Source organism: Pseudonaja textilis, chromosome 1, assembly GCF_049901715.1.
Source record: "Pseudonaja textilis isolate UNSWEBS1 chromosome 1, rPseTex1.2, whole genome shotgun sequence".
NCBI classification, from domain to species: domain Eukaryota; kingdom Metazoa; phylum Chordata; class Lepidosauria; order Squamata; family Elapidae; genus Pseudonaja; species Pseudonaja textilis.
The window spans coordinates 291,441,433-291,585,611 of record NC_141990.1 but is presented as its reverse complement, the minus strand read 5'-3'; the positions used below and the strand labels follow the sequence as shown (position 1 = coordinate 291,585,611).

The following is a 144,179-nucleotide window of genomic DNA, read 5'->3' as shown; positions in this document are numbered from 1 at the left end:
CTTCAACACGTCCATAATTCTATGTATCTTGGTAGCAACATAGTTGAGAATTCTGTGAATTAAAGCCCACACATTTGAACAGTGCCCAAGTAAAAGAAAAATGACACAAAGAACATGGTGTTTTCTTTTTATTCTGAAGAATTAACATTGTTTCTGCAAAAGTAAGCTCTGTTTTAAAGTAAAATTAATATATAAGGGTGAGTCTTAATATGCTGTATATCTTGGAATGGGAGAAAGGAATGGCTGCTTCTGCTGATATTTGACTTTAACACAGTATTTATCAATCTTCGCATGTTCGACTGTGGAATTCTGTGAGTTGAAGTCTACACATCTTAAGTTTGGCAAAATTGGGAAATACTGCACTAGCATATATCTATCGACGTAGCATTCCTATTGATTAGTCTTCCTAATAATTGTCTGCATTTTGCCTTCTGTGTACATGCTGCCAATTTTCCTAGCACCTCTGTCATCTTGAACTCAAATATGAAGAACGTAAAGAAGAATGTCTTTTATTTAGGAGAAGCAGCAACTACTTTTTTAGTCTGCTTTCTCAAATAGCTGGCACATTTGTAATTTCAGGGTGCTGTCTGGAAGAAAATTTTCTCTGTATGCCTGAAGTATATTAAATTAAGAATTTGTTTTAAATTTCCCAAATGCTCACAATAAAGCTTATCACCAGAGTTTCTTTGGTAAAAATAATTATAATGAGACAGAAAATGTACTTTATAGACATTTTCATAGACTGATAAGCAATCAATAATTGGGAAACAAAATAGAAATGAGTGTATTTTATGAGATCAAAGAAATGATGTACCCCAAGGATCTGTACAATATTTGGATTGATTTTTAATGTATTCATAAAAAAATCCTGCAATATCTAGTTAAAATACCTAATGATATTGTATGTGTTTTTGTGCTCTTGGAGGTAAAAACCAAGCTAGGCTGTGAGATAGACCTAAAGGGAAAATTCATAATGCTAAGATAACTCCAAATTGAAACCCATAGGTAAAATATGGATGACAGTAATAGCTCACATTCTCTGTATATGAAATGAGCATAAAAAACAAAGATGAATAACAGCTTTTTAGGAAAGGGGGGTGTTTGCACAAGATGCAGATGAAGCCTTCTAAGGTGTGTTTCTGCTTATGGTTTGCATGCTGATGAGAGGGAGGTAGCTCTTGGTTAAAAATATATATCCATTTGGATTAGTCTAATGTGTTCTATAAGGGGCTGCCTCTAAAGATCACCCCCAAATTGCAGTTACTTCAAAATGCAACAACCTATTTATTAATGAATTAGAGTTGTTATAGTCTCATCACACTTGTTTTGTGATCACTGTACTAGCTACCCCTATGTTTTTGAATGCAATTCAAAATGTTGGTTTAATCTAAGCGCTTCCTGACAGCAAAGAATTCCCAGGACCATCTTCTCCACATAGAGATGACTTGCCTAATGCAAATCTAATTTCCCACCAATAATGTATAATGCCCCAATTTTGGGAGTTGAAGGCAGTTAAAGCTTGCAGGCAATATTTTTAATTACCTCTGTACTGTGGAACAGCCTCCCTCTAAAGATTTGATTGGTGCCCCACAATTGGTTTTCTTGAAACTGTTAAAGACTGTGCTGCTCCAAAGGGAGTGAATGAGCATCATCTTGCCTTTGGTTTTGGGGTCATTCTGTATTTTTATTCTTTTTTCCTGTTTTTATCATGTTTTAATGCTTTGTGGTAAATAAAAGCTGACTTAAAATGGTTTACAGAAAATCCACACACCCAAATCAGTATTTTCATTTTTATTCTCACCATCCACTGGAACAGAAAAGAGTGTGTGTGAAGTTTGTTTATCAGAAAGAGGGAAAGGAAAACAAACTGAAACACCTCAAGGAAGCTCTCAGAACTTGTGGTTACCCCACCTGGACCTTTATCAAATCCAGAAAAAGATACAGAAGGAGCTCCTCCATAACCAACAAAGAAGAAAACAATAGACAAATAATGTTGTCATTCAATACATTGCAGGAATATCTGAAAAGCTCAGGAGGGTTTTCAACCAACACAACGTATGAGTACACTTTAAACTCAAGATACCCTAAGGCAGAAGCTTGTCCACCCCAAGGATAAACCACTGAACCTTCTGAACTGAAAGAATAGTGGTTGCTAGGAAGTCAAATCCTGTTTTTTTGAAGATTTGGCCCTTTGCTCTTTGGCAAGGATGAGTGAAGCTTCTTGCATTATTTGGGTTTGGCTTTTATTTTATTTATTATTTGCAGGGGTGGGATTCTACCAGTTCGCACCTATTCACTAGAACTGGTTGTTAACATTCTAAGCAGTTTGGAGAACTGGTTGTTAGAAGAAATTACTGGCCTAATCCTGTAAGGAAGGCAGGAAGGAAACATTCTGGTATTGCTTACAGAAACAGCCTCTCCGTTAACCCTTATTACATTCTTGACAGGACTAGACTTCCTGTCTCAGGAACGTCTCTGGAGTTTTTTCCCCTTCCTTTGCTGGTACTTTGCTTGTGTGGAGTGACCATTCAAAGTTACAATGACATTGAAAAAGTGACATGACCATTTTTCACACTTACGATTGTTGCAGCATCCCCACAGTCATGAGAGGCCAGGCGAGGAGATGTGTGCCTCAATGTGAGTGATATTGAGTTGGCCATGCCCAGCCAATAATATGACCACCAAGCCACGCCCACTAACTAAGCCATGCCCATAGAACCGGTTATTAAAAAATTTGAATCCCACCTCTGATTTTTTGGCTTTTTTTTTCTTCCATCTGTTTTATGGTAGTAGCTGTAAAATACTTTTCAAATATATCATCATTGTCATCATATAATAGCTAACTGAATAATAAAGATAAGCAAGTAAATAATAACAGCAGCAAATATTAATGAGTTGAGGACAACAATATTTTATACTGCAGGGTAAAGAGGTGCTAATGGAGATTGGACTAACTTGTAGATTTTTATTTTCTTATATGTATTTTGTGTTGACTGCACATTTATATCTTTTCATTTTCCTTCTTTCTGATACTATTTTAAAACACTTTAAGTCCTTTGAAATCTATATATATAAAAGCGAAATACCACTCACGCATCATCACAAAATCTCCAGAACCATAAAGCCTACAAACTTGAAATTTGGCACATATGTTCCTCTTGGCTTCTAGATGCTCACTAAGAAAGGATTTTTCAAAATGATCATCAGAGATTTAGTATTTCATATATTATTATTAACATGCTCTGATGCTAAGGAGTTCTACTCCCCCTCCCCACCTGAAAAGAAATCTGTTCCAAATGCAAACCACAAGCAGAGGAGAGGAGTTTCAGTTTCAGTTCAGTTTTAGTTTCACAGCAGTAACCAGCTTTAGTACAGTTGAGCTAAGCTATGCCCAGGCTCCTTGCTGTCTCCTTCTTGATCATACAGTAAATACTGTTTCAGTTTACAAGCAGCCCTCAACTTTCTCACACACTGACAGGATATATATATATATATATGTGTGTGTGTGTGTGTGTGTGTGTGTGTGTTTTCTGAGGTTCTCTGGTATTTGTATGTGGATCTTTGGTTGTTCGGGTTTCTCCGCGTAAGATTCGAGTATCTAGGCAACGTTTCGATGAAGTCTCATTCATCATCTTCAGGCTTCTGTCAGAGTGAGAAGTAAGAGCCAAGACAGAAGCCTGAAGATGATGAATGAGACTTCATTGAAACGTTGCCTAGATACTTCTCGAATCTTACGGAGAAAACCCGAACAACCAAACATATATATATGGTCATTGGTTGTGCTTTTAAAGTTGTAACAACGTTTCAGCAGAATCTCATCTGCCATCATCAGGCTTCTATATTGTGTTCATCGAACACAATACAGAAGCCTGATGATGGCAGATAAGATTCTGCCGAAATGTTGCTACAACTTTAAAAGCACAACTACAATGATGTGGGAAAATACCCGAACAAAGCTGAATACCATACATGTAAGTACCCGCAAAAACTTAATACACACACACACACACACACACACACACACACACATCTGGTTGATTGTATCACAAAATATTGGTGTTCTTTTGACTCAGCACAGATAGGATGGATGTTAGATTCTGGTTGGTTGCCTTTAGTTTGGATAGTTAAAAAGGAATGACAAGAAAAATGCTTGCAGGGAAAGAAAATAAACAATTCCTCAAGCAATTTTATTTAAAACGTAAGACGTAAATGGGATGGAGTATAAACAATTAAAAATCATTCAATCACTTAAAATTCATAAGCAACCTGTCGTTGTAACCCAATCTTATGTGCTATCACATAAGAAACAATGTTTTATTCCAGCTTTCAACAGCACCTGTTAAAAATCCTTTATGAATTATTTCATGAAGTCTTAAGTCAAAAAGCCTAGAAACCCGTATGTTCTTATACCTATTCTATAGAAAAAAGAAAATGAAGAGGCTATTTTAATTGTTTGGGATAATGGAAGTAATTGCTACATGGGCCCCTTAAACCTAGTTCCTTGCTAATAAACTGTTTTTTCTCTGGTCCATCCTGGAATTCCTGTAAATATTCAGCTAACATAGCCAATTAGTTCACTTCTGGATTTTCCAAGCTTGCATCCGCTGCCATACTTTATCTCCCTCGTTCCTCCTCATTGTCATTATTTCTTCTCATATCTATTTTTACATCCTCTTGTTTCTTCTGCTCTCATCTTTATCAGGAAAGCCCACTATCATCATATTCAAATTGTTAAAATACGTTTTTTAATGTTTAAGAATTTGGATATACTGCAGAAATTCCAATGATGTCCAGGTTCCTAATGTACTTGAAGAAATTTTAGTGAAAAGGACAAGTTAGCATGATAGAACCATTGCAAACTATTTATGAGAAAAACGAAATTGGGATGCATAGACAGGGATTTGCAGTCCTGATGACTTTTGCTTGATGATTCAATTTTGTGAGTACCTATCTCTGAATAGTGGTAATCCAAGTACTGTTGATCAGAAACCCCCAACCCCTAGTTCGCAGGTCGTACTGGTCCATGGCCTATTGGGAACTGGGCTGTGCATGTAGCAGGCAAGCACGAAGCTCCATTTGTGCAAGCAGCAGCCTTGTATGTGAAATCATCCCCTGCACCCGCCACTGTCAGTCTGCAGCGCCAGAAAGGTTGGGGTAAATACTTCCTGACACTGTACTTCCATCCTTAAACAAAGTATAAAATTATTAATAAGACTGAATCAGAGGAAGCTACTGCTACTTTTTTAGGCAGTGTATTATTTGGTGGCCATGATGCTTTGGCCTTAATTGTGGCCATGAAATAGAGATGGCATAGCAAGACAGCCCAAAGCAGTTGAAGCTTCACAACAAACCACAGCTTTTGCCTACGGACAACTACTTTTCCTTAGAATTTGACTTACATAATTTCTACAATTAATCTTCACTATCACTTTGTGAGATCATTCAACATAACTTCCATTTTATGCTTGTAAAACTGATACAGTGCAAGAGCATAAGTCCCAGAATGGCTTGGAATGAAGCCAATGAATCGTCACCTGTCTTGTAAATCCTTTATTATATACTTACACTTAAGCCAGAACGGATGTCATAATTTCTTGCAACATCAGGAAACAGGGAAAGGAAACACAAACTAGTGTTGTTAGTTCACATTTTCATTGTTAGCTTTTCCTAGCAGAGGAGGAGGTGCTCTATTCCTTAGACTTGTAAAGCTTATAGAGGAAAAGAACACACATTTCCCCATCAATATACTTACAGGGTACAAGAACATATGGGCAAGATGACTTCATTTGCTTCCCACCCCTTCTAAGCACACAGTCCTATTTTCTCACATAGTCTAGACATTGCTCAACATTACATATTAATAAAGAAAATTCCAACCCCACCCCAGAATACAATATGCATTTCAGTGAGCTACAGCAAAAAGGGTAAAGACTTCTAACATAAATTCCAGATTTACCTGGTGTTGTACATGCGCATGCTCAGTTGGCAGGTTTTACTTCGGTCCGTGCAATGTGGGGGAAAATACTTTGAATTCATTGGCCAACGGCTGACAGCCCTCTATAAAGAGTGCTGTCAGCCTGCAGTCAGTCAGTCATTACTATATAGCTGTTTACCACTTTAATAAAGAAACTGTTACAGCTGCTGGCTATTTCTTCCATTCATCACCCGCATCTAACCCTGGCAACAAAAGTGGAATCGGATGGAAACGGGAGCCAACTGAACTGATTGCGCAGCAGAGGCGCACACAGACAAACCGAACATTGGCAGCAACCTCGATCACACGGAGCTATTGGAGATGGCTGTGCCCCCGCAATTCACACCATTCAACCCTGCATCGGAAGGGTGGGATTCCTTTATAGTCCATTTGGAGTGCATCCTAGAAGCCAACGACTTCACAAATACCATGGATAACAGGAAATGGGCTCTGTTCCTGGGCTACTGCAGCATCGAGATATTTGAAATGCTAGAGCCCTCATCGCTCCCCGACCTTTGCAGATGGTATCATGGGACACTTTATAAGAGAAGCTGTGGGAGCATTATGCAGACTACAAGTGCACCCTCAATAAAGCCTTACAGCAAAATGCATATCTGGTACCAGTGGTGCAGCATTTACTGCATTCTCTGGGCGAGAGTAAGGTCTTCGCCAAACTAGACCTTGCCCAAGCCTACCAGCAACTGCCTGTGGATGATGCCACAGCTAAGGCCCAGACAATTGTGACCCATTGGAGGGCTTTCTGATGCCACTGGCTGCAGTTTGGGGTAAGCGTAGTGCCAGGACTGTTTCAAAGGCTAATGGAGTGCCTTCTACAAGGCATTCTGAAATGTCGTCCCATACTTTGATGACGTTTTGTGTCTGCCACAAATAAAACTGAGCTGCTAGACTGACTGCAAAGATTCCAAGAACTAGGGCTTAAATTAAGGAAGAAGTGTGAGATAGCAGTCACCCAGGTCGAATTCCTGGGATATGTCATAGATGCGTTGGGACTGCACCCCACAAAAGAAAAAAATCAAAGCAATCCAGGAAGCAGTGACCCCGATGAGCAAGACAGATCTCTAAGCTTTCTTGGGACTTCTTAAAAAATAGTGTTTTTTTCAAGGACCCTATCTTAGGCGGAGCAGAACTACAGCCAACTAGATAAGGAGGCATTGGCTGCAATTGCTGGGGTAAAAACGTTTCACGGATATGTATATGGGTGACCTTTTGAGCTAGTGATGGACCTCTGCCTCTTTATTTGCAGGTGGGATCACCTCCTCTGGCATCTCCTGAGAGGTTTTAGCCAGCTAAGAAGGCATGGATTTAAAATTCAGGCAGAAACACCCTAAGTTCAAGGATTGTGGCTATTTCCTCAGAGCCAACAGAATCACTCTTACCAAATATACATGTCAATTTGTGTTTCAACAAACTCCAGAGGACCTATGCATCCAGAGTGCAACTCCGAGTGGAGCTGAATGATTTTAGCTAACATACGCCATAAAATACCCTCTCAGGGCCCTGCAGTAATTTTCTAACTCAGTCCCCACCCCCAAAAGCAGGGACCAAGTCCCTTTAAATACAGCTCAGATGGCAATCTGAGGATATAGTAAAAGCAATAACAAGTTTTGCTATTCTTATCACTATGTTGTTATCTTTAATAAAGTCTCTTAATTATTTTGTTTAATTAACTCTTTGTGGTTCAAGTACACATATAGACTGGGTGAAAACAGGCTCAATAGCAGTAACTGTGAGAGGGATCTTGGAGTCTTAATGGACAACAGCTAAATATGAGCCAGCAGTGTGCAGCTGCCGCCAAAAAAGCTAATGCAATCCTAAGTTGCATTAACAGAGGGATACAATCGAGGTCAAGTGAGATATTAATACGACTCTGTAAAGCCTTAGTAAGACCACACCTAGAGTACTGCATTCAGTTTTGGTCACCACATTATAAAAAATATGTTGAAACTCTAGAAAAAGTACAGAGAAGAGCAACCAGGATGATTAGGGGACTGGACGCTAAAACATACAACGAACGGTTGCAGGAACTGGGCATGGCTAATCTAGAAAAGAGAAGGACCAGGGGAGACATGATAGCAGTCTTCCAATATTTGAGGAGCTTTCACAGAGAGGAAGGGGTCAAGCTATTTTCTAAAGCACTTGTAGGCCAAACAAGGAATAATGGATGGAAACTGAACAAGGAGAGATTTAACCTGGAAATATGGAGAAACTTTCTGAAAGTGAGAACAATCAACCAATAGAACACCTTGCCCTTGGAAGTTGTGGGAGCGCCATCACTTGAGACTTTCAAGAAGAGATTGGACTGCCATCTATCAGAAATGGTGTGGCGTCCCCTGCTTGGGTGGGGGGGGTTGGACTAGATGATCTATAAGGTCCTTCCAACTCTGATTATCTGTTATCTGGTCCTCCAGTGACACTGTAACCATCTCTTCAACCATTTCATCTCCCAGAATTTTTCTGAAAACAAAATAGTTTTGGGGAATTTGCATGCAGAGAGAAACTGTAAAGGTGAAATTATTCCTATTGCTATTTCTATCCTCTCATTCCAAGTAATAAGTAAGGTTTCAGCAAATTGTACACCAGATTCTTGGGAGTTCCACCAAGTGTTCTCTAGAATTCAATTGGGTCCATGAGGCACCTGAAACGACTAGATGGATTAGGTGCTACCGCTCTGGTATGAGGAGCAGATCAGAGTGATCTGACCATGACAAGGGACAAACATAAATACTTCCCAGGTCCAGATCATATTGCCACCGCCTAACACTGAAACACGTTATTCCCATTAATGTGCCTGGCCCCTAATGACTTGGGTTAGGTCCAGGGTTGCCATGGTGGCCTTGAACTGACTAGGAACTGTGCTTGTGAGTGTGAGATTTATTCCATTTATATACAGTAATTTGCTCTGCCAGTGTTGGTGGGGATATAGTTTCTTTTCCTTGATAGTTCCATCATTAGGATATTTTTTTCTACTTGATTGTTTCTCTGTTGGTTTGTCTCCTTGATCAAAATTCTGTTGAGATCCTAATGTTCTATGAACTTATCTCATTGCTAGCCTGCAAGTATAAATAAAAATGGTATCAGAAGAACACAACTAAATTAGTTGATTATTTTCAGAGAAGTCATAATAGTGGTTGCTCTCCTCACCAGGGCATGTCTAACAATTGAACATTTCAAGTAGCCTCAGTTACCTGAAATATTCTCAAGAGCTGCAAATTCAGTTAAGCTTCACATAATTTAAAATACATCTGCAAGTTTTTCACTTAGTAGAATTACACTCTCTTACTGACATGTAAATTACAACCTGAGTAACAGAAAGAACTATTGTGGTTACCATACCTCCACTAGCCTTTATTGGCATAATAGATTCAATATAGATATTCAGGAAGTCTTTTTTGCCAGTTTTTGGATTGGCTTTGGTTTACCAACATTGTCTGATCCCAACCATCCTAGTTTGCAGCCTAGCAAGTTATATATGTCTGGCCAACTGAAATTTATAAACTGTAGTTAAATAAACTATGTTTTGATTAATTTAATTTTTTAATTTTACATTTTAACTCTGCCTTTATTATTTTTATACATAACTGAAGGTGGCAAGCATACCTAATATTCCCTCTTCCTCCTATTTTACCCACAGCAACAACTCTGTTAAAGTGGGTTGGACTGAGAGAATGACTGTTCTAAAATCACCCAGCTGGCTTTCAGGCCTAAAGTGGAACTAGAACTCATAATCTCCTGGTTTCTAGCCTGATACTTTAATTAGTAGACTAAACTGGCTCTTAAACCATTTATGAACAAAACCCTAATGCTTTTATTTTTTTAATGTTAAGTGAAAGAAGAAGGATTTTTAAAAAGTCTGTTTTAATTTAAATATATTCTCAGGATTTAATTCTAGCATGTAATCAAGCAAATACCATAACCTACAATCATCTCAGTTCCAATTAGGTGAAGTACACTATGATATGAAAAGCTGCAAAATCCATTTTGCTGTTGTACATCAGATCATTAACTGGTTCTACCGACAATTGAATGGGGAGTTAAAAGGGTACCAAGTTATACAAAGGAAATCAAATAGCAAATTTTCAGGAGAGTCCATAAATATTCATCAGTTTTAAAGGCTCAAAATACATTTGACTGACTGGTGATTACATTGCAGAACTAAATGCTTTGAGATACAAAAGTCTTTTGCTATTATTCTTATCAGCGACAAGTAGGCTGAATGGTCAGTTCTTAATCAGGCCTATGATTAAAAACTGTAACTAAGGCTATAAACTATATAATAAATGGGAAAAGGACAAAGTATGGCAGATTAACAAAGAACAGAAATGGCTTGAATCTCACAGCAGCACAAACATCTGCCGATTTCCCCCCACACAGGGATCATGGTGTTAATAGTAGCTCTGATGTAGTGTGGGTCTACCTGTTTTATTGTGAGATCAACTGCTATCACTGTTTCTTTTTTAGCACCACTTTTTTTTTACTGTTATGGATTGTGATTATTTTTATTTGTTTGCCATCCCAAGTGCTTTAATGGATGAGTGACTTCATAAATATGCTAAACAAATAAACAAACAAACCTCAACAATTAACCACATGGGAGTCAAATATAGCTTTATAGGTGTGAACTAACACTATTTAGGCAGCTCTACTGTAAGAAGAAAAAACTCACAAATATCCTGTTTTACCTGCCTGGCTTTTGGAAAAAAACAAACAACAGCAAAAGATAATTGAAAAAACAAGTGGCTCTATAGGAGACCATGCTGCCAAGACCTGGCAATCTGACACCTTTCAAGCAGAATTGATTTCAGTGGCCAAACCATAGGCAATATTATTTGCCTGCCTCATGCAAAAAAAAAAAAAGGTTACTGATATAATGGAGCTTGTTCTCTTGACACAAGAACTATAGTAACACATACTTTCAGGGGAATGAGTTGAGGGACACTATCTTCTCAAAATGACAAGTTTGAACACAGGCGGATCACATACTTGTGGAACCAATACTAAGATGATTTGAGTAGACTGCTGATCAAAATGTTATGTGAAAAGGGCCACTATATTATGAAACCCCAGAAAATCATGTTAAACAAATCAAGTTTAAATTAACTATGGATAAGTGGTAATATGAATACAGTTCAGCTTCTTTAATCTTTTGTCAGAATATTTCATCTGAAACTAAAGTAGGCAAGAAAATATGGGAGAGGGGTGTTAGGTTAACGATCAGCATTGGTGAAACCTTTGCTTTTGATAATATAAATAATTTCTCCTTCAACCTGACATTAGGAAGTTTTCCCAGCAATACCAGAGGTGCGTTTTGACATTGTTCTTTTGCAGGATGTTTCTTAGTCTCCCATACACATGTTAAGCAAACATAGCCCTACTTAGCAAGTGTTGCTATTAGATCAGGCGTGGGATTCTAGCAGTTCTCACCTATTCTCTAGGACCGGTTGTTAACATTCTAAGCAGTTTGGAGAACCGGTTGTTAGAAGAAATTACTGGCCTAATCCTGTAAGGAAGGCAGGAAGGAACATTCTGGTGTTGCCTACAGAAACAGCCTCTCCGTTAACCCTTATTACATTCTTGGCAGGACTAGACTTTCTGTCTAGGAACTTCTCTGGAGTTGTTTTCCCCTCCTTTGCTGGTACTTTGCTCATGTGGAGTGACCATTCAAAGTTATAAGGCACTAAAAAAAGTGTCTTATGACCATTTTTCACACTTATGACTGTTGCAGCATCCCCAGAGTCATGAGAGGCCAGGCGAGGAGATGCATGCCTCGATGTGAGTGATATTGAGTTGGCCACGCCCAGCCAATAACATGACCACCAAGCCACACCCACCCAGTCACATGACCACCAAACCACGCCCACCAACTAAGCCACACCCACAGAAACGGTTGTTAAGAAATTTGAATTCCATTTGATGGCAAAGTTAATGTAACAGCTGGATAAAGACTGCAGTTTCAAGTCTCTTTTATTTTAAATCATTCAACTTTAGCACTACAAAATTGTTTTTGAGACATTTAGTTACTTCTCTGTGACTCAACTCTAGAACAGAGACCTATAAATAGGTTACAGCTGTAATGCAGTAGGCAGGTTTTCAGTGTTTATACTGCTTTATTACTTCATTTGTCTACAGGCCTGTACAACATGGCTTTTGGAATTTCTCTGAACCCTTTTTACTGGCAGGAGCAGAAACTCTGTGTTTTCTTCTATATAATAAGGAAAGACTGGTCACATAGCAAGAACTGCTGGCAGATGGGCCAAAATGGATCCCATTTAATAAAAAGCATCCACAAAAGAGTCCTAAAACAAGATGAATCAATGACATCAGCAAATATTACGGGCAAAAGAAAGTTTAGGACCATATTGATTGGAAACATGAGGAAGAGGCCTTCATCCTGCAGTAGACAATGGCTAAATTGATGGTGAATAAGTCAACTTGTTTGTGTGCGTGGTAGGATTTCTAATCTGAGTGCATGCTTGTTTTATTTTGGTGTATTTTGTGAATGTATGTAAGTCTAACCAGGATGGGTCCATGTGTTTCATCTGTTTATTCTTTCTTCATGCAGGTGTGTACTAGGAAGCACAGAGTGATCTGCATGTGCTCTCCCCTGCTGCTCTGAGGAGGGAAGGGCCCCTTAGTGTAGCAATAGTTGGGAAGTGATTGTGTCACTCCCCAACTATTGCTACACTATGACTTTATTTCTTAGAATATTATTTCTTAGAATATTTTTTTTCACAGTCCAAGCTGGATTTGGCCATTTTCAAATTCAGTATTTCTTTTGCCATCTTCTTATATCAAATTATTTTCTGTTTTCAAATAGTTGTCTTGCTCAGAGACAGAATCCTAAGGACTTTTTCATAATTTCTTTATAATATTCTATTAGGTTGGAAAAGTATGAAAATCCGATCCCTCACATATCCCAATTCTCAACAGCAAAATGCCAAAAAAAATAAAAAAATAAAAAAAAAATCAAGGTTTGCAGTTTATCTTATTCTGGGTTGTTTCATGAAGTGACAAGCCTCATTTATTCTAGAATTTGTTGCAGATAGACAAGCTGGACACTCAGCCAACCAACCAACACTCATCCTTGTTTAGTAGTTCATGTTCTATTAGATAATCACTTTTTTTGAAACATGCTAATATATTGAAGTTGTGAGTCATAACCCCTTTGGCAAAAGAGAACAAAAGTTCACCAATCTGTTATCCTAACTTCAAGGTAATTGAAAGTTAGGATAGAGGGGGAGGAACAAAATAATTTGTTTAAGCAAAAGCAGTTTCTTCAGCCCCACGCCTTCTCATTAAAAAGTCTTGTGTTTAGATGTGAGATTGATGAAATATGTAAGCTAAAATGGAGGCTGAAAAAAAGGCCCACGGCAAGCTTGTCTCTAGTGAAAATAGAGAAAATCAATGCTTGAAACAGGACTAAGAGGACTTCAGATTAATGGAGATGAAAACTGCCTAAATCTGTACTGAAGAATGAAGCTCATTTCTCTGGAATGAAAATGAGTGAGGGAATGCTGGAATTGGGATCCAACTCTCCAGAAAAAACAAAGGAGTAACATTAAGCTGTTCTTAAGCATATAATTAAAAGGTGAACGTCTGGAAGAAGCAAGTCTTATCTAATTAATATTCAATCACATGGTCCTGAACAGGATTTAGAAAGATAGAATGCTCCATCAGAATTGTATGCTATATTTCCTGGGGGCTTGATTGTTTCTAGCAATTATCTCTAATAGCTAATAATTATGTGTGTGAAGTTATATAGCAGTAAGCCTCAGGTCTTGTCCATTGTGGATCTGTTTGTTTCCACATAACGTTTTATGGAAGACTGATATTGAAGATCCTGTTTGCAATTTCTTGTGCTCATTGTGAATATTTGACTACCTAAAAAGTAGTCAATTTTTTAAAAGTTCCTTTTTAAAATTCTTAAACTATATTTCCTGTTTTGACTTGCAACTCATGAAAAAGGGAGTACTATTTTTTTCTGGGCATGTACCTTAAAGCTATAAAAATTAGGTGATACTATAGAATTTCATTTTGGTCATTATAACCCTCATTATTTTAGGCCTAAGTTAGTGTATACAATTAACATTAATAAGTGCTGGGGGTGGATCCCTATATGTCCCACATCCTAGGGTCATGAAGAAAGCTGTCACATAAAGCCACACCTAAGCAGGTGGGTGGTAGCAGCTGGAATTACTATAACGTCCCCTTACTATGGCAAAAAGGTGAAACAGGATCTATAAAACTTAGGGGACTGGCAGAAGAAAGGTTGGAGACTATTTGTTGCATCGTGGACCGGTGCTTTTGTTGCTTCATGAATAGAATGTTGTGAAATAATTTGATAGATGAAGTCTTCTTAACATCTCCATGCTTGAGTTAAGAGGGCTCATTATTCTCTCTTCTTTAAACTTTAACATCCATGTTAGAATAGCTGGCTATGATGGCACATCAGAAGTGTGGCGTTTTGGTCATTATGCTTCAATGTTAAAAAATAATGGGATTCATTTGCTTTTTCTACTAATTTTTTTTCTATAGAAATGCTGGTGCATTTTAAAGATAATTTCCCTCTCTTGATGAGCGTAGAAGCCACTGTTCAGTGCAAATGACAGCAAAGGATTTTATTAATTCTTTGTATATTAGATTCTAGCATATCTATCTTTGCCTAAGTTATGCTGTATAAACATTATCAATTTTAACAATTTTGAACAGGAATAAATGAAGCTAGAATGTGACTCTCTTTTTACTACCTTTTTCCCTTCTGTTTAATTTATTTCATTATTTAATGTAAAATGCTGTTCTCCAGTCATTATCTATCCATTTGATTTCTGGTTTCCTTGTTTAATTCATCATTACTTCTCATTTAGTTGTCCACATGTCACATTGAGCACTTGAGTGATTCTATTCAGCAGAATGAGGAATTTTCATCTTTCCTAATCAAAGTGCCGTTATTATCATCAAGAACTACTATACGAAAAAGGCTGGAGAATATACATACTAGTATGTTAAAATGCTCCTTGCCCAGCATTTCCTGTCCATGGATACTTACATGATAAGTTCTTGACATCTTGTTCCTTAAATTAATTCAGTGCTGAATTTACTTACCCTTTATAATTTACTTTTTAAATTCACTTAGGAATGCATAAAAAATATGGGACCTATGATTCCCATGAAATTGAAATTTAGCAGAGTTTATACAATTAAAATTATCATAGTTTATGAAATAATACAAAACGTCATAAAATATTTCCTTAAAACAAAACATCCATAAAACCAAGTGCCTAATCATAAGTGTCTAATTGCAGGCAGTTGCTGTTGGGTAGCAACATTTCCAAAGAGTTCAGCCCCTCAATAATAATTTAAAAAAATAGATCAGGCTTTGGAACCGGAGATTAGAAGATACATTTAGAAAGCTAAGATATTTTATGGTTCTAATGGGTTTAGCCTAATTTTATTTCACTATTTCTAGTGGAAGAACTTTGCCATTAGAAATATGCACTTGGTCCTGATAATATGGGCAAAACAATGCACTAACATGTAATTCCATATCAACCTAATTATTAACTCTTGCAAACACATTATACAGCGCAGAATTCTGATGTGTGCAGAAATGACAAATAATCTTGAAAGATGAAGATCTCCTGCAACAAATCTCTGAATAAGCAGTGAAGAATTTTTCACATAAAAATTCAAAAGCAAATGTTTGCTTCTGAGCATTCATCAGAACTCATTCTATGATTTGTTTGATTTTTGACTTTACCTCCTGCGACAAGTACTGTTGTGTCACAACTATTCTTTTGTAGTGTACTTTCTGATGCACGTTTTCCTGTGACATAAATTAAAAGAATAGCTTAGCCTTTAGAACGATTATTTTTTTGGCTGAAATTAATTTCACACTGTCAGTTGACCCGATGAGTAGTCTTTTGACTGATACAGAGAAAACTGTGGTTTGTACATGCCGTCTAATGTAAAAACACGTTTGACACAGGGATGTCTAGTCTGCTGTACAACCTTCTTGATTGCTATCCTAGGACATTGGCCTAGAGCAATGAGGATAGATTAGCAGTTAATCAAAAGCAGGATGACAAACGGGATAAGCAGTCAATGGCAGCAGCTGTTTCAGTGATATGGGATGGAGAAGGTTCCATATTGGTTCAAGGAGATGTCTTTTTCACACCAACACTTACACTCTGTGCTGAAGCTGATAAGCTACAATAACACAGCAGTTTTTAAGACTAAATTACTAATGAAGCAAATTTAGTCTGTTGGGCATTTTGTTCACTTTCTCATGCTTTTGTCATATATTGCTGAAGCTTTTAAGTGTGGCTACATGAAATGATACCATTGAATGTCTTCAGCAGGGGCTATTGAGCAAGAACAAACCGTTATGTGCAAAATGCAATGCATACTGCCAACAACAAAACTAGGGATTGCCTTTCTGAAAATCATCTTGTTCAGTTAGCTGTCTTTGTGATTTGATCTTTATCTTCCCATACTTACTGACATATTCCAGTGTTAATGTTTACCTATCAGTACTTGTCTCTGCCAACCTATTGTTCATAATTCCCAAAGCACCTACTCCACCTGCAAATCCATTTTGCGCAGATGAGACTAATGGTCTGTGAAAAGGAATTTCATCCAATTGTTTTTGCATGGCATCAAGTGATACATTGTTAGCAGCTAAGGGGTCTTTCATAGACATTTCACCAGATATTCTGGGTCCTTCTGTCTCACTGTCAAGGACACCATCTGACTCAATTGATACGTTGTGCTGTCTCCAAATAGTCCCTGGCATCACATTTGTCTGTGATCTCAAGAGTTTTCTTCGGCACTTATGGCATGTGATGCCCATTTTCTTTAATATCCAGTTTAAGAATTGTTTGATAACAATGGAGGTCACATTAAATAAGGAATATACAAAACATATCCCCGTAAATATAACAACACTGTTGCCAAATTGATAAAGGTGTTGATTTTTGTAGTATGGATTCCAACCACTCACCATGTCACCAAAACCAACAGTACTGAAGGACACAAAACAATAATAAAGGGAATCAGAGTAACTCCATCCTTCTGTTGCCGAGAACATAGCAGAGGCACTGCAGGAAACAATTACTGATACCAAACATAAGATAAGCATGACATAATAAACAGAGGGCTTCCATCCAGCTAAGTTGCCTATTTCATCAATCCCAGCCTGCTGGACATCTCTAGGAAGTTTTCGTTTTAGCTTCCTCTTATGGTAAGTTTTCATAACACATCCTATGACTGTGATCAGACGCTCCAGGAATAAGTTGAAGAACAAGATGGTTGCTGCACAGCCAATAAGGCCATAAAATATCAGAAAAAGTTTTCCTGTTCTGGTAGTGGGTGTAGTTCTGCCATATCCTGGAAGATAAAAATAGAAAAATGTTATGTAAACAAGATTTCTGAGCATTAAGATATTGCACATAAGAAGTCAGTGTATTATTAGAGTTGTCTATCAGTGGTAATATTAGAATAGTTATAATATGCATTTATGTAAAATTTCACAGTGCTTCTCAATATTATTCTTATTCCTTAATAAACTGCTGATCACTATTAATATACCAATGTATGCAAGCTTGAGAGAGTTTTCCATATTTTTGAACTATTTCCTTTTTGTCTTCAGTTCTATAATAAAGAGTTCCTTTGTCATCTCTTAGTTGGTTAATCAATTTCTTTTCTTTCCCTTTTTTCAGTCTGTATGCCAGCTCTCTTCCTGGTTTATTTACATTTTCAAAAAAGTTTTGTTTAGACCTTTTAACTTTTTGTGCTAGTTTTTCTTTGTCTATTAAGTACAGTTTATGTTAAAATCATCGGACTTTTTATATTTTTGTGGACTTTTGTATAATTCCATCTCTAATCTTTTATACTCCCCTTCTAATGTCTTTTGGGCTTGTCTTTTTATTTCTCTTTCCCACATATGTTATAGTTAACCCTATTATGTATGCCTTTACTGTGTCCCATACATTTTGTAATGAGGTTTCTTCTTTTCTGTTTTCTTTGGGGAAAAAAACCAGTTCTCTTTCCATAAATTGAGTGAATTCCTTTTCTTTCAATATTGATTCATTCATTGTCCACCTTGACCTGTGGCTGAGATATTGGCTGTGTGTCTATCATCCTCCTGTGTTGTAATGACCTGGGTAATGGGCTGTGTGATGACCTTCTGAGTTCTATTATTTTGACATCCTGGGTCTTGTGCTGTAATCTCCTGGGTGGTTGGCTGTGTTGCAACATCCTGAGGTTTTGTGATGTAACCTCCTGAGTTCTGTGATGTGATATCCTGAGCGGGTGGCTGTGATATGACATTCTGGGTTTTGGTTTGGCTCCGAGTTTGAGGCCTGGATATGTGTTAATGGCATGTGTCCATTTGCTTGGTTTGGGAGTCAGGGTGTGTGGCAGCTGGTGATGCAGCCGTGGTCTGGTTTCTGGATGGTGGTTGTCTTTCATCTATGGGATGGGTTTGGTTTTGAGCCTGGTGAGGGAGAATGGTGGTGGTGTCATGTGTTGTTTTGGGTCCGGTGTTGGTTTTCGTGGCTGGGACTTGTTTGTTGGTAAGGGCTAGTTTCCAGATGTGTGGTAGGCGGGAGGCATTGTCCCGTTTATTCATGTAATGGGAGTGGTTCTCTATTTCAATGGCTTCCCTGATTATTCTCTTGTTGAAGTGTTCAGTATTGGAGATTAATTTGGTTCTCATAGATGAAAGACAGCCACCATCCAGAAACCAGACCACCATAAAAATTTATATTAAATATATTATCTTTTTAAAAAAAATCATATTAGTGGTCCACAGGATTTAAAAGTATGAGTTTGGTGGTCCCTGAGGTCTAAAAGGTTGGCAACCCCTGATCTAGTCTATGCCTTTGTTCCTGCCAGGTCACTAATATTCCCTGTGGTATCAGCCATCTAAATTCCCTCTCCCTTTTTAATTAAACACTTTGTCAAAAACTGATATTCCTTCCTTAAATCTCTAACTGTTTGAGGACTGTTGTTTGAGGACTGTTTGAGGACTGTTGTTTGAGGATTTGTTTGAGGACTGTTATTCCTTTTCCTTTGTATTCCAAGGGATCATCTCTTGCTCTCTGTAGAGAGAGACCCACTGTTAGATCCCATGCAGTTTGCATACCGAGCAAGTAGATCAACAGATGATGATGTTAATATGACTCTGCACTACATCCTACAACATCTTGACTCTCCAAATACTTACACAAGGGTCCTCTTTGTAGACTTCAGTTCAGCATTCAATACCATCATTCCAGACATTCTTCTAAGTAAATTAAACCAGCTAGCAATACCTGAACACACTTGTAAGTGTATCATAAGCTTCCTAACAGACAGGAAGCAGCAGGTGAAGCTAGGCAGAATCACGTCTGATACTTGTACAAGTAGCATAGGGTCCCCTCAAAACTGTGTGCTTTCTCCACTTCTCCCTATATACTAATGACTGCATCTCAAATGATCCATCTGTTAAAATACTGAAGTTTGCAGATGACACAACAGTGATTGGTCTCATTCGAGACAATGAAAAATCCGCATACAGATACGAGGTTGTACAACTAGCCTAATGGTGTAACCGGAACAATCTGGAACTGAACACACTCAACTGTAGAAATGATGGTAGACTTTAAGAGGAACCCTCCTATACTACCACCTCTTACAATACTAGACAACACAGTATCAACAGTATAGATCTTCAAATTTCTAGGTTTTATCATATCGCATGACCTAAAATGTACACCTAACATCAAAAATGTCATCAAAAAAGCACAACAAAGAATGTTCTTTCTGCGCCAACTCAGAAAGCTCAAACTGCCCAAGGAGCTGCTGATACAGTTCTACAGAGGAATTATTGAGTCTGTCATCTGCAACTCTATAACCACCTGGTTTGGTTCTGCAACCCAACAGGATAGACACAGACTTCAGAGGATAATTAGGACTGCAGAAAAAACAATTACTAGCCACCTGCCTTCAGTCAAGGACCTGTATACTGCACAAGTCAAAAAGAGGGCTGCGAAAATATTTACAGACCTCTCACATCCCGGACATAAACTGTTTCAACTCCTTCCCTCAAAATGACACTATAGAGCACTGCACACCAGAACAACTAGACACAAGAACAGCTTTTTCCCGAAAGCCTTCACTCTGCTAATAATTTCCTCAACACTGTCCAACTATTTACAAAGTTTACACTAATATTACTATTAATTTTCTCATCACTCCTTAACCACCATCTCCTCCCACTTGTGACTGTGTGACTGTAACTTTGTCACTTGTATCCTTATGCTTTATATTGACTGTTTCCTAGTATGATTTGATTGCTTATTGTACCCTATAACTATTATTAAGTGTTGTACTTTATGATTCTTGATGAATGTATCTTTTCTTTTATGTACACTGAGAGCATTTGCACCAAGACAAATTCCTTATGTGTCCAATCACACTTGTCCAATAAAGAATTCTATTCTATTCTATTCTATTCTATTCTATTCTATTCTATTCTATTCTATTCTATTCTATTCTATTCCATTCCATTCCATTCTATTTGGGCTCCACATGGCCACTGGCAAAATTATCTTCAGGGACTTCTCAATTGAAGAGTATAAAGGTGGAGGCCAATCTTATTTCCATAGCAATGATGTCCCACAGAGAAGGAGCCACTATGGAAAAGAACCTTCTTTGTGGTCTCACTTGGAGGATCTCCTTAATGGAGGGGACTTGTAATATACCATGCCTTCCTGATCTGGTGGGTTGGATAGATATAACTGAGAAAAGACAGTCCTTCAATAATTTGACTGCAAGCTATGCAGTACTTGAAAGGTGATAACCAGCACCAGAAACAAATCAGCAACCAATGCACCTCCTGCATGATAGGTAACATATGTGCAATCAGGGCTGCTGCATTTTGAATCAACTGAAGTTTCTGAATACTTTTAAAGGGCAGCTTGCAAAACACATTGCAACAATAAGGGGAGAGGTAATTAGGTCATGAGCAGGGGTGGGATTCTACCAGTTCGCACCTATTCGCTAGAACTGGTTGTTAACATTCTAAGCAGTTCAGAGAACCAGTTGTTAGAAGAAATCACTGGCCTAATCCTGTAAGGAAGGCAGGAAGGAAACATTCTGGTGTTGCTTACAGAAACTGCCTCTCGTTAACCCTTATTACATTCTTGGCAGGACTAGACTTTCTGTCTAGGAACTTCTCTGGAGTTTTTTTCCCCTCCTTTGCTGGTACTTTGCTCATGTGGAGTGACCATTCAAAGTTACAAGGCACTGAAAAAAATGTCTTATGACCATTTTCACACTTACGACTGCTGCAGCATCCCCACAGTCATGAGGCCAGGCGAGGAGATGCATGCCTCGATGTGAGTGATATTGAGTTGGCCATACCCAGCCAATAACATGACCACCAAGCCACGTCCACCCAGTCACATGACCACAAAGCCACACCCACCAACTAAGCCACACCCACAGAACCGGTTGTTAAAAAAATTGAATCCCATCCCGGCCACGAGTGACTATGAGTAGGGCCTGTTGGTCCAAGAAAGGGTATAATAATTGATGCAGAACCCACAGTTATGCAAAGGCCTTCCTGGCCATGACTGCCACCTGCTCCTCAAGCAAGAGTCAAAGTTCAGGAGAACCTCCAGATTATGCATCGGCTCAGCTGGGACACTGCAACCCTATCCAAGATCAAAGACGGCAATTCTACATGAACCAAAGACCCCCAACTCCAGAGCCCTTGTGAATTGCCAGGGTTCAGTTTCAGATCATTGCTTCTCATCCAATCCTTAACAGCCTCTAGTCACCATGAGAGGAAGGTTGCAACATTCCAAAATTCACCCCATGAGCTGATAGATACAGCTGAGTATTATCAGCATACTGATGATATCCCACCATCCAATAGTTTCATGTATGCATATTATACAGAGATGGAAAAAAATACCAAACTCTGCAGAACCCTGCAAAAGCAGGGGCCATGGCCTGGACCTCTCATTCCTTTTTTTAAAAGTCTCTTTTTGTTTTATTCAAAAAAAGTTAAAATACAAAACTCCAAAGTTTTTTTAAAGAAAGAAAGAAAGAAAAGACACAAAGCAAACACAACATTAACAAGTGCATTAAGAAAACTATATACATATTATCTCCTCTAGCTGAATACTTATTAATATATTACAATGTTAGTTTCCCACTCCCTGCAAAACAGCTCCTCCCTCAAATTAAATTATTACTTCTGTTTGCAAGTTATTAATCTGTCATCTATCTAGTATATTAATAACAAAATAATTAACAGGAAGAACAATAATATTAAAAAGACAATATTAAATTTCAAACCTCCCAGTTAACAAACTGTTACTATTTCTGTAATCAACTCATAGAAAATTTACCACACTTTCTTATTTATCTTAAAACATCCAAGAGTGAACACTGATTTGTCCTTGATCAAATATCCATGTTTGTTTCTTAATATCATCTCTTATCAATTGTTCTCTGGTTAAATATAATAGGTCCAATGTCCAAAGTCAGTCCATGTTTCCCAAAAAAGTCCAAATGAAATTGTTTTCCAGTTAAGTGTGATAAACCCATTCCCCAGCTTTGGCAGCAAAATCAGCAGATCATTGGTAGGAGAAAAAAAAAGTTCCTATTATTCAGCAGCCATCTTGGTGGAGGATGCACCTCTTACTCCTATTCAACACCAACTGGGAATGGCTGCAGAAAAAGAAGTGAACAAGAAAACCGGTATCTCCCACTTCCAATCCCCAAAGCTGTTCCAGAAGGATATCATGGTTAATGATACTGAGGGCTTCTGAGAGATCAAGCAGAGTGAAAATGGATCATTATCCTCATTCCTTTCCTGCCAGAGATCATAAAAATGCTGCTTCCATCCTATAGTCAAATCTGAATCACAATTGAAAAGGATTAGATAATTTGTTTCACCCAGGAACCTCTAGAGGTGCAACATAATCACCTTCCCAACAACCTTTCCCAAAAAGGAAAAATTGGAGACAGGACAACGATTATTTAATCTGTGGAATCCAGCAGTGGCCTCTTCAGAAGAGGACAGCCCAGAGCCTCCTTGAAAGGTTTGGACACTAGCCCCTCCTGCAAAGAAGCATTAATCACAAGAACCTACCTACATATCACCTCCTGAGAGGCTTTCACAAGCCAGAAAGGACAGAGATCTAAAGCAGGGGTTGCCAACCTTTTGGACCTCAGGGACCACCAAACTCATAATTTTAGATCCCAGGGACCACTAACTGGTTCTGTGGGCATGGCCTAATTTGTGGGTGTAGCTTGGTGGTCATGTGACTGACTGGGCATGGCTTGTATGTAAATATTATAAATATTTATATAAATATTGATTTTTTTATAAAAAAGAGCAACTTTTACCCAAAATCAGGCACAGCAGGCAGGCAGATTGAGTTGCTCACAGAATAACAGATTCATTCAGAAATCTATCTATCTGCCTGCCATTGGCTAGCTCAGTCTGTCACATAAAATTTGCTTGCAAGCAAACTCATAAAATTAACTCACAACACACCATGTATGTAAATATTGATTTTTTTATAAAAAAGCAACTTTTATCCAAAATCAGGCAAAACAGGCAGATTGAGTTGCTCACAGAATCATTCAGTAATCTATCTATCTGTCATCGGCTAGCTCAGTCTCTCAAATTTGCTTGCCGTGAGTCTGCACTGAATTTGCTTGCAAGCAAACCTTCAGTGCTAAGGGAGATGAGTGCTTAGGTAGAAAGCAAGAAGTCCAACCATTTCCTGCTCCTTAGCTAATCTAAATCTCCTGGCACAGCAGAACAGATGATGGTCAGAAAAAGGAAAAATAGCAACTTAGCAGACAAGTTTGCCGCGTAAGGAGTGAGTGGGCAGGAAGGGTTCCCGCGGGCCATGTGGGCTGAGCAGCCTTGTGTTTCTGCACAGCCTGGATTAATTGCTTTGGGTGGGTGCTCTGGGGGTGAGATTTCTCTGCGGCCCACCAAAATTTTCTCACGCCCAACCAGTGGGCTGCGGTTGGCAACCACTGATCTAAAGCACCAGTGGTTGCATTCACACCCCCTAGGACTCTATTCACTTCCTCAAGAGCAACTGCATCACACTATTCCCAGATAACTGGGCAAGCACCTGCCCCAGACCTCTCCACTGGATCAGTAGCCACACTGACATCTGAGGATGAATTGAGTGATTTTGTTTTCCAGAAAATCAGCAAATGCTTCAGTGTGCTCCTGCAGGTAGATGTCTGTATCCTCCATCCCCCAAAGGAATCAGGTCACTTTATAGAGAGTCGTTGTACAATTATCTGCAGATGCAATTAGTTCAGAGAAGGATTTAGGCTTTGCCACCTGAATCACCATGAAGTAGGGTTTAATAGCAGCTCCTACCTGTGTTCAGTTGAATTTGTTCTTTGTCTTCTGTCATGGCATTTTACATATCTCTTAATATATGTTATCCCTCTCAATTCCTTCATATACCATAGGAAGTGATGAGGTCCATGGGTCAGGAGAGGTTGCATAGGTCTGATCTTTTCCAGAACCCCCATCGCCACCTTATTCCAGGTGGCAACTAGAGGCTTGGTAGGTGTACATAGATTTTCAATTATAACCCTCAGTTCTTTCTGAAAACCAACCAGGTCCATCAGTAATTGAGGTGTGTGTGTGGGGGTGTACTGATCTAATAGGTCCTGCTTCCCCGTGGATGTGGCTTGAGAGAAGTTCATAGGCCTAAAGCGTGACCTGACCATGACAAAGGAACCAAGGCTAGGTCCACCAGTTCCAGATCATATAGGTACTGTTTCAGCAAGAACACCAAATCAGATGTTTGACCGCTACTCCTAGTCAAGACCTAAATGACCTGGGACAGTCCCATGTAAGTCATGGTTTCCATGAATTCTTGAGCTGTCTCCAATCCTGCCCCCAGGAATTACAGATAGAAACCCCACAAAACAGTTAAGAGTGGAGAACAACACCTCCAAGGATGCTGCTATACAGCAGGGAAGCCAGTAGAGTAGCAACAATCCTATCTGGTCCCTCAAGCTCTACATAAGAAAAAGGATTTCACAATTAGGCTCTCATGGAACCCTAGAGATTGCCAGAAATACTCTGATGTCAACATATCTCCTGCTCAGCTCTGCAGTCTAGGCTGGTGTCACTCAATGGGCACATTTCTGAGAGGAATCTCACCCTCTGGTACTAGTCAAATCTTGGTGATACAAGCCAGATCCGCTATCTCCACAACAATCAAGCCAATGATAAGGCAGTTTTTATTACAGGTTGATCTGGTGTTTAAAAGCAGCAGCCTGAAACTTGAGCCTCCACAGATCAGCAGATCTAAATACCAAGGGAATGTTCCTTGTGAGTGGCTTGCCCCTTGTCTCCTGCCAGATTTTCTATTACCTGACACTATCAAATTGGTTACCTACCCCACCTGCAATTCCACCCCCGATTTGCATAACTCTTCCATTGGTCTAAAAGCGAACACTCTTTAACCAATAGACAATTGCATTATTTAAATTAAATTATTTAATTGAATTATTTAAATAAGATGAACCCAACAGGTATTAACTGCCCTTAGCACCTTTAAGCCACCACACTTCAACATCACTTTCTCTCAACTCAGTATCAGAGAAATCACATCAAACATACCCTCAGCTCCCTGCACACTCACCCTGCATCCACTCAACTTGCCAACAATTCCTTGCCTGATCATTCTCCCTAGCACTGAATCACTCTTTATCCCCAGCTCTTACTTAAGGGAGAATAACCATACTCACTTAACTCTTACCAAACACCACCACTACCATCTTAGGGTCTTCTGTGAAATCTCCCAGTGCCAGATCGTAAGTCACTACAAAGATTAATTTAGGGACACAGTGCCAGTCCAAAAAGATGTCAGACTACATGTTAGTATAGAAACAAATTGACAGCCTAGGCTGATGCTTTTAAATGTTATCTGTGTGAATATCAATCTATACTTGCTTATATACTTGCCATTTTCTGCATTAGCTGAAATTCTTAGTTTATTTTGAAAGGCAGCTTCAACTCGTGCACTGTATACTTCTACATGAGTTTTAATATACAGCATTACTTACAAGGTTTTTAATAAATTTCCTTTGGTTACTAAAATGTATACAATGGAAAGAAAGAAATAAAGAATAAAGAAAGGAAGGAAAGAAAGAAGGAAAGAGAAAAGAAAGAATAAAGAAAGGAAAGAAAGAAAAAGAAAGAAAAAAGGAAGGAAGACTAGTAGTCCTACTGCTAAAGTTGTGATAATTCTCAAAAATATTGGATAACCCATGTGATATCAGTTAAGCAATAAAGAACACAATATGAGCGGCTACTATCTCTTATGAGATCAGATTCTACTGAGTTTTTCATCCCTGTGGTTCTCTGAGCTTGAACAATGCATTTATCTGCTTGTTGCCTATAGCAACGTCTACTTGAGCATGCCTCCAATAATGCCAAAGAGATGGTCTACCAGTTAAATGAGAGGTGCTTTTTTCAAAAGACAACTGGACTTTTGTTGTTTTTCCTTGAAGACATTTCACTTCTCCTAAATGCTGCTGCAAGAGCCCAGGATGGGTTAGACTCGTCCTGATGACATCATCAAGCTGGGTCTATCTTGTATAAAAAGGACTGCCTGTATGAGTTTCCCCCCAGCTTTGACTCAGCTTCTTTCGATGACCATAAGCTGGTGTGTCTGAAAGCAGTTTAGTTAGCAAAAGCGAAAGCTGTCTTCATCATTGGCATCCACTCTCCTGCAATGAGGATTCAATGTTTTCTTCAACCGAGGGAGACTGTAAACAGGGAGTAACCCTTGATCCTCCCCTACAGTCTTCCCTCAGCGATTTCGGCCTCCACGTAAAGATCGCATCCGGCGATAACAGCACCTCTCAGCTGATTGTAACTTTTCACTTTATTGCCGATTTCACCCGTTCGGGGCTGTTTACAGCCTAAGGAGCAATTTAACCACTGCGTAGCCTGTAGCTCTTGCGAGCGGCCAATTTGGAGGCTTCTTCTTCAACTGCACGTGGTGAGTGGCCATTTTGAAAGCTGCTTCTTCTAAAGATAGTAGTGAGCGGCCATTTTAGGTGGCATCATTCCCCAAAGGCCAGCTTCTACTATTCATAAGCTCCTATTCAGGCTACTGCACAGACAACACACAGTGAGGATTGCTTCCAGCACCTTTGTGTCTGTTTATGCATATTATGGATCAAGACAAGGCCCACACAGAGCCTTCAGGCCTGATCTCTCAAGGCCCCCAAGCTGGCAAAAGAAAGAGAAGGAGACAACACTCCCAGTCTGTTCAAAGGGAGGTGGCAGCCAAGATTAGGGCCAAAGCTTTGGGCCATCAGAAAACATCCCAGGCCGAATTAAAGGCAAAGAAACGAAGGCACGCAGCCTTAGAAAGGCAGTTCAACAAAACTATTGAGCAACTACAACAGGCTTCCCAACCAGACAATCCTAGTTGTTAAGCAGATCAGGCCCCAATTTTTAAATAGGCCTCTTGAGACCTCTCTTCAGCTTGGCCCTCCATGTTCCAAGGTGTTCTCAACCTAAACTTGAGGCTTCCTTCACCCCCGCTGCAGGCCTTTGCCCCTCAGATCCATCATTTGGTGGCAGACCCAATTACATCCAAGATGTAGTCTCCATTGCCATCAGATAGGGCCTAGCAGAAGGGCTGCTATGAATTTTTCGACCCTCAAACAGGACCCAGCCACCCTTTGCTGGCCTACTACAAGCCAGATCCCCCAGAGGGGACTGCTTCACCCACAGGAGCCCAAGCCCCCTTCTGCTCAATCAGAATGGGGGGCGCTAGAGCAGGGAGATTATACAGAACCATTGGAACGTAGCCACTCTCCTGCTTCTGAATGGGAGGAGGGAGAAATCTGGGACCCCAACCTCTCTGAGGAAGAGGAAGATCTGCTTCCCGATCAATCCCCATCAGCCACAAACCAGCTTTATTCAAGCCTCTCTTCCACAAGGCACTGGTTACTGCCCAGTGTCCCCAGAGGAGGCGGCCCCTGAAGCTCAGGTGATACAGTAGGGGTCCAGGGATTCCCTCTTCTCCAAAAACATAGTCCACTCGAAGGTCCTTCCATCACCTAGTTTTTCTGGATCTGATCAGAATTAATTCACCTCTCCTGCCGCAGGCCCCTACCCATCTTTATATGACAGGCAGTTCTACAATGTGGGCCCTTCCCTCGCTGCCGCTCTTACAGTTCCCTCTGTAGATGCTCCAGTAGTGGCTTCCTTCTTCTTGGGCACTCCAACTGAGCCTGAGGATGTACTTTAGGCAGGGGACAAACGTACTAAGCAGACATTAAAATGTAACCACCAGGCTTCTGCTTCGGCTCTCTGGGCCTCGACCGCTGCATCGTTTTTCACAGGTCCTCTATCTGCTGGCTGCACCAGCTACAAGACCGCATATCTCCATCAGACTTGAGATCGCATCAAGATCACAATACGATTATAACAGCCATGGAATTCACGGGGACACCACCCTAACTTCCACCAGTTCTCCTCCAGGGCCATGGCTTCGTCTGTGGCAGGGAGGAGACTGCTATGGTTACGAATTTGGCAGCAAAGCCTCGGTGCAAGTGGAAGCTGGCTTCGGGCCCCAGCACCAGTGAGAAGCTGTTCAATGATGCTCTTGATCCATTCATTGTCAAAACGAGAGTCAAAGGAAAAGTTCCTTCCTCACCAGGCTGGAGGGCAGACTTCCATCCTGCCCCTTACCTGCCACCTCCATTTAGGCCCCAAATTACTTCTTGCTTCTCCAGGCTGCAAAGAGCGTACTCCCAGTGTCAAGAGCAACACCCTGACATACCGGGCAGACAGCAACAAACTGCAGGTAAATGGCCTGGCTTTTGTGAGGGAAGGGGTCGCTCATTCCGTCACTCTAAATAATCCCTCGTTCTTCCCATCAGAGGTCATTTGGCCTTCTCATCCAAATGGGAGGCGTCAACGACGGACGCCTGGGTACTCAATACAGTAAGGTCAGGGTTACAACTAGAATTTCTATCATCACCCCCAGGAAATTTCGTGCTCTGCCCCATCTCGCAGGACAATTCAAAAAAGGGCCCTTATGGAACCGGCCATTCAACACCTAGTTGACATAATGACCATTCAACCAGTCACTGAACTCCAACAGGGATGTAGGTTTTATTCTCGGCTTTTTGTTATCCCCAAGGCCTGGGGGTGGGGGGTGGAGAGCTATTCTCAACCTAACATTTCTGAATGCGTTTATACCATTCAGGTGCCTTAAAATGCAGGTGCTGCATTCTATTCTAGAGAGTGTTCGGGAGGGCTATCTCCTCTCTTCCATTGAACTTACGACCCATCAGCAGCTCCTCAGGTTCTGTTATAATGGGGGACACTACCAATACAGGACCTTGCTCCTTCGCCTTTTTTCAGTCCCCAGATCATTTACTAAGCTGGTGGCAACCTTGCCAGCCCTTATTAGGGCAATCCCAGTAAGAGTTCAGTGTTACCTGGATGATATACTGGTCCAGTCATCTTCCCCATCTAGGGCAGCAGCAGATTTGAATATCACCATTCAAGTTCTCCAAGAGCACAACTTCTCTGTCAAAGAAGCCAAAAAAGCCACCTTACTCCCACCAATTCCTTACTCCATCTGGGAGCTTTATTAGATACTTTTTCCTGCAAGGTATCCTTGTCCCAGGAACGTCAGGGGAGTATCAATTAATTGGCCATATAAAATCTAACCCTAGAGTGCCCCTGGCTACACTTTCCAAGCTCCTGAGGAAAATGATATCATGCATTAATCTAGTGCCATGGGTTAGATTCCATGCCAGGTCACTCCAATGGTTTCTTCTACCTTATCAGAAAACAGGTAGGAGTTGTTCCTCTTTCAGGTCAGATTAACTCAGTTGGTCCTTAAATCTTTTCGATGGGGGTCATATGAGGCATTTTCCATGGGACTCTTGTTCAAGGAACCGGACAGGTTAGTGCTGACCATGGATGCCAGTCTGTATGGCTGGGGAGCCCACCTTCAATCCAGGGTGGTCCAGGGACCATGGTCCCAGGCAAATTTGGCCCATAATATTAATTGGCTAGAGCTTTGAGCGGTCCATTTGGCCCTGACACAATTCGAGGATGCTGTCTCAAATAGGGACAAGGTGTCAACCAAAGCACATTTTAACCGCCAAGGTGGGACACATTCAGGACCCCTGATGTTAGAGGCAGATCAACTCTGCTTATGGGCAGAGATACACCAGATATCGCTCAGAGCTGAGCTCATTGCAGGCGGGCACAATGTTAAGACTGACTGGCTTAGCAGAGCCACCACTGACCAGGCAGAGTGGTGTTTGCACCCCAATTTATTTCAGGAGCTGTTGGAGCACTTCGGATTGCCAGCAGTGGATCTCCTCGCTTCCCAGGACAACACCCAACTCCCGAGGTTCTACTCCAGGTGTGCGGTTCCGGTGGTGAAGGGAATGAATGCTTTATGCAGCCCTTGGCCACAGGAACTCCTGTATGCCTTTCCTCCTCTGCCCCTGATTCCGGGGGTCTTCCAGAAACTGGGCAGAAGAGCAGAACTTATAATTGTAGCCCACACTGGCCCAGGAGGCCATGGTTCGCAGACTTAGTAAACCGTTCCATCTCTAGTCCTGGGAGGATTCTGGTAGACAGAGTGTCGCTCAGAAAGGGGCCAATATTGCTTCCAGAACCCCAGTGGCTTCAGTTGGCCATCTGGAGATTGAGTGGGGATCCCTGATAGGGAACTATCATTCCTCCAGAGTAATAAGAACTATCCAAGCCTCCAGGGGACCCTCCACCAACTGCATCTACGATGCAACTTGGAAGGCTTTCAGAGATTGGTGTTTCACCTAACACTCTGTGGAGGCAGGTTGCAGCCTTGCCCTCTGTTCTATCCTTGGGGGGAGTGGAATCTTTGTCTAGACATCCCACAGTCCGCAGGTTTCTGAAGGGTGCTACAAACCTGAGGCCTCCAGTGGTCATCGAGATCCCACATGGGACTTCTTTAAAGTATTGCAGTCACTGACTAAGACCCCATTCAAACCACTGAGGTCAATTCCCTTGCAGTATTTTGTCTTGTAAGGTGGCATTTCTGGTAGCAATCACCCCTTCTAGAAGGATTTCGGTCCTGGCAGCCTTGTCTGTCAGGAAAGACATCTAGACCCTACCTTTTGTACCTAAGATTAATACTGGGTTCCTCAGCTCCCAACACATAGTGTTACCTGATTTCTGTCCCCTTCCATTCCATGACTTAGAGCGCAAGTGGCACTCCCTAGATGTTAGCATGGCATTTCGGATTTACATCAGACGTCCCTCTACATTTAGCAAAACTGAGCCCATGTTTGTGTCCTTTCCCCTTCCCACTGGGGGCAACAAAGCCTCTCCTCCCACCTTGAGTAGGTGGATCACGGCATGCATCGCACAGGCCTCCTAACCAGAGCCTTTCCAGTACGCCAGGTCCTAACGGCACACTCTGCTAGGAGTGCCTCAACTTCAGCTGCCTGGGCCACCCAGACACCCCTAGAGGAGATTTGCAGAGTGGCTACATGGACCTCCCCATCTGTGTTCATCAGACATTACCGTCTGGACTCCTATGCCTCGAGGAATGCAGCTTTTCGCAGACGGTTGCTTCAGTGAGTGGTTCCAACTTCAGAGAGACTTGCCGGACAAGGACCCTCCCGTGGACATTGCTGGCTTTGGTATGTCCCATCCTGGGCACTCGCAACAGCATTTAGGAGAATGGGCGTTGGTAAATTAACCCGAGAACGCCCTTTCTATAGATGCTGCTAGAGAGCCCAGCCCCTCCCTTATTTCATCTGGACCATGGTAATATGTTAATGTTAATGTTAAAGATTCTGTTTGGCTTTCAGAGACACTTCCTACAGTCTGTCAAGTACCTTCGCCAAAGCTGGGGGGAAACTCCTACAGACAGTCCTTTTTATACAAGACAGACCCAGCTTGATGATGTCATCAAGAGGAGTCTAACCCATCCTGGGCTCTCTAGCAGCATCTATAGAAAGGGCATTCTCAGGTTAATTTACCAACGCCCGTTCTCCAAGTCAGCAACCAATGGGACTATGTACAATAAATGTACCAATTAGGTACCTCCCATCTTCAGAGTGCCTGAAAGCTCCTTTCCCATTTTCAGAGTAACCTGCATGTCAAAATTCTGAAAGTGGATATAAAATATCAATCAACTATGGCTGACTCTCCAATAAATGCAATGCCAGAGAGAAAAATCCTCGCAGCATTGGTTTTTTTTCCCACCTTATTCATTGTAACCATCAAGCTGACTTTGTTAGTCACCAAGCAACAGTGGAGCTGTGGCAACAAGAAAAATCCAGGCCAAGGAGTCGATGTCCTTTAACAAAATCTGTACATTAGAAATGTTCATCTGAGTTATATTATAAAACCCTAACTATCTGGTACAAGTTCCATAATTACTAGTCGATAAATTATTATGAATTAATTATGAATATTTTTTGATATTTTCTTCTGGAAAAAATATGAAGGAACATCTTGTTCGATTCTACAGAGTAGTATTTTTTTCTAAAATTTTCTGAAGAAAGCAGTTATACAATTTGGTGGGCGTGGTGTGGTGTGGCTTGGTGTGGTGTGGCTTGGTGGACGTGGCAGGGAGGGGTACTGTAAAATCCCCATTCTCTCCCCACCCCACTAACCTGCTTTCCAGCTCTGTTCTCCTGTGCAGGGTAACAAAAGAAGATCCAGCCGATCAGGAGGCAGAGAATAGATGGGGGCAGGGCCAGTCAGAAGTGGCATTCTGAACTACTCAAAATTTCTGCTATCGGTTCTTCAAACTACTCAAAATTTCCGCTATTGGTTCTCCAGAACTAGTCTGAACCTGCTGAATACCACCTCTGACTGGTACACTAAGCAACATCAACACTGCACTGCACCAAAGCAAGCAATACTTTCTCAAATATCACTTTGTCGGGGGTATCCAACTTGAGGCCTACGGGCCAGATGCATCATGCACTGGCCTTGCCTACCCATTTTAGTGAAGGGGAAAATAGTTGCAATATATCATATGATGACAATGTAATGCCGTGAGTTTGACACCCCTGCGCTATGTGGTAGTCAGTGGGTAAAACTGTGGACTCAATGTGACTTTAAGAAAGTTATGCCCATGGTTTTGGAATGTAAGCTTTATATACAATAAAATGTAACCTTGAATCTATATAACTTCCTCATAGTATACAAAAGAGTTACTATGAATAGAGAATTTTTAACAGATATTTAGAATTCATCTACCATAACAACAGAGTAGCTGAGGTATCCTGGGCACTAATATTGGATGGCCCCAGTTCAAAATATGTATATTGTCAAAAAGGGTTTATGATTAATTAGATGAGTCATATGAGCCCTCCACATATTAGTTTTGCATCAGAACCTTATTTGATTTATTAATGCCATTCTAAAAGGCTGTTTAGAGGACTTATAGGAAACTTGAAGCAAATGTTCAAGCTCAGTGAGACAACTGGAATCATAAATGTAGAATACATACACATGCAGAGAGAGAATGGAGAGAGTGCAAAGTGAGCAGAGTCTTACAAGAGTATTTTTGCACTTGTTTTCATATCAAAAAGAAAAAAGCTAGAAATCTATTGGAAAGAGAAAGGGGTGAATTGGTAATGGATGATAGTTGAGAACAAACAAGGTAACACTTAACGTTATACTCACAAGTTAGCCCAGTGGTGTGTCCAACATTCAAGACAAACTAACCAATTTTCACTCAAGTCAGGATAGTTGTGACTATTTATATTATGCAACTGAAATGCCATATTAAAATCAAAGTAAAAGTACCTGTAACAAAATCTATAGCCTTTTTATAGTAATTATGAAATCTAAAGTCTTTATTTTTTATTCATATATGAGAGATATTATATATTAGTTATTATAGATATTACATTTAGATTATAAAAACATTGCAAAACTAGGATTTTAGTATTTCTTATGACAGAGGAGGTATAGACATGATCCCTAACCTTCAAATTGTAATTGCAAATGGTCACTAAACAGAGCAGTTGCTAAATGAGGACTATTGTACATATATTCACTACAACCTGAAGAATAGGAGATTTTTTGAAATAACAAATTATGCCTTTCTTTTCTTCCATATTCATTCAAGGGATTTATATCACAACTTTTTTCTGTAGGATAAGACATATTATGAAAGAGTAAACAGGTCTTTGTGACAGACAAGATATTTTTAATTTTATTTATTTATTCAGAAAATTATGTGACTTCCTATCTTAAATAAATTACCCTTGGTGACTTCTTACCCAAGAATGTAATCTACATATGTAGCTCCATGAAAGGAAGGAAGGAAGGAAGGAAGGAAAAAAATAAAGATCTCATACAACTCCTTCTCTGATCTAAGGATTCTCTATATTATGGCCTTAAAACCAATACTTTTAACAGAGGTTTATTGCTTGGAATTTTCAAAGATGAAGGTTACAAATCTAAGAAGTTTGCTTTAGATTTTGCCTTCAAACTTTAATTTTTAAAATTAACCATGTTAAAAGATAAGTTAAAAATAAGTCCTACCCAGAATGTTGGGTTGGGAAAAACTGTCTGAGTTAGCCAGGATCCAGCTTAGCCAATCATATTTGCATCAAACTGCCTTCCTTTTAACTACTAAGATTTTCAACAGAGCCTATTATGAACCAACACATTTTTCCTCCATTTTCCCCCACCAAAACTTATAGCACAGTACAAGGCAGTAAATAGGAATGTTCAAAATGCTGCAAGATTCCTTTTTTTTTTTTACTATTTTGAATGAATATAGTATATTGATCTAATTCATCACTGTAGGTACTGCATCAAACTTCAAAAGTATGATATGTGGAACCTTAGGAAGTGGTCCTGGAATTGCTTCAGCTTCACATTTATTCTAGTTTTGTGCTATCTATGTGTTAGGCAGAATCACAAAAAAGACAATGGGTGACCGAATAAATTATAGGGAAAACAACGGGAAGTGGAGCAACTGGATAAAAAGTAAGTTTGATATTCCCCTTGTTTATTAATGCAAGAGCTGGTAATATATCCATTCTAAGAACTAAGTATTGGTATATTATTACCATGTGTGCCTCCTTGAAGCTTTCACCTGAAATTTCAAATAAACAATGGGCACAATTTAATTTGTAATAGGGAAACATCTGCATGAGATCCTAATGTCTGCACACGAAAGTGCATCTAAGAAGGGCGAGATCCATGGGAAATGCCAATCTGGGAAAACATCACTCTAGCTAGCTATTTTCTCCTCAATAAAGTTTGTATGCTCTGGAGTGGTATATCTATACTCTGAAGGTTTGGATGACCTGGGTGGAAAAGGAAAAATGGAAATGTAGTGGAATGAACAGCCAATTCTGTTTCCACAGTGACCAGTCCAATGCTTTTAAGAATGTTTTTTTGAGTCTGGAAGGGAACTACAGACCCATTCTGAAAGCTTCCAATTACTGTAATGAAGTGACAACTCCATCTCTAACTTCAAGGTTCAAATTCATCATAGTCATTCTTTGTATAATTAGTGGTCATTTATTCTTTGTAGCTAAAATACAAAAATTGCCCAGAGATAAAAAAATTCCAAAGGTTTCCCAAAAAGAAAAAGTAGAAAGAGAGAAACCTAATTGAACCAATTAATACTGAAGATGCTCTAACTGTTGATGGGGGCAAAAACTAATTGGAATATATTGAAAAAAACCCACAGCTGACTGACTGCTGTCATAAACAGGTACACTGTATATATAAACTGTCACCCATTAAATACAAGCCCTGGGCAATTATCCTTTGTATTACAGCATGGAGTTTATATTCTGGTCAATAGGGGGCTTTATATTTTTATATCCACAGCTATATCAATGTCCCCCCAAAGCATACATTGTTTTTGTAGTTGAAAGCAACCCAATAGTTTAGCAGCATTCCTTCAGCATGTCCAAATGTAAATAATTTGGGAGATAACATGAAATTTACACTACGTACAACAGAGCCAGTTGTTAAAGCCCCATGCTAGAAATGGGAGACCTATCAGTTTTACTTCTGCCTTAAGCACAAACTCAGGTGAGTTCCCTGGGGCTGGTCCCTCTCTCAGCCCTACAAAGAAAGCAGTGAGGAACTACTTGTAAAACCTTACTAATAAAACTGCAGGAATTAGTCTAGGCAGTCACCATGATTTAATTTGGTGCCTTGAAGGCAGCAAAAACAACACAAAAACCTACTACATATTAATTCACTCAATCACTGTCAAAAGAAAACTGTACAATTTGGGCATCTTAAAAGCCAATTTACACCTGCTAAATGCAGTTATTATAAAGACTCCTCAGTACAGATAACACAATTGCTTGTTCTTTTGTGATACTATTTCTCATGAAAAAATGTTTTTAAATGATTGTGTGGGAGGAAACGAAAACTTGATGAGATAATAGTGATACCTTTGGGTATTTAATTCATGTCTATGTGAGAAAGAACACTGCTAATTGTGTTGCCATTTAGAAGGATGGCAAACTGAGATATTCAAGAACATATAAGATTAAAGTGGGCAAAAACCAGTATGAACTTCATAACATGTTCAGAGATTCTTAAAGACATGTTATAAAATTGAAAATACAGCAAACTAGTGGGAAAAGCATGAAGGAAGAGTAACTTGCTTATTGCTCTCAGTACTGTGTGGAATAAATTTGGCTTTCCATAGTGAAGTTCACACAAATGTGCCCTATGGAAAGAAATCTGTCGTGCTTCTAAAATACCTTGTGACTTTGAGAAGCACATTTTAGTCACTTACTAGGTACTTACTTCTAAGCCATTTCACAAGTTACATATACAAATATACAAGCCATACAAGCTTTACCTTCCAGTACTAATGTCGATCATGGAAAATATATTCATACTTTGTCCTTCTCTTGTGAATGGTAGTTATTTTTTGAGCTGGAAAAGTACAAGATCCAAAGGGTGTAAGGCAGAGAAACTGCAGAAGCGTTTGGACGGTTTCGTCACTTACCTACAGTAGAAACCACGGTGCCTACAAAAAAAAAAGCCCCTATCAAGTCCCACTGGGGCCGCGTTGTGTTGACCCGGACACCTATCAGGTAGGCGGACTCGTACTCAAACAGAAAATCCCTCAGCTCCGCCAAAGCCAGGTTGTACTTCTGGGAGAAGTTTTCAATCTTCATCTGCCACTTCTGAAGGGTTTCCAGCTCGGAGGGTCGCTCAATGACGGAGAAGATGGCAGCTCCGCAACCCATGTACAGAATAATCAGAACCGCCAGGAGAAGGAACCGGGCGGTGTCTTCGCTGAGGTTGCCAAAGGTGGGCGAAGAACAGGAGCAGAGACCGCGACAAGCCATCCCTTTCTGCCCGCCGGGTGCCCCCGGAGGTCAGCCCGATTCCCAGCTCCCCTCAACGGCTCATTCTCCTCGCGCCCCCTCGAGGCAGACGGCAGCTGAGTCCGTGGCGGCGGGTAGGGTTCCGCAGCTCTGGAAGGGGGGGGCAGATCCAAGCCCGGGCGCCCTTCCAAGTACTTCCCCCGCTCAAGAAGGGGCAAGAGGGCAAAGCGCGGACCCCCAACGCCACACCCCTACGGCCAAATCCCACAGAGGATGGGCAGCCAGTTCCCACGGCGCGTCACTTAGGATCGCGCGGAGCAGCTTCCTTCGTTCGATCGCCGAGCCGTCCCCCCCGTCGACGAAACTCGGGCTCCTCGATGTTCTTTCTCCTAGGAAGCGCGCGGGACTGAATGAAGCCTGTCAGTCAGACCTCACCATTACCGGGCGTCAGGGCCTCAACCCCACCCCCATATACCAGGTCGTTAAAAGCACCCAAAGCGCGCGCCCTTTGCCACGTGCGGTGCGACTCTTCTTCGCCAGGAAATCAACGTGGTCCGCAAGGGGTCGTTTCTCGCCCGGACTCTTTGGACAACCGCGCGTGGACAGGGCGTTAAAACGCTCCCAAATCTGTCGGAGAGTCAGAGCGCGGGTCTTTCGCTTCCTGCGTAGCGTGTGCCCGCACCTCCGCCTCTACGACCTGCTTCAAAGGAAAGACGTTGAGAGATTTGCGGTGAGCCTGGCTGTGGCGCTTGGCGGGAGAAGAGCTTCGGAAGTTGTGGTTGATCGGACTGTCGTTCCGGGGAAACTGGGCGAGAGAATCTGGAAGTGGGGCTGTATTTGTAGCGTTTAGGGCTACAACCACATGAAGTGAATTCCCAAGGTCCAGTTTAGGTAATAATCGTTCAGAAACGAACAATCCTGTTTGTGAAGAATACAGATAGTCCTCTAGTTTACTGCTATAATTGAGCCCAAAATTTATGTTGCTAAGTGAAACATTTGTTAAGTGAGTTTGCCCCATTGTACGACTTTTCTTGCCACAGTTGTAAAGTGAATCATTGCATTTCAGTTAGTAACGTGGTTGTTAAGTGAATCTGGATTTGCCATTGATTTTGCTTGTCAGGTCTTAAAAGCAGATCACACATGACCCTAGGACACTGCACCTCTCATAAATAGGAACTAGTTGCCAAGTATCTGAATTTTGATCATGTGACCATGGGGATGCTGCAAGGGTCATGTGAAAAATGGTCATTAAGTCTCTCAGTGCTGTTGTAACTAAATGAACTATTGAGGATTACCTGTATCTCTCGAGGTGCTAGGCATGCTTTATCTTAATCCTTTCTCTTTGCAAGGAACCAAAATTAAAAAAGGAAGTGTGCCAGGTGTCTGATGCTTCCTTGCTTTAGTCTTGAATTTTCTGGTTTAACTGAATTTAGAACAGATTGATCTGCAAGAAACAGATCAAGAAACATTTTATTTCCCATTTTCTTCAGATTAAAAAAAGCAGAGCAGCTACCTTGTTTCTTCTTCCACTCATCAAGGTCTCCTCCAGCCTCATCCAGCAATTTCCTTTCAGGGATACAGTAGTTCTGGTTGTCTTTTGGAAACTGGCCGATTTATGCTGATTGTTCTCACTAAATAATTCTAGCTTACCAACTTCTTTGGGGCTCTGAATGTTTCAGAATTAAGACCAGCAAGCTTTTGACAGAGAGGATTGACTCCAATAGTAGATTAATGGGTCCTGGTGTCAGTCTTCAAGATATGCCAGACTAGGAAACCAAAGCACACATGCTCATACCCATACTACTTTTATTATAAGGTTGTATAGTAACAGAACCTTGCAATGAATGCACTTTCCCCTCTCCCTTTGTCTTCATGAGAACTAGAGAGGTTCTTGTCTGAGATCCTTACTCAGGGTACAATTCTGGCCTGGACTCACATTTCTTTTATCTGATTGTTGCCTTGGTTGCAGCTCTTCCTCCTGTTTCTCAGATCATTCTATCCATTATACCTGGCAACCTGGGATTTAGAATACGTGTGCATAAAGTATGCTTCATACTATCAATTTCTTTTTTATGTTGATGACTGAAGAACAGAGCTGAAAACAATCTCACTTCCATTCCTTTGCCATTTAAGTGTAGCACGTTAGATTAAAAAGGGAGGATTGCTACCCACCCAGAAGCATCTAAATAGCAGCTATGGGTCCTCTATTTTGACATTGGGTGATTCTGATTTCTTTCTTTTGCTCAACTCTCTGGCCATTATGAGAGAATCAATTTACAAAATATCCAAACTCCCATTCTTGATTATTTGATCACCATCTCTTTTGCCATAGAGAAAGCAGACAAGAACTTGAAAATTTGCCACCTAATTCATGTCCTCCTCCTCTGGAATTATCAGGATTATCTTCAAGTAGTTACTCATGGCTATTACTAAAGCAAAAAGAATGGGAGTAGGAGGCTGTGACAATTGTTCCTTCTGCCTTCTTCATTGCTACCTCTGCCCTTGATGCAAATACTCTGATGTCTCTGTGACTATTCAAAGTGAAAATTTAAATGAACAAGACTTGAGAGCCTGAAATCTTTGATTTGATTTCTGTGATTAGGGATCCAAACCCTATTCTCACCAACTCTGCTCCTGAAGGCACAATACAGATGAGCAAGTAAGAGTGCTTCTTTAGAGATCAAACCTTTGTTAGGTGGCACATTAGCAGAATTAGATTAGAAATTCCTGTAAACTCTTAGAAGATACTTTTATAAATGGAAAAGAGGAGTTTAACAAAGTTTTTTTCTGTAATCCTTGGCAACTGTTGGGAAAGCTCAGATTAAATATAAGAATAGTGTGTTGAGAAGATGAGAACTGTGTCTTCATATAAAAACCTGTTAAACACGTTAGATACATAAAGAGATCTGTTAGGAGGGATTTATTAGAACCAACAAAGTTATAATTTATTTAAATAAATTACTGCCTGAATAAAATTCAAGGAAAATAGCTGAAAAAATGCTTAATTTTCTATTGCTAGGCAATACTTGACACTATCGCAAATGATATTTTTATTTTCCATTAATATAAATTCTTAAAATAAAAATGCTTTAACAATTGTAAAGATAGTAACGAGAAGAATAGTTTTCTGCATTAATGTAAATAGCAAAGTATTCAAACCTTGGGCTTTGATTAGAAGATCTATGCAGCGGGTATTTGCAATAAGTCAAGGGGTGGTCACATCGATATGACTGAAGTCCTACCCATTTTTACATATCACAATGATCTGTACACTTAATGTTCAACTTTCCCCAGTATCAAATAGCTCAAACATTAGTTATTTACATACAAAAACAGGAAAAGCAGAAACAAAAAAGGAAAGTAATATACACGTATAAAATACATTTATAATATTATAATCTCCAACTCATCTACAGTCTGTTATTTGCTACTTAAATGATTTTTTCTATAATGTTTTCCCCCAAACATTAGTTATTGAAATATAATGGGAGTATTTTATGGTTCTTTTTTTTCTCTGAGTACAGCACAGCATTTGTAAGTTCCATAAACTCTTATTCTAAATGATTTAACTACCTTAGTGTAAATTACACTAAACTTGAAGGTTTTCAGATTTCAGATTTTTATGAATTCTAAGTTGTTATGGAAACAATTTTTTTTAAATGCCACATGTAGTATCTGAAGATTCACTGAATCTCCAAAATTTGTTTAATATTTACCATAAAGTTCAATGTTATAAAAGCAAAATACTGCCAAAAGAAAGTACTGTTTCCCCCCCCTCAAAAATTCTAATATAGTTGAATATCTTGAATCAATTATGTGATGTATTCATGAGCAATCCCAGTGACTTGAATGTTTCTTGCTCTATTATTGGCTTGTCTAAGTAACTCACAAACACAGTAATATTAAAATATACCAAATGCTCATTTTTCATTGCTAACAGCTGGATACTTTATTTCAATTTTTTATAAATTTTCTCTTTTATCACGTTGAAAATTTCACAAAACTCCCCAAAAAGATTAAAGTTATTGTGGCTAAAAAAGACAACTATCTGACATGGCCATTTCTAAATTTTCTAATTTACAGGTGGAACTTGTTTAGCATTTGCCTCATTTAGTGACCAGACAGTTACGACAGTGATGAAAAATATTATGTAATAATCCTCATATTTGAGTTGGCAGGGCTGTAAAGCAAAGGAAAGATGAAGTAAGATCAAAAGAATATTAGCTATTTCATTTAGTGACTACTTCGCTTAATGACTGAGTTGCTAATCCCAATTATGGTCACTAAACAATGACTGTCTAAATACATGTAATTTCAAAGTATGATTTATCATGAGATTTAGCACTGTTAATCTTCAAAGCGGTTATTTTTTTCAAAAATGCTGTAATATTTATTTTATTTAAAAAAATTTTTTCCAAGTGTACAGATATATAATAAAATGTACAGATATAAAGCATAAAATCTTACAGGTATTCAAATGATTCCGAGTAAAGATTCAGAATTACTTTAAACTATTCATTTCGGAACCCACATATTGCCATGTGTATCGGGAGCTTTGGTGTAAGGAATATTCCAAATCCATGGACGGTCTGCAAAGCAAATAAAAAGGACTTATACCACAGACAAAGATGAACTGAGAAAAATTAAATTAGATTCTTTATATAAAAGCTAGCCATTTAAAATCTAGCCATTTTCTAACCCATCAGTTAATCTTAAATAATTCAGTATTGCTACTTTGAAACTATAAAAATGTTTATGAATAAGTTTTACTTGAACTATAATTAGCTTTTAAACTTCTACTTCATAACACAAAATAAACTCTTTTAAACCATCTTTAAGTAGTAAGCTATGTTATATATAATAACCCTAAAAGTAATTACAGAATCAAGGGTTCTTTGGTTATGTTTGGTCTTAAATAGAGTTGCATACAAAAGTGGCATGAAATCTGGGTTTCTTCTGGACTCACTGCTCATATTCAGGTAGCAAGTGACAGCTGTGACCAAGAGGGCCTTTGCATAGATACATCTAGCGTTACAGTTGCATTCTTTTCTGGACTGGGAGGCCCTTCTAACGCTTTAGTCACGTCACGGAACAGTTTAACAAATGTGCTCAACACAGGGCTGTCCTTAAAGATGACTGGGAGTCTATACTGGTTCAAAATGCAGAGTTACAGGCAATGATGGGCATGCTTCATTGGATTTATGTGACTCCATTGATTTGTGAGCAGCACTGGTTAGTGTTTGGCTTCTAGGTGCAATTTAGATATTGCCTATAAAAGACCTTCATGGCACTGATCCTGGTTATTTGAGGAACTTCCTCTATCTGGTTGTGTGTCTGCTGAGATCCGGTAGGGTGGGCACATTTCAGATCTTATTGGTTAAACAGTAGGAGTCCGGAAATATGCCTTTTCAGCTGCAGCACCTGCCCTTTGGACCAATATTCTTCCAGAGATCCAAATGTCTCCTATCCTGATGATTTTCAGAAAGCTATAAATATATGGCCATTCTCCCACTTCTTGGGCAGGATAATGTTTTGAGCACCTGTTGGGTGGTTTTGTTCATTTACATGTTTGTGTTCAGGATGTGTTGATATATATATATATATATATATATATATATATATATATATATATATATATATATATGAGATAAGTCTACTGTAGGATAAATTAATAATATGACCCTTCGACTACTGTGTGTGCTTATTTAGAAAACAAATATGATGAATAAGAAGAGGAATGTCTGTATTAAAGCCTTTGAAAATAATGTTCCAGAGATCCTAAAGGATCTTCCATTTCCATTTATTAACATTTAAAGCTCATCAATTCTGTTACTCACAATGATATTTTAAAATCCCACTGAATTTGAAAGGAACTACAAAATAAGCCTATAGTTTGTTAGATACAGGAGAAGCTGCAGTTCAATAACAGGAACATATTTGTGCACTGAATGTAGTAATGGGATGCTGATTGTTGATTTGCAAGATAATTATAGTAAAGTGCAAGTGAAATGTGGTATGTTCAATAGCGGTATCATTACACAAATGAATAATAACAACTGATAATCTTAACACTTGAAGCAGTATTCTGTATTTATTCAAGCTGTATTCCAAAAAGCTTGTAAAAACACTGGCAAAGGGTAATGATGTGCAAGTTTCAGGGTTCAGCTTATCACAATTGTAACTTAAGCAGCTGTCATAATTTGACTTCTTTATTATTTTAAATGGTTTTACATTCATTCAAGTGGATTAATTTTACTTATATGCAGAAAAATAATTATATAGAAGAATGCTTTACCTTTGTTTTCATACTTTTCAGGGGGCAGATCATAAGGAACAGAAATGACAATATTGATGTATTAGCAAACATGCTTTCCTTTACTTGGAAATAGTTTTGCATTCAACCAAAATTCAAAAACAAATACAGTAATATGGTGCTGTTAGTAGAAGAGAAAAATTGTAAAAAGAAGAAGCTTGTACTCTGCCTTGACTGTTTGATGACTGTGGGACTTTGGGACTTTTGGGAACTATTTTAAGTTTGGAAATAACTGATTGGTTTAATAATAAGAAGAGGATACAGAAAGAGAAGAAGAAACAGTTTAAAATGGCTCTATCTCTTCATGAACTAAAAAAACAATATTTAAAAATAAAGAAAGAAGGCAAAGATGTTATGGGAGAAGCCCTTTGTTTCCTAGATATGGCGCTTGTCATGTGTCAGCAAATTAAACAACAGCTGGAAGAAGCCGAGGAAGAAGAAGCCATTTTTAATGAACTAAACGGTGTGACTAAGAAAGAAAGGAGAAAGAGAGGAGCGAAAAGGAAGGACTTAAGAAATAAAAAATGTTTATGAAAGAGAAAAAGAAGATGCAAAAACAACAGAATGCTAGAAAGCAAAAGGAAAGAGGAATGCAACAGAAAGGGAAATCAAGAAGGCAGAGGTTTGGAGAGGAGGGGTAAAAAGTTTAGGCGGGCTAACAAGGAAAGGGAAAAGGGGGAAAAAAAGTTACAAAGGTATAAAACAAGATAGAGAAAAGGAAAATTTTTTTAGGGATAATGGGTAATATAAGGGATTTTTTTTAAAAAAAAAGGGGATTCTGCAAAGTACACATGAGTATTGTAATAGTGGTATTTGTATTATAAGTAGATAATCAGAACTTTTTAAGATCTAATAAAAGACTAAAATATCAAGGTATAACTTTAAAAGGTTTAATAATGAATGATATTAAGTTTTAATAAAATACTAAAGGGAATGTATAAAATATTAGTTTAAATATAGAGTTTAATGGACTAATGTGTTGACTGTTATGGATTTATTATTGTAGTATTGGTTTCTGAAATAGTAGAATGTACTAAGCAGAATCTGATTGGGATTTAGGTGTTATTTTAAATTTTAATTCAGGGGAATGATAGAAAGGCATCATACTCCGATTAGTGATTCCAGGGGAAACTATTCTTTTTCAAATTGGAAATGAGACAGATGTAAATGGAGAAATGGACAAAAGATATAAAAATATTTTTCTTTAAAGCAAGATTAAATATATAAAACAGAATTAAGATGAGGCAAAAGTGGAGAGGAGTTATATAATAGATATAGAATGGTAAATAAGAAGGGTAATGGTATATAAGAAGAGCATGAATTCAATTGAAGTCCATACAAAAAGAGGTAATCTGGGGCCAAGTTACTTTCTAGAAGAAAGTTTTATGTTTTTATGTTTATGTCTTATGTCTGTGTGTTTAATTAAGAATTAAATAATAAAATCTCGGAGGAAGACTAGATGAGAATAATTATAAACAAGCCAGAGGAAAATATAAATGTGATGACTGAATACCAGATAAATTAGAAAGGAAATATGATTGAATAATGATTAAAGAGAAACAATGTGGAATTTGGTAAAGGGAATTTATGTGTTTATATGGAAATGGGATAAATTATAAGTACGTGATATAAAGCAATATGTTACCTGCCTTGTAAAGATCTACAATGGAAAGAGGTTTTATGTTTTTAATGTTTAATGATGTTTTGTTTTGTTTGTTTGTTTGTAAAATCAATAAAACTTGTTTAAAAAAAAAAGATAAGTCTACTGTAGGATAAATTAATAATATGACCCTTCGACTACTGTGTGTGCTTATTTAGAAAACAAATATGATGAATAAGAAGAGGAATGTCTGTATTAAAGCCTTTGAAAATAATGTTCCAGAGAGCCTAAAGGATCTTCCATTTCCATTTATTAACATTTAAAGCTCATCAATTCTGTTACTCACAATGATATTTTAAAATCCCACTGAATTTGAAAGGAACTACAAAATAAGCCTATAGTTTGTTAGATACAGGAGAAGCTGCAGTTCAATAACAGGAACATATTTGTGCACTGAATGTAGTAATGGGATGCTGATTGTTGATTTGCAAGATAATTATAGTAAAGTGCAAGTGAAATGTGGTATGTTCAATAGCGGTATCATTACACAAATGAATAATAACAACTGATAATCTTAACACTTGAAGCAGTATTCTGTATTTATTCAAGCTGTATTCCAAAAAGCTTGTAAAAACACTGGCAAAGGGGTAATGATGTGCAAGTTTCAGGGTTCAGCTGGATTTGAAAACAGAACCTTATCACAATTGTAACTTAAGCAGCTGTCATATGGAGTTATCTCTTTTTCCAGTAATCTACAACTGCATGTTCTTTATTATTTTAAATGGTTTTACATTCATTCAAGTGGATTAATTTTACTTATATGCAGAAAAAATAATTATATAGAAGAATGCTTTACCTTTGTTTTCATACTTTTCAGGGGGCAGATCATAAGGAACAGGAAATGACAATATTGATGTATTAGCAAACATGCTTTCCTTTACTTGGAAATATCCTGTATTCAAGCCCTAAAAAAGAGTTTTGCATTCAACCAAAATTCAAAAACAAATACAGTAATATGGTGCTGTTAGTAAAATGCTACCAATGTGTGTCTATTAGGTAGATTGTCTAAATAGCAACCATAATCAAATAATGTATAAACAATCAGCCACAATTAAAAGCAGATAATCTATTACTCAGTAATTATTTTCTTTAAACTAAGCAACACTTCAAGAAAACAACTTAACTTTCTTAATTTGAAATGAAGAAATTTCCTACATCATACTGTAGGTTAATTCTATTAAATAATGAATGTAGAGTGGTTTTCAAGACTGAAAATGATGTATCCTGTATTCATGCTTAAAATACCATTAAGGAAACACAGAATTCTTGGATAATAAATATAATCTCAACAGAGATACAGTCGATACCCATGCTGGTCGTATGTAAAAAAAGCTTTTAAAATCTAGATCTCCAAAGGCTGGGATGATGGGTCCTGCATGTTTGACTACTTTTTACTGGTTGTTTTTCTTCCAGATTTGGGTTTTTAAAAAACTATATTTTATGATTTTCTTTTAATACATATTACCCTAAGTGGTTGTCTTATGCTTTTCTAAATAAATAACTAAAAGAGAATACTTAATATCCAACGTTTTACTTGCATGTAGTACCATATGTGTTACACCCTACAAATAATAGAAGTACATATTAAGCAAAACTATTAAGCAAAAAAGAAGCTTTATATTTTATGCAGGAACTGAAAAGATTAAAGAAGCGATTGGCAACCTGCCTTGCTTAGGACATTTTAACACAGTTTGTAACATTCACTACCATTATAGCCTGTATCAAGGAATTCTGAGTATTATAACCAAAACCTTTGAAAAGCATCAAATTGTTGCTTGGGATTGTATAAACTTCCATAAGATAAACAAAAAGGTTTATTTCCATGATCACAGTTAATGACATTTCCCAAGAGACAGCACAGTATTGGATAGTACTGCTACTGGACAAGAAGATGCAACTGGGTATATTTTCACATCTGGAGTATCCCAGGTTGTATAATCAATTTGCAAGAAGATTTTTGCAGCGTGTCATTTTATTATTTTTGCTTCATCCACCTTTGTCTTCTCAAATAAAAGGCTGAAAGATTATGTCTGTAATGACACCACTGGACATTTGATTGCAGTCCTCAAAGCACCCACAATTTATTTTTAAGATTGAAGTGTAGTCACTGTCCAGAAAAAAATATTATCCTTCTGAATAAAGGATGAAGAGTGATTAGATGACTGGGAGATATGAACAAATTGGTGATTCAGATAAGCCTCATTTTCTATTATTAAAGTACAATGTAGTTTTGCATAATACAGCCATTAAATGAACCTACATAATATTGAGTAACTAATCATTTTCTTTGGAACTGAGCTACACATACTTTTCTTTTTTACTTTCTTATGCAAATACATTTCTGACATTCTTGAGCAGTGGATTAAAAAAAGCAAATTGGCTGTGTTTGCATTCATTGCAGTGTAGGATTAAAATGAACTTACGAACTCTGAAGGCAGGAACAGAACTCCTAGTTCATATGATCGGATCATCAGCTGGGTGCCATTTTTCTCAAAAGCTCCCCAAGCAGCCTTGGAAAGATTGGCACTAAGCAGGCATAAACAAAAATGAGAAGAAACAAGTTCTGTTTATGCACAGAATGCAAGAATTTGGAGAGGGAAAAAATAGGAAAAAAAACCCATATACGTGGTCCTTGACTTAAGAATATTTGTTGCAAACAAAGGGACTCACAACCTGTGCTTGAAATTACAGCTGTTGTAACAGACATGTGATCAAAATTTGGGTGTTTGGCAGTCTACTTGCATTTACAATCATAAGGGTGCTTCAACTCCCTCTACCATAGTGGCATTCCTTGATGGAGGCAGTGCTGTGGTAGAACTAGAGGCCCAGGACCTTCAGCAGCTGCCACTTCTATTTCAGTCTCGGTGCAGCCTCTATTAGTAACCACATCATGGCCAGCCACCTCAGTGCAAATCAGCCCCGCTCCACTTTCTGCAGTCTGCTGTGCCCAGCTGATCTTCACCATATTCCTCCCATTGCTGACAATTGCTGCACCCAGCTGCTGACTGTTCCAGCTCTTCTTCCCAGGCCTCTTGCACTGTTCTCCAAACTGTGCCTGAAATTCTCTGTGCCAGATGCCAAGGAGAATTGTTGGGATTGTGGCTGCTAAGCAATGCAGTCACATGACATCTTGCTTTATGACTGTATGGCTCTGTGATGAAAATTCCAGTCCCAATTATAAGCTGAAGACTACTTGTAAAAGACTTACCTTGTCACTAGAAACCATGCAATCTTCTGGAAATCCAGGGATACTCTCATGTAAGTTTTAATATGTGGCATTGCATGACTACGACCTGAAGTTTCAGCTGACCATTTGCTTGGGTTAAAACAAAAGAAAGGAGTTTTTCAGATTCTAATTCCTAGGATGTCATATCCATAGCCAGAAGTATTTTATTCCTCCTTTTTTTAAACTGAATGTTACTTGAAATATTCTAGTTTGGTGACTTTAAGCTGTAATGGTTAATAGCTTCTACCCACCCCTACTAAAAAGGTTCATTCCTGATGGCAAGGGATAATGGGAAACATAACACATTTGAAGAATCTGGTTTATTTCAAGTACACAGTTATAGTAAAGTAATATAAATAAATATTCCACCAATTGATAGAAAAGACAAGATACTGTTTCAGTTATAGTTTGGGTCAATTTCCTGCAACCTGACAATGCTCCAGTACTCCAAGTACATTGGGATTTAAACTTTGAGTGGAACTATTCCACTCAGCATGGAATAGTACCAGTTTGGGGAAGGCTGATTTAGACATGCAAAACTGTAATCTACAACAATTCCAGTCATTATAGATTAGGATTAAATAGAAACACAGAAAACATTGTACTCATGTTTTTTAGCTTCCCTTTCTCAGTTTAGCTGTTCATACTTTACACCTAAAGCCATACTTAAATGTTGAGAAGTATAACATACATGAATGGATGTATATGAATCCAATAGGGATACATATGGAAAAGAAAAAAATGTAACTTTTTTGACATATGCATATGTTGACATTTAATCTCTGGACATATTTTGTTCTGCTATGGCTAGATTAATTATATTCAACTTGCAGCTTTTCATAAACTTAGAGGGAATTTTCAAAACTACTGTACACAAGAGAAAAATAACTAATCTTTCCCACTATGGGTTAGTTTGAAATATGAGGTGTCTATTAGGTTTCATTTTTGGAAAATCAATTGATAGGCATATAACTAAGCCATTTAAAAATGGCTAATAATTACAAGACACCTGAAACTCAATTTATATAATCTCTGTTGGATTTTTATGATGAACATTTTAAACTAATACTTATTCTAATACTAATCTTTCTAAAACATTTTACAAAAATAAGGCACAGTAAGTGTTAGTCTTTAAATTTTGATTACATCTTTATTTTAAAATACTAACCATAAAGACAGCATTTTTACTTACTGGAAATAAGAGTGTAGCCAAAGCTGCTTTTGTGCAGTTTGCATACTATATGGAAGAGAACCTCCAGCTGAAAAAGAAAGACAATATTAACTATTTAATTTTGACATGTGGACTTACAATTTTATTATCGAAGACAGGAATATATATATATATATATATATATATATATATATATATTTTACCTGGATAACCTTCTAAACTCTGTCTCACATTTTCAACACTTGGGTAAATCTAAACAAAGAAAAGCAAATATAATATCAGGTAATAATAAAAAATGCATCATGCATGTTATATAATTTACCAATTATCAAAATACTACCAAGTAACAGAGCATGAGTATATACCAGTCAAGTTTGATGCTGCTATTGGTTTGCTGAAAACTTATCTGTTTTTTTTTTTTGAGATTTGGCTACAATTTTTTTTAAAAAATCTGTAACATAGAAACTAGCTTCTGGGTAGACTTGTATGTTGATTCAAAGCTTGACTAAATCACAGTGCTGATTTGGCAAAGACTGGTTGAATTAAATAAACATTTTGAAATCTGAATACTTAAAAAAGCAAAGTAGAGATTTTGTGGAGATGAAAAATGCTTTTTCAGTAAGGATGAGCAACCAACAGATTATACTCTTAAAATTTGATGGCAAAATTGCTCATTTTTTTTGTAGTGCCATTATTTGCTCTTCATACATTATCTCTCCATAGCAACTATTCAGGAAGCTGGTTTCCTATGTTAGGATTTCCCCCCAGTTTTAAGAGTGGAGATGGGAACAAGTACCCCTATTTTGAATCCCTGCCCTTAAGGCTGTCAGCTCTAATCATTCTGGGTGAGGGCTTAAGGGGAATAAATGGCCTCTGACTCATTCATTATTCAAGAAAACCTTTCTTGTATAGGAGGGCATAAACCTCACTATTTTTCTGTACACTGGATTCTAGAAGATTTCAGTGTGTGGGGGCAGGTACATTTTTAACAATAATACAGTATATTCTGTAAATAAATGTCCCAGTAGCAGATATTCTGCTGTTCTAACTTTTATAAACACGTTAAATTTTCACACTCTCTCATAAATGTCCAGACCCACACATATGTATGTATCAAGTGGCCAATACCAGATGGATAGGAATTTGATTTGGAGGATTCTTCAAATTGCTTCCTAAACTCCCCAAACTTTCTCTAAATTCTGAACACAGCCATTTGGACTGATCAACTCCCATTGATCCAATACTTGAGAATTGTCCTATTATAGGCCAAGAATTTTGATCAGGTATTTGTGTTGCTTGTTCCTTCAGAAGCTGTTTGGGGGAAAAAACAGAAACAACAATAAAATATTAACACTTTATTACCTTCAATTATTCAATTAAGTAACAGACAAGGCACAAATTATCATTTATGAAGCTATTGCTCCTTAATTAGTTGCATATGTTCAATATTCTATACAACAGTGTATACTGCAATTATTGCAGAGACCTGTGCTGAAATCTTACTTTCCTGAATAACTTCCATATATGTTGAGCTTTAACTCTTATATTACGGCAGACGCAGGCTAACATATCCACTACTATTAGTGGGAAAACCAGCGTTCAATTTCTATATAAAACCAATTAAGTTTCCAGTCCCTTTGTAAACTGAAGGACAATGAATTGAAACTACCAATTGTTGCAGCAATCCAAATACAATTTTTTGGCATAAAATTCTGAGTTACCTAACAATAACAATAATACAGGGCTGTCTAATTGGAACAATTCAAGATTGTATGCAGTGTGTAAAATTCTAACCTTGCCTGCAGAGACTGCAAAAGTAAGCCTAAATCTCTTATTAATCTGCTAATTAAATAATGTATAATGTAGTGTACGTATAATGCTGGGAAAAATGAAAAAAACAGAAAAAAAGACAAACAGCAGCAGAGTGGATGGATCCAATTGTAATGATAATGGGCTCATTGTTGCAACACCTGAAGGCTCAGTTGGGGACAGATCCAATTTATTTATCAAATTTGTATAGTCATCTATCTCCCCAAAAGTGACTCTGGGTGGTGTACAACAATGGGAAAAGAACCACAAATATAAAATATATAGAAACCTCTAAGTACAAAAATGCAAACTGGTCACTGCAGCAATGGAGCCATCTAAAGTGGTGGGACTTATCTCTGGGGGGGATGAGTCTGCCTACCGAGATGAGGTGGACCGTTTGCTTTCGTGGTGTGAAGACAACAACTTGGTCCTCAACACCAATAAGACCAAGGAGCTTATAGTGGATTATAGAAGGAACAGATCAGACATCAAATATTTTAGAGCAATTCCTCTGTATTGATTATTTTATGATTTCTCTGAACTTCAGATGGAAGTTCCGTATTCCCTAAAATAATCAACTCAGTCATATTTTAATATCTCAACATAGACCAAATATTTTAACTACTTCAAAGTAATCGGAGGTGCTATCTCTTATGATGGAGTCCATTTATGAAACCAAGCATCAAGAGATTCCATTTTAAGTTTATTGAAACTGTGGAAGAATATATTTGAAAGGATGTATGTTTTCTCTGCAGCAATGTAAAAAAATTATGGCAACATTAATACATATGATTTGGTCTTCTAAATTACTGGTATTTTTAGAACAACATTTGTATAGCTAGCTAGATAATTCAAGATATTAATATATTGAATTATGTTCACAAAATGTAGAGTTTGATTGTTTTTGAAGAATTGTCCACTGCTCACAAAATTATTTTGAAAAACTGGAAAAGCAATTATTCCAGACATTAAGAACTGAATTTAAGATGTAGAATTAATCTAGTTTTGAAAATCATTTTTGCACTAAAAATGATGCAATGCATTTCATTTGACACAGAATTCAAATTTTACAAAATGTTTTATTTTAATTTGAAATTTTCATGTTTAAAACTTGAAATATAAGTGACATGCGTAGATGGTTCATACTTTTCAACTTTTGTTTTGCTTTTTCTTGTTTTTTTATTTTTGTTTACATCTGTGTATTTTTTCGTAACTTGAGAGTCCAAAATGCCTAACACTGAAACAAACTGGGTTTATGCGTTTATGATGAATTGTCTTAACAGTTTTCTAAGTCTGAAGATTATTCCAAGACAAATTCCTTGTGTGTCCAATCACACTTGGCCAATAAAATATCCTATCCTATCCTATCCTATCCTATCCTATCCTATCCTATCCTATTAGAAAAGCTGCTAGCAATGAATTTTTCAACAATAACGAGTAACAAGATTACGTCTTCATAAGATACGTCTTCACTGCTCACATTCCCTCAAGGGAGATGTGTGGTCTAGATGGCCAGTTTAGAAACATGAAATATAAATAAATAATTTTACAAATATTTACTTGGAAATATTCCAACTATTTCATAGTTCTACAAATATTTATCAGAAATACAGGAAAGATGACAGGCATAAACATCTAGTACCTTTCTCAGTTTAAGATGACCCCATTTTTCTTTTGCATTACCTTGATATCGACCTGGAGTTGACCCAATAAGATATACTCTGTATAAAAAATAACCACACAGAGTTTGGTGTTTTCCCAAATTGTGTCATAGTGCATATGTTATTACAGCATAATTATACAGCATATAAATACAGTTTATTTTAAAATAGTTTTTCTCCAAACTGCATTACTGCTTATTAAAAAACCTAGACACATCTTAACAAAAAGCTTCTGCCCAGAGTCTAATTTAAATTGCTGAACATACGAACCAAATGCTTTTCAAAAAGAAATACTGACATTATCTTTAGTAACCAACTTACAAAAATGCATCTTCAATGCTGTAACCTATTTCAATGAATGCAATTTTATAGTTTAAAAATGGCTTATACTGAAACAAATTATTTTTGTATAAGTATAATGAACATTGGAACTGTGATAATTTAATACATTGAATTATATACCTTGTCTCTGAAAGATCATGTTGCTTAATTATTTCAACCCACTCCATCAGACTAGGAGATTTATAAGATATCAAATAGCTTATTAGATCTGACTTAAAATTTGTATGAGATTCACCATCAGAATCAGCACTCCCAGGAGGCAATCTTGGATACAAAGGACTTAGCCATATTCTAAAATATTAAAAAGCAACAAAATAGCATTAACAAGCACATATTATGTAGTTTAAAAAGAATAAACACATTCACTTTTGTTTTTTTTGCAAAGCAAAGTTAAACTCAGTTATGACATCATACTCTATCAAACCTGAATTATGAACATTTACTGTGTCTTGAAATCATATAGGTAGACCTTGATTTACAACCAATCATTTAATGTCCATTAAAAGTTACAATGGCTGCAGAGAGTGTTTTATGCCTGTAAAGTCCTTCTGGTCATTGTAAAATGTCCTTCTGCCTTCCTCCCACATCACGTGATTCCTCCTCCCATGTCATGTGATAACAATCTGGGTGATTAGCAATCTGTTTGCACTTTTGATCAATTGCCAATGCCCCATGATCATGTGATCGCCATTTGCAATCTTCTCACAGCTACCCCAGAAAGTCTGTGGGGAAGCCGATATGGATGATTGCCAGCTGCTGTCACCTGCCAAGAGGATTTCTTCTCATCTTTGTGGGCTGGCTGAAATTGCTGCCTGCTGAGAGGAATTGAACTTTTTCAATGGGATAAAGAAATGGAGCTCAGATCCTGATGATTTAAGCTCTATTCCTCCACCTCACCAAAGAATTTGCCTTCCACATGTAGAGAAAAAACTGACAGCTGCCTGCAATTTGGCAGTTCAAATCTCACCAGGCTCAAGGTTGACTCAGCCTTCCACCCTTCCGAGGTGGGTAAAATGAGGACCCAGATTGTTGGGGGCAATATGCTGATTCTGTAAACGACTTAGAGAGGGCTGTAAAGCACTATAAAGCATTATATAAGTCTAAGTGCTATTGCTATCCTCCCATAGAGTGCAGAAACAGAGCTCAAATCTGCACCCCAAGGACACAGCTCTTTCACTCAACACCTAGGGACAAGATGGACTGAAATCCAAGCACAATTTTCAGCTCCTGAGCAAAGTAGCAGCGCAGTAAGTTAAGGAGTGTAGGGTGCCTCAGTTAGGTGAGGAGACCTGGTGCAGGCCCCATGCAAGTGTCTCTTCACTCAGGGGCTAAAAATCCTGTATGGATTTTGGCAAGGAGGATTTTCAGTTCCTGAGTGGAACCTCCTAGGATGTTCCCCTCCCATCCTGTGCTCCTTAGCTGGGACTCCATCTGTTTAACAATCTGTGTGTGTCTGCTTAACAACCACAACCAGGAGTGCCAGCATTGCACTCAATGAACAAACCTGTCATGTGGACAATCATGTGACATTGTGCTTAAATCTCATTTTGCTCAGCGACTGAGAGTGCGGCCCTGATAGTGGTAGTTAAGTGAGGCCTTCCTATATTGTAAAAAAATAATAATTAAATTTTCAAAGAAACCTCATCAGGAAATATTATTTAGTTATGTAAAAGAAATGGCTTCTGTTATACTAATGGATCCCCAACCTATCTGCAAATACATCTGGGCTTTTTATAAACCTTTTGTTGAGTACTCTATCACTGTGTGGAGAAAGAAAAGGAAGTCTGTAAATGTGTTGCTCCCATGTAAGTGTTAAAAAGGAAGAACAAGGATGGAATGAAGATTCACAAAAACCCAGGTATCACTAAACAGAGCATGGCAAGAGTAATAAGGTGCATAATTTTTTTTTTAAGTTTCCTCATTCATAATTTATCTCTGTAGCAAGGAAAGACAGATGTGCGGAGACATAGACAGTCTGACCCAAGAACTTAAGCAACTCATTAAGTCAATCTTAGGATATTAAAGCAACAACCATGAGTTATATTGTTTATACTGATGAATGAAATGGGGTATGTAGATGACCAAATAAGCTATTATGTACAAAAAAGCCAAATATTTTCTGTCATTTCCCCTCTAAAAGCAAACATTCTATGTTCAGGAAATACTCTTTATTCTGAATAAAAAAAGGTTCTTTATCTTTCTGAGTTGTATGAGAAAGAGAGCAAAACACTACCTTCTCAGTTGCAGACATCAATTGTAAGAAAATATATTCACAGCATTTTTCTATGAGCAGTACAGAACTCATAGAACTCCCTCCTGGAAATTATGCAGTAATTTAATTAGCTTCACTGTAATTTCAGAAGTCAGCTATATCATGCAAGACATTTTCTTTTGAAATGCTTCTTTCTGAGTAACATTATTAACTATTGTTTATGATTCTTTAGTTGATAAAAATAGGATTTATTGCAGATACTGCTTTTAAAATCTGCATGACCAGGAGATTTGCTGCTATATTTTGAAATCACACAAATCAAGCCAGTTAAAATCCAATATGATATTGTATTTAAAATGTGGTGGTGGGAGCAAGATCAGGAAGACCTAGATGCTTATCCACCCACAGCAGTGGAAGTTTACTAGATGACTTGGGCCAGTTGCTCTCTTTCAGATCAGTTATAGGATTGCTTTTGTGGAAAAAACTGAAAGAAGTGGTATTACATAGACTATCTTGAACTCTGCAAGAAATAACTAATATATAAACAAGAATGTGTCACCTAAGAATAACTGACTCAATGATTGTTGTGAAGGTATTAACCATGGCATGCAGTCATGGTCCAAAATATCAAATTATAATTTTTCTTACCCTTGTGTTTTCTGGTACCAATCATCATCAATAAGATTAGATGTATGTATCACCACTCGAAGGCCTTCTTCATAATTCAACAACATCATTTTCCTATAAAAATAATTTAATTTTAATTTAATAATTTAATTTTAATTATAAAAAATAATTAACTGCCAAGATGAAAATGAAGAGGATATTTACATAAAACCATGCAATAGAATTATAAAAGAGTTGCAATGATATTGATCCATTTGAGTCACTAAAATTTTCCTTCAAGAGTGATATTTCCTGAATGTAGATCTATTCTAGTTTGTTTGTTTTTTAAATGCAAAACACAACTTTACTTGGAACACTTTACATTCTGTGACAATATTCTAGTCTTGATTATCCAACTGATTGGCTGGACTAAATGTCATTTTTATCAGCCTCATATGTAGACCAGATCAGGAAGCAAACTACAGGGAGGGGAGAATTATTTTATTAAGACACACTATTATAACAGAATCTTGAAAGTCCCAACTGCCAATTTATACTCTTGCAAAACTATGAAGATGTCTGAGTCTTTTCTTCCTTTCCTTATATTTTGTGCTTGAATTCTTTTTGCTCTGTCATTCTATATTACATATTTTTGGGGACGTGCGTGTGTGTATTGTGTGTGTGTATCTGCCAAGATTAGATTGGCAGGGACTCATGACAGATCTAAACAAGAGGATCAATGATGCTAGTGCCTAATATTTCTATAATGTATGGTTTACTAATCTTTTTCTTTTAGTGTATTTGTCCTGTTATATTATCAAGAACTTCCAAACTTTGTACAAATTTTCTTCCTAATTACCAACTGCCATTATACTAAACAATTTATTATAACATGTACTTCATTCACTGTATGCTACATGGTACATAGAAGGCTTATATAACATTACAATACCATTTTAGTGCTTTTGCATTCTGAATGGCTCTACTTAAATTAGGAATTTGAAATTCTTAGTTAATGACAAATATTATACTATTGGCCATAGTGGGGCCTGTCTAAAGCATTAGTTTTACTTTAAAACTCTGTATTGATTATTTGAAGAATCAATTACACATATACAAATTTCAGGGACTCTAATCTCTCCATTAAAAGATTTTAGCTTACTGGAGAATAGTGCTTTCAAATAATTGACTACTATATTGTCTATGAATTCTTCACTGATATAATTCTATCAAACATTTTTAAAGATATTTATAAAAGCATGTCATTTTAATAGCTAGTCTAATTTTAAGACTGTGCACTTAATATATTTCATTTTAAAATGTACCCTGATATGCAATTGTTCCCACAATTTGAAGTGTGATCCTGCTATGGTCACCCACTTAAAAAATTGCTAAGTAAATCTAATAGTCACGTTCTTTTTGTACACTTGTTTTTGTGAACACTTAAAAAAGTAATTAAATCACCATAGATTCTAAATAGAAAATGTCCAATATTGCCCTGATGTTTTCCTCCAAACAAGTTAGGTTGCCTTAGAAACTGGCACCTGAGAATCAAAATGTACTGAAATAAAAATATACCTAGTCATATAACTGACTCACTGCATGATTACACATGGTTCTGCTAGTGTTATAAATATTTATAGTTTAGAAATTAAAGCAAAACCTTCTTTAGAGTATGCTTCATATGCTGCAAAATACAGTGAACAGTGAAGCCTAAAATAATAATAAAACAATACTATCTGGAAAAATTGTTTTAGAAAATATTAAGTACCAACTTGTAACAAAATATGCAGGAATAGTACAAATTTTATTTTAACAATTCCTAATTCTATCCTAATGGCACTCAAAGGAGCTTTGAGTTTACATTTTTGAAACAATACTTTGATTAATGGTTTATAAAATCACTTCTGAAGGCAACTAAGAGTTGGCATTGGAGGTGGTCAATGGATTAAAAAGATCCCACCTCCGCCCCATTATAGTTGATTTTTGCTCATTTTAATCTTAACATTTAAAATCTTATTTAATGTTTAATGATTGATATTGTTGCTTTTATCTTGTAAAAAGCCCCTTCATAGTGAGATGGATAGCCTAGACATTTAAAAAAAATGGAATAGAGTAGTGTAGAGTAGAACAGAACAGAACAGAACTAAAGGTAGTATATACAGTAGTAGTGCTGTTTAGCTAAAACAAAGCAAACATGTTGTGGTCATTCAACCATGGCCAAATTTTTGTAATTCAAACACAGGGTGCAATTCCAAATGCTGAATGCTACCATTAAAGTCCTATATTGCATGGTACCAGGTTATCTACAGGACTGTGTCTCCTTGAGGACTGCTTTGAGTTATTTGTAAAAATAATAAAGGTGAGATACAAATAAATAAATAAAATAAAAAATAAGGAGAGGTTGGGTGGAGTAAGCATGTTCCTAGTTCCCTCTTTTAAATGTTGCCATTTTATGGGACCCTAGGAAATACGCCTTTCTGTAGCAGCCTCTACCATATAGAACACCCTTTTTCCTTGAAATTTAGCTGGCCCTCACCCTTTTAATGTTCTGAAGAGCACTTAAGGCTTGGCTTTTCTCCTAAGCACTGGGATAGGATGCGATTTCTTTTTCTTTTAACAACCCTGTAATCCCTTGCAACAGGATGGAGTTTGGGTGACTGAATGGAACTGAGCATTTACTGGCTTTACTGCCCTGCCTTACGTCTATGTGGAGTTCACACCATATATTTTCTCTTTGTACCCAGAGAGAGAAATATCTGCCACTATTTAGGATCAAATGCACAGCTTCCTGATTGTAAGATAAGAGCTCCACCTCTAAGCCACCATGCCATTTGGGATAGGATGAGACTAATGAGATGAAATTGTGGTCTGCATGTAAAAGTTTAGCTACAGTATCAGATTTTGATTTGGTTTAACTGTATCCCCAGTCATGTGATCAAAATTTGAGAGCTTGGCAATTGGCATGTATTTATGACAGGGTGGATTTAATTTAAATCGAGTCGATTTAAATCATGCTTTAAATCACTAGTAAAAAAGCTCGATTTAAAACAACTCAATTTAAATCATGTTTAAAGAGCAACTGCCATCTCTGTCCTGCAGCGGCTCCTCCTCTGATCCACTACTGACTCACCAACAGTCCCAATATTGCAGAATATACAGCCTCATGCTACATAACTAAGCTCCATTTCATGCTAAATAAACTAAATTATTAATGTATCTTAAATAGAAAACTATCTTTGGATAGATTTTTACTCCAAAAGCATTTTATTAAAATAAATTTGATTAAAAAAACCCACTTTAAATTAAGAAAATCTGATTTAATTAAAACTGATTTTTTTTTAAAAAAAAAGCATTGATTTTTATTTACCCCGATTTATGATACATACTTATGACAGTTGCACTCTCCCATGGTCATGAAATCACCATTTGTAACTTTCCCAACAGCTTTTAGTCAATGGGGTAAGCCAGATATGAATTCACTTAATAACTGAAGTGATTTGCTTAACTGTGGCAAAAAATGTTGTAAAATGGAACAAAACACACTAAACAACTGCCTTACTTAGCAACATAAATTTTGGGCTCAACTGTGATTGAGAAGAACTACCTTGCTTGTATAAATATTTTAATTAAATAAAAAAACCATGAATATCACTAGGCTTTACTTAAGAAAAATGAATTTGTTTGCTAAATTTAATTCCTCAAATCATACTTTATTATAACAAACTTTTTATCTGGTGAATTTTTTAAAAAGCATCAGTCCTATCTTGTTTTTAAGAAACACATTGACCTGATTCACACATAATGCTAATATAATGCTTTTTTCTTTTGGTATTGCATAATTTGAAAAGGCACATAATGGGCTAGCATTGTATGTAAACCAAGCAATATGAATACATCTGCAGAATGTGGCTGTGCCATCCATGATTTAATCTGTCTTGCAAACAGAATTACAAATAACTATAATTCCAGAAAAAGACACATACATGCATGCCATTATGGACTCCAAGGAACCTTTTCCTTTCAAATCTAAAGTATTGTGCAGGCCATTATGGATAACAAATAGCTAGACTATCTAGCACCACTGTTTCTATATTTTTAATATTCTAATATTTTATGTTTTTAATCTGAAATTATGGCATATATGAATTATAATGCTCTATAATTCAGGGAATTTACTGCACAAATCCACTATTCACTAACTTGTGCACAATGCAAATATTATGTATTTGAGTTCTGTAGCCGCCCATCTCAGCAAACGACTATGGGCAGGTCTCAGTACAATTCAAATATGCCATCGTGATACAAGATCCCCATACAGGACAACCAATAATGTTGTACCTTTGCAAGAAAATAATCACAAATTGACTTGCTGTTTTCTTAGATTCTATACCAGATGGAGAATTCACAACAGAAATTTTTAATAGTATTTCTATGATAAGTTTAAAACGTAATCCTGTTCCTAGGATGATTTATATAAGGCATAATACACTGCTCAAAAAATAAAGGGAACACTTAAACAACACAATGTAACTCCAAGTCAATCACACTTCTGTGAAATCAAACTGTCCACTTAGGTAGCAACAATGACAATCAATTTCACATGCTGTTGTGCAAATGGAATAGACAGCAGGTGGAAAGCATAGGCAGTTAGCAAGACATCCCTAATAAAGGAGTGGTTCTGCAGGTGGTGACCACAGACCACTTCTCAGTTCCTATGCTTTCTGGCTGATGGTTTGGTCACTTTTGAATGCTGGCGGTGCTTTCACTCTAGTGGTAGCATGAGACAGAATCTACAACCCACACAAGTGGCTCAGGTAGTGCAGCTCATCCAGGATGGCACATCAATGCGAGCTGTGGCAAGAAGGTTTGCTGTGTCTATCAGTGTATTGTCCCAGAGGCGCTACCAGGAGACAGGCCGGTACATCAGGAGACTTGGATGAGGCCATAGGAGGGCAACAACCCAGCATCAGGACCGCTACTTCCGCCTTTGTGCAAGGAGGGACAGGAGGAGAACTGCCAGAGCCCTGCAAAATGACCTCCAGCGGGCCACAAATGTGCATGCGGCTGCTCAAACGGTCAGAAACAGACTCCATGAGGGTGGTATGAGGGCCCGACGTCCTCAGGTGGGGGTTGTGCTTATAGCCCAACACTGTGCAGGATGTTTGGCATTTGCCAGAGAACACTAAGATTGGCAAATTCGCCACTGACGCCCTGTGCTCTTCACAGATGAAAGCAGGTTCACACTGAGCACATGTGACAGACTTGACAGGGTCTGGAGACGCCGTGGAGAATGTTCTGCTGCCTGCAAAATCCTCCAGCATGACCGGTTTGGCAGTGGGTCAGTAATAGTGTGGGGTGGCATTTCTTTAGGGGGCCGCACAGCCCTCCATGTGCTCATCAGAGGTAGCCTGACTGCCATTAGGTACCGACATGAGATCCTCAGAACCCTTGTGAGACCATCTGCTGGTGCGGTTGGCCCTGAGATCCTCCTAATGCAAGACAATACTAGACCTCATGCGGCTAGAGTGTGTCAGCAGTTCCTGCAAGATGAAGGCATTGATGCTATGGACTGGCCCGCCCGTTCCCCAGACTTGAATCCAATTGAGCACATCTGGGACATCATGTCTCGCTCCATCCACCAATGCCACATTGCACCACAGACTGTCCAGGAGTTGGGGGATGCTTTAGTCCAGGTGTGGGAGGAGATCCCTTAGGAGACCATCTGCCACCTCATCAGGATCATGCCCAGGCATTGTAGGGAGGTCATACAGGCACGTGGAGGCCACACACACTACTGAGCTTCATTTTGACTTGTTTTAAGGACATTACGTCAAAGTTGGATCAGCCTGTAGTGTTTTTTTCCACTTTAATTTTGAGTTTAACTCCAAATCCAGACCTCCATGGGTTGCTAAATTTGATTTCCATCGAAAATTTTTGTGTGATTTTGTTGCCAGCACATTCAATTATGTAACTAACGAAGTATTTAATAAGAATATTTCATTCATTCAGATCTAGGATGTCTTATTTTTGTGTTCCCTTTATTTTTTTGAGCAGTGTATATAATTTATATAAGGGCAAAATGAAATTACTGAATTGCAGTAATAATGGATACACCATTGAAGAACCACATCAGGGACAATCGTCATGGAGAAAAATGTAGTTAAGAGTTAACACCAACTTGACAGCACACAATCAATAATTTTGTTAGTTAGCCAGCCGCCTTCTTATATTCTGTATTTTTATCATTTCAATTATTTTGCTTTTTAAAGTTACTTTCATGTTATCATTTTTACATCGCTTTCATTTTAATTATAGTCTTTTAATCATTTTCTGGTTTTATTATGTTTTTCCTAATCATGTTTAACATGTTTAAGATTTGTTATTGATTTGGTTGCAAATGTTTTTACTTAATATTTTTGTGTTAATCTTAAATATATCTGCCAGCTCTATCCATCCACTCATCCTGCAACAGCTTATAAAATCTTATCTGCCTATTAAATTCATTTCTTACTTTTTAAACTGGATTTTGTCATTTCAGAATTGGGATTTGGCATCACAATCTAGCAAGCCGTAGCCTAGAGGTATGAGCATTTAAGATGGGCTTGTAAAATACTACAAAGAAATTATAGAACAGACAATTTTATAATGAAGGATATCCAGAATTTAAACAGATAACATTTCACAATATTATAATAATGGGGGAAATGTGCTATATTCCTGGATGCCAGGATATTGTTAGAAGTCATAGTACCATGAATATAAAATTGTGAATCTTAGCTAGTAATTTCTGTGGACCAGTGTATAAAGACAGCAGAATAGGTCTTACACACTTCACAACTATTTGTAAAAAGTGCTTTGGGTCTTGCGCAAGTGGATCACCACTCTGCTATTCATTAAAATAAACTTATCCTTTTCAGGCTTTTGTGAACGCCTGAAAAGAAAACCCATTTTTTAAAAATGAAATCCACTCATTAAAGTTGTTTTCTGATACATTTTCAAAGTATCCATTGTTGTAAGACCATGTATGTAACTGTATGTACAAATGTAACTGGGCCCCAGGTCCATCTAACACAAAACATATCAAAATTAAAATGCATCTTAAGGCAATCTATATGAGCCTAAATTATTTTAAATAAACCATTAGTATAGCTGACATCTGTATTTTCAACACTGAGAGTTGAGATTCATAGGATTGTACCTTTTATTATAAACTCATCATAAAGCATCTTCCTTTCCAGGAGAAAACCTCCTCATATATTGATAACACTCCTAAGCAAACTTCACCAACTATAGCTACTTCTGAGAATTCTGGAAGGGGAATGCTACATGAATTAGGTTTATTAATTCAAAGAGCAGCTTACCCTAAAACAGTATTTTGTAAAGCAAAAGAGGTAGAGAAAATAGGTAGTGAGAAAAGGCAATTGGTATATCAAGATAATTGGCATTTTATTTGTATTTTCTCAGTATTCAAACACAACAAGATTGTAATTATTTCTACAATCACACTGGAATTTATCAAAATAATTACCTTATTTCTATAGCAGACATTCAGCATTTATGATAAATTACTTACGTGTGGTGCGTTCCAAAGGCAATATCCAATTTTGCCTACAATGAGAACATTGTTTAAAAATATGTTTTTCAGTATTGGGCACTTGTCATTATATGGAAATAATACTAAAAATACTTTTTTTTTGCTTTATTTTGATGCACTCTGGTGGCTGCTGCACAAACTGCACAATAGACCTTTTATAGCTAATACTACATAATATAATCTTTGATTCAAAGATATTTCACACATCATTTTGTACAGTAAATTGTCACACATTCATTTTAAATTTCTCAGTTTGTATCTCAACGCCATTGTCATCCAGAGCTGAACCTGCAATTTCCAATGTTCTCAGTAAATATAGTCATAATGACTGGGAATTTTGAGAATTATAGTCCTAATATAGACAAAAAATGCCAAGTTAGGGAAGATTTAAGTAGATTATTTTATCTATAACTTGCCTTTATTACTTTTAGAGATAGCGCAAGGCAGAAAACATCCTCCTTCTATTTTCCTTAAAACAGCCACCCTATGAGGTGAGTTGGGATGAAAGTGTGTTCCTAGCCCAAGGTCACACAAGCAACTTTATTATGCAGGAAAAAAGAAATACAACGTGAGAGAACATGAAAAATTAGGAAAAAGAACTCCTTCATTTTACTACTCTCCCTGCTCTCCCTCTCCCCCCCTCTCTCTACACACAAACACACAAACACAACATACATACATACAATTTTTTAGGAAGCTTTACATGATCACATTAATACACAGAAAAAAATTCAAACGTTGAACATGAAAACATTGGTGGGGGAGAGGAGTTTTTGAGCATACTTGCTAGATGATGAACTTATAGTGTCAGGTTAGAGTACTACAGGTAGTCCTCGATTTACAACAGTTCATTTAGTGACCGTTCAAAGTTACAACAGCCGTGAAAAGAGACTTCTGTTTTTCAGTTATGACCATTACAGCATCCCCAAGGTCACACGATCAAAATTCAGATGCTTGGCAACAGATTCATATTTATGACGGTTGCAGTGTCACTGGGGTTCTATAATCCCCATTTGTGACCTTCTGACAAGCAAAGTCAATGGGGGAAGCCAGAATCTCTTAACAATCATGTTCCTAACTTTACAACTGTAGTGATTCAATTAACAATGGCAGCAAGAAAAGTCATAAAATGGGGCAAAATTCACTTAACAAATGTTTCACTTAGTAACCCAAATTTTGGGCTCAATTGTGTTCATAAGTTGAGGACTACCTGTCTATACTTTTGGTAAATGTAGTGATAATAAAAGTGATTACCTGGCATAAACGAACATTTTTATACGGGTGAGCATCTTCATGTAGCTCAGCCTTGGATTCTCGCTTCTCTCCATGGACTATTAATAAAGGTTTGTCCCTAAGATTTAAAAATATATATATAAAAAATCACTTGCACAAGCTTCTAATTATTATTTGAAACAGCTTAATTATCTTAGAAATGTTTTGAGCTACATTCTCAAGGATAATTGTAAAAAGTTTTATTTACACTTTTTCATCTTCCTCTTTAAAAATGTAACTTACATTCACAGCAGCATGGGAAGGTCAACTTTATCTTCCAACTTCCAAAAATGCTAACCTCTAACATTGTATAATTATGTAGTTATTCTTGTAAAGCAAGCACAAAATAAGGTAGGGTATTCTCCCTTTCCCACAAGGATTCTAAAAGAAATGTGTAACCACAATTCAGTTTCCCTTCCATTTGTCTTCATCCAGACCTTCATAAATGCAATGACTTAAGGAGGAGAGCATAATTCAGCACCACACAATATTCAGCACCACACAATGGTAGGAAAAATTAAAGGGAACAAAAATGAACAGATGTCTTTCCTTACAGAATTCATGGGGAGGGAAAAGTGGATGCCTTTTCTATGTGTTGCTCTATTTTATAAATAGACAGGAGAAATTTATTTCACAATGCACTTGGACTACATCTCCAGAATTTTCAATCATATCCATCAGCCAATACTGGCTTCTTGTATCTGAATACCTGGTAGGTAACTAACCGACAATCTCTGGATTATATTGCACTGGAATAACATAATTTGAACATGACACATCGGGTTCTGAAAATAACACCTGCCATTTTGTGCACAAGACACAATCCAAGGAGCCTAAAAATCAACTAACATAAATTCTCTAGAACAGAACTCTTACACAGAGTGCAGATTACATGTAAACGCTACCTTTCTACCAGAAAATACCAAAAACAGCTATTGCTTCAATGCAACTATTTTAAATTAATTCAAAGCTGGTGGATATTATCCTCGTATTATCAATGAAGATTACAGATTATTTAACAAGAGAAAATATTTTTATAAATACGTTTGAAACATGTTATATTTTTAAATAAAAACTATGCTAAGAATTAAAGTTCTTCAGTGCAAAAATACATTTGTTTTCTCCAAAGAGTCAAATCTTCTAATGCAAGATTGATACTGTTGCTGTATCCTTAAACTTATTTTTCTTATCCAATGTAGCAAATAACACATTTATCTCACAATACTGACAACAGTAAACTTAGCATGCACAAATTAGAAATACAAAATGGAAGCTGAAATTAAATACTGAAGCTCTTTTATGTACCTGAATTCCTTTGGATATTGTTGGACCAGCCATTCCACATCTATACAATAATTAAACTTTGCCATAGGAAAAAGAAGAAAATAGTTTTTAGAAGTCAAAAGGAAAGAGATGCAATATTATCCCTATGAATGACAGCATGTTGGAAGTTGTACCTATGTTTATACAGATTTCTATGCTGCCTTATTGATAAAAAACACACACACTCTAATATATTAGAAAATTAACAAATGCCATTCCATACAATCTACAAAAACAAATGCAAAATTTAAGTGGGATTATGGGAGATCCTGGTTTCTCCTAATTGTGCCTAATTGTACACATTCTATTAATTTATGCATGGATATACTCTCAAGAATAAACAGCTAATTAAACAAGCATTCCAAACTGTCGATCCCAACTTATATTACTTAACAGCAACTGGTTGTATTATTAATGTACAATCTTGATTTGCTGGAGAATAATAAATCTGGGTTCCTAACTAAGAAAATTTAAAAACACATGAAAAATAGTGTAAATAATATTACACTGTATAGAAATGGACAAACTAACGATGAAGTTAAAAGATAAGGAAGATTCAATATATTAGATAGCCTGGGACGCCTGGTATGAATGGTTTAATAAAAAGAAATTAAAATGCCAATTAGGGAAAGAATGAGAAATTATGTAAATATGTATATGTATTATGGAGAAAATTGAAATATAAGATGAAATATATTGATTTGTAGTAAAAGTAAGGAAAGAATTATGCAATGGTAATGGAATAAGAAATTATATATAGAAAAATGTAAGGAAATGTAAAAGATGTCTTGATGTTGATACAATGGTGTATAAAGTTTTATTTCATGTTTTTAACCTTTGAAAATTGAATAAAATTTATTTAAAAAGAAAAAGAAAAATATTGTAGTTTGGTTAGACTTTTGCACTCAGAGATCCTAGCAAGCATCAAAGAGCAGAACTACAAAAGTAGTTAAGTTAAAACATTACAAATATTGACTTACCATCTCTAGTTTATAGATTTCTAATGAATATGTAACTAAGTTCATAAATGTATTTATATAAATTGATACATATTTTAATACCATTAAAATAAAAAGTAAATCGTACACACAAACAAAATTTCATGTCTGCCACCTATTTTGTGATTCTGGTCTTTAAAATGATAGTTTTATTATCATTCTACCACGGCTTTTGAACCTTTTTAATATACACAGCTATTTTATTTATACACTTCCAAAAGACTATTCTGAATTTTGACACTGCTATAGAAAATATGATCTCTATTTTACATTAAAAAGACAATAAATAAAATATACCTGAGCAGAAGATACAAGAGTCCCAAAAAGAGGAGATAAAATATCTATTATAAGAAAAAAATATGTGTTATAAGTACAGCAAGCATATATACTGCAATGTCAAGCAACTAATCCTAGATTTTGCCCAGGTCAGGTTCATACATTACAGGAAACCCAAACCAAACACCAAATTACATGAGTTATAACCATGATGTAGGAACACACACATATGACAGCAAGACTTATTTACTGCAAACACAAAATCCATGATATAATTTTCTGATTCATGGTTAACATGCTGTGTGAGTTCAACCAGCTGTTTTTATTTACATTAAACAAACCATCATTTATTATATTTTATAAATGCAATTTGCATGTTATATGCAGATTACATATTAAATTGTTACATAAACAATTTAAGAGTTGTGGAGGTGCAGTAGTTAGAATGCAGAACTGCCGGCTGCCTGCAATTTGACAATTCAATTCTCATTGGCTCAGGATTGATTCCGCCTTCCATCTAGGTCAGTAAAACAGGGACCAAGACTGTTGAGGGCAATATGCTGACTCTATAAACCGCTTAGAGAGGGCTATAAAGCAATGTCAAGCGGTATATAAATCTACAGTAAGTCCTATTGCTATTGCTAAACAGCCTCCCTTCACTGTTGCCAACTAAAAGCAGCTAGGTCTATTTTCAACTAATTGCAATATTCTAGTTTATCCAAATTAGGAAAAAATGCAGCTTGCTTACATTTCATGATTTAAACAAAATAAAATTAAGATAATTTCTGGTCCTGGTTTGGTTTAAATAGTAACTAAAAAAACTACGTAATTACAATGTTCAACTCTAGTATTAATTTCCAGGAATATTAGAATTGTCACAGTTTAAGTTTCAGGTTCAAAGGAGTGTCTTAGTACACTCTGGCAAGGTTTTTGCAGCCATAATTTCAACAATATTAGAACTTGGACTTGTTGGCCCTTCTTAATTTTGAGGGTTTCTAGCCAAATATTCAATTGAGATACAGGTAAGTACAGAACCTGCCTGCAGATTTACCAATCTGCATACAGGTGAAATTCGAAACGTGCAAAGTTCATTTATTTCAGTAATGCAGCTTAAAAGGTGAACCTAATATATGCAAAGCAAGATAGTTCAAGCGGTGATGTGCCATAATTGAGATGATTATGGCTTACAGCTCTTGAAAACCCCAAATCTACAATTTCAGAAAAGTAGAATATTGTGAAAAGGTCCAATATTTCAGCTAATTAAGCCATAACGCCTGCAAAGGGTTCCTGAGCCTTTAAATGGTCTCTCAGTCTGGTTCAATAGGAATCACAATCATGGGAAAGACTGCTGACCTGACAGTTGTGCAGAAAACCATAATTGATTGACACCCTCCATAAGGAGGGAAAGCCTCAAAAGGTAATTGCAAAAGAAGTTGGCTGTTCCCAAAGTGCTGTATCAAAGCACATTAATAGAAAGTTATGTGGAAGGGAAAAGTGTGGAAGAAAAATGTGCACAAACAGCAGGGATGACCACAGCCTGGAGAGGTTTGTCAGGAAAAGGCCATTCAAAAGTGTTGGGGACTTTCACAAGGAGTGGGCTGAGGCTGGAGTCTGTGCATCAAGAGCCACCATACACAGATGGATCCTGGACATGGGCTTCAAATGTTGTATTCCTCCGCTCCTGAACAACAAACGTCAGAAGTGTCTTACCTGGGCTAAAAAAAAACAGAACTGGTCTGTTGCTCAGTGGTCCAAAGTCCTCTTTTCTGATGAGAGCAACTTTTGCATCTCATTTGGAAACCAAGGACCCAGAGTCTGGAGGAAGAACAGAGAGGCACACACTGCAAGATGCTTGAAGTCTAGTGTGAAGTTTCCACAGTCTGTCTTGATTTGGGGAGCCATGTTATCTGCTGGTGTTGTCCACTGTGCTTCATTAAGTCTAGGGTCAACGTAGCCATCTACCAGGAGATTTTGGAGCACTTCATGGTTCCTTCCACAGATGAGCTTTATGGGGATGCTGACTTCATTTTCCAGCAGGACTTGGCACCTGCCCACACTGCCAAAAGCACCAAAACCTGGTTCAATGACCATGGAATTACTGTGCTTGATTGGCCGGCAAACTCACCTACCTGAATCCCATAGAGAATCTATGGGGCATTGCCAAGAGAAAGATGAGAGACATGAAACTGAACAATGCAGAAGAGCTGAAGGCTGCTATTGAAGCATCCTGGTCTTCCATAACACCTCAGTAGTGCCACAGGCTGAAAGCTTCCATGCCACGCCACATTGAGGCAGTAATTGCTGTAAAAGGGGCCCAAACCAAGTACTGAGTACATATGCATGCTTATACTTTTCAGAGGTCCGATATTGTTCCATGTACAATCCTTGTTTTATTGATTGCATGGTAATATTCTAATTTTCTGAGATTGTGGATTTGGGGTTTTCATGAGCTGTAGGCCATAATCATCACAATTATGACAAATCACAGCTTGAACTATCTTGCTTTGCATGTAATGAGTCTATCTCATACATTAGTTTCACCTTTTAAGTTGCATTACTAAAATAAATGAACTTTTGCACAATATTCTAATTTTTCGAGTTTCACCTATATGCTGGGAGCAAAATAAGAAAGGCACAAAATTGATTAAGATATATGTTTAGTATCTTGATAAATACATTTTAAGAAGAATGACTTACAAAAACAAGCCATCACAGGTATCAAACAAGATATAGCAATTCTTTTTTATTATTTTCGACTATGTTCATTTGTATTTTGCAATGCCAGTCATAAAGCACAGAAAAATTTAATCTTTTGGGCCTTTTGGCCATAAATATAATTGATTGGTTGAAGGCAATTTGGTAATTATGTAAGAAATTCCTAAGCTCTTTCAGTCTTTTTGGATTAGTAGGCACATTTTGCAGAATCCACCAATTTAGTTTTTAAGAATACTTTTGGGGTCTATGTAGAGCCCACAGGCATTGTTGAAAATGCAGACTATCATTGAGATTGATATTCTATAGCATGCTAGTTTCCCATTCTTTTATAAATTTATTTTTTTTAAAAAAATCAACAAATAGGGAGTTTGAGCAGGGGGCAGTTTTCCTAGGTAATGTTAGGGCCTCAGGTTCTTACTGCACTACATTGCTTATATGCCAGCAACAGCATGTATAATTGTTTTAGAAAAACAAAGCATCGAACACATTTAAGCACATTTTCCCCGCCATATTTTTGCCTTGATATTGCTTACCTTTTATATGAAGGGCTCCAGAATTGTACTTTGACTTAATTCCTTTGACTTTGGTAAGGAAGAATCTGAAAGGGTTCTGCCCATTCAACAGATCCCATTTGTCCTGCACTTCAGATGGGTCTGCAGACTTGTGACTTGATGAAATCTTACAAGCTGTTGGTAGCTCCAAGGGTGTACCACTTTCTACTTTTCTGACTGTAGTTATTGCATCTCTATTTCCACTAGAGGTTTTAAGATCCTCATCTTCACTACTGGAAAGACACCAGCCAAAATCTTCCCGGGCAAATTTCTGATCTGAGGCCTCCTCCTGTGAAAAGTTTCCAGCTGCATATGTCAGAGACGACATTTTTCTCTTGTGAGCAGCTTTCCTGGCCTCTGAGCATGAGTGGCCACTCTCTTTAATTTCCTGACCTCTCTGCCTCACAGAGGTAGAAGGCTTGTCAGAATCAGCTAACTCATCCATACTATCTTCACTACTGGACAATGTCCATTTCCCATGCTGACTTTCCTGAGACATGATATCCTATACCAAGGAGAAAAAAAGGGGACAGATCTCCAGGAAAGTCCAAAGGAATGAAGAGACTACTTCTCTCACCTTCTCACAATAGAGGTTAATTACCGACCATGCTGCGCCTTCAGCTTTCACACATTCCAATTCAGGGGCATCCAAAGAGAATTCAATTATATTTGGTTCGCCGCCCTCCGTTCCTAAGTAAGTCTGTAACAGGCAAACTCGTTTTCTATCCTTATTAAGGGCAAACCATCATCGATATAAAACAGATTAATAAAATATGCTGGGCAAGAGACAGTACGTGTGGATAATTCAATGTCACGAATTTAGTGGTTTTAGATCGTTCCTCTCTTCTATATACTTAAATCCATCGCGAGCCACGTCGCACAGTTCGTAACAGAAAATGACCGTGGGAACTTGTTCATATAAGAGAGAAGGGAGGGAAGCTCTGCGCGCTACAAATCAAACCTGAACAAGCTATATGTGAAAGAAAATGGAAGAAAAGAAACAGAAAAATAACTCCCCCCAAAAACCCAGGAGGGAACTTCCTCCTCACTGGTGGCTTCTGCGAGTGAACTGCGATCGACCAGCGAAACTGCTTAAAAAGTGGGGGGAAAGCCGCACTCGGGAGACAAACTTCCTCTTCCGGGTAAGGCTTCCGCCCCCCCCGGACTCCATGATTGACATCCCGTCGCTACCAATGATTGGGCCGTTTATCAAGAAATATAAGAGCTTTTTCCCGGCCAATGCCTCCTACGGGTCTTTCTCACACCTTCGGCGGCTGACAAATCCGCATTTTGATCGTGACGAGGAAGTTTGGGGAAGAGAGTCGCTCCGTTGCTAAGGGAAACTTCATGCAAGTTGGCGGTGCTTCTGCTGTTGGCAATGTGCGCGGCTGCTAATGAAGCGGCGAAATCAAAAGATTGCCCAGCCGTGAAATACCGCAAGAAGCGATGGCTTGAAGTAGGTAGTTTCAATGGGGCTTTTTATTATCGATGTCCCATTATTTTCTCGTCTCATCTAAAGATCCCCAACTGCTGAAGACCCCTAAAATCCTACCAATGCAACCTGCGAAGGATAAATTCCAAGAAAACACTGGGGGAGCGGGAAACTTTCCCCAAATACGTGCCAAAATACAACTTCGTTTTGTGTGTAGGTTGCGTCCTTTCCTGGGAGGGAATTGCCTTGGTCGCCACTGGAGTGGGTCCTGCAATGCTGCCTTACAAGAATATCCAGAAGCTTCAACTGGTCCAGAATGCAGCAGGATAGGCAGTTATGGGGGCTGCTCAGCATGCCCTTAAATTGCCAGTATGTTTCCAAGTGCAATACGAACTGTTGGTTCTCCCCTGTAAAGCCTGAGGTGGAGCATGAGTAGGTGAATTGTGGGACTGCCTCTCCCCAGTTATTTCTGCCTGCTCCATCCAATCCAGTAAGAGAGGCATGCTTGAAAGATGTGACCAAAAGTATGTCCAACTGTGTCAAATTAACAGATTATAACAGAGTCAGAAGGGACCTTGGAGGTTTTCTGGTCAAGGAGCAAATCCTTAGCATTTCAGACAAGTGCTTTTTTTCCCGATCTCTTCTTAAAAACCTCCAGTGATGGAGTGCCTACAACTTCTGAAGGCAAGCTGTTCCACCAATTAATTGTTCTAACTGTCAGGAAATTTCTCCTTATTTTTAATTGCTTCTCTCCTTGATTAGTTTCCATCTACTGCTTATTGTTCTTCCTTCAGGTGCTTTGGAAAAAAGCTTAACCCCTTCTTTGAGATGCCCCCCCCCCCAGTTATTGGAACACTGCTATCATGTCATCCCTAGTCCTTCTTTTCATTAAATTAGACATACCCAATTCTTGCAATTAGGAGGAATACATGGGAAAAAATAGGCAGAGGCCATGGGAAAAATAGTCCCTTAAATAAATGAACCTAAGACATAAAAGGCTTTTATATATGACACCTAGCATGTTGAATTTCACCTGGAAGCCTGCTGATAGAGGTGGAGAAGTTTTATATGGACATATCATAATTTGCTTGTACTTCCTTTTTCTGCACCAGTTAAAGTTTCCAAGTGGATTTTAAGGGCAGCCTCAAGTAGAGCAAAGTGCCAGAATCCAGATGAGAGGTGATTAATGCATGAATAATTGTGAATAGGGCCCTCAGTTCAGAAATGGGTACAACTGGTGCAAAAGTCAGATTTGTGCAAAGCTCATCTTGGCCGCAGCTACAACCTGTTGCTTAAGCAGGAACAATGCATCCAAAAGTTCTCGGAATTGTGTATCTGTTATATACAGAGGTGTTATGTCTCACCTTCACAAGATAGATGAGAAGGCCAAACTCCGACCAAATACAAGCAGGCAAGAAGATTCAGTATTTACAGAGTTAATTCCTTTGAGCTGGCTATGTTCACACACGCTGCCTGCCAAGTCCGACAAGATAACAGAAACATAAATCACTAAAGCTTTCCAGAAACAGGATACACCAAAGCTCCACAGAAAAATTCACACTTTGTCCCACACAGAGTTCCTAGAGCAAACACACCCACTTTTATTCCCTGTGGGGTGTGTAACTAACTCAGCTCAGTCTCTGATTCATCCAGGTCTCCTACGTTGCATCTCACACTTTTTCTTGTGACGTTGCCTAGCATCAAGCCAGCGTTCGTCTGCTTGATTCTCTGTCAAAGGCTGCTCTGATATGCCTTCCTCCTCCTCCTGATTAGCCTCAGGCTGTCCCTCTCGGTTATCTGCCGAAACCTGAGGCATAATCAGTGAGGAAGGCATTGCCGAAGAGGAAGGTCCTGGGGAGGAAGGCATTCCCAATTCCACCTCATCTTCCGAATCCTCTTCCTCTAAGAATGCAGACTCAGGACTCAGAGCCACAACACAGAGGTATATTATTCCATTTAAAACTAACATTACAAATCCCTAGGAATGGAAGGTCCATGAACCCACTTGGTCTTATCAGCTTTGAGCTTGAGTCTGTTGTTTCAATCCAGATCATCACAGAAGTAGGATCAGACTTTTGACAACATTACTGAATAGGGGCTGAGACAGAGAACCATCATCACTTTACTGATTTCACCTAACCCCATACTGATGGATAACCTCACCCAGGAGTCTAATATCACTGCAGCACCATTTCTCATAATCCCAAAGCCCATAGATGGTCCAGAAGGACATCATGATTAAGAGATCAATCAGGACAGATGCATCATTAAAGATCACCAACAAGTGCTGTTTCTGTACTATGTATGGCATACACCATATGTTGAATGAACTTTAATCTGAATTAATGTACTGATGTAACATTTTTATACATTCATTATGCCTGAAAGATGGGGATTTTAAAAGTTTTATTCTAACCAGGTAGGAAGTTTGTTTATGGGTTGTACTAATGTTAGCATTAAAATTTCAATGGAAGATAGAATTAGATCTATTTTTCCTAGTTCTCTGGAATGTGATAATTGCTTTATGCTCACTTCCAAAAGCCTTATAATCTCTAATGTATTTGTAATTGATATCTAGAATTTAAAATAACAGCTTATTGGTTGTTCCTTTTTATCATTAATCAAAGATTCTGAAGTAGCTTTGGTGTGTTTTCAGAACCTGATAATTTGTTCATGTATTTCATTAACGGTTTTCTTCACAAAGTGGTTCTAGTGATCATCAGTAGACAATTTGTCATTTTTCTTTTCTCTTTGGGTTATTTTAAAGACATGTTGCTGCATGATTCTGTAACTAAAAGAGGCTGAGATCTTTATTTAATGAGAAATATAGTATTATTAGATTCATGTGTATTTTCTCTAATCTCTTTCATATACATTCAAAGAATATCAAAGTATTTCTGAACTGCATTAGTACTATTATCCAATTAAGGATTGTTTTGACATTTTCTTATTTTGTGACTATTTTAGCAGCTGCTGAAAAAAAATAGGTACATTTTTTGAGGAAAGATATTCAAATTGTGAGCATTATAAATTCTTTTTTATTGGTCTTAAATGGTTGGGATTGCCAAATTCACTGCATCATTAGCTTTATTAAAAATAGTCTCAAGTGTAGAAGACGAGAGTTAGAAAGGAAGTTCAAGAGAAGAGGCAGAAAAGAGGTGAACAGTTTGGCACTGGGCTGGCCAGTTATGTCATATGTACCTCTGTGTTGGGCCATTTGTTAAACATTCATAAGTAATTGTTTTACTGTGTCTAGATTATTGTATATCTGATAAAGGCATGATCTGTTTTTGACAAACCCATGTTGGCTTCTGATTATAACTTTGCTGTTTTGTTTTTTTTGCACTGCTTTTTTGCACACCCACAGTCATTTGGTTTCTCTGTTTGGATAAGGAAATATCTCTGAAACAATGACCTACAGAACAGGGGTTGTCTAATATAGTGGTCACCAACCAGTGGGCCGGAGTCCACTGGTGGTCTGTGAGAAAATTTTGGTGGTCCGCAGAGAAATGGCACCCCCCAAAGCAATTAATCCTGGCTGTGTGGGAACACAAGGCTGTGCCACCCAAATGACCCGCTTTTTCTGCTTTTGGCTGCATGCAAGGAAAGCAGCAAAAGTCTTTCTTTCTCTCCCCCAAACTCCAGCAGAAATGAGTCTTTGGGACCCTGCAAGGAATCTGCTCCAAGAGGCTGTGCCGGCGTGGCAAGTCTTGCAAAGACTCATTTCTGGCGGAGTTTGGGGGAGAGAAAGAAAGACTTCTGTTGCTTCTGCTGCTTTCCTTGCATGAAGCCAAAAGTCTCTCTCTCTCTTCCCCTGAGAACAGAGCTGGAGACGGTATCCTGCGATCCCAAATAAAGAATGATCGATCGGTAAGAAAATGGGGTGGGGAATTTTCCTGCAGACTTTTTTGGGGATTTTCCCAGGGTCTCTGGTCTGTGGGATTTAAAATTATGAGTTTGGTGGTCCCTGAGGTCCACAAAGTTCCTGATCTAATATATACATAGCATTATACATTACAGACAATATAATTTCAAATTTTAAGTTGGAGCTGTTTAAGTTTGCAAAACAGTGATAAAACTGTCTTGAAAACTAACCATTTACTTTACAAATAAATTAATTTAAAATTATGGTGAAATAACTATGTTGCTTTCATACACAAACATAAAGATAGAATTAGGAACAGCTTCTGAAGCAGTTACTAAGGCTGTAAAAAGACTTTGTTGATTTAAAAATTTTAACTCCATGTTATTGTATGTTCTGAAGCACATTTTGAAGGATTTTCACAGCTCTAATATACATCAAGATAAGTGAGCTTTTAAATTTCTAATATCTTTTTTTTTTTTAGGTTTTTGAGGCATGTGATGAAAACAACAAAGGATACCTAAACCGAGAAGACTATAAAGTTGCTATAGTGATGCTATTTGGCTATAAGCCCTCAAAGGTACCATTTATTTCATAGATTGAGGATTGGCTTATTGTTTCAATATCCTGAATACAAGACATTAAATAATCTCTATTAATATGAAGTTTTCAAAGAACATTTTTTTCAGAATTATTAAAAAATATAAAACATTTGGCTCTTGCTATCTTTTTGAGATATTGCAGATAAGTTTCTCACTTTCCCTTGTTCTAAGCTTCAGCCTCCAAAAGCTAGGGAGGTGTTCCCAGTAGCCCTTATTATAAGCTTTTTAGTAGGGAGAGAACACAAACTGGATACAGCACCACAAACAGTAAAGAGGCACTTCCCTGCTTCTCAAATGTGGTGGAAGCAATCTGGTTTACAGATCAAAAGGATTGTTTCTGTATCAAAAGTGCTTTTTTCAAAAGGTAATTTGACTCTTTTTTCTTGAGAAAAAAGAAGAAAACTACTGATGAAGCTTCTTGGATGAGAAGTGAAACGTCTTCTTTTTCCTTAAGAAAAAAACAATCCAGGTGCCTTTTGAAAAAGCACGTGTGAGACCTGGATGACTTAAAATCCCCATAGACCGACTGCTTCTATACTTTAAAATACCATTTAGCTTTACTGCAATATCATCTGTGGTAGAATCAGTTTTGTTTGGCTTTTATTCCACTGCTGTCACTATAAGTACACAGGATTTTTCCCTCTGTGTTAAATGAAAAGACAGTTATGCTGACAAATATATTACAGTGTTGAGTGCAAATATCAGTAATCATGAGACAAATTGTGATAAGAGAAAAATGTTCTTGCTGTGTGATTCGTATTCACTCCTGTATATAAATTTAAAAGACTAAACATCTGATCGTTTCAGCCAATGGGAAAATGTCTTAGACTACTATGTAAGCATTTGTCTTTTACTAGATTTAAAGTCCAATCTCAAGCTAGGTTATTTTCAATTACATTGACTAGACAACAGTGATTGAATTCTAATATTGGGATTCCCAACTGAATCCTAGTATTGTGTCATTCGTGAGCTGAGGACTAGTTTGGAGGAGTATTGAGATCGAAAGTAAAATTCATGGGGGGGGGGGAGGAGAAAGCAGAAATCACTCCCAAATTCAAAAAGTCAGTGAGAAGACCTGTGGTTTGGGACTAACTTAGGGTGGATCAAAATTCTGAGGAGATAATGCTAAAAGCTTCTATTGTAATAGATCTTAGCAAATCAAACCTCAGTGTATTAGTATAAACTACAGCAATAATCAAATAAAATACCCTGTTTCTCCAACAATACGGCCTCCCCCAATAGAAAGTCCCAGCATGCTTTATAGGCATGAAATGAAATTAAGCCCCTCCCCCCAAATTAAGGCCTATATTAAAACATGCGAAATGGGGGGAATGGTGGGGGGGCTTGCCGTTAGGAAGTACTTTTGTTGCACATCCGGATATGGTGCTGCCTGCATTGACCCCGATACAAAGTGCCCTACCAATGCCGAGGTCAACATCCAAGCCGTTGCCGCCCGCCCAAAGATGCAAGTGGGGGGGAATTAAGTCACCCCCCAAAAGACGGCCTAGCCATTTTTTCGGGGCTCAAAAAAAAAATAAGACCCGGCCTTATTATATGAAAAACACGGTAGGAGTAATTGGAGTTTTCATTTTTATTGAAACTATTTTTTTTTGATGTTAGAAGAGAATGACAACATAGATTTTAATGTTGATTTAATATTTATTCATTTAATATTTGTATTGTTTCACTTCAGCTCAAACACGGAACTTTTGCTGCTCTTGAGTTTATGTTGTTCTACTGTTTGAACGCCCATTGTCACTTCTGAATTATTTATTTACCATATTTTTTGCACTATAAGATGCTCCAGCCCATAAGACGCATCAAGATTTTGGGGAGGAAAACAAGAAAAAAAAAATCTGCCTCTGCCTCTGCCTCCTAGCAATTTGCCTCCTTGCGTCAAACAGCAAACAACCTGGTCAGCTACAGCACAGCCTGATATAGCATGAGCAGCTGATCGGCGGTTGGATCGGATGTCTGGAATACCGCTGATCACCTGTTCCCGGCTGCAGGGATCACCAGCACCTATCACCGCCTCCACATGCCCCATTTTTGGCCCATTCCAGGTGGCGGGAAACGAGACAAAAATGGGATACATGGAGGCTGAAAATGGGGCATATGGAGGCCGAAAACAGGAAACACGGAGGCGGTGATAGGCAGCATCAGTGATGGGCAGCGACAGTGGTGATGGGTGCCAATCAGCTGCCCATATTAAATCAGGATGTGCTAAAGGTGACCAGGCTGTTTGCTGAAAGGAGGCAAACTGCTGGGAAGCAGAGGCCGAAGGGTGGGGGCCGGTGGGTGGGCGGGACTTTGGCAACATTAGCTCTATAAGACGCACAGACATTTCTACCCACTTTTTGGGGGGGGGAGTGCATCTTATAGTGCAAAAAATACAGGTACTCAATTTGTATAATTGCCCATGCTGCCCATGTCAGGTCAGCATATATTGGACAATAATAACTCAGCAAAACACACAAGAAAACAAAATCCACAACAGAAATGTATATAGGCATAAAGTGTCAGGAAATGTCATCCAACAGGTCATATCACTCCCAGACCCAATTCTTCAGGGAAAAAACAGTCTTTAGTGTTTTTCTGAAAGATCAGCAGGGTTGGGGCCTAACAAATCCAAAGTTATTGTTTTAGAGGACAGGAGCAGCAATAGGGAAGAAACATCGCATAGATCCTACCTAACTAACGGAACCCAGAGTTAAAATATATGCTATTGTATAGCTATGATGTATAGCAAATAGTTGATTGCCCTCAAAGATTATAAGCCATGTTCAATGACATTTAGTAATGTTGCTAATAATTCAGTATTGTATGAGGAATTTGAATTACAGATTATATCTGAATTAATTTAGTTTGGTTCTTATGTTATTTTTGTTTGACACAGTGATTCTTAACCTGTGGTCGACAGACCCCTGGGGGGCTGTGATGTCATCATAGGAGGTCTGCGAAGGCTTGAAGAAATGTTATGATTTAAATCTTAAGTCTTGGTGATCTGTGGAGATATTTAAAGGGGGTCTGTGATGAAGAAAAGGTTGAGAACCACTAGTTTAGCATGCTAATTCCAACACCACTGATTTTTAAAACCACAGTTAAAACAGTTTGATTTAATATGTTGAATTGGCATTTATTTGATCATGACTAGATTAGGTTCATTTCATTTCAGTGGGTGCATTGAGCCTGGAAAAGTTTTAAACTTCATTTTAGTGATATCAGATTACTTCTTGAGAAAAACAATTTTAATTTTGATATTTGAAAAATTAATTCTCTTAGAGCAGGGGTGTCAAACTCGCGTCGTCAGGTCGTCATCATGTGACGTATCGCAACTTTCCCCCCCTTAAACTGGGCATGGGTGTGGCCAGGGTGTGACACATCTGGCCCATGGGCCACAAGTTTGACGGCCCTGACTTAGAATTTAATACAATGGCTTCTTAATCTACTCTTTAACGTATGTTATTAGCGACATTGTTACCAGTATTACTGCCCAGTTAAGTACTTTAAAATTTTATTCATTTTGGTTTTATAAATTTATGTGTTTGACTTTCCAATTAAAATCTACAGATGATTGATGATTTGATTGATCTTGCTCTTAATGTTGAGTTTTTACAGGATGATTGTGGGGAAAACAAGAAGTGGATCAAAAATTAAAGTGGAATAATTAGATAATTATGTATTTATCCTAATAATTCTGAAGAATTGGGTTATATGTGAGCATTTAAGGGATTTTTTGTTGATTATGCTATTTTTTCTATTTTAGGTAGAAGTGGACTCAGTTATGGCCTCTGTGAAACAAAATCCATTTGGTATTATATAAACATGAAAATCTCTTACTATGCACTGATGATAAGAGCTTAATCAAAAACTAGAGAGTTTAAAAGTTGATGTACTTATTTTGTTTTGAAACCCATTTTGGACATCAACTTGCAAATATTCATTTTGTTTATTTTTAGTTGTGATAATTTACATTAAAAATATGGAAGGTGGAGAAATTGCACATAGGTGCCTTTGTGCAATTACAGCTTCAGACTATGAGCCAAACCTAATATTGTTAAGCAACAGGAATTCTTGTCTTTATGCTGTTTCTATATTTCCCAGATCTGTTCAAGATTATTTTCTAGTGTCCTGAGCATACTGGGAAGAAGGCCCTGCAATAGTGAAGGGTAAATCTGCTCCATGAGTGGTTCTTTACTTCAGATTTCAATAAATTATTAAATTGATTTACAAATATTTAAGTGAAGAAAATAAAGAAGTAAGAAATTTGGGTTAAAATCAAATAAACAAACAAGTAAATGTGTGTTGGAAAAGAGCATGCAAAGCTGGGGGAGGGGCAGAGTTAAACACATCATTAGTTTAGAGTCCTTGCATTGACACAAGAGATCCAAGTCCAGTCTCCCCTTGAATTCTGTTGACCCTTACCTAATGCCAATTTACTGCTGACCGTTAGTTGATTAGATTCTTGTGTATAGGCTTGAATAAATCTTCTATGCTGCAACCTTAAAAATGGTCCTAATTATCTTTTGCCTAACGATAGTAATTAGCACAAAAAGCTCTTACTTATATATTTCTGCCCTATATTAAATTCATGAGATTAAAATATAGTTTAGCTAGCAAAATAATTTGTCTTTATCTAAGGTTCATTCTGAAATATCAGTCAGCTACAATTCATTTTAGCATTAGTTTACTTTCATAATAGAAAAATTGTTTAATATCCACAGTAATATTATAAATCCTGGAAATCAGAAGTATATTTGTAAATATGACCTTTCTATAAATTAATTGTGGGAATAACATTGCTAACAGTTTAGTGAAACAATAATCATATGTGATGGTTCTAATTGGCTGAAATAATACAGTATGGAAATGAAACTAATAGTTTTGGTTCAGAATTTTAAGATGGATAGATGGATGGATAACAGTTCAGTCCATATTTCTTGTGTGCTGCAAAATATATTTATGACTTCCTACTTTTAAGCTGAATTTATTAAAAGTGTCCACTAACCCACATTTTATTCAATTAAAGCTAATTTTTACATTTTATTTTATTTTATTTTGATTAAATCTTCCTACTAACTTTCACCTTCAGATTATTATAGGATTTTTGGTCCCATTTTTCTTGTAACATACCGGGGGTGGGGGGGCACTTAAGTTTTCTAGAAGGGAAGTGAGAGCTTGTAGTAACAACTTTGAGTCAATATATTCTTATCATTAGAAAAAGGAATCAATTTTCCTGTTTATGGTTAATTGTAATAACTAATTTTGGTTTGCTCACAAACCTTGCTACAATATATTAATGAGTAATTATTAATTTTATAAAAATGTTTGTTTAAATTAAGAATATCCATTCTATACTTGCATATTTTGTAATAAAGTTAGTTTGCATTGCTGTTATACATAGGTATCTGATAAATAGTATTCTTTAGCAAATATATGAAACACTTATTTTGGAAAAGCTACACATAGTCAATATATTAGTATTTAGTTTATCTAAATTTTTATATATATATATATTTATATTTCTATACATTGTGATGCATTAATCCTGTGTACACAATGGGGAATAAGTTGAAATGAATGTTTAGTTGCCTGAACCACACAATGGGCAGCAACTAAATTTTATAAATAAATAAAAAAATTCATGAAGAAGATTATGTAATCTACAGTCTATGTAGTTTGAATTTTATCCATTGAAAGAATAATTATTTACTTGGATACATGCCTAACCATAACCCTATTTTTTTAGGTTTATCACTTGAAGAATTTTTAAATCTTATGACTACAAAGAAGGTTGTACACTTTTACCATAGTGAAATAAGACGGTTATTCATGTCTTTTGACAGACAATGTAAGTTTTCCCACAACGTGGAATAACTTTATTTGAATATCTGATTGATAAAATGTTTTGCTATTATATTTTAATTATATCCTTTGTTCTATACAGGTTAGGGCAGCATAAAAATCTTTCTCCTTCTGTTATCAATATCATTACAAGGCAATTATTGAAGGCAAATGGCATTTTGGGCTTATTTGGGTGGGATTTAAAGCATTTACAGGTAATCTGTTCAAAGTTAATGGCATGGATCCAGGGCAATATACGACAGATCCTTGTAGATGTGGCAGTCGCAACACCTCCTTGATCACCTGATTGTGATTTGGGCACTAAGTGTCTCGCAATTATGACATCACAGCATACCACAATCACAAGATCATCATTTGTAACCTTCACTGCCTTCTGACAAGTAAAGTCAATAGGCAAACTGGGTAGCGGTCGCAAATGGTGATCATATGACCACAGGATTTACCTAATGATTGCTACTGGGACTACCACAACTGCTGTTATGTTGGCATGGTCACATGACATTGCATTTTACAACCACATTGCTTAGCTGCAGAGTTTCTTGTCCCAATTACCACCATTAAGCAAGGACTACTTGTTCTATCTTGTGGACAGATTGGACATAATTCTCTCTAGTCTGATTTTTCAAGACACTATATTTGCCTTTAGTTAATGAGCCAGATGCTTCAGAGTTTACCAAGGTTAGAAATAATATTATCCAATTAAAATATAAAATCAGAAGGACTGTGAGAGCACTTTTTTTGATTAACAAATGTTATTAAAAAACCATAAGCTTACATTATTTTTTTCCAAAATATTATGAAGCTTTTCATTTCTTGTGGACCAATAATTTCAGTTTTCAGTCTTGGTTTATGAATGTACATCTAAGTATCTTTCAACCTGTATTCCCTTTTCTGTTTTATTTTCAACAAGGTAGAGGATTTTTATCATTTGAAGATTTCAAAAAAGCTTTCAGTATTGTTGCACCAAAGTTACCAGAAAGGATCATTGTTGAAGCTTTCAGGTAGGATGAATTGAATTATTTGAGATGCTCTGTAAAATTGCATGGTCTGGTCTGGTCTATTGCAGGCATTGTATAGTACTTTCCCACAAAGTAATCAGATCTCTGTATTCTGTCCCTGCTCTCTTCCCAGCATGCACTTGCATATATTTTATCCTCCTCTCTTATTTTCTCTATTACCCTATTACAAATAGTTTCCAAAGAGATCAAGAAGATGTTGGGTGCAAGAAGTGCAGTCAAATAACTTTAGCAAAAGGTAATGGGGGGCTTTGGCAATGCTCTGGAAGTTGTCTGACAAGCTGTCACTGCAGTAACTTCAAAATCTATGCAACACTTTCAACAACATTACAGATGCTTCCTGTCTCCTGATAGATAACTTTCTTGCAGATTTTATTCCATCATAATTTAAAAACACAAATAAGCTATGGGTGGAGTTAGACATCTGTTAGGCATCCCATATTATATAGGATGTGATGAGGGAGGGATTCCTTGTTTTAATTCATTTTTCAGAATTCCAATGAATTGGGCAGTTCCCCAGACACACACAAGGCAGAGTTGGCTACTTACAAGCTAATGGTTTAATTATAAAATGATTCAGTGGCTTTTCCACAGCCTTACTATATGAAATTCTCTATTTCAGTTTTATGTGACCTGTAAACATGCTTTGTCAAAACACAGTGTTTCTTTAAACAATTTTCTGTAAACAATTGTTTAATTTCATTCAAGAACAGCAGGGTTGTAGATGATGTGTATAGGTAAACATAAGTTTTAATATGTACATTGATCTTGACAGTGCATGTGGAACAGCAAAATGGATTTAAATTGACAATATATCAGTTGAACCATGTGGTGGTGCTAAATAGCTTTTTAAAGAGAATCAGTGGAAGAAATGTAAATTATTTCACAATGCGGTACTTATCTTAGATTTTTTTAGATACTGCTTTTTAAAATTAAATTCTTATTTTTTTCATATTAACAATGACATTAACAACAACTTAGTATACAGGTAATGCTATAACTTGTGAGAAGTAAATCTTCATTGCCATAGTTCATCAAATATATTTAGTCATTATAACAATGTCAATTCACTTCAGGTTTTCTTTAGTCTACCTCTTGATACAGGTTCTAAACACATATCAAAACTGTCACTGTAAAATGAAGCAAAAACCGCAACACTGGAATGGTACACAAATTCCAAACTCTTTAACTTTCTTTAACTGATAGAAGTCCATAACATACTTTGTTTCAGTACCTGCTTGCTGGCCTCCAATAGTCATAATGATTTTGCAAACAAAATTTGTGCAGGATTCTAGTGATCTGTTCATGCATTATTCCTGTCGGGAATAATTGAAATCATTGAGGCAGGTCTTCCAAGTGTTGAAATTTTGCATTGGACCAACAAAATCCACAGGTTTCAGTTTATATCCCTATTCAAATTTGTATTGTATAATCAATTTACTGTAAATAGTGTTAAGAACTCAAGTGTACCTCTGATCTGTGTCCATGGTTCTTGAGCTCTCTGAGTACATGGAATTCCCTGGTTGCGTATCTTTCCAAAACATCATGATGTACTTTTCTCACCTCTGGTCCATGGAATAAGGGTAATTGCTACCACAACCATCAATGTTCTTCCAGTGAGGAAACAGGCTGTAAGAAGTTGTATCTCTCCAAGTTATTTACGAGTAGTCCTTATTACTGACTGCTCATTCAGTGACCATTCAAAGTACAGTGGCACTGAAAAAGGCTGGTCCTCAAGCTTGGGGCCCTTGCAGTGTCTCTGAGGTCATGTCATCATGATCTGAGTGTCTGATAACCGGCATGCGTTTACAATGCCCACAACATGTTGTGCTCACGTGATCACTATTTCTCACAGTCAGCAAATGCAGTCAGTAGGGAAGCTGGCAGGAAGTTACAAATTGTGGTCCTGTGACATTGCACTTAACTGCAGTGATCTATTTTAACAACTGCACTTGGAACTGATGCATTAATTTAAGGAACTCACTTGCTGTTTCACTTTACAACCATGTGTTTTAGTAACAGAATTGCCTGTCTCAATTGCTACTTCCTTCCCTTTGGCTAGCTTACAATAAACGCCAAGATACCTTTCCAGTCAGCATCTTTCTTCTCTTTGTGCTTGCCATAAGACATAAGTGGAGAGGATTAGTAGCAATATATAAATATTTGATTTCTCTTCTGTATTTTAGTAATCACAAGTATCTTGATTCCTGTAAAAGAAGCCAAGATTTTTCTTTTAATATTTGCAAAATAGAGCCAAACAAACGGTGCAAATGAGGGATGGAGTCCCTAAGCTGCAGATAAATAAGTGGCTGGACTTGGCACATTATGTGTCCTTGTTCTCAGGCAGATATAATGGCACTGGCTTCTACCCCTCTTGCTCAATGGCAGGTATGCATATGCACCTTAACTAGTGGTTCTCAACTTTTTCTTCATCATGGATCTCCTTTAAATACCTTTGTGGCCACGGACCATGGCCATGGACTACCAAGGCTTAACTCAAGATTTAAATTGTAAGATTTCTTCAAGTCTTTGCGGAGTCCCTGTAAATACATCACGGGCCCCCCAGGGGCCTGCAGACCACAGGTTGAGAACCACTATTCTAGAGTGTTTGTTTTAACAGCACAACAAGGATATATGCCTTGCAAACTAGGAAGAGCTCTTTCTCCTGTTCAGCAAAGATTTCTTCCACTGTTATCACATTAAATGAGCTGGTCTAAGCAATTCCATCCTAAGTATAGCAGCAAAGTATGCATGCTAACCTAGAAAAACGAACCGTTGCACTCAGTAGGAATTTGGGTGGAGTAAGCATTCATGGTTTTATGCTTGATGAGCCTAGCACAAATGTCCCATCTTCCTATGTTCAGCTATTTCATCCTTCAGTTCATCTCTGTCTTGTTTGTTTTCTTTTCTAATTCAGCTTCCTTTTCTCAACTCATTACAGTCTTTTCTGCACCTTCTTTTAATAAAAGATGGTGTGTGTCTATGTATATATAAATGTGTGTGTGTGTGTGTGTGTATACTGTGTGTATATATGTATGTAAGGGGAAATAGTTTATATGTGAATATGCGCCTGAGCAATAAACAAAATTTACATATGATAGGCAATTAATTTAAATATTTTCTGTAAATATTTTACAGAAAATTTACATATTTAAATTAACATTAATATTTTCCTTTTTTCAGAAAGCTCTCTTGCATGTATGCTGGGTGATAGACAAATACCTGAGTATGAGTATGTTTCTTGTAGATACTTACAGCTGGAAGATAGCAATCCTAAATTGACAAAATAGGAAAACTAAGCATTATATACAGTATAGTATATTTTCTTTTGAGGCATCAGAATTTCATTTTTTAATATGTGCCAGTGTGTTCACAGAAAAAAAGTGGCAATAAAGGTTATTTTATCTTAAACAAAGAAAAAACACACAATACACACACATTCTATCTTAAAGTTCTTCTTATTTAACCAGTTTTAAAATTCCGGCTGTCTTTTGTGTAAATAACATTTGCAGAAGCAGATTTTTGGTATTACTAGTCCTTTTTTTTAATCCATTGAAGTAAACTTATGTTTTGGCATTCATGATGAGTAACAAACTTGCACTGATGATGTTACCTAGTTTGGGTAATGAAATATCTGCAAGAAAACAACCCGAGAAAGCACCAAGGACCCCTCAATAATGAATTCCTTTCTTTAAAAACTATGTACTTGGGTACTTTGTAAGAACCTAAGTTTCACACCGTAACAATTCCTATGTATGCCGCATATGCCATGAAGCAAATGCAGATTGTTAGCTATTGCTGCTTTTGTGGGGATTTTTGATCCGGATATGCAAGATAACATTTGAACAGAAGCTATTTTGTTTCTCATTTTAAGTTAACATGCTTAGATGAATAGAATCACACACTTGGAGGCACATTGTCTTTATCTGTTCCCATTCAAAATGACCTGAAATTAGATAAAAAATATGAAAATAATCAGATTTTGTGTGGATACCTTCAGCGAAGATCTTGTGCTGTCTATGAAATTTTTATTTAGGCATATACTGCAGAGTGAATATGAAACATTAATCTTCCTATGGCTAGTTGCCATGGGAACGTGGTACACAGTGCAATGTAATTCCAGTTCTGGTGATTTCTGCAGCAGCTTTTCAATGATCTTCTTTCTTAAGCAATATTCACATAGCTTAATCTTTGCAAAATAATCTCTAATGGCTTACATATTTCACCTATGTGCTGATTTATTGCATATTGTTTTAATTTAATGCGTGTTTTTAAAGTATTGCATAATTCTTGTATTTTATACTTATTCTGTAGAATTGAAATGTATTTTAATAGGCCAAAGTTCATCTGTGCCCCAAATAAAATATAAAATATTTTAAAATATTCTCATTCCTTACTATGAAAAGAATTATTTGTCGCTGCAAAATTTGGCTCACATTAATCTTTAGAATTCCAGATAAAAAGTCTTTCCCTATTCCTGTAAGGAAGTACAACAGACAAGAAGCTGGGAAATAGGGAAGCTTTTTCTGCTTTTTTTCTAGAAAACAATATAAGGGGGATTACATATATCCAGTCAATTTCAAACCGTGTATTGATTTTAGTTCATTTTGTTATTGCAGTGTGTGCAGTGCGTTCAGTGCAAAATGCAGTGTGTGCAATTTATTCACATCATTAGAAGGCTTCATACATTTTAAAAATATTAAATATGATTTTAGTCATGTAACAATTATATTAATTGAATTTACTTTTAGATATTTTCAAAGCTTTATTTTGATGTTCCTTTATGTTTTCAAAGTTTTTTTGAGTCAAAAGTAGATCCACTGACTTCTCTATAAATAGTCAAAAGCAGATAAGCCCCTCCCCCCCCCATACCCCAAAACTTAGGTATTGAATCTTTTGTCCTTTGGTTTATGTGACTTTGGTTTATGTGACTGAATTCATTCAAAATATACAGGTAGTCCCTGACCATGTTTTATCAAACTCAAGTTTCAACCTTGCCTCTCCAGCCTGTTATTTACAGTTACTTGTAACAGGGCCTTCTGGTTGGAACAAAATAGGATAGATGGGAGTTGAATGGTTCCGATTTCAATTTTTGGTTCCGAATTTTAATACTTAGGTATTGAATCTTTTGTCTTTTGGTTTATGAAATGCATCTTGGTTTTTCAATAGACAGTGGTACTGCATTACTTGTCCTCATCTGTATCAGAACGATTGTGGCCTAATATTCTAGATCAGGGGTGTCCAACCTTGGCAACTTTAAGACTTGTGGACTTCAACTCCCAGAATTCCTCAGCCAGCCTTTGCTGGCTGAGGAATTCTGGGAGTTGAAGTCCACAAGTCTTAAAGTTGCCAAGGTTGGACACCCCTGTTCTAGATAAAAGCCTTCTATTACAAGTTTGCCAGGGTTTATCTTTTATTCAAAATAAAAGAGCATTTTAAAGATCAAGAGTTCATTGAAAAGGACAAAATGTAAACAATAACAAATAGAAATCGGAACCATTCAACTCCCATCTATCCTATTTTGTTCCAACCAGAAGGCCCTGTTACAGGTAACTGTAAATAACAGTCTGAAGAGGCAAGGTTGAAACTTGAGTTTGATAAAACATGGTCAGGGACTACCTGTATATTTTGAATGAATTGATTGATTGGTTGGTTGGTTGGTTGATTGATTGTGCCACCAAATCAGTGTTGGCTCTGACCACAATAGACACATTTTCTCTATGATTCTGCATCTGATATTGTTCTTCAGGTCTTGCAATTATTCACATATCACAGCTGTAATGGACTAATCCATCTGGCTGCTGATCGACTTTTCTTCTATCTTTCCCATCATTATAGAGTTTTCTAGAGAGCTAGATATTTGTATAATTTCATAATTCATCTCCATTGCCATATTTTGGTTGGCTATCCCTTACAGTTTGCAATCTTGGCTTTTGACGTTTCTCTCCTTCGTTTTCCTTTTTTATTGTATTTTTACTAATGTTTCATCATAGCAGTACCCCAACCAAATTGGTGTTTATTGTGTAGGAATCGTGCTATTTTCACTCCAAAACCAATACTTGGAGAATAGAGAAGTGTTATATTAGTAAATGTTAATGTTAAAAGTAAAGTAGCTCACTGGTTTATAACAGTGATGACTAACCTTTTCCACTTTGCATGCCAAAAGTGCACTTGTGTGCGCGTGCTCGCATGCCTGCACCCATGATGCAATGTACACGTAACTCTGCTCCCTGCGCATGCGCACACAACCCCCTGCATGTGCACCATGTGCTTCTGCGCATGTGCACGCATCTCCCACGTGTGCGTCTCCCCCCACGCATGTGCAGCAAATACCCGAGAATCAGCTGGCTGGTGGGGGACGCACGTGCATGCGCAGTGGGGCTCTTCCGGGTGACCTCTTGCATGCCGGCAGAAGTGGCATTATGTGCCATTTCCGGCACACGTGCCATAGGTTGGCCATCATGGGTTTATAATGATGAGAATTCACAAACAAATTGATATTTTTTGGACTGGTCAATTTAATGGACAAGTTCTGTCTTCTTTAAACCAGTTTGATGAAGTTGCAGACTATATTTATTTCCAAAGGACTTTTCTGGGGGAAGCAACTGCTAAAATCAGGGAGATTGTATTACAGATGCTCAGCTGTTACTTCATAAAGGGTATAATCCAGAAGAGCTACATTATGCAGCTAGTATGGATATATATATAAGAACAAACAATTTGGACAACACCTTTAACATCAAGCTAGACAAGCAGTTGTCAAAAGTAAGTGGTGGCTGTGTTGCACTACAACCTAAGCTTTTGTCAAGATAAGAAAACACTTATTTGTGAAAATACTTGAATATAAATATTCAAAGAGCACTTCAGGTACTCTTTTATAATATGAAATCTATATATATATATATATAAGTGAAATATCACTCACGCATCATCACAAAATCCCCAGAACTGTAAAGCCTGCAAAATTGAAAATTAGCACGTATGTTCCTCTTGGCTTCTAGGTGCTCACTAAGAAAGGATTTTTTGAAATGACCATCAGAGCATTAATATTTAGTATATTTTTATTAACACACTCTAATGCTAAGGAGTTCTATTCCCCCTCCCCACCTGAAAAGAAATCTGTTCCAAATGCAAAACACAAGCAGAGGAGTTTCAGTTTCAATTTAGTTTCACAGCATCAACCAGCTTTAGTACAGAACAATTGAGCTAAACTACGCCCAGGCTCTTTGCTGTCTCCTTGCTCACACAGCAAATACTGTTTCAGTTTACAAACAACCCTCAACTTTCTCACATACTGACAGGATGCTAGCCAGATGAATACCAATGGATGCTGGTAGACAAGGCAGAATTTCCTCCTCCCCCTTATTTTCCTCTCCCAAAACTAAGCCCGACCACATAATTTCGTAGTGAAGCATGAGTATCGAGCTAGTAGTTTCATATTCAGTGATTCATGTATGTTGATTAGTGGTATATTTCTCAAAATATCTTTAAACAGTATTAAAAAAGAGAAAGTAAAAAGAAATTGCAATGAAATGGTACATATGGGAGATGGGAAGTATCTGAGATTATCTAAGTACCTAAGATATAGTTTCATTCATCTTAATGTTATACATGTTTCTTAGCAACAAGCAGTAAAAATATGAATTAATGACTAAAAAGTAATTTAAAAAATGACCTGTGTATTAATAGGTCATCATAGCTAGCAGGTGTTAAAAGTAGAGGTATGGAATAAAAACCTTTCCAAAATGGAAATCAAAAGTTTCCTGTTATTTTGGATCCTATTATCCGTGGGATGGAGAGACTGATTTTTAGATATTCTGGTTTCTATAATCCAGAAGGAGTTGGTAGCATCTTTTAAGACTTAAGAATTTTAAGGCATAAGCTTTGGGGAGCTACAGCTGTAAAACCTGGACTGAATTGTAAAACCAAATAAGACTACATTATATGAGTTAAAGAGCTTTCACATTTCTTATAGCATCAGCACAAAAATTCTAAACTGCAGCCTTTTTAAAAGTAAACATGAACATTTTCTGATGAATTAATTTCATATTGAAATCATAAGAAGATTTTTTTTATAATTTTAACCCTTTGACATGGATCTCCAGAACCAGATATTCCAATTCTACATTCTAAAATGTAGTTATATAACTAATTCTAAGTTTCATTTAATTTTTTAATTCCTTATAAAATTGGATTTGTTTCAATTCAAACAATGCGCCCGTTGAATTGTCACATGTTGTTATAAGTAAATCATATTTAAATAGTAATCTCTTAAAGTCTTTAAAACAACCAATTAGCTTGTTTAAAGTATTCGTCCCTTATTTTGCCAAAACATTTCAAGTCAGTGCATGTTTCCCACTATTTTCACATATGGCTTATTCAATAATATTAGTTTTATCATATGAGTTGGGATTAAAATGTAATTGCCTCATATTAAAGGCTGGAGGTAAAAATTCTTTTTAATGTTTCTGGAGTGTAAAACCTACTAAGATTTCTAAGTATTATTTAAACTCCAAGAGAGAGGAATTTTCATATAAAGTTTTGTTCTAGAAAAAACAGATGTTAAAATAAAAGCCCAGTGATACAATTAAAATTAGGTAAGTTATATCATCTTCATCATAAAAAAAGTCTCAGTTTGGCCAAAGATATTTGAGGGGCTTTTGCTTGCCATAAAAAGATGCTCATTAATTTATCTATCCGTGTAGAATATCTAATAAGGGATTAACACTGGAATCCTTCTTAAAATATACAGTATATTAATCTTGCCCTAGAGACTTAGTGGATATTTTAGCAATCCATTTATGTCTATTGAAATTGCCTGTATATATTTAGATATATTTAACTTAACATATTGTAATTTACTTTAAGAATAACATAAACCGAAATCTATCCATGCAGCATTAGCAACCAATCTCTTTCAATAGACTGTAGATACAGTGGATCCCAAAGGCAGCCAATTAGACTTATTCTAGTTATGGAATAGCAAGATTATAAACCATATTATGCAACTTCAATAAGTTTTAGTAATGACATTACATTCAAGGATAGTCATCTCATCAGCATATAAGAACAATTTACATTCAATATTAAATACCACCACAGTCTTAAAATCTTGGCACTGCCTAAAAGTTGAAGCCAGTTAAAAAACCAAATTGAAAATTAAAGAAGATAAGATCATTCTTGACAGGTACCATGATAACTTGTTAGGTTGAAAGACATATAGTTTTGTGATAACCAATGGTTAAAGATATTGAATTGAAATCCAGCATAAAATGATGGTAGAAACCAGTATTTTGTCCCTGGAGATTCTTAATCATCCAAGTCATGGTTGTTCCGACACTTCACTTCTCACTCAGGAAGCTTCTTCAGTAATGAAGAAGCTTCCATTGCATTTCAAATTCCCAGAGGTTGTGGAAGGAGTTGCTGGCTGCTTGTGAAGGAAGAAGAGGGTGAGTAGAAAAGAAAGAGGCAGTTTGATTGCTTCCATTGCATTTCAAATTCCCAGAAGTTGTGGGAGGAGCTGCTGGCTTCTTGTGAAGGAAGCAGAGGATGAGTAGAAAGGAGAAAGATAGCGGCTTTCTATAAACCCATGACTGGAGCATACTGATAGAAGGATACAAACTATTCAAAAAAACCAGACCCCATAAAAGAGGAGGTGGAGTTGCACTGTATGTAAAGGACCACTATATTGCTACAGAAATGTATGAAACCAAAGATGAAAACCACCTAGAATGCATTTGGGTCAATATAAAAGAAAAAAAGAATGACATGGCCATAGGTGTATATCATTGGCCACCCAATCAAGCAGAAAATATAGATGTCCCTTTTGCCAGCCAACTAACAAACATATGTAGGAAACACACAACAATAGTAATGGGAGACTTCAATTATCCTGATATCAATTGGAAAACTAATTCTACCCCAAGTGAGAAATCAAATAAGTTCCTAACCAACCTAGCTGACAACTTTGTTGTCCAAAAGGTAGAGGGTGAAACTAGAGGGACAGCCATACTGGACTTAATTCTTACAAGCAGAGAAGAAGTGATAGAGGGAGTTGAAACTGCAGGAAACTTCGGTGAGAGTGACCATGCCATACTAGAATTCAACATAACACAAACACAAGCAACAGAACATAATGACACCAGCGTCTTGGATTTTAAAAGAGCTGATTTCAATAAACTCAAAGAGAACTTGGGAAAGATTCCATGGATGAAAATCCTAAAGGGGAAAACAACTCAAGAATCTTGGGAAACTCTAAAAAGTATGATCATAGAAGTCCAGACCAGCACAATACCACTGAGAAAGAAAAACAAGAAATCCAAAAAGAAACCAGCATGACTGCACAAAGATCTCTCTGGCAAATTGAAAGAAAAAAAGGACAAGTACAAAAAATGGAAAGAAGGACATACAGCTAAGGCAGAATATCAGCAGATAGTCAGAATCTGCAAAGACGAAGTCAGGATAGCAAAGGCTCAGAATGAACAAAGACTTGCAACAAAAGTCAAAGATAATTAAAAAAAAGTTTCTTCCAACATATAAATAACAAGAAAAAAATCAAGGAAACAGTCGGTCCATTAAAGAGAGAAGATGGCAAGGAAGTAACAGGCAACAGAGAGAAAGCAGAACTGCTTAACTCATTCTTTGCATCCATCTTTACTCAAAAAGAAACTATAGCTCAACCCACCAAAAACAGAACTGTAAAAGACACACCAGAAATAAAAGTTAAAATAAACAAAAAAATAATAAGAGAACACCTGTCTGATCCTGATGAAAACAAATCACCAAGGCCTGATGGATTATATCCCAGAGTTTTAAAGGAGCTGGCAGAGGTCATCTCAGAACCACTGCACCATATCTTTCAAAAATACCAGAGGACTGGAAAAGAGCTGATGTGGTTCCCATCTTCAAAAAAGGAAAAAAAAAACAGACCCAGGAAACTATAGACCAATCAGCCTAACATCAATACCTGGGAAGATACTGGAAAAGATAATAAACAAATCTGCTAACATCTAGAAACAAGTAAAGTAATAACTAGCAGTCAGCACGGGTTTGTTAAAAACAGATCATGCTAAACCAATCTTATTTCATTCTTCAACACAGTGACTAAATTAGTAGACCAGCAAAATACTGTGGACATAATATGTTTAGATTTCAGTGAGGCATTCGACAAAGTAGACTACAACCTACTTCTTAGTAAGCTAGAAAAAAGTGGAATAGATAGCACCACCTCTAGATGGACTCGCAACTGTCTGGCAAACCGTACTCAACGAGTAGTCCTTAATGGGTCTAAGTCTACATGGAGGGAAGTAAGCAGTGGGGTGCCACAAGGTTCCGTCTTAGGCCCAGTACTCTTCAATATCTTCATTAACGACTTAGATGAGGGAATAGAAGGGGAACTTACCAAATTTGCAGATGATACCAAGCTGGCAAGAAGATAGGCTCAAGATCCAGATGGATCTTGACAGTCTAGAACACTGGGCCATATCTAACAAAATGAAATTCAATGTAGAGAAATGTAAAGTCCTGCAAGAAAAATACACATATAGACTGGGTGAAACCAGGATCAATAGCAGTAACTGTGAGAGGAATCTTGGAATCTTAGTGAACAACCAGCTAAATATAAGCCAGCAGTGTGCAGCAGCAGCAGCCAAAAAAGCTAATGCAATCCTAAATTGTATTAACAGAGGGATACAATCAAGATCAAGGGATCAAGGGAAGTATTAATACCACTCTATAAAGCCTTAGTAAGACCACACCTAGAGTACTACATCCAGTTTTGTTCACCACATTATAAAAAAGATGTTGAGACTCTAGAAAAAGTATAGAGAAGAGCAACCAGGATGATTAGGGGACTGGAAGCTAAAACATACAACGAACAGTTGCAGGAACTGGGCTTGGCTAGTCTAGTAAAGAGAAGGACCAGGGGAGACATGATAGCAGTCTTCCAATATTTGAGGGGTTGCCACAGGGAGGAAGGGGTCAAGCTATTTTCTAAAGCGCCTGTAGGTCAGACAAGGAATAATGGATGGAAACTGAACAAGGAGAGATTTAACCTGGAAATAAGGAGAAACTTTCTGACAGTGAGAACAATCAATCAATGAAACAGCTTGCCCTCGGAAGTTGTGGGAGCACCATCACTTGAGACTTTCAAGAAGAGATTGGACTGCCATTTGTCAGAAATTGTGTAGGGTCTCCCGCTTGGGTGGGGGATTGGACTAGATGACCTACAAGCTCCCTTCCAACTCTGATTATCTGTTATCTATTACCTGTGAAAAAATTATCCTACTTAATTATGATCTTGTTGCTGAGTAACAGATATGAAAGTGTTTGATAGAAAATATTGGTAGTTGTTTTGATGTTCTAGAAATTGTAAGAAACCATTCTTCCTTGAAATTGACTAGTAAAAATTATTTGTACAGGTTACTTTTTAAAAGCATGACTGCAGTGTTTCATAATCACATCACCTGTAGTGAGCACATATAAAAATAAAATGCAAACATACACAGTCTCATCCTGAATAAAATGCAGCCATTTAAACATTTCAGTTCAGTGTAGAAACAATAACCTAAATTATTGATTGCCTTAATCTTCCCTAGCATCTCAATCAAAGCAGTATTTTATTATTGTTGAGAAATAGAATGATATGAAAAATACGTTAAATACATTCTGAATATTTTAAAAATGTAATTTTAAAGAAAACACCATGGGCAGAATCTGACATAGCATTGCTTTCTCTAGGCTCAAAGAAATCGTTACAAAGAAAAGTGATTTAAGCACAGAAAAGGCCGAGGGCATGAGTCTTTGCTCCTGAAAGTTGTAGGAAAGACGCATCTGATTGCTTTACCATTTGGCACATTGCACGTCCATTTGCTTTTCAAGCAACTATTTGAAAATAGGTAATTGCAGTTCCACTAGGTGGGGATATCATAACAGATAATTTTGGGGGGTAGGCCAGTGTTTCTTAGCCTTAGCTACTTCAGGATATGTAGACTTCAGCTCGCAGAATTCACCATTCATAGGGAAATCTATGAATTGGTGCACACATCTTAAAGTCGCTAAGATTGAGAAACACTGAGAGAGCCTAAATTTGATAATGTTGGTCAAGCTTCCACATTAATATTGAACTTTGGAAATGTCAGACATTTCCCCCCCTTAAAAACATCTTGCTTCTACAGTTCTGACTGAATGTTGGGGAGTAAATTTCTTGGATGAAAAGCGAAATGAAAAAAAAAACCAAGAAAGTCTAATCTTTTGGAAAAGCATTTTGGTACAGTATTGCAACTTATTTCACAGTATCAAAATATCACTGTTTGTTAATTTTCTGATAGTCTGTTGCTAGGTATACAAATGAAAACAGCAAGAAAACTCAACAAATATGAACAGCTACCTCACATTTTTATTTCAAGGAATATAGTCTCCTTGTTGATAATATTGATTGGCTGTCTGCTTTTATTTTTGTCTCTTGTTCATTCAGAAATGGAACTTGGCTTTGATTGTGAGGTTTAAAATGTTTTCAATCATGGATGAAAATAAAATTGTAAAAAGAAACAGTAATGGAATAATAAAATATAGACTGAAAGTTTATGTTTTCATTTAGTCAATACAGTTAGTTTTGTTTATAATATATCTTTTTAAAAACGCTGATGTGCATCGGGCATTTGCTTTCATTCTGTGGAAATATTGTTAGGGAAAAGATAGCAGTCATTGTCAGATACAAAAGTGAAGCATTTTTTTAGTATTTGTGATACTCAGCATGAGAGTATTTTATTTATTTTATTATATTATCTTTGGACATTGTATTTTATCTTCCTTTATATAAAGAGAAAGCTATTTAGAGAACCATCTGCATTAAAATTTATTGTCACCAGATGATGATACAAACTGGCTACTATTTTGTATACATAAATAATCTCCAGCAATAAAAACAAGAAAAAGTCAAGATTAAAAAATATGAAGAATGAAGGCTCACATCTGAAAAACTGAGGCAAATTTTAATGGGAAAATTATGTAGAAAAAGCAAGATTACAAAAAACAAAAAGAATATTATTGAAAGTTTGTTCTCCTATGCAGCAAAAAGAATAAATAATTAGAGTGTCAATTTACATGTGAAATTTATTGCCAAGAGATTGATAATACAATATTATTAATAATAAGCGAGACAGACAGAAAGGCAGGAGCTTGCAGGTCATTTAATAGCAGGGATGGGATGCAAATATTTTTACTACTGGTTCTGTGGGAGTGCTAGGTGGGAGTGACCATGTGATTGGGTGGCTTCTTTTTTTGCAGCAGCACACCGCACCCCACTCCGTGCTCCTTTTTTTCCGCTTCCTGGGCCTCAGGGAAGCCTCCTGGGAGGCCTCCCAGGAGGCTTCTCTGAGGCCTAGGAGGCAAAAATGGAGCACGGGGGGGCTGCACAATACCCCCCGTGTGCCCCCTTTTGCCTCCTGAGCCTCAGGGAAGCCTCTTGGGCGAAGCAGTAAGAACAGTGAGGGGGATCCCAGCACAGCTGATCATCAGAACAGCTGATCGTCGGGAGGGGGGAAAAAAAGAAATACTGTAAGGAGTGACTAGGCGGTGGGGGGGAGAATGCAGTCAGCAATGTTGTGCATGATGTCACGCATGCACAATAAGGACTGGCTGGGCAGGGAGGGGAGGGGCGGACAGAGAGGGGCAGGGCCAGCCAGGGGCACGATTTGCCAGTCCTCCAAACTGTGCAGAATCGGAACAAATGGTTCTACCAGACTGGTAGAATCCCACCCCTGCTTAATGGTCAGAGAAAGACCTTTTCTAATGGATCAAGTAGTTAAAAACAGGCAGGAAGTTTGTGCTTTCAGATTTGCAAGATAAAACAGGAAACGTAGTAAGATGAACATTATTGTAAGGCTACATTAACAGAACCTTGCAAATATGAAGGCAAATAAACTTTTCTAAGTTTTTTTCTCTTAACATTATACAATTGCGGGCTCCTGCCATGGGGTGGGATTCAATTTTTTTAACAACCAGTTCTGTGGGCATGGTTTAGTTGGTGGCGTGGCTTGGTGGTCATGTTATTGGCTGGGTGTGGCCAACTCAACATCACTCACATTGAGACAGGCATCTCCTCGCCTGGCATTTCATGACTGTGGGGATGCTGCAACAGTCCTAAGTGTGAAAAATGGTGATGTCACTTTTTTCAGTGCCATTTTAACTTTGAATGGTCACTCCACGCAAGCCAAAGTCCCAGCAAAGGAGGGGAAAAAAACTCCAGAGAAGTTCCTGAGACAGGAAGTCTAGTCCTGCCAAGAATGTAATAAGGGTTAACAGAGAGGCAGTTTCTGTAAGCAACACCAGAGTGTTTCCTTCCTGCCTTCCTTACAGGATTAGGCCAGTATTTTTTTCTAACAACCAGCTCTCCGAACTGCTTAGAATGTTAACAACCGGTTCTAGAGAATAGGTGCGAACCTGTAGAATCCCACCCCTGCTCCTGCCTCACTTGACTGATTATTCCTTAGACAGTATCTCCTCTCTTTTTCCCAGGCCATTCATACATTCCATTCCAAGTCAAAAGTTAAATTTTAGCACGTGATATTTCAGGAAATTGCATTAGTTGTAATTAAAGAATAGAGGAATCATTCATGCCTTTTACCATTGTGAATAGAGAATCTGTGACCCACTGGGTCATCATTTCAGAGATATTTCCTTGCTAAACAGAGAAACAGAATGACCAAGGCCCCTTCCCACCCAAAAAAGCAGTGGGACCAGGAGCAATTTCCAATTTCTGACTTCCTGCTGGTTTGACTGCAATTGATTGTCTTTTGGCAGCTAATGGTGGGACCAATCTACCCAACCTCCAGAGAGCGGGACTACTCTACTTGATCTCCAGTGGTCAGAGGAGGGACTGGCTTGCTCAGCCTCTTGATGGCCAGGGTGAGACAAGTGTATTTAATCTCCTGGTGGTGGTGCAGCAACACTGAAACAAGCACCAATTTGCCAAATTTGAATCCCATGAGAGTCTGGGTTGTCAGATTTTGGGTGCATTCTGTAAGTTAGCCCATTTGGGGTACCTTAGTTCAAAAGTAGTTGCTCTATGATGCCCAGTTAAAGCTTACAGACACATTTTAGTAGTATATATATAAAAAAACAATACAAATCTGAAATGCAAAGGACTATTAATTTTTTTTATGAATGGCAGCTAGATTAATAATAGCAAAATATTGGAAACATCTGGAAGGCATATAAGAAAAATTGGTATGATAACTTATGGTCTAGTGTGATAATGGAAAAATTAACATATAAATTGAAAGATGATGAAAATAAGGGAGAAAAATACTTTTTTCTGTATGATGATTTTATAAAATACTTTGATAATGACAATAATAATTAACCACCTATTTCTCTCACATTATGAGAAACTATGAAATATATAAATATTGTGAATTGAAAGTATATGTGTGTGTATTATTGACTTATTCTTGCTTTGATGTTAAAAAGTATTGAATTTGTGGAAGTTTTGTTTGTACAGTTATAAAATAACTCTTTCACATGGTTTTATATTAGCATAAAATTGTTGTAAATTTAATGTTTCACTTTATAAATTCTGTGTGTGTGTGTGTTCTACTTAGCATCAATAATAGGCATTTTCATAGTTAGTAAATGAAATTTTAGCAATGAGCAAAATAAACTGATATTCATAACTATTGGGGCAGTTTGTGATGAAAAAATATATTGCCAATATTTCCCTGAAAAATGATGTTTTTAAACAATCTAAATTTGTTTTAAATGACAGCAGTTGAATGAAAGATAGGAGATATATATATAATAAACATTCTTAGTTAAGGTTTACACTTTCTAGTTTCTCATAATAAAATCCCCACCAGCTTCACTGAAAGAAATTTGTTCTTTCAAATGGTTTAACTGAAACTAAGCAAAAATGAACTCACAAATAGCTCATTCATTTAGGATTAATACACTATCAATAATCATAGAATCATTCATGGAGTTGGAAGGGACCTTGGAGATCTTCTTGTCCAATCCTGTGCCCAGTGCAGGAGTCCTCAAACCACCTCAGACAAATAGTTGTCTAATTTTTGTCTTGAAGACCTCCAGCAATGGAGCACCCACAACTCTGGGAATCTAATTGTTAAGAAATTCCTCCTTATTTCCAAATTGGACCTTCTTCAAATAAGATTTGAATTATAGCTTCTTGCTCTACCCTCAGGTGTTATTGAGAATAAATTGATGCTGTCTTCTCTGTGACAGCCCTTCAAATATTGCTGCTGTCATGCTATCATGTCTTCCCTCAGTTGCTCCTCTCTGCTCTCTTTCAAGGGCCTCAGCACCATTTTGTATTATGGTGACCAGAACTGGACACAGTATTCCAAATGTAACCTCAGTAGTTCAGTATAGACCACTGCTATGACTTCATTTAATTTTGATATTATCCTTGGTTGATGCAGTCCATAGTCTGCTAAGACTGTTTTGTAAAGCTGAATATTTCAATGAGCACAACTACAAAAAGGTATCCAGAGAAATCCTAACTCTTATTAAGTGATTTAGATTTTTGTGACAAAGTGCCCAGAATATCCATTGCTTTCTAATGAAATTAATGGAATTTGAAAAAGCTTGAGTGGATATGCTGTTTTTTAATAGAGCAAAAGCATCCATAAATTTGTATTTGTCTCTATTAGTGTTGTATTGAGAACAAAGCTGACATAATTTAATCAGTAGTTAAGCAGATGTTGAAAGTGTAGATTAATATAGTACAATTTCTGTTTTCTGATTTGTAGCTGTGTAGCACATTTTTCTGTTAATAAACATTAGAGCACATCAGTGTTTTAAAAGCTTCATATTTTATGCAATTGCATATGCTGAATATAAAGTTCTGTTGCTCCATCTGTTCCTACTAAGAAGGCAGCTATGATAGCAATCTATATCTATCTAGCTATTTGAAACCTTTTAAGTGAGTTTTCATACTTAAACAGTTAAGGGGGATCACTCATTGAGGGAAGGAAATAATATACTCTAAGAAAATCTAGACGTGAACATATCTATTTTGACGTCATAAGTATTGGTTTTTGTTAATAACTATAAATGTGTCATGGCCCCATTGGAGCCTGAGTCAGCGGAGGAGGACGAGCCAGAGCTGGGGCCGATGGAGGTTGCGGGGCAGCCTCGTTGGCTCTGGAGGAACACGGGGAGGAGCAAGACAAGGCATCCCTCAGGCCTGGGATGGCTTGCCAGCAGGGAAGAACAAACAGGATGACTGAGAGAGGGGAGAAGGAATGGGAAGCAGTGGAGTTGAGGAGCGATGGAGTTCAGGCGACAAGCAAGGACTGCCTCTTCCTGATGGGAGCCTTTGGGGGAAAGTTGGAGCAATAAAGGGGAATTTGAAGTATCAGCTGGCTGTGTTGCCTCTGTGCCTTGCCCTGGGTCATCACAAAATGTAGCATTTTGTTTTATAAAATATATTTCTATAACTTGATTCTAATATTATTGTATCAACAAATAAAAGAAGGAATGTAATTTTCTACCTAGTATTATATTCCGCAGGAGTAGTTGATCTGATAAATCATTAACATTGGAAGACAAGGGAACCAGGATGCAAGAAAATTCAGTATAGTAACCCTCTTCTGCTTTGAACATCCGCAAGATAATGTAGTGCAAGAGTGTCAAACTGGCAGCCCGTGGGCCAGATGCGTCAGACACAGGCCCCACCCACCTCAAGTCTGCAAGGCAAAAAACATTGCAACAAGTCACATGACGCGATCGAGTTTGACACCCATGATGTAGTGGCAAGATTGCTTTTACAAGAATTAGCGAACCATATTATCATTTTAGAGTTAAGATGATCCTCCAGTTCGTTCTTAGAAGGGAAGAGTAAATGAAGAAATGCACGTTGCTAAGTGGTCTAGGTCTTTGATTACATAGGATGAAAAAGTGCTGGATATGTACATGAAGAAAACCATTTGTTTGTTTAATGACTATGGATTCACTTAACAACCACAGTGATATTCACCCAATGACCACCACAAAAGTTGTAAAATTGGATTGGTCTTTATGACATATGACTCCATTAAAGTCATAGGTTGAAGTCTACTTGTAATTTAATAAAAGACATATATGCATATGAATTTTTATATAAAAATGTTACATGAGTATCCCAGCCCTCAATGAGATGAGTCGTCTTAGTTCCTTATTTTTATTTAAACTGATTGCCCAGAAGTAATAAAATATTGCTTTCATTAATCACATTATTTGAATATGGATCCTATTATATAAATAAAGAATTTCCAATAAAAAGTAACCATTTCTATTAAATCTTTGAACTCTTTTCTTCAGTACAATACATTGCCTTTCTTATTTAATCACATCACTTTAAAATAATTTGCCATTGAAAAACGAGAGCACTTCAGACTATTTTAGAGAGTATCTACATCAGATCTTGATTATATTATTGCAATTAAAATGTTTCCCTGATACTTTGTCCTCTCAAAATAACAGGTTTGATTGACATTAGGTCTATGCTACATTATTCTAAAAACCATAACGATCTTTTTTGTAGCTGTTCCACATTTGTTAAGTATTTATTTGGTTTTCTTTATATGTATTTTTAAAAATGAAATTAATACTCATGTATCTGAGTAAATTGCAGAGCACTGAAGGAAGCTCATCAACAAAGAGACCAGTATTAGAAATAAATAGCAGTGACTGATTTATTAGACAAATAGACAGATTACTGAAAAAACTGCCATCCTTGAAATATTGGTTGGTCATTTCATTCCCCAAACAACACTCTTTGTATGAAGTGTTCAGTCAGGTTGACAATTCAGTATTCCTGCAATAATAGCTTCCAATTTAAACTTATAAAAATATGCATTTTATAATCTCTCTCTCTCCCTCCCTCCCTCCCTCCATACACACACACAAACACACATACACCAATCACAGTGGCCCTCCTGGCATATAGTTAGAATGATGCAGTATTGCACACTATCTCTATTCACATCCAGGAGTTAGATCCTGACAGGGCACAAGATTGACTCAGCCTTCCCTCCTTCTAAGGTCAGTAAAATAAGGACCCGGCATTATGGAGTGATATATTAGTCTAAGTCAAGGGTGTCACACTCATGGCCTGCAGGCCAGATGTGTCACATGCTGGTCCTGCCCCTGCCTGATTTAGCTAAGAGGGGGAAAGTCCTGATACATTATGTGATGCCGCCGTAACAACACGAGTTTGACACCCCTGGTCTAAGTGGTATTGCTATATGTCTGTCATAAATATTATTATAAAATTACAAGCTGATATTTTCCCCAACTTCTATTTAGTATTAAATGTTGTTATACTAACAACTCCCATAATCCCGGTATTAAAATTACCTTCTGTGGCATTCTTCGTTTGCCTGGCTTTCATTCTCTTCCTGGCATGCTTAAAAGGCTTCAACAAAGGATAAAACGAGGGTGGTCATTGAGTGACATCTGAAAACATACATTCTCCAAGAAGAAATATTACTACTTAAATTATATAATAGTTACTTTGGCATGCCATCCCAATATTGTGGCATGCCATCTGAATTCTGATGTTGTTGACATTGAACCTTCAGGCAGTGATTTAAGATTTATCCTGTCTTTTAGGCACTCATTAAAGTGGTGCGCCTACAGATCTGGCATTCCCCCCGCTTCCCCGTTTCAACAGCTTTTAAGCCATTTATGCTTTTAAGCATTTTATTTTTAGAAGCTTTTATTGGATTATTTATGTAATTCAATTTATGGTTTTTTAAGTTTATCATAAACTGCTTTTAATTGTTCCCATTTGGGACCAGTTTTTCAATGTACCTGGATGAGTGGTACAGGGCTTTCTAAATAAATAATAAATAATACATAGCTATAGGGCGTATTGTCAGTAAAAGAGGTATGAGGGTGTGGGAATAAGTGTGCAGAAAACAAAACATGACTGAAGAGCCCTGTGGGTTCCTATGATTTGTTATAAACTCATTACCAGTTCAGTTTTTGTTTATACAGTACTTTTATTAAGAATATTAAAGTAAGCAAGAATGGTTTCTTAATTATTTGCACTGCATTCTGTTGTGAGTTCTTCCCTTTTTTCCTTCAGTATTTAAACAAAGTAAGCTATTTGCCTTTTAAATTGCAGAGAGAAAATATATTTTTCTTTAATCAAGATTTCAGCCCAAACAATCTCCATCTCCGCCTTCCCCCCTCTGTGTGTGTGTGTGTGTGTGTGTGTGTGAAGATTCTCAGTCATACAGGTAGAGTGCCTTCCAAGAATTGCTGTGCTGTAAGAATTGTGTTAAAATAGTTCTTAAAAAGTGGTTGATAAGTAGTTTAGAACCTTATCAGAGCCAATAGAAACAGAGTTCATAAGTCTTTTATATTTTTAATTATTTATTATATCTTATAATTATTATATCTTATAAATTAAAAGTGAATCTTGGTGGCTGTATATTCCTCATTACATTAGGAGGATTAAAATATAGTTAAATAAAAAACCACTAGTGACATAACAAAAAAAAAATCAGAATCTACCACACAGAGATATTACTTAAAATACTCAACAATCACATGGCAATACTACTTCAGAAGCAATTCAGTTGCTCACTTAATTCCAAAAGGCTCTTCAGAAGGCCAAGTCTTGATATCCTTCTCCAACAGAGCAATGATATGTTATTGCTTCCCTATTATCTCCAGTAGAATGCTGCTCTTGGAGAAGGGAGTCATCCCCTTTTTATGGAGAACGTTCCTGCAGACTGGGGAGCCTTCAGTGCCTTACATGATAGATCTTACTAGACAGGCAGGTTCCACTCAGAGAAAGTGCTCTCAAAGATACCTAGGTCCTGACATTTAAATGTGACAACCAGCACCTTGAATTGTACTGGGAAACCAGTAAAACTTCCAAAGTAGTAGTGTTAGATGGGTAATATGGGTTATATTTCTATTAGTATTCATTAAACTGCATTGCGGACCAGCTATATCTTCTAAAAGAATTTAAAGGCAGCCTTCTATAGAATGAGTTGTGGTATATTTAGCATAAAGTGACAAAGGCATGAGTGATTGTCAAAAGAGCCTCCTGGATTAGAAATGGCAACAATAGATATCTACAAAACTACAAAGGCTCTCCTAGCCATAGTCTTGAATTGCCTTTCTAGCAGAAGCTGTGAATCCAAGAGGGATCCCAGATTGTGATCCTTCTTTGAATAGGGAAGTTCAATTATATCTAATGGTTGAATTTCATTAATGGTGAAGTTCAGTTTCACAAATGGTGAAATTTAATGGAAAATCTTGGCTTTCTGCACCCATATTCCCTCTCTCTTTATGGCATTATTTGTTTTCATTATTTGCTGGTAGTTCAAAAGGATAATCAATATTTGCTGATGATATAATAATAATAGCCGGCAAAATGCACCATTATCAAGTAGAAAAAGAATTGTACATTTATCTGGTTGGAAAGAACAATGAAAATAGATTAGATGACCTTTTAAAATTCTCTTCTTCCATAACATACCAGGAAATAGTTGTATTATAATGCCAAATGGCACAATTGTAATTTTACAATACTGCTACCTATTGTTTAAGATTCTGGAAATCTCCTTCAGGAACAAAGGAAATATTTTAATGTTTATCCATATACTTATATTGCTAGTTAGAAATCTCAGGGAAATCAACATGCTGTACAACATAAGATGACATCAGTCATTTGTCTGTATCATGTCAAGAAGCGGTCTCAGTTCAGAAGTTGGTCATAGTCAGCGGGTATCCATAGGCCATCCTTGCACTGATCATTCTTGCAATATTTTATTCTGCTTGAATATGTAGTCGCTGCTCCATGGATGAATTTGCAATCATGGCATGACTGAGAGGAGGGATGAAAGTAATTTTTTTTTTGTTTTCAACTAACCAAGATTTTTTTATATGGAAATAAGGTCAAACTGTGATGTGTTCACCGTGTTTTATCCAATTAGCAGGAAATACAAATACAAGTTTTGTGATCATTATATTACAATATAGAGGAAAGATACAAAATGCATCCTACTGCCAGTAGTGTTAATTTCACTCTAAAACAGGGGTGTCAAACTCTCTTCATCACAGCAGTGTCAACGTGATGTATAGGGACCCCCCCCTTTGCTAAACTGGTAGGCATGGCCAGCTCATGACGCATCCGCCCATGGGCTGCGAATTTGACAGCCCTGGTGTAAAACATAGCAACCCTTAGATGCAACAGTGTTTGTTCTGTTCAGTGAATGAAAACAACCAAAATGATGGTTGCAAGCTGAATATGTTTCCTAGTAAACAGATCAGCTGCAACTATGCAAAGAGGAAATTATAGTTTGAATTCTCCAGGTTCTTCAAATAGGGCTGGGGAAGATGCATGCTTAAAATTGCTTTCATCTGACAATACTGGCAACCAATTATCTGACTTGGTGGTAGGCAAATTCTTTGGTTCATTCTGTATGCATAAAACACTCTTGTTCTGTTTCTGCCAATTCCTGTCACCTGACTCGGATTTCCAGGTATCAGTGAATTATCCGGTAGATCAGCAGCTAAAGAAATGTCTCAAATATCCAAAATGTTATCTGGAAAGAGAGCACTGAAAACTGAGTGAGAGAATGTGTTGCATTAGAAATTGGGTTATTAATTGGAGGGGGAACAATTGCAACATTTATAATATATGCATTTTAATTAATCAAGAAACTGGAGAGAGCATACTAAAAGTAATTATTTATGCTGTTTAGACAATACACTGAGATTTTAAAATTCCAGTTGGAGAGGTGGCTTTATGCAGCCAGGCAGGGTAGGAAGTGATTCAGGATGCTTTAATTACCTAATATAATAAGAGTGTAATTTATATTCTGCATTGAGTTAAGTTGTGCACTAATTACATCTATCATTCTAGTAAAAGATTAGCCTTAGGTGCTGAGTGGCACAAAATAAATAGTTTTTAAAATTACTAGAAAAATTTGATGAATAATAAACAGCAGTTATTCTGGACTATTGATTTATATTTACTGAATCAAAGAGATAAATATTTCTCCTACTTCAAAGATACATTTAAATGAAACATGTCATTTTCATCATAGTTATTCATTTGAACTAGATAATACTTGAAAACTCACACATTCAGAATATTTATTTATTTATATTTTATTCAATTTATCTAGCTGTTTGTTTGAAGCACATACTCTGGGTGATGAATACAGTTACTAACATCAGCATAATAATTCACAATGAAAAATAAAGATACACAGCAACAACAAAATAATTGGTTTCACAAACTGTCAACAATGAGCAAAGTAGAGCAACTTACAAGATGAACAGTTGTAAGTGTTCATTCTTGGACACATTCTAATGATGCATTATTTTTATTTAACAGTATTGTGTGACCTGTGCTAGATCAGTGCAAAAATCCATTTTGACTTTTATTGGCCACCATCAATATAGCAATTAAAAATTGTATTAGAAAATAGTCAAATAAATAGTATTGAAAAACTGGCAAACTCTGACCATCCTAGACCAAACCAAGTCAAAAAACAATAGAGAATTCCTGGAAGTCTGGCACTCTGACATATCAGTTATAACTGGCACATAGACATAAATAGCATCTACATTCAAGGGAGATAATCAACAAGCTGAAAAAGGAACAAAAAGACTAAAACATCTCTCCATCAGTAATCAACACCCAGATGACCAGAACACCAAGATTAACATCAAACCAGCAATCAAGAAGTAAACAATACCCCAATCAAGGATCTCCCAAACAAGCTAATAGTAAACAGCTCAACCAAAGAACCTCCCAAAACCACTCCCACCAACACTGACAGGGCAAGCCACTAGGACCATGATGGCGAACCTATGGCACGTGTGCCGGAAGTGGCATGCAGAGCCACTTCTGCTGGCACGCAAGAGGTCACCTGGAAGAGCCCCACTGTGTATGCGTGTGTGCCCTCACCAGCCAGATGGTTATCAGGTATCTGCCACGCATGCACAGGGGGAGACACGTGTAGAAGAGACGAGCGCATGCGCAGAGGCATGTGGCATGGGGGGGTTGCGTACGCATGTGCGGAGGTGTGTGGTGCAGGGGGGTCCTGCGTGCATGCGCAGGGGGTGGGAAGAGTCACACGCACACTGCATCATGGGAGCACTTGTGGCACGCAACATGGAAGAAGTTAGCCATCAGTACACAAGAATATAGATTGAGACCAAACCCTACTCTCTACCAGCACTGATGATGTTTTTTAGTTAGGGTAATGAAACATCTGCAAGAAAACAACCAGAGAGTTGTTATCAGAGAGCACCAAGGGCTTTATTTTCAGCAATGGTTCAGCCCAGTGCATACATTCTGGAAAGAGAGTTGTTCTCTTTTAGGCTCCAGCATGAGCCCGAAAGCTTGGAGGAATAAACCTTTGGTTCCAGTGATCGGAACTGGAATGGATCTTGCAATAATATCCTGGGACACATATATTTGTCTTCATTCATAAGTATGAAATATATTTGCCACCTTGACTTATTTATAAAAAATATTAAAGTCAGGGTTAAAAAAAAATCTTTAAAAAACCCTAAAGGAGCTTCCAAAGGCTGCATGAACAGCCTTTGCTCTCAGATACCCAGTTTTTAGACATTTCCCTATAATTAACTAGCTATATTTAAAAGTTGCAAATGTTGTATACACACTGTTCTGAGTTTAGATAATATATTCATTACCTGAGCATTTGACAATGTACATAGCACCCTATATTCTTAACTCTGTAGGATTAAGGATTAATAGTTTTATCGGAAAATATCCACCTACCTTGAACTGGAAATTCAGTTGTTTCCAAACAGCATTCTGGAATAGATTCAAAGATATATTGTAGATGAAAGGAAAGAGGATGTTTTATTGTAAAAAGTCCTTTTGTGCATTTGAAGTGCTGGCCTTAGATATTTGTCAATTAGATATTAGTCTTTGCCTTACAGAATCAACATACTTTCATGATATAAAATATAGAACTATTTCTTTAATAAAGTATCCAAATGTTTTTCTTTTATAGGGAGGTTGATCAGGATTCTGATGGCCGTATTAGCTTCAATGAATTTGAATCAGCAATGAAGTATGGACAAGAAAATTTGTCTCATCTTACCTGAAGTTCAATTTGTTATAAACTTGCAAAAGAACTGCCGTTTCCAAAAGCTGCAAAACATTTTTTTTTCAGCATTACAAATCTACACAGGATCCAAGGAAACAGAGAAACCCTATCCATTCAAACTTCCATGACATGTATTGACTTTGTTTAATTACTTCTTTAGTTTTGGTTCTTCTTCCTCAATATTTATGCAAAATTAATTGATACAACTGCATGAACATGGAAAAGGAAAAACAATGAAAGACTGCTTAATTAAATGAAAAAGCCAATTTATTTGAACACTTCATTCCCAGAATTCTGTCATTTCCATGAAGGCCGATCACAGTCTAGACAAACTAAATCCAGTTTTTCTATTCTGAGTTAAATAATCTGGAAGTGGGATTGGTTCTAGGTGTTCTGTAAAGAGGAAACAATGGGATGCAGAATGGACTGCTAGCCTGCAAAATCTGGACAACCAGTAGGATAATAGCAGAGATAAGAAAGCTCTTAGCTCCTTGTTGCCATTTACTGGTCATCCAGATTTTGTAGTCCATATCTGGTAATCTTAGCTTTTGTCTCTTAGAAGCAACTGTTTGATCTGGCCATTGCTATTTTAATTGAAAGAAATGTGAAGAGAAACTGCTTGGCTCTGGATGGATGGGTTGGTTGGTTGGTTGGTTGATTTTTTTATAGCCCACAAGACAACTCTTTCAGTCAAAATACAATCATTACCTTTTCTGTGGCTGGATATTTCACTTGAATTGCTAAAAGAGAACTGCAGCAAGTGAAAAAAAGAACCTAGCTCAAGCCTGTAAGCCCTGTGGGCTGAATCAACATTGCATAACAGTATGAAAAGAATGATCTGACCATGAATTAGCAGTTAGCAGGCCACCTAATACAAATATTTGTATTTTTAAACATGCTTTGAATTTTCCACAGACAAAAGAGCCGAAACAAGAGAATGCAACACACAAATTGTGTTGAATAAGCAACAGCCTGAAAGCCATGCCTCCCAGAATCAATGAATGCAAAACAGCCATCATCAGGAAATGCCTTGGATATGATAGTGGTGACTGCTTGCTGAATGTACATGTGCCCATCCACTCTGTGCATGCTCTTGGCTGTTCCTGTTTAGGGACACTTGCTGTGTTTAAATCTCAACATTAGAAACCAAGGGCATAGATACCGAATATTATGCACTTTGAATAATGCGCACATACTGAGTGCATTGTGCACTCTGAACAACCTGAAACAACGTACTGCTAGAACTTTTCTGTATTCGCATCCTTCGTGTATGGGAATATAGTCACGGTAGAGTTGCATGAGCAGAAATATCTTTAATTTTGCATCCAGCACCTGCTTTTCTTTTGAAGGTAGCATATTAATCTTCCCACCAAAATTCAGCTTGTGCACATGAATTCACACAAAACCCCTCCAGCAGTAGCTTATTTCTCAAGCAGACAGGCAACTGGGCAATGGAAAACTGCTTTCCTCTTCCTGGCTATGCGGACTGCTGTTGGATAGATGTCTTCATGCTGCATGTCCATGTGTCATATGAGTGCATGTAACCTCAGAGCCTGCACACCCTGTTTGACCTTACCTCCCGGTCTCACTGTTATGGTTTGTTGGTGTCTGGGAAACAGGTAATTTGGAAATAGTACAAGTTCAGAACAGCTACATATATTTATTTATTTTTCATATTTCTGTAGTGCCCATCTCCCAATGGTCTCTTGACCATATTATTTTCTTATCTAAAAAAATGGATAGCTGTATCACTTGTACAAAGGATTGTTACCAAGGAAACTTGTAAAAAGACCACCCTAATAAATTTGGAGATAAATTGGATCCTAACGGTTAAAATATTGACAGGATTTCTGCAACCTAATCCTCCCATTTTGAATAAATCTGTTTAAAGAAACCTCTTAGTATCCTGATCTGGACTATCAAGAGTTTGACATTATCAACATCATCATTGCCCATATGTGAAGGTACAACCTGTATAATAGCAGAACCTGTAGAAGTTGTGGCTTCTCGGTCTTGGGAGATTTTTAATAGGTGAGGCTTAAATCATAGTTAATTGTTTAATTGTTTTTTCCTGAAAAGGATTAAACTAGATGAATCTTGCAATCCCTTCCAATTCTATTACATACTAGCATGGCACTCAAGTATTTTAGCCACTGTCTATGGAGATTCTCAGATATCCAGGTCATGGTTGTCCCAAAGTTGCTTTTTGACAAGGCATTTGGAATTTCTGGTTTTTCTTTGAAGACGTTTCACTTCTTGGATGAGAAGCGAAACATCTTCAAAAGAAAACCAGAAAGTCCAGTTGCCTCTTGAAAAAGCACTCTTGGGATATTTTAGCCACTGTTTGAGTCCAGTGTGAAGTCAGCCTGCCAAGCCTCTGCCATTCTTAGAGCTCACTTTCTGCTGGAATTAATTTCCAAAGTGTTCTTAAAAATAACCAAGAGCAGAACCTAGTTCAGCATGATTCCCTGGAGTTACATTTATCACAAAAAATGGCCTAAGAAACCGGCTCGGCAATAGGTCTCATCTTCTGATTGAGGGGAGAACAATCGTGCCTTGTGTCATGATTAACCAGTTGCTTGAGCAGCTTGGCAGAATTCCAGGGGGATAGCCTTCAGAAAATCAGGTGTCCATGTAGTAGATGATCTGGTGCCTGTCTAATGTATACTTCTCCTTTGGACTCCAGTGGAGATAGCAATCTTTCAGCACTTGTCTGTAAAAGTGTCAGTGGCAAACTTAGTGCCAATGGAGAGGATCCTGGTTTTACTTCCTTCCAAATGAAGAGCTGCCTGCACAAACAGTTGAAATCTATGAGTCAGTGCTAGCAATTTGTACCTGACAGGCTACTTTCCCATGTTTGCAAACTGTGTGTGACCATAAAGCCATCTGATTAAGATTTGTTTGTCCAGAGAAACAGGCCTAAACATTGCAGATCTTGTCTGTGTTCATGTCGTCTGCACTACAGTAATCGCCTCTAACAGCTCAGCATGAATTAGCAGTTTAACTGTCTGGGTCCTGCATTTTGGGAAGTGCTAGTGATAGGGAGATTAGTGCACTCTCTTCACATGTCTGAGGACATGTGAAGAACAGTGATGCCAGGACCTGTAATTCTCACTTCCTAACACCTTCTCCCTGCACAACTTGTCTGCTGAAGGGGATGTGTCAGAAGATAATTATCAAGGAAACAACATGGAGGAAGTTTCAAAATCTGTCTACTCATTTATTTATTTATTAAATTTGTTTGCGGCCCATATCGCCATGAGGAGACTCCAAAGCCATGATCTGCATGATAGCGCTGATTGTGTCTGATGCCTCTAGATCACATGTTGCTTGCTGGATGACAACTGATTTAACAACTGCGCATGGATTTTGCTGTGCTTGCAAGCAGATACTAGTTGCATAGTGGTCATACTTATTACTAAATATGGATTTAAGTGAATTGCTATTTACATTTCATAGAAGAAAGAGAAAACATGAAACTATTACTCTATCCTTAGTTTAAACTTGATTGAAAACTATGTTTTGCCATTCCTGCATTTTTCACTCTGGTCTTTACTATGGAAAATTCCTCCAAAATGAATTAGATCGGAAGAGAGTTAGGAAACAATGTGGCAAGGAGCAATCATGAAAATAAATACTATCCTAAACAGCAATGAAATTAGTTCACAGGATTAATTTGGGTGGTGGTGGTTTATACCATGAACCTTGAACGTGTTAAGTTATCTAAGGTAGCCATGTGTGTATTGGACAGCCATTTAAATTTGTTTAACAAATAAGTCAATGTGTGTAATATTTTATAACAGAGATAGAAGCTAGATCACCTTTCCCCAGTCTGGGGCATCCTTCTAGATGTATGGAATGATATCTAGAATCTTCATAAATGCTTATGTTGTAAGACTGCAAATATAAAAGTTTGGAAACTTTATTTTCCACTGAGCACAGGAAATAATAAATGGATGCAAATTTCAATTATTAATTTCATAAGAGCAGACAAGTTGTTAATTAGTAATACTTTAACCTACAATTCTAGGAAATTATTTGAAAGTTAGTGTCCCCTAAATAAGGTTTATTAGATAAAGTTTACACATTATTTAAAGAATACAGCCAACACTATAAATATATCAACAAAAATGGGAAATGCATTTATGTTGATTTCAGTGAAGTCTTAAAAATGTAACTAGAAGAAAGGAATTTTTTTGTTGTCTGGATTCCTGGCGACCCCATAGATTAGTGCAGGAGCAGGGAACTATGACCCCTGTACAATCTGTGAACTTCAACTCCCATAATGTCACATTTTCTTGACAAAATTTTGGAATGGTTTGCCATTGGCTTCTTCCTGGGGCTGAAAGAGAATAACTGGTCCAAAGTCACCTAACTGGTTTCACATCTAAGGTGGGGATTTGAACGCATAGTCTCCTATTTCCTAGCCTGGTACCTTAACACTATATCAAATCAGCTTTCCAGTAGTATATGTATTCTCCCTTATAATTCACATGTTTAAATCTAAAGAACCATTTTATCAACTTATTTTTGCCTCAAAAGTAGTTCTATAGTATGAAATAGTATGAAAAAGTATCAATATTCAATCTATTTGACTAAAAGGATTTTAAAATGTGGGTAATATATATAAATCCATGTACAGATTATAAACATTTGAGTGAAAATTGTTTTTAAGGCTCTATGAGGAAATAATGGTAGAAAATATTAGTGAGATATATTTTAAAGTGATCTATTCATTGTTGGCTTAGGTTTCATAAAAAGCCAGGTATTCAAGGAATGGTATTAATTTGTTAAAAGTTGCTAGCATAAGCAGTTGGTTACAAGACTGCTAATATAAGACATTCCACCAATAAGGCAATGGCTAAAGAGGTTCAAAGAAATGTTATTTATACTGGAACTTAATACAAACTGGTGAAATTGTCTATTTTTGTTGTATAAAAAGAATGAGGCAATGAGATATAATCACTTGATTTAACTTTAAGCATGTGAAAATTATATATCAGTACAAATTGTCAATTAATTTAAATAATAGATGCTTACAATTAAAATATGTACAAAATTGATGTAATTGTATTATTTAATATCAGTATATCTAATCACATAGTATTTATAAAGTTTTTTAGGTGCTAGGTTTTTTATTGGGAAGAAGGAAGAAAACTCAAAATCTTAGTTTCAGAAATCTTGTTGTGGAATTTAGGAAAAATATACCATTTTAAAACAGTGACTAAAATGGGAGAAGCTGAACTTCATAATATTTTGCTTGTGAAGAGATAATCAGAGGCTTTTTCAAGCTACCCATTACTTGCAATTGGATGAAAATGTAACAATAACGTAAGGGACAATATGGAGAGATTTGGTTGTCATACTGATTTCTTTTTTCATGAGAAAAACCCACCAATTTTCTCAAAAGAAAAAAAGTAATCACATGCTGCTTCAGAATCTTCTGAAAGCTTTTTATGTTTATCTTTTTACTACTGTGATATGTGTGCCTAGAAGTTCTATTTTATTATGTAAATAATGTTATGCAGTAAATGTTTTATTAAAAAATTCTTAAGATCTTTATTTATTTCTGTCATATGTCTAATTCTGAATTGCTTAATATGATTTATTTAGTATGCCTAATGCCATATCTATGAAAATATTTTCCAAATGGATAAGAATGATAAGCTTACCCTGTAGGAATATATAAAAATTCTATGTGTTGCTGGTTACTGACCAGTGGTGGGATTCAAAAATGTTTACTACTGGTTCTATGGGCATGGCTTGATGGGTGTGGCTTGGTGGGCATGTCAGGGGAAGGATACTGTAAAATCTCCATTCCCTCCCCACCCCACTAACCTGATTTCCAGTTCCGTTCTCCTGTGCAGGGCAACAAAAGAACACCCAGCCAATCAGCTGGGACTCGGGAGGCAGAGAATAGATGGGGACGGGGACAGTCAGAGGTGAAATTGCAAATTACTCAAAATTTCCACTACCGGTTTTCCGAACTACTGGTTCTTCAGAACTGGTCAGAACCTGCATAATACCACCTCTGTTACTGATTCTAATATGAAACCACATATTAGGAAGATTCATCAATCACAACAAAACAGATTTTTTGGAAAATGCCAGTTTAATCTGAATGAGCTAGCATGCTCGTGTAATTAGCACTTGATCAAAGTATATTCAGAATATGCTTGTCTAAATTTAGCCAATCTATAAAGCTTTCAGCATTTTTTCAGGATTCATGTCACATGTCTATATTAAATATAGATTATTGAGAACTTTCATTTTACTTATCAAGAGCCTGAAACTATGATTTGAATGTAGCCAAACAAGACAATTCTTTGCAATAATCTTTTCAGCCAAGGAATGGAAAAATATCTTAAACCCACTGAGAAAATCTCAACCTTCTTGAAACTCAAGTGATATGAATCCCACTGCTATTAGTGAATTGGGACTTGTTTTTCTGTTCAATAAATCTATCCATACCTGGATTTCAGAGGTTCATTCAAGATTTCTGTTCAATGTCTCTCATAAGATTTAACAAGGTATAGAAAAAAGAATGACTTCTTTTTTTTCCCCAGGTAACCCTGGGAAAGATTTTTGCCAGTCATTTGGTGAGCTACTACTAAATTAGTAGTAAGCCACTTGGAATCCTCCAGATATTTTGGATAATTGCCTTTGCTATTGGCCATACTGGTAGAAGCCGATGAGTGTTAGACTCCAAAATATATGGAGGGCACCAAATTGACACTTTCTGCTGTTCATGGTTATGAAGCCAACATTTTGCTTAGAATAAGACCCTTTCCTGTTTTTATGTGCGAAGGAAGGAAGGGAAGGGAAGGGAAGGGAAGGGAAGGGAAGGGAAGGGAGGGAGGGAGGGAGGGAGGGAGGAAGGAAGGAAGGAAGGAAGGAAGGAAGGAAGGAGCACTGATTACAGGCTTGTTGCTTCTTTGCTTTATTTTCTTTTAGGCAAATTAACATGCTAGCATAAAAGTAATTGGGCTTATTTTAAAGTTCTCTTGCTGGTGCTTAGATTTGCCTTACGGGACTTCAGATAGAAAACTAACATCTGGTGTTTGAGGTTGCTGGGGATTTTCACCATATTATCTGTAATAGCTCCACTATAAATAAACAAAATGAATAATTAAATGAGCACTAACATAGCCTGAATAATAAATTGTTCAAAAACATTCTCTGCAGACGACCTGGTACTATATATTTTTTTGCAAAATACCTTGGCTTGGATTTTCAGACTAGATTCTCCCTTATTATATAGCCATGATGTAGGATTATGTCAAAACCAAAAATTCATAATCTAACATCAAGATAGTTTCACTGCAGCTAGATGAAAGCATAATCATATTTATTTATTAAGTATTTTATTATAAAAAGAAAACAATCTGTCTCATGATAGTTTTCTTAACAGCTTTTTCCATAATAGCACATACAAGCAGTAGAGTCTCAGTTACAAATTAGACTGAACTAATACTTAAAAAAACAATACCATGAATTAATATGGTAATATGGCAATATGAGAACATAGCCAAGATTTCTGTTGAGATTAATATGCTGGATAGAGCTGTGCATGTTTTTGAAAATTATTTGGAAGTGTGTTTGCTCAGTAGGTCTTTAAAAAACCCATTTTTTTTCACATTCCCACTTTAAACAAATATTCTTCCTGTGATATTCTGCATTCTGAAGCACTTCTTCCAAACTGCTTTTGAAGGATATGCAACCCTAAAACTAGACTACACACTTATTAAACTTAATTTTGAACTTCTAACGTCATAAATATGATTTCTTTTTCAAGGAACGCTAGATTGGCATATGTAGATCCCCCCCCCCCCACCCCCGTTTTATCCTCACAACATCAGGCAAGTTAGTTAATGGCCATTAAATATCTGAATAGCTACTAAGAGATTTGAACACCCATTGCCAGATTTCAGGTACAAACATGAATTATACTGCCTGTTTAAAAAGACTCATAAATTGTCATTGAAAAAAAATGCTACAATATGTTTCTAAAAATAAATAAAAATATTTTATAGGAATATAAGAGCACCCGTACTGGACACGTTCTACAACAAGAGTCTTCAAACTTGGCAAGTTTAAAACTTGTGGACTTCAACTCCCAGAACTCCTGAGCTAACATGACTGGAGGAGGAATTCTGGGAGTTGAAAGCCACAAGTCTTAAAACTGTCAAGTTTGAAGACCCCTGTTCTATAATCTCTTTTCATGGTAACCAGCAAAATGTCTTTAGGATGCCTACAAGTGGCACAGGAATACAACCACCGTTCCACACTTGTGTTTCCTTGTGTTCCTAGCAATTGTTATCTAGCAGCAGCAGCTTACTTCTGATAGCAAATGTAATATATAGTCATTACGTCTAACCTTGAAGATAAGATCAGGGTTTTAGTGTGGCCCCCAAATCACTCCTACTGTTGTTTTGGTTCTGGGAATTCTATCCTAACATAAAACATGCAGTGGGTTGTATTTATTTTTTGGCATACTAGATTGTTATGCCTCACCTGTAACCACAGGTGAGCAATTACAATTCTGAAGTTCCAAAAATATAAGCAACCAGAAACAAACCCCAACCAAGATAACTGCTGAAGTTTTTCCAGTCCTCAGCAGTAATTCCGTTATCTGTTTGGCAAACCTGAAGTGCCTATAAATCACAATACCTCAGAGAATCTTCACAAGACTTTCGCTCTAACAAGACACTTTGCTTCTGGAAAATTTCTCAAGCCAATCCGTTTCCTTTTATCCCCTAAAGGGGGCGTGTTAGTCTCATTAATCATTGGCTTCACGCTTCTTTCCCAATTGAGATTGACGTCTCAATCTCCGTCTATTTCTCACGACAAGCCAGGATCCCTCAAACCCCTCCTCTTTCGCACTTGAAACCTCTCGCATGTTTCCAGATTATCTGTTCCCGGCTGCTGTATAATCAGGGAGATTTGGGGGGGATCACCTCCAATAAATCAGGTTCGTCGCTCATAGCTAAGTCCACTTCCTCATCCTGGCTGCCCTTGGAATCACTCAGCAATGCAGGCTCAAATTTCACTGCCAGATTCTCTTCGCTTGAGCTCACATCTGCCAACGGAACAGATTCCAGTCCCGGAGTCACAACACTAGATATATTCAGAAGCACTGTTAATGTTATTCTTTGGCACAACTCCCAAGTTTTGTGCTGTGCTATAAAGTTGCAGTCCTATACATGTGTGCATTGGTGTAAGTCCTAAGAACTCATCGAAATTTACTCCTTATATATATAGAATGGTGTTTTAAGGTTTGTGAACCCTCCACACAAGTTCTAAAACTAAATATTGAGAACCCAATTTTAAAAATGAATCAAAGCCATTTTATTTATTTATTTTAGCTTTGGATAATTTTTCTCAATACATTGTAGGAAGTTAGCACCCACCCCTCTCCTAGAAAAATGAAATATCCTGGGAAATATTAAAAAGGCAGAATATTTCCCCTAAAAAGAGTAAAGTAGAAACTCAGAAAAGCAGAAACTCACCCCCCCACACACCTTTGCTAATGGGCCATTAAGGCCTAGGCCAAGAGTATTCTACATAATAAAGGGTCTACCCATCTCACCACCTGGCCTGGGAAGATTGTATCAGCCAACACTCAGGTGAAGCCATGTGATCCAGACAAAGCCTACAAAGTTAGCTAAGACCCCCACCCCTGGGAGTCTTGACAGCCAGTGGGATATATTTCTTACACAGGAACAGGAAACACAGGTGGAGCCCAACAGAGGTTATATAAGGGTCTCTCAGCATCTTGGTCTTCCCTTCTTGACCTTCTCACCTTGAAGTATGTGATCATCCTTCTTTGGAACTTCAAGCCATGTGGTCCTGCGGTCCACCATTAAACCATCTTTCCAAATAGCCTCCATGTTTCCAGTGTCTTTTTCCCCACTTGGAACTGAACCCAGAAGGATATTTCTTGAACAACGTAACATGTGGGGACAACATATCACATTTTAAATCATATATTTATGTAGAAATATTGAATATTCAAAAGGATTCACAAACTTCTTAGTCCCACTGTGCACTCACATACCTACAACTGAAAATAGTTATATATTTCTTCTCTCTTTTTCCTCTTACTATTATTTCCCTCTCTTTATAATTTATACAGTACTTTTATTGTTAAATTATTTCAGGCCAAAAATCCTCTTCCTCAGCAGCATGTTAAGTGCATCTGAGTTGAGGGGCTTGTCATCCAACACTATTGTATATTTTGCATCCATGAAATTTATTTAGTAAAATGCAAGAGTGGAGTAGCATTGTCTTCTCCTGCACAGTATGAAATGATGCCTTTGCTATTGTGACTACAGCAATCAGGCACCTCCAGGGCTTGTTTTATCTGATCAGCTGAGACTTCATGACTTGGGTGGCCCTGCTGAGAATTATATACTCCTGGCATCCTTTATTCATCTCTTCCAGGAATCCCCCTCTTGTCCTGATGAGTCAGCATAGCAAGACTTGAAGGAGGGTCTGGCTAATTGCAAAACTTAATTGTATAGGACTGGATCTGACTTAAGACAGTTCTTTGATATGATTTCAATCATTTCTCAATCACAGACAGATCTCAGAAACCAGAGGTGTTTATTTATTGTTTTAAAGCCTGTCATATATGATTGGACTGCAGTCAGTGTATTTATTTGTCAAATTTAGAGATTGCTCATCTCACTCAAAGAAAAAATCTATTTATTATTCAGACCTATATCAGATGATAAAACACTGTGATAAAAACTTATCTCTTGGGAGGATCTTTATTCTTTGAATTCAATCTACCAAATGGAGCAAGTGATTTACTGGTAAGCACAGGTAATCCTAGCAGGATTCCTACAGGAAATCTCAGTTAATGAGAATTCTATAAATCTCTTGGTGAAACCTGATACTTCTGGGTTGTATTAGAGGAAAGATTTCTTGACTTTGCAAAAGCAAAAAGCATAGATTCTAAGCTTGACTGCAAAGCTATTTCTCTATGAAAACATATCTTTTAGTCAATTTTTATTTGCTGAAATAGCAAGGAAGTATTTTGGATATTTACTTGAAATTACAAAAAGAGCAGAAAATCTAGTGACATTAAGGTGGAGGCTAGACAGTGCCAAAAGTTTTCTTCAGGGGTGGGAAAGAGGATGGCTTCTTTCTAATTTTACCCAGTTTAGAGGGGTGTTTAATTTTTGTCTTTGTATTTGTCCTTTTAAAGCAGGCTTGTCCAACCCGCAGCCCGCGGGCCGCATGCGGCCCAGGTCGCCTCGTAATGCGGCCCAGTGCCCATCCCAACCTTCGTGCCAGAGCCAGCGAGGAGGAGGAGGAGAGGCAGGCGCGAGGCGGGGCAAGGTGAGTGCCACGCCAAGCAGCAACAGAAAAGGCGGGCGCTGTCAGAGTGCCACCTCCTGCTGTTGCCGCCGCTGCCACCCCCGCCACCGCTTCTGCCCCTGCCGCCGCTTCTGCCCCTGCCGCCGCTTCTGCCCCGCCACCGCTGCTGCTTCTGCCCCGCCGCCGCTGCCGCTGCCGCCACTGCTACTTCTGCCCCCGCCGCCGCTGCTACTTCTGCCCCCACCACCGCTGCTGCTTCTGCCCCGCCGCTGCCGCCCCTGCCACCGCTTCTGCCCCCGCCCCTTCTGCCCCCGCTTCTGCCCCCCCCCGCCGCTTCTGCCGCCGCCACCACCCCTTCTGCCCCCGCCGCCGCTGCTGCTTCTGCCCCTGCCACCACCACTGCTTCTGCCCCTGCCACCGCTGCTGCTTCTGCCCCGCTGCCACCGCCGCTTCTGCCCCCGCTGCTTCTGCCTTCCAGTCCTGCCGCATCCAGCCAGGCCATTTGCAAGAGGAGAGGTAGGCGCGAGGTGGGTGAGCTTTCTTCCCCCCTCCCCCTCCCCCCACCCCTGCAAAATTTGGCCAAAAATAAACTGTGATAAAAAACCGTGATAAAAAAACCGTGATAAAAAATAAATATTTTTTAATAAATAATTAATAATAAATAATAAAAACATCTCACTAACTTCATTTCCAAATAAATTTAATATGTTAACATAATACAAAAATAGTTATTCCAAATATCAGCAGCTGTTAATGATATCAGATGCCTTTTCAGGTGCTTCTTACCTAATTAAATCATTCTACGACTTGTATTTGCTAAATAATAAGCTTCATTGGTTAGAGTTGCTAACTGAGGCATTGGCAGTCTTGAGAACATTAATTCTTCTAACTGATTAAAATGGCAATATCAAGTTATATGAGTGAAAGTGAGATGGGCAGGATCTAAATTTGATAGGTAAATGAATAAATAGCTAGTTCTACATTTATGTTATAAGGATATGACCTTATAAATCCTTTCATGAATCCATTTGCATGCTGAACTAACAAAAGACGTCTCATTTTCAATCCAATTTGCTTGTTAATCACATCCTTCTGAGTCAGATTTTAACAACAACAACATCCCTTAATGGGATATGAAGTTCAATCAAATTAACTAACTGGCAGGTTTTTCATTGGTCAACAAATATAAAGAATTTCTATAAGCCAAAACAAAGTTTACAGGCCAAACAAATAAACTTCCTATGATTTATTTATTTTATTTATTTATTGCTCAGGAGATATTTAAGGATGGGCTTGTAACATCAAAGTGAATCGATCCACAATCTATTGATAGTTTTATGAATCAATTATATCTATTTAAAAACTTAAATTATATGGTTGGAAGGGTCCAATCCCATACTAAATACAGGAATCATATTAAAATATACTTGATGTGAAGAGTGCATCTGATAAATCACGACAGTGATTTGTCATTTCCTTGATCCATATTTTTTGCAGACAATGCCCCTGACGAGCCAGATCTTTCACTTCTTCATAGTACTGTAGTGGGCTATCACCTACCATGACTCTTCTCTTCAATCTCTTGAAGGGCATGAATTTCTCTACTCTGATTTTTAAGGTCATGAAATCCTGTTTCTTTTTATCTCTTTCCATACCCTGGAGACTTGGAGCCTGGTGGTTTTTGTTTTGCAAATGCTTGAAAGCAGTTGTGCTGAATACTACTTTTACTTCTGGTTGTCATTCCCATCCATGGTTTGAATTTTACTCCTCTGTTTAAATTTCCTCCTTAAGGAGATTTTACTCCTCTAGCATCCCCTGCAGCAATCCTTCCATTGTTTCTGATAGATGACCATGCTATGGCACTAGGTGAAATGTGACCAATATTCTGGCTGTTTCTTTAAACACAACTGCAAGTCCACATCAGCTATAAATACACATTTATTGAATAAATGGATCAATAATAAAATACAGCAGGTTTTCAGTCATGCCTCAAGCTTTACAAGTCATAATTACAGAACTCTGTCCAGTTTTTTTCCCCTTTGTCATTGCCTTCTCAGACTTTCAAATCAGCTAGTTCACACTGTAAAAAGAAAAAATTGTTAGGGGTCCCCCTTTGAACAAGCTTGCTGAATCAACTCTATCAACATCCCCCATTAACTCTCTGTTTGCTCATTGTCTCTGTAGTGTATTTAAATAGAGACTTCTAGGGCGATGTTCCTATTGGTTAACAGAAGCAACGATACAATTGGTTAGTAACGTTAGTACCTGATTGGCCGTCAATAGCGGCGGGAAGTTTAGCTAAATGTCATTGGTTGCGAGCCATGGAGCAGCCACTATAAAAAGGGCTGCTGCGGTTCGACTGCAGTTGAAGTTACTGTTATTATGGTTGCGAGCCATGGAGCAGCCACTATAAAAAGGGCTGCTGCGGTTCGACTGCGGTTGAAGTTACTGTTATTATTAAAGAGCTGAATTCAACTCTGGTCTGCGAGTCTCTTTACTGGCAACAGAACACTGGCAACGAAGGTGGGATAAAAGAGACAAAGACCGTAAGCACGTGGCAACGGCAGCTGAAGGACCGACGAGATGGCCGGCAACAATTCGCCACCTGCACCGTTCAACCTAGCCAAAAAAGACTGGGAGTCGTACATTGACAGATTCCTGAAGTTCTTAGAAAGCAACGAGCTGCAAGGAACCACTGACCAAAGGAAGAGAGCCGTATTCCTAACGCATTGCGGTCCGACTTTTTAAAATGTCCAAAGCGTTAGCAAGACCAAATGATGTTAAACGGATGGCATGGCCAGACCTGAATCGGATGTTGAGGAACCATTACGCACCGGCCATATCCAACCTAATTAAAAGACACGAGTTTTACAAGCGGGACCAACTAGAAGGCGAGCGCATTGGAGACTTCGTAGCAGCATTAAGAGACATTGGGGGGGCATGCGAATTCCTCAACATAGACGAAGCCATGAGGGATCACATAGTCCTTGGACTAAGAGACACAACTTTACAGAGCAAACTATTAAACCGACCAAACATCACCGTCAACGAAGCCATTGCTGAAGCAACTGCCGCTGAAGCCGCAAAGAAGTCGGCAGCAAAAATGAAGAAGATGAATATGGCGAGCAGCCCGAGCATGAACAAAGAGAAGAAGACAGAGGGAACCAAAAAACACGCTGCCACATGCTCTCACCATGAGGACATCGAATCATCAACCGATTCAGATGACGAAGACGAGGAAGTGAACAGACTCTACTCAGAAAGGAACCAGAGCGAGAGAGATGAAGCAGAAGATCTGAATTCCAGTGTGCGGGTTGCGGTGGAAACCACCCAAGATCTGAGTGTCGATTTCTGGATGCCACCTGCCGGCATTGTGAGAAATGGGGACACATCGCAAGGGTATGCCGGAACAAAAAGAGCTATAATTCAAGGGGACAGGGCAGTACCCCCTCCCCAGAAACAAAGGAAGGACAACCGGAAACCATTGGAACTGTGGCGGAAAAGGTCAACGGAAAGATGAAAAGGAAGAAACGCACCAAACTATCACAATTGGGACAGCCAGAACAACAAACACCAAGAAGGTTAGAATCAACGTCCTGATTGAAGGCGAGCCGTGCAAGATGGAAGTAGACTCCGGTTCGTATTTATCAATGGCATCATGGAACACAATAAAAAGCTTAATTCCTGATATAAAACACAGAGAACTTGAGAAGCAAAGCTTAATCATCAAGGACTACCAGGGTAACAAAATACCAGTAGTAGGGCTAGGTCAATTCAAAGTAAGTTTTAAAAGGCACACCAAGATCCTGCCATTAACCATCATTGACAGAGATTGGCCCAGCCTGCTCGGTTTAGAATGGTTCGAACCGCTCGGGATCGAGGTGACAGGAATAAACAACAACACCATGACTGACTGGGAAAAAGACCTGATGGAAGAATTTCATGATGTGTTTGACGGGACCTTAGGCAAGTACTGTGGGACCCCTATATCGTTTAACTTAAACCCGAACGTAGCTCCAGTTAGACTCAAAGCCAGATGGGTACCATTTGCACTAAGACCTAAAATTGACAAACAACTAATCAAACTAATCGCTCAGGGGGTTCTAGAGCCAACTGACCACGCCAGATGGGAGACCCCAATTGTGACCCCTATAAAACCTAACGGGTCCGTGCGCATCTGTGGTGACTATAAGGCCACCCTGAACCACGCACTGCAACAGAGTGCATACCCTGTTCTGGTAGTCCAACACCTGTTGCATTCATTGGGAAGAGGCAGAATTTTTGCAAAACTCGACCACGCGCAGGCATATCAACAATTACCCATTGATCCTGAAACAGCCGAGGCACAAACCATCGTTATGCACAGAGGAGCATTTAAATGCAATAGATTACAATTCGGCGTAAGTGTAGCCCCTGGTGTTTTCCAGAGCCTAATGGAACGCCTTCTACAAGGTCTAAAAGGGGTGGTGCCCTATTTCAATGACGTATTAATATCTGCTGAAAACAAAAAACAACTAAAAGACCGTTTAAGGGCAGTTCTGACAAAATTTAGAGAAGCAGGACTCAAGGTCAAAAAAGAAAAATGCCAACTTGCCACAAACCAGGTCGAGTTCCTGGGATACCTTATTGATGAAGCAGGAATCCACCCCACACACAAAAAAATACAAGCGATTAAGGAAGCCCGCAGACCCCAAAACAAAATGGATTTACAGCCTTTTTGGGGTCTCATTAATTTTTATCATGTCTTTCTGCCACATAAGGCAACAGTAGCAGAACCACTGCATAGACTTCTCGATAAAAAAGCCAACTGGAAATGGGGCCACCAAGAAGAAACAGCATTCAATCTAATCACATCAAAATCAGTATTGATTCAATACAGCAACACGCTACCTCTAACAGTCACCTGCGATGCTTCGCCTTTTGGAATAGGTGCAATTCTCAGCCACACACTACCAGATGGCAGAGAAGCACCAATTGCCTTTTATTCCAAGATGTTATCCAAAACTGAAAGAAACTACAGCCAACTAGACAGGGAAGCTTTGGCAGCCATCTTGAGAGTGAAACGTTTCCACGAATACTTATACGGTAGGACATTTTCTTTGATTACCGATAGCAAACAATTATTGGGAATCCTAGCTGGAGACAGGGCAACCCCCAATATCCTGTCCCCAAGAATGACTAAATGGTCAGAATTTCTAGCAGCTTACAGTTACAAACTCATTTACCACCCGGGAAAAGCCATAACCCATGCAGATGCCTTAAGCCGCGCACCACTACCAGGACATGACAACAATCCAGCTCCCACCACACAGACCCTACAAATTGAAACGATGCCAAATTGGCCAATCACTGCATCAGACATCACCAGGGAAATGGCTAAAGATGCACTGATGAGCTGGATATTGAACTGGGTGGGACAGGGTTAGCCGGAAAACATGAAAACCAAGACTTTTAAACCATTTAAAAAACGGCAAACTGAATTATCGCTGGAAAAGGGGTGCATTTTGTGGGGAGACAGGGTGGTGGTTCCAAAAAAAGTTACAAGAAAAGGTGCTAACCATGCTACACGAAGGACACCCCGGCATAGTAAAAATGAAGTCCCTGGCCAGAAGCTATGTTTGGTGGCCAGGAATAGATAAAGACATTGAAGCCTGGGTTAAAACATGTAACAAATGCCAATCTTCCAGACCCACCTCCCCCTCAGCACCAGTCCTCGAATGGGAGACATCCCAAGGCCCCTGGTCAAGAATCCATATGGATTCTACTACTACTTTTCCTCCTCCTCCTCCTCCTCCTCCTCCTCCTCCTCCTCCTCCTCCTCCTCCTCCTCCTCCTCCTCCTCCTTTTCAACTCATGAATGAAGCATTATTTCCAAATTAGGCAAATACTTTCAGTCATAACTAATACATCTAATAAATTAAGAATTTACTGATTCTTAAAAGCCCAAGCCAGGTTCTGCCATTTCCCATATCTGCAATCCCATCAGTGTAACCCTCTGTGTGCTATTACCAGTTCCCTCTATAAAGTAAGCCTATGCCAGATCTAATTTGTTCTCCTCAGTCTAAGATAATGAATAGCATTCTACTCAAAACACAAGGTTAATAATAATTTTAAATTCTCTGCAGTCCTTCACAATTTCATTTTTGTTCTGAACAAGGACAATAGGTATCAACCAGTCATTCTAGTCCAATTTAATAAATGTTTCCTCTACTTGAACCAGTTTCTTAAATACTGCCATCTGGCAGCCAGTGATGTTGGGTTTTGCAAACATAGTTTGGTTTCACTGTCCAGAATGATGTTGGTCTTACTAGCTTTAAGACATTCATTGCCATTTTAAAACCCTGTTCACCATGTTTGCATTGTTGCTAAGATGTACAACTTCAAACATCCTGACAATTTCTCTCTCCTACTACCTCTATGGCAGCTATAAGTATTACCACAAAAATAAATCTCTTCAAGAATGTTGTTATACCAACTGCAATATATGAAACATGGAAGTGTACAGCCAAGATGATTAAACAGTTAAATGTTTTCCAACAACACTGCTTGAGAAGAATCCTCCACATCTCATATCGTAACCACAAAACACTAATAAAAAGATGCTACAAAGATCAAATTTAGAACACTTTTGTCTCAGTCTTAACACTAGAGGTCTCAAGACCAATCCACTTGAGGAGGGGTTACAGTTTTTTCTCATAAAATGCTATACTTTCTACTAACCACTAGAAGACAGACACTAGCAAATATAACAACTTACAATTGTACCTTCATCTCCACTGTGTTTTGGGACTTTCTTCAAGATCTGGACACACACAACTGTTATATGCTAATTTTTAGTAAACATATTACTATCAAATCACTGTTGACAGCTAGTACAAGCCAAAGAGGAACTACTATGATACTTTAGAGGCTGATCACAAAACAGATACAATCCATTCTTATTTTCTACATTTTGACTTTTCATTAACTGCTCACAAATGGTAGAATTGGTATCCTCAGAAGCAGAAATTTTCAAACTTGGAACCTTAAGAGATGTGGACCAACTGCCATAATTCAACTCCCCTGCACTTTTCCTGAATCTTTCTTCAGTTTGCCAGCTTAGTTTATTAACTGAGGAATAAAAAGAGGCAGACTGTATATGCTTGTTACATAAACGTACAAAAGCTTTTCAGGAAGAGTCATTTATATTCTGCCAAACTATAGAGGCTGGTGCCTTCCTCCCTCGTGGTGGTTACTTTTAAGTTGCAAAGAGTTGCTGGCCTTTAATCTGTTAGGATCAGTAATTTTAGGCTTGACTTTCATAGGTGAAGGCAGAAGTAGCTGCAGGGAAACCTGTCAGTCTTGTTAAATACACTCATGTATGCTGTCTTCCATGAATTTAGTGGATGTCAGTAGAAACTAAAATACGATAGCCATGTTTTAGCATAGAGACAGAAATGTGTTCCAGAAAAGTACACTTATTTTCTTCTGTGTCAGTTACTGTATGTTGCTAAAATATGCAGAAAAAACAAGAGCAACCACAAGTGATGCAGTCCCTTTTCTGGTATTTATTTATTTATCAAAATTTTATAGGCATCCATCTCACTGAAGGTGACTCAGTGATGAAACAAGAAGAATAAATAAAACAAATGGTACAATATAAAATACCTTATTAATAGGTACAGAAGCGAACAATAAAAACTGCAAGGATAAAAAAAAGCTACCTCAACAATGGATCCATCTTAGCAAATTTCTTTTTACGACTTGAGAACTTTACAGAATATCATAAAGGATGGAGCTAATTTAATTCTGAGGGAAAGAATTTTCCAGAAGACAGGTGTCATGGTAGAGAAAGAACATCTCTTGGGTCTTATCAAATGAAGGGTCCTAGCCGATGGTACTATATGACTACTCTCTGAGATTTAGTGGGGCAGGCTGTGTAATTGGGGAGAGGCGATCCCAGGTAACTTCAGTCCCATGACATGAAGGACTTTAAAGGTTAAAACCAGCACTTTGCATTGGACCAAGAAGCAAATTGGCAGTCAGTTGAGTTTGTAGTGCTGAGGTGTAATGTCACCAATTGAATTCTGAATTGCTTGTCACCAGTTGAATTCTTCTGGGTTCTGAGTTGCTGGGCCAAAATCTAGGAAGGAAGGAAGGAAATAGAGATGAAGGGTTAGAGTTGCTTAATATTTGATGTTCAAGGTTAGCATAAATTTACTGTTAGGTTTTGAGTTGCTGAGCCTATCAAATTCTAAGACTATCTTATCCATACTGCAAAATTCTAAATGACTTTTAGGTGGCAGTAGAGAGATGACAACATTCTCCCTACAGTTTGGAAAACTGGCTGCAAAAGAAGGCAATATAGTAGGGCAAACTGGATGAGAAACTCAGAAAAATCCTGGGGCCCAAACAGCTGATATTCATACACTTAAACTGAGAGCTTCATTCCTTGTAGCTTATTTCTTTTTCTTCTCCTCTAAGGTTCTCAATATCCTTATTTGTTACCTATGTTATTAATAGAAGTGTTACCTTCCCCCAGTGTGCTCTTCTGGCCACCAGCTAAGGACAAAAAAACCTTCATAGTAAAAATATTAAATTAATTTACCATTCAGCCAATTCTCTGCTATCTGCAGTTAGGAGTTGCTTCTTCCTTTGCAATTGGACATCAGAAATCAATTAATTTTTTAGGCAATCCGTAAGAGCACAGCAAAACAATCTGTGAGCCAACTGGCTAAGGTGACAAAGGACCTGGGCATTGAAGTCCACACTTCTTCAAGTTGCTAAGTTTGAAAAACACTGATGTAAACTGTTGTAACAGAAGTAATTGTTCTAATATGTAATACTTTCTATACAGCAATGATAATTTCATTGTGATGAGATAATGAAAAGCTATTGGGAAGAGAGCCTGTCTCTTCTGTCACAGGTTCAATTTTTTTTTAAAAAATGAAAACGTTAACACTCTTTACCATCTGCATCAGCTACTTTGGAGAATAATTATTATAACTAGTAATGACATAGCAAACAAATCTTAGTTTATTAATTTTAGTACCTAACTCAGGGGATTACATTTAGGCCTTTACTATTTTAATTAATGACAGGATTGATCGAGTTATTTTTTATGAATTTTGTAAGTTGACTAGTGTCTGTTAAGTTTCAATCTTATAAACCAATAAAGAGCCAAATAATAAGACTGGGAGAGAAATGTTTTTCCCCACATTGTGATAATCCTAGAGCTAAGCTACAGCAATATGAAGGTTCTTGGTGAAGGAAGAGAGGGGATGAGCATGTACTGCAGCAAATTTTAATGGCGTTAAAAACTGCCAACAAATCTCTGAAAATGCCACCAGGCAATGTCCGTGTATCATGTGATCACAGAAAAAGTCAACCCTTGTGGTTAATCTGGTGGCTATGAGTGAACAGCTGAGAATAAGTTTGCATCACAGGAAATAGTTCAGCTCTCCTTATCGCCGTGAAGCTCTTTTGCTCTGCTTGTGGAGTGATGCTAGCGGTTGCTTTCTGACACCCCGAGGCAAGGATTTCTTTGGGATTCTAGTCAGAGAAATATCAGCATCATGCTCCAATTCTTATGTATGTTGTGAGGCCAGGTTGGTTTGTGCTAAAGCTCCTTTTGTATGCAAAGTGTGCTTTCTCCCTATTTCCCATCTCTTTGGGACTCTTAAGTATGTGCCAACTGAAGCATGAGAAATATATAAAATATAGTACTGCTGCCCTATAATCTGTCCTTTACTTTTTGCAGTATGCTGTGGAATAGGGTCGAGTTTTTAAATATTATCTGCTTTGTGGAGACATAGTGGTTGGCAGTTTTTCCACTTTATTTTTCTGGCTTTCAAAATAGGAGGAGGAGGAACACAGTTTGCATTAGATGTTGGTCTTGTATTATAGGCAGCTACAGAGATGACCTTGGAGAAACTATTCAGTACCACTTACAAAAATATGTTTAAATTCTGGGAAAGGAAAAAAGCAGAGAAAAAATTTAAAGTCCCATCCTTAAAAATCCCACATTTGGCTACTCCAATTTAATCTTTGCGGGCCTGTTCTTGAAGACCACCCAAAAGTTTCAACTGGATTGAAATGAAGCAGCTGAACTACCATAGTAACAAGTTCAATTTATTTGGGAGGTGCCCTTGTGGTCAGTCTCTTCTTAGGTGAAGACATGATACTGATTGTTACCTTCAAGGGCTGCCTACTCTATGTGGAACCTGAATTCAATGGTTCCAAGAAAGAGGGGCTTTCCTATGCCAAAAGAATGCCAATAACAATAAACTGGGGTGGGGGGGGCAGGGCTGTTCTCCTGAAGAAGTACTGTCATTTTGTTGTTGTTTCACTGGAGGTTTTTTAACTGTAATTGTCAAACTTCAAGCAACTCAGAATTAACAGATTAGAGCAGCATAAAAACCCGTGAAATTCATTAATTAATGACTTGGCACCAGATATTCTATATATCCTTGAAACTATGGCTCTTTCCGAAATTGTTGTGATCAGTTTGTCACACAATTATCTACCCAAGGTACTAATGGGTTGTGCTATGGCATATTTGCAATTTCATACACCTAGATGTGATTTTAACTTTCGTAGTCCTCGACTTATAACAGTTTGTTTAGTGACTGTCCAAAGTTGCAACAGCACTGAAAAAGTGACTTATGAGAGAAAAAAAAGCGTTTTTTTTCCTCTCTTTCTCTTCTTTCTTTCTTCTTTTCTCTCTCTGTTTCTTATGTAATGTTGTTATGTTATTTTTTAATTGTAAATTCAATAAAATTTATATGAAAAAAGAAAAAAGTGACTTATGACTGTTTTTCACAGTTACAATCTTTGCAGCATCCCCGTGATCATGAGATCAAAATTCAGATGCTTGGCAGCTGATTCATACTTATGACCGTTCCTATGTCCCAAGGTCATGTGATCACCTTTTACGACTTTCTGACAAGCAAAGCCAATGGGGAAGTCAGATTCACTTGACAGCCAGGTTACTAACATTAACTGCACTGATTCTCTTAACAACTATGGCAAGAAAGGTTGTAAAATGGGGCAAAACTCACTTAACAAATCTCTCACTTAGCAACATAAATTTTGAGCATAAGTTGAGGACTATTTTCTATCAGTCTTTCTGGGGACTCTGGCATTGACCTCTGACAGAACATCCACTGATGTTAAACCAATTCTTGTTTATTTTAAGTAGAACATGTGAGAGAAAGGGCACAGTGGCTAGCCATTAAGATGCTGAGTTGTCTACACAATTCACAAAAGGAATGTGACCTGAAAGCTCAGACCCATTGGAAAGAGATATAGATTATATAGACTCAGAATTAACTGAGTTGATTAGCTATGCCTCTCTGAAATTCAAGCCAGAACTCTTTTCCCAAAGCAGAAGCATGAATGAAGGAAATAACAAACTGGTTTTCTCCAGGAGGACTGGACAAGATTGGGAAATGAATTTATCACATTTAATTTGCAACCTTATCAATGGAGATCAAGTGGAGTAAGTAGCCAGTTTTAAGTTTCTGGGTGTTACCCTAAAAGAGGACCTGACCTGGGGTGCTCACATTGCAGCATTGGTCAAAAGGGCCCAGCAGAGATTATACTACCTGAGACTTCTCAGGAAACAACAACTGAATGAAAAACTGCTGGTGACCTTCTACCAATACACACCATAGAGAGTATTTTAACTTACTGCACTTCTGTACGGTTTGCCAGTTGCACAGTGGCAGACAGGAAAGCACTCCAGAGGGTTAATGTCATTGCCCAGAAGATCATTGGTTGCCCTCTCCCCTCTTTGGAAGAGCTTTATAGGTCCCGCTGCCTTAAGAAAGTTCAAAACATTCTCAAAGATCCATCTCATTCTGGGAACCCTTTTTTTGAACTATTACCATCTGGCAGACAGTACAGAATAATAAAAACAAGGACAAATAGACTGAAAAACAGCTTCTATCTCAGGGCAGTAGCTCTTTTAAATTCTTCTGTATCGTGCAGTGTTGGGGTTTTTTGGTTCAATGTGTGGAGCGTGAAGGATGTGTGTTTTTGTTTATTTTCATGGTCATGATGTGCACTGAAGATGGTGTTTGATTTCGTTGTACGAGGTGCAATGACAATAAAGTAAAATAAAGTAAAGTAATCAGAAACCACTTTCATCTGGACCTTGTTGGGAAGATAGACTGATACTAAGGATTGAATTTATTTGTTTAATCAGACAACAATTAAGAGATGATATTAAGAAACAAATGTAGATTTAGATCCAAATTACTCTTAACTCTTGGGACAATATGGTATAGATAAGTTGCTGTGATAATTTTTTTACAAGTTGATCAGAATTAGTAGTTCCAAAGAGTGCAAACCCAATATTGTAATAGTATTAAGAGTATTAAATTAGGGGGGATAAAATGTTTATATCTGCTGGGTTATTTTAATGTATCTTTTTCTTGTTTGTTCTGTGCTTTTTCTCTTTTTTAAATTTTTTTTGGGGAGTTTTGTATTTTAACTTTTTTGAATAAAATTAAAATAGTTATATAAAATATATTCATATATACTTAGATCAATACATTCTAAGCTCGACAAATCTGTTAATGTCATCGTCTCCGGCATAAAGCAATTATTAAGGATGAATAATAGGCAAATAGTTGTGTATAGAGTTGAATCAACCTCCTTCATGATGCTGAAACACTAAGCATGTAGTTCTGGCTTATGCATCACCTATCAACTTGAGAGATATGTCAGGCTTTGGGCAACATATGAATAGCCATACTCCATATGGGTGTGTGTATGTGTCAATATTCACGTTGGTAATGGATTTAAAGATGTTCAAAGTAACATAAATCTCTTAAGCATCTGCAAGGCTTATGAGAACCAGTATTGCCTCTTATAACCCAATCTTTTCAATGTAAAATAGGGAACCTAGAAGTTTGATCCCATCCTATTTGGGAATGGGAGACATGTTTCCCCCATTTCCAGAGAAACAAAGGCTTATACTTGAGGAAAGTTTTTAAATGTGTTTATTAAATTATTTGGAAGAACTACAGATATTGAAGTGTGTGTGTGTGTGTTTGTGTGTGTGTGTGTGTGTGTGTGTGTGTACGTATGTGTGTATGTATTCCATTAAACTAAATTGTCCTTATTTCTGAATAAACATGGCGCTGGATAATCTTTGCTGACTTAATTAGGCAAATACTTCACTTTTGATTTGTTTAATTCTTTTTCTGTTTCCTTGCACGTTCAATGCATTCACAACTTTGGAATTTCAGAGAAACTGTCATGGGGAGGTTAATGCTTCAGCTTGCCATTACATAAATTATGGAGAGGAAACACATTAATCTGTTAGGTCTGTGCATTCCAACCCTAAGCAGTAATGGAAGCTGTGTTATATGAATAAAGAAGATTAGATGGAACTTCAATTTGACCTAAAGAACTTTTCCTTTTACTTAAGAACAGCTCCCAGATATGTGGACTGCAGCTTCCCTAGAAACAATGACTTTTTCTAAAAGAAGGAATCAACTTTGCTTAAATTTTATCCCTTTTAATTTATGCACAATTCAAAATGCTGCCCTTTTTCACAAATCTCAGAAACAGGCATATTTATTTTGCCAAAGTTAGAGCTTTTCCTCCTCTGATTCATGACATGAGCATTTGATAACGGATGCAATTTTGTCAGAAAAGTAACATAACCAAAGAATAGCAAAAAAGTAAAATCTGACTATTCCATATAAATTTTTGCACTACATTCCGAGGGCCTGTTTCCTTTCTGAAAAGCCTTGAGAAGTTAGAGTGCAGAACTAACAGAAGGAAAAGTTAGATACCTTCTCCTCCCTGCTTTTTCTAACACAAATTACAAACACACTATTTATTGAAGCTGTTTGAAATCAGTTGTTAGAAGATGCTGTTGAGGAACATAATTCTCCCAGTCTGTCTGTCCTACAGATATGTCAGATTTGTTGTAAACTAGGGAATTCTGGGAGTTGGATATCACCTCTGAAAGGCAGTCAGGTTGTGGGGAAACTGATATAACCTCCAGCTTGTTGGGCTAAATATGGATCACACTTAGCTTATCTAAATTGTGGTACTCACCACACCTCCATTCCTCCCCACATTTGCCACCAAATGTTCTTGCCAATGCTGGTGACAATGAAATTTGGTGTTAAATTCTGTTAACAAACCACTTGGAAAATAACTTGAAATATAATCTTTAGCAAGGGTGTCAAACTCACATCGTCATGGTAGCATCATATGACATATCAGGAATTTCCCCCCCCTTCGCTAAACCGGCCGTGGCCGTGACCAGCGCATGACACATCCAGCCCACAGGCCGGAGTTTGACAGCCTTAGATTAGAAACTGACCTAGTTAAACATAATCTCTTACAGCCTTCTGGGTAGCCTTTTCACAATTCTGAGGGGCACTGGCGCAATATTCCCTTGAACACTCACCCTACATTCTTTCCTCTATTTTCTCCTCTGTTTCTTTTTGTCCATTGAGGTCAACTGCCCAGTAACTGGGAATTTAATATTGTAATACCGAAGTAACGGTGACATTGTATTTTGAATGATTAGCTTTACCACTGTTTTGAATGAGACATTTCCAACTAATAATTTCAAACTTTAAATTATACTTCCACTAAAACTGCTCCACATGGGGCAGGTGCCTTGAATCCCCCCTCTCTTTAAGAAGAAAATCCCATCTCCTTGATCTTTGGATAAGGCATGCAGATATGAAGCCATGTGTTAACAATGAACATGGACCCCATGCCCTGTGCCTTCAAGAATGGGGCCAAAAAAAGTGCATCAGTATCTATAAACAGAGGTAAACAAATTTCTGACAAAGACCTTTCCTGTTTGTTCTTCTTTGCCAGGAGTTTTTGTATATTTTGGACACCTGCTACCTGCCTCCCTTCTGGGTTTTATTGGCACTTGTTGAAAGCAGCGGCTCACCCAGTGAAGTGTAGAGAACAGGCAACAGCCATTTGGCTTCTTGGCCTTTGTGGCTTTTCTCTGTTTGGAACCATGGCAGAAAGGCAGAGCATCATACAGAATGTTTTAATCAGTACAAGATGGTTGCACACAGCAGAGCTATTTATAATGTGCCAAGGAGACAGTTTCAGTTAACAAAAGGAGATAGTCATTAAATCAATGAGATTAGGTCTTAGCCTAGTTCTTAGATTATGAAAGAAACATCAAAATATTTATTTAGGGGGAACAGATGTCTCAAAAGTTTGAAACAATGAGGCACAATGTTCAAGAGCTTTACATCCCTCCATATAGCAGTGCTCTGATATAGAAAAAATCCTAGTAAAGCATAAGGAAATCCTGTTCTTTATAATTATTTAATGTATTGTTATCCTGATTATTTTCTCCTTTAGATCGTTGCCATACTTGGAGGGAAAAGCAGCCATCAGACATCCACAAAGCAAAATGCGCAACGGAAAAGAATAGAAGCAAAAAGCAAATCAGTTCTTCATTAATAGATACTGGTCAAGTTATTCCCTTTCAGGATAAATAATGTTCTGCAAACATGAAGACACAAAGTCAGAAATACTAATAAAAATGATAAAAGAAAATGGTCACCATCAGTTTTGCTCTATATCTCACATCTTTCTATCCTTGCAAGCCAACTTTGCTTGCACCACTTTATACAATTCTTCATACATGGACTTTAGTTCTTTAAACATTTTGCCACTTGTTTAGGATATCATAAAATTAAAATGGCTATAAATTTCTGAGTTTTACTCTCCTTTTCAATCCATTCATTTTTACTTTATATACTTGTTCTGCACTCCATGGTTTCCTCTATCTGATATATTTCATTGTGCCTCCATATATGTCCTTTGGTTTTAAATTCAATCTGCATTCGTTCAGCATCCATGCATTCTTGACCCATCCTCTTGTTTTACCACACATTCTTATGTACAGTAGCTCGTTTTATTGTATTGAGTTTGTTTTTATATTTCTTCTGATACAAGTCTGTAGCAATGATCTTGGAACATAGACGGCTCAAAGAAAGATGTTTCAGCCACATCAAGACATTTCTATTTCCATGTTAAGCTACTTAAAGTGAAGTATATTGTATTCACCTCCACCAAGTAGCTAATCTGCTAATTAGTTTGAAACATTTTTTCTCCAAATAGATTGAGCATCAGGTACAATTTAAATGTTGAAATAATATTCAATGTTTCCAGGCCCACTGTAGAAAAAAATTGTATGACATGGTGTCATTTTTGTCTCCTTACTAAAAATCTAATTTCCACCTGTGCATTATACTGATACCCAGATAGAATGTTAATTAGTGCAATAAGATTGCACATTTTAAGACCTTTTCTTTAACAGTGCATATATATTTGGTGCAGAAGTAGAATATGAAGAACTTTTAAGGCAGCTGAAGACTTTTTATCTCTACCACTCTGCATGTCACAACATCAAGATTGTTCTCATTTACACAATACCCTATGGGGTATACCACTTCAGAAATTGTATCCTTCTAATTATCATCAATATACATATCTCTGGTGCAAATAATATGTCAAGAAACTGAATTGGGAAGCTTTGAACTAAAGTTCCTTCAAAGTGTATACTGTAGTAGGTGGAGATTTCAGTGATTCAGGACAGATGGAGCCTGATGATAATTTATATGCACATCATTGGTTTTGTCTGCTAGTTCCTGAAGCCCTTGCATGACCATTTATGCTGTGTTCAAAAGACAAAAAATGGGTTTAAGCAAATTTCTATTTGGCCCATATGGTTAGCAGGTTTAATTTCCAACTTATATATATCTCTTGAAAATGACCAGTTGTCTGAATTTACCTTTGGGGCTAGGTGCACAATGAATGTTATTATTTATATTGTAGAAACTTGCTTTTTAGATTGCTTTTGAATTTCTCCTTAGTTCAGCAGCTATATATTCCCAGGCATTTTTCATTTCAAACATTTTGACCAACAAGATTATGCTGAAGTCTTTAACCACTTTTCCATCAGGAAGAGACCAACATATGAAATTGTTCTTTCATAAAAGAACTAAAAGAATTATTAAAGAACTATTAAAGAATTATTTTGATAAAAATAATCCTGCTTCAGAAAACGTATTTTCTGTTTTCATCTTTCCTTGCTGTTAGTTGAATTTCTTACTTAAACAAAGAGAGCTGCAGTAAGTAGTGTGGAAATTACAAAAGCGTTTAACCACTGTAAATTCTGTTCATCTGAACTGACAAATGTCATTTCTGTAAATTGTGGTTTGATTTCAAATGGTTACTTGGAACAAGAAAAAAAAAAGCTTATTGAAAGGTTGAATGCACACAAAATGGACATTAAGACAATGTCTTATTAAACAAAAAAACCCCACACCTTCATATAAATAACTGCTTCAAAGACAGAAGAGAAACATTTTGAAGGACAATTGGGCATTGACCTCATTTTTGCATTTAACTGTGGGCTCCCCTAATTATGGTCCAAGGCAGTGGAACAAGTATTTTAGAAGAATGATATTTCAGTGAATTCTAAAGGGACGAAGTCTTGGCTTATGACTGTCGCAAGCAGGATTTAAAGACTTTGTCTGATTAGCTACCAGGTATGACTGCAAAGGTTAAAAAATTGATTTTTGGCTAAGGCCTGGAAAGACTCAGAAATGAGGTAATTGTACCTGAGCAGGAGAAAAATCAAACCAACCCAAACCTCAGCATGATAAACTTCAATCTTAGCTTACCTGTTTATAAACATTAATAAGCATATACAAATCCCCACTAAATGAATTTAGCAATCATTTCCATCATTATTTAAAAAGATAGGAGGGATGCCTTGCTAAATACAGTCAAGATATTTTATGCCTGGCACTCATACTGGAGATGGAAAGACAGGCTAGAACAAGTACATTTTGAAGAGCAAAACTAGCTTTAGAGAAGGTTGCTTCTCCTTTAGCCAAGTGCTTTATATATCACTTAAGACTTTCAAGAAGAGATTGGACTGCCATTTCTCAATAATGGTGTAGGGTCTCTTGCTTGGGCAGCGAGGGGTTGGACTAGATGACCTACAAGGTTCCTTCCAACTCTGATTATCTGTTATCTCTGTTATCTGGTACCACACATGTGGTATATAATTGCAAACTCATTGCAAAAGTGAGTTTATTATATCTTATGGCCTTTGGGAGTGTGCCGTAGATGGATTCTAGAAGTGATTCTAGAGGCACCATTACCAACAGTAGAGCCACTGATGAATCTTTTGAAGCTGTTTATAGTGGATATAGGAAGACAATCTGACCTTGCTAGGGTTCTAAATCTTTCTATTAGCTGAAATATACAGTACAGTAGGAAGTAGTAACTATATATCCGCATTAAGATTTAATTGTAAATATGACACCAATAATGATAACAAATAAGGAACCACAAACTGTTGATAATGGAATTGCCTTTTATTCATTTTTTTTTGTTTTCTGTATTTTTCTATTTTGTGTATGTGTTTGTTCGTTTATTTTAATTGTATATTCAATAAAGTTTTTTTTTTTTTAAGAAATATACAGCACTGCACTATAGTACTTGCAGTACATCTTCCTTCAGTTTTCTGTCCTATGGGGAAGCTACAGAAGGATTCCTTTGAGGAAATAATTTTGCTTTTACGATGATGGACAGATTGAAACCATCAAACGATAAATTCATAAATTCTGTATATCAGTAGTACATAGATCTCTTACCAAGCTGTACAGATCAATTTTATAGCTACAGATTGCTTCTGGATAATGCTTATTTCACAACATTACCATGTTCTTGGTTACAGCATGAAAAATATTGTTTTCATGTATTCATAGCTTTAGAGTTTCTTGGATAATATTAACATTCTGAAATAACAAAATCACAATTTAATTTAATTGCTTAGTATTTTAATTTGGTTTTAATCCATTTTATAATGTTTTATAATTTTACTATGATAAATTTTAGCTTTATAGCCACACTGTAGTACCTATATTTTATGGTAATATGACTTAAAGTTATAGTCAGTTTTGTGCAATCTATAAACCAAGATTGTTTTAAGCCGTAGCTGATAATTCTGTGACAAATTTTGTAGCTATGACTATAATGAAAACAATATTTTATGTTATAATTTATGCCAGTTAGAAACTAAAATATAATTTGATTGATTGACTGACTGATTGACTAAATATTAACCTAATAGTTTTAATGGTTTTGTAAGTGTATGTTTATAGAAGCACAAATCTAAATAGGAAAAAACTGATCTGTTAAAACATTGCTATTAATGACTAGTAAATTATACATAGATTTGCATGAAAAAAATACAGTAATAATAGTAAGTCCAAAATAGTATTTACAATTGGGACTGCAATAGAAAATTGCAATATGGATATCTGGAAACATGCATCAAGGAATTTAATGATGCCTGCCTAGTTACTGTTCTTTTCCATGCTCTGTGCATACCAATTTTGTAGAGTACACTTAACCAAATCAAATTTTTAAAAAAATCTTTTTGTAGGAACTCTAGGTATACAAGATGTTACACTTATTTACTAGCTTAGTTATCTGTTGTTACCAGCTATTTATTTTATTAAATATATAATACAAACCCAGAAAGTGGTTTAATTGAGAAACTAGGTTGTGCTATGTGAACCCTGACAAATATTTACCTTCTGTCTTGCTCCAAAATTGAGGCATGGGTTTTACTCTGTTTTTTGGGGTGATACTTCTAAAAATAATTGGTATTTTCTCAAGTAATTGCTACCTCCCCTTTGGTGTATATCTTATCCACCTTGACTTTATAAACGGTGGTGCTCACCTTAATGCTGGCAATAAAGATAATTATATTTAGCATTTTATTCATCCCTTAATCTTAATAGGTTTTACCAGATATGAGAGAAGATGATATGCAACAATTCCAAGACACCTGCTTAAATACAGTTTACCTTACTAAGGACCAAATTATGCCTTGGACAATTGTAACAAGCTCAAGGAAACATTGCGCTCTGCAAATTTGGCCTTGTTTCCTTGAACTAGTATGTACTACTAGTAGTATGGTCCAAAATCTTCAGCCCCCAGCAGCATTCAGAGGGGGAGAAGTGGGCTAGGCCAACAGAGACATCACAGTGCAACATTTTGTTTTCTAAACAAGCATCACAACATCGTGCACACATTCCAAAGGGATGGAGCTTGCAACACACTTCTACAAATCTACTTTTGTAATTTTGTCAGGAAAACAGTAGTTGTTGCAATCTCCACCAGCAGCCATGTAATCGAAACACGGCTTACAGATTCAGCGTTGGATGTATTCTTCAAGAAATGACAATTTTGATACAATCTTATGACTCACATTTAATGACTTGTTACACATATTATGTAGGAGCTGATAGCATTGTAGCTCTTATCTGATTACATGGGGATCAATAAAAGGAACTATTAAATTAGCATTTGAGATAAATCAAAAGTAATACAAGTGACAAAACTACTAATACCAAAGTAAACTGCAAGTTGGATCTGTAGCAGAGCTGGTTAAATGATGCTTCTCCCTTTTCTTCTCTACTTACATTTCAGATCTTGAAGTGGAAATTCTCTGTTACTTTCTCCTGTCTCTGCATTTTCAAAATCCAATCAAGCCATGCAAAATAAACTTCTGATATGTGACTTTCTTCTGTACATAACTTCATTTGAAAAACTGAAGGCAAGCTATTGCTACGCTTTGCTAAACACAAATAGGAGAGAACTTGATGCTGAAATAACTGAAGCATAATAGCAAACTAAGAAAATAAAATTTGAAAGTAAGAGGAAGTGTGGAAAGAGTTAAGAGTCTATAAAGTTGTGATCCAGATCTCTGGATCCACTTGTCCAGAAGAAGGAGGATGGCAAAAAAAAAAAAAAAAAGGTCAGATGGAACTAGAGCCAAGATAAAATGTTTGGACTTTTATATCCTTGTCCTGGTCAGGGTTGGAGACTAAATTAAGGCAACTCTTCAAGTGAGCTTCACATACTAACCAATGGGAGTCTTTGAAACTGTCTCCTGGATAAGTTCAATTAAGTCTATTGATCTCCTTAATAAGATTGGCTATGGACAACTGTTCTTGGAAAAAGAGGATTAGAAGGACTTTTGCTGCATTCACTTATGATTACAGGTACAGCCACATCCTACTAGACTACCACAAGTTAGAATCTAATGATAATGTTAATTGTTTGTATTTTCCTTCATGCTTTTGCATAAACTGAAACCAAAACACAATCTGTAGTTTTCCAATGTGTTGCCTCAGCTTTTAGTTCAGAAATGTTCTAATGCTATAACACTAAATAATGTTACAAATTAAGATCTTTGATGGACATACTGTATTTCAGATCTCAAACAGGAATCTGGAGCCTTCAGTGCGGCTCTGCTATCTTTCTTTTAATAGGCCTCTCCCTATTAACTCTCAGTTTAATCCATCAGACCATTAACATTTTCAAGAACAGAATGATAGGTTTCAGGCACATTATTAGCAACAATAACTTTAACCATCAAGTTTACATTTGATGTTTGTGGTAAATGTAATCAACTGAATTTTTAGTGGAAATGAGACTCAGGTTCCACAACATTCTCCATTCCTTCCAAATTTCAATTATACTGGATTGTTATCCCCTTGAATATTGTGTCTACATCAATGCATCCTACAATCTATTTTGCATTTGGATTTAACCTTTTCATCATTTCATTTTAATTTTCAGTCAACATGAAACAAAATGTTCATCTTTTCAGTGGTGTTATGGTTATGTAATGATGCCTGTTGATAGAAGTAATTTAAAAATCCCAGGGCATAGAAGCATTGCAGAGTTTCTTTTAATATACAATTTAAGGTGATACCAGGTTTCTTATATATGTTTACAAAGAGGTATATAATAAATCCAAATGTTTTTATTTTACAACAAGCTCTTGTTTTCCTGGTTGATATCCTTTAGCCTCTTGCCAAACCATGGCTGCTGGTTGTGGCTATAGTGTGACAGTCACAGATGGCAGCGCATTGGAAGCTCCTTTCTGCCTTTTCATCTGAACACAAGTCTCCCAGGGGTGTGCTCAGGAAATAATGCACGATTCAGCTGTCATTACATCAACAGGAGCAACAGGCTTGGAAGTGGATATTTTGTTTGCTCGCTGGTTTTTTCCTATTTAGCCACTCCAAAACAGGTAAAGCTCCTGCTCAGTCTCTACAGTAGATTGTTTTATACCCCAGGGCTGCTTTACATAAACAAGATCTTCGAAGTACAAGGGACTTCTATAAAAATCTATTTGTTCAGCATATACAAGTGGAAGAGGGGATAAATAGGCAAACTATCACCAGGGTTACTAAATCTGGGCTGCAAAAATCCAGACAGCCACTAGCAGCGAAGAGTTTTCTGCCTTTTGAATGGTCATCTGGACTTTGCAGCCCAGATCTGGAATTGCTATCACAGAGCATAAATCTGAGGAAGCAGAAAATTACATCCTTAAGGTAGAGCAGTATATACTTAAACTGGCAGAGCTTATTGACAAAGCTAGAAATCCATCTGGGGTTAAGTAGCTTAGCTGGGCTTATTTCTATCCTATTACAGTTGATGCAATTTTTAAAATAAAAATGCTTGGCTCACCTGTCTATTGTAATAGAAAAAGTGCTATTGAAGCTTTTTGTGGCTACTATGCTTCTCAGAAAGTTCCTCTTCAGAGTTTCTACCCGTAGTACCATGTTGGCCAACATAGCAACAACATTATTGATATCAACGTTATTGATGTCATATTACCTTCTCACTGTTAGTTCATCATTTTTTGAGATAAAACAATGCTAAATGGAAGGAATTATGGTATGGAGTTAGGGGGAAAGGCAGGATAAAACAATATATGAAATTCTATATGATATACAGAAGCCAGACAAGGACATTTCTCTTTTTCTGATTTAAATCTAAAATACTAAGTT

General features: G+C 37.5%; 3 protein-coding genes across 6 annotated transcripts; 1 reads left to right on the top strand and 2 right to left on the bottom strand.

Moving 5' to 3' along the window:
- Positions 1-11,959: 11,959 nt before the first annotated feature.
- On the bottom strand, positions 11,960-37,952 carry KCNK13 (potassium two pore domain channel subfamily K member 13). Its single transcript, XM_026705386.2, has 2 exons — positions 37,033-37,952; positions 11,960-17,377 (listed from the first exon to the last, which is right to left on the bottom strand). Exons 1-2 carry the CDS (start codon positions 37,376-37,378, stop codon positions 16,512-16,514), a joined length of 1,212 nt encoding a protein of 403 aa, XP_026561171.1. The 5' UTR covers positions 37,379-37,952; the 3' UTR covers positions 11,960-16,511.
- A 3,328-nt stretch (positions 37,953-41,280) lies between these two features.
- TDP1 (tyrosyl-DNA phosphodiesterase 1) lies at positions 41,281-72,215 on the bottom strand. Of its 3 annotated transcripts, XM_026712944.2 has the most exons (16): positions 71,072-72,215; positions 67,845-67,888; positions 66,532-66,587; positions 65,209-65,305; positions 63,934-63,968; positions 56,400-56,492; positions 53,660-53,830; positions 53,179-53,257; positions 50,856-51,038; positions 49,931-49,979; positions 49,749-49,815; positions 48,539-48,646; positions 47,754-47,856; positions 46,127-46,235; positions 41,825-41,946; positions 41,281-41,537 (listed from the first exon to the last, which is right to left on the bottom strand). In XM_026712944.2, the coding sequence occupies exons 1-15, from the start codon at positions 71,586-71,588 to the stop codon at positions 41,873-41,875; spliced, it is 1,785 nt and encodes a 594-aa protein (XP_026568729.1). In that variant the 5' UTR covers positions 71,589-72,215; the 3' UTR covers positions 41,281-41,537; positions 41,825-41,872. The 3 variants fall into 3 exon arrangements, with proteins under 3 accessions (XP_026568729.1, XP_087778208.1, XP_087778209.1); XM_087922082.1 differs by having other exon boundaries at positions 41,281-41,946; XM_087922083.1 differs by lacking the exon at positions 53,660-53,830 and having other exon boundaries at positions 41,281-41,946; positions 71,072-72,170.
- A 104-nt stretch (positions 72,216-72,319) lies between these two features.
- EFCAB11 (EF-hand calcium binding domain 11) lies at positions 72,320-136,848 on the top strand. Of its 2 annotated transcripts, none has more exons than XM_087922084.1 (6): positions 72,320-72,545; positions 76,868-76,963; positions 80,752-80,797; positions 82,735-82,836; positions 83,761-83,851; positions 136,645-136,848. In XM_087922084.1, exons 1-6 carry the CDS (start codon positions 72,468-72,470, stop codon positions 136,715-136,717), a joined length of 486 nt encoding a protein of 161 aa, XP_087778210.1. In that variant the 5' UTR covers positions 72,320-72,467; the 3' UTR covers positions 136,718-136,848. The 2 variants fall into 2 exon arrangements, with proteins under 2 accessions (XP_087778210.1, XP_026568708.1); XM_026712923.2 differs by lacking the exon at positions 136,645-136,848 and adding an exon at positions 109,882-111,871.
- The last annotated feature ends 7,331 nt before the right edge of the window (positions 136,849-144,179 follow it).

Coding starts and splice junctions, on each gene's coding strand:
- KCNK13 (XM_026705386.2), bottom strand. CDS start 37,378: ATGGCTTGTCGCGGTCTCTGCTCCTGTTCTTCGCCCACCTTTGGCAAC. Junction 17,378..37,032: donor CACCGTGGTTTCTACTGTAG/GTAAGTGACGAA, acceptor TTTATCTTCCAG/GATATGGCAGAACTACACCC.
- TDP1 (XM_087922082.1), bottom strand. CDS start 71,588: ATGTCTCAGGAAAGTCAGCATGGGAAATGGACATTGTCCAGTAGTGAA. Junction 48,647..49,748: donor TGGCTACACTCTTATTTCCA/GTAAGTAAAAAT, acceptor TTTTAACCCAAG/CAAATGGTCAGCTGAAACTT. Junction 41,947..46,126: donor TGAAAAGTATGAAAACAAAG/GTAAAGCATTCT, acceptor TTTGCTTTGCAG/ACCGTCCATGGATTTGGAAT.
- EFCAB11 (XM_026712923.2), top strand. CDS start 72,468: ATGTGCGCGGCTGCTAATGAAGCGGCGAAATCAAAAGATTGCCCAGCC. Junction 80,798..82,734: donor TGTGAAACAAAATCCATTTG/GTATTATATAAA, acceptor CTATTTTTTTAG/GTTTATCACTTGAAGAATTT. Junction 83,852..109,881: donor ATCATTGTTGAAGCTTTCAG/GTAGGATGAATT, acceptor TTTCTTTTATAG/GGAGGTTGATCAGGATTCTG.